General features: G+C 37.9%; 5 protein-coding genes across 13 annotated transcripts in view; 1 reads left to right on the top strand and 4 right to left on the bottom strand.

Annotated features, from left to right (window-relative positions):
- TFDP2 (transcription factor Dp-2) overlaps positions 1 to 11950 on the top strand; it is a 51411-nt gene extending 39461 nt beyond the window's left edge. For all 6 annotated transcript variants that reach the window (XM_057366944.1, XM_057366943.1, XM_057366945.1 and 3 more), the window contains 4 exons: positions 1414 to 1565; positions 5768 to 5934; positions 9625 to 9730; positions 10608 to 11950. In XM_057366944.1, the coding sequence (XP_057222927.1) occupies positions 1414 to 1565; positions 5768 to 5934; positions 9625 to 9730; positions 10608 to 10776 (594 nt within the window). In that variant the 3' untranslated portion in view covers positions 10777 to 11950. The remainder of the gene's footprint in view (positions 1 to 1413; positions 1566 to 5767; positions 5935 to 9624; positions 9731 to 10607) is intronic.
- Positions 11951 to 27209: 15259 nt separating this feature from the next.
- On the bottom strand, positions 27210 to 52066 carry ATP1B3 (ATPase Na+/K+ transporting subunit beta 3). The gene is made up of 7 exons (XM_057366936.1): positions 51799 to 52066; positions 44177 to 44305; positions 39716 to 39823; positions 37996 to 38183; positions 37245 to 37295; positions 32194 to 32280; positions 27210 to 29499 (listed from the first exon to the last, which is right to left on the bottom strand). Exons 1-7 carry the CDS (start codon positions 51905 to 51907, stop codon positions 29329 to 29331), a joined length of 843 nt encoding a protein of 280 aa, XP_057222919.1. The 5' UTR covers positions 51908 to 52066; the 3' UTR covers positions 27210 to 29328.
- A 16560-nt stretch (positions 52067 to 68626) lies between these two features.
- Positions 68627 to 93880, bottom strand: GRK7 (G protein-coupled receptor kinase 7). Its single transcript, XM_057366931.1, has 4 exons — positions 89461 to 93880; positions 88294 to 88731; positions 74552 to 74823; positions 68627 to 70378 (listed from the first exon to the last, which is right to left on the bottom strand). Exons 1-4 carry the CDS (start codon positions 90061 to 90063, stop codon positions 70036 to 70038), a joined length of 1656 nt encoding a protein of 551 aa, XP_057222914.1. The 5' UTR covers positions 90064 to 93880; the 3' UTR covers positions 68627 to 70035.
- Positions 93881 to 93891: 11 nt separating this feature from the next.
- On the bottom strand, positions 93892 to 99501 carry RNF7 (ring finger protein 7). Of its 2 annotated transcripts, none has more exons than XM_057366934.1 (3): positions 99288 to 99501; positions 96118 to 96165; positions 93892 to 94684 (listed from the first exon to the last, which is right to left on the bottom strand). In XM_057366934.1, exons 1-3 carry the CDS (start codon positions 99463 to 99465, stop codon positions 94566 to 94568), a joined length of 345 nt encoding a protein of 114 aa, XP_057222917.1. In that variant the 5' UTR covers positions 99466 to 99501; the 3' UTR covers positions 93892 to 94565. The 2 variants fall into 2 exon arrangements, with proteins under 2 accessions (XP_057222917.1, XP_057222918.1); XM_057366935.1 differs by having other exon boundaries at positions 94628 to 94684; positions 99295 to 99501.
- A 5478-nt stretch (positions 99502 to 104979) lies between these two features.
- Positions 104980 to 141340, bottom strand: RASA2 (RAS p21 protein activator 2). Of its 3 annotated transcripts, XM_057366928.1 has the most exons (23): positions 141241 to 141340; positions 137149 to 137252; positions 136032 to 136126; positions 133572 to 133648; positions 126839 to 126922; positions 124970 to 125042; positions 123628 to 123704; positions 122150 to 122248; positions 119928 to 120084; positions 118610 to 118758; positions 117207 to 117321; positions 116675 to 116749; positions 115848 to 115971; positions 114380 to 114486; positions 113101 to 113187; positions 112919 to 112996; positions 112377 to 112450; positions 111096 to 111202; positions 110742 to 110824; positions 109670 to 109878; positions 108827 to 108930; positions 108039 to 108228; positions 104980 to 107368 (listed from the first exon to the last, which is right to left on the bottom strand). In XM_057366928.1, the coding sequence occupies exons 1-23, from the start codon at positions 141315 to 141317 to the stop codon at positions 107338 to 107340; spliced, it is 2376 nt and encodes a 791-aa protein (XP_057222911.1). In that variant the 5' UTR covers positions 141318 to 141340; the 3' UTR covers positions 104980 to 107337. The 3 variants fall into 3 exon arrangements, with proteins under 3 accessions (XP_057222911.1, XP_057222912.1, XP_057222913.1); XM_057366929.1 differs by lacking the exons at positions 133572 to 133648; positions 137149 to 137252; positions 141241 to 141340 and having other exon boundaries at positions 104981 to 107368; positions 124970 to 126473; positions 136032 to 136096; XM_057366930.1 differs by lacking the exons at positions 133572 to 133648; positions 137149 to 137252; positions 141241 to 141340 and having other exon boundaries at positions 104983 to 107368; positions 136032 to 136090.
- Between the last annotated feature and the right edge of the window lie 2839 nt (positions 141341 to 144179).

Here is a 144179-nt window from a genome sequence, read left to right as displayed (position 1 = left end):
TGCCATGAGCTTTCCTAAGTGTTCTGCTGAAGCTTTGCCAATGTTAGTCAGAATGGGAACAACTCACGAGTCTCCTTTGTGGACTCCAAGTCCTCCCAGAGCTACCGAATCCTTCTAAATTTCTCTTGGATCTAAGCTATGAAGTTCACAACAGAACATGAAAAGTGTACAGAATTATTTCAGCGGATATGGACATTTCGGGATCTTAAGAGCAGAAGACTGGCAAATCCAACACCTTTACATTCTGTCATTTGCCTTTGAGATGAGTTTTGGCTTTTAATTTCTGAAATAGATTTCAAATGCATCTTGTTTATAAAGGTACATTTTACAAATACAGTTAGGAGCATTCTTTAGTGTTCTGGTCTATGCAGACTTTTAGAAATTTAAATGCAATCAAACTATTCTATGAGATTACAGGCAATGAGGCTGTATTTTTTTCCTGCCAACTGATACAATTTTCATGTAATTGATACTCACTGGAACTTTCAACATCTGATGCTTCTCCTTTTTACATCACAAAAAGCTGTTTCTCTGCTTAGGGTACAATTGTGATTCTGTCTGACCCAATAAATCCGCAGTTCCTCTAAGACTAGCATGAAATTACACTATTGAAAATAAAGCAGCTCAGGCCCTCTTAACTTCTAGTCCAAATATGACAAAGTTGACTTCCTTATGCTTCACAACTGTCATTATTGGCCTGATTGTGTTGATTGACAAAGGGTTTACCAATCCTTTGGGATTCTGGCTATCCATCTTCTTCCCTTTCAGTGGAGTAAGTAGTGCCTCAAGTGTGTAACACACTCACTTCCAGTCCCTCAAATAACATTTCCTAAACACATTTTCATAAATGTGCAGTCAGATGTAAGAAACGAGCAGGCAGTGAGTGGTGTCACAAACAGCATCTATTTAATAACTTCCAGAGGAGAATTCCCAAACTAATTATTTTGAGAGGAAGGTGATGGATGAGAAGGGAAAGAGAATACAAACACAGATCTTAGGAAGTAGGGGAATTTCTGTTAACTTTTGTTTCAGTGTTAACTCTCTTCTAACCTGAGGTAATTACACATAGAAAGTACGAGAGAAGACCTCTGACTCCAGAGCTTTTTCAAAGGGATTTGTGAAGCATTCCCTWGCAAGCCTTGTTGTTCCTTTCTTGTTTCTTCTTCGGGGACTGTGAGGTGGGGCAGAGTCAATAGTATATGTGTGCAAAATAAAAATTTGAGTTAACTTCTGCTTCTGGTAAACTTCACCAGTGCAAAGACAAAGTCAGGCCACAACTCACTTTTTGACTAAAAATTACTGAAGGTATTGAGAGTTGGTAAATAAGACCTACAGCATTTAATTTTCTGGAAATACTGATGCCTGTTCTTTTATTGTCAGTGATCATTTTTTTTTCTTTCTTCCTTTTTACAGCAAATAGCATTTAAAAACTTGGTACAAAGAAATCAGCAAAATGAACAGCAAAATCAAGGCCCTCCATCTTTGAACTCCACGATACAACTGCCTTTCTTAATAGTCAACACTAGCAAAAGAACAATTATAGATTGCAGCATATCAAGTGATAAGTGAGTGTTTATGGAATTAATTTTTATAATTTTATTTTCTTAGTGGACTGGAATTTTTCCTCAAACAAGTGAGGGAAACTTCTCTAGTTTACTAAAAGTAATTACTGTATTTATATTTGCAAGTGTCACTTGAGGGGGTTGCTTATTGTTTTGAAATTGGGGTTTTTAAAAAATAYTTAATGAAACTGCAGTAGTAATATGAATGAGTTTATTAATACTGCCTTACAATCTCTAGTTAAAACAGTCTGACTTTCACTGTTGTAAAAGGCACTTCAAGCTGACATTTCAAAGTGCATTCACTGCACAGGAGAAATAACTGAATGAAACTATATACTAGGACCAGCACTACTTTTTAGAGCAGCCATGTGGTTGTGCCTCTGAATTGTTACTCTTAGTCTGCCATAAAAATGTACACAGTCGGAAACAGAAGATTATCCATGTGACACAAAAGTAACATAYTACGAGTGATAACAACTTTGAAAAGTGTATTTTAATAGCAAAAAGTTATTTGAAGGAAAAAATACAGAAATTTGTAATACCATCTTTGAGAGCAAACTGCTACAGTTGMATTCAAATTAATCTGAAAATCTTACATAATTGTGGGTGCTAGTGCTCTTCACCCTGTGAAAATATGGCTGAAGTATGAGGTGCTGTTACGTTAATTGCTAATTGGCTCACAACCAGTTTATTAGCTGAAAATAGCGGGCTTTGCTCTAATACTGTAGATTACAGATTTCACTCTCTGCTATGCAAATCCTGTACTGAACTTCAAGTCAATCAGACAGCAAAAAYAGWCAGGCTCTAGTAACCKAAGCACCAGCATGGAAAACAGCAATACTATTAAAAGTTGAATTTTGTAGAAAATTAGACTGAAGTCCAATATTTTCTGAGTCGAAATTTTGGAATACTGTCATGAGCACTGCAGTTCAGCAAGCTGGAAATTTTAGGATTTTTWATTTAGTGTAATTATACCCTTATTCTATAGTCACACTATAGAAGTCTTCCTGCACTTTTAAACAGGGCTCTACATTTAGTTTCGAAGTTGTTAAAAAGTTGAAAACTTTCATACTGAAACTTGAGAACTGCTGCTTTGAGTTGTCAGATTAATCTGGCATTTGGGATCCAGACCAGTGGTCTTCTATGGTCTCCAACTGTGTGAAAACACTCCTACTAAAAGTGAGCACACCAAAATTATTTCAGTTGTTGATACTTCTTCAATTTATATAACCCAGCTTTGGTATTATGTCATCTGGAGGTCATTAAGTGTATGACCCAAATTAAGCCAGCTTTYCACTGTGGTTATTATTTGTGCAACTGATTCGTGGCAGCAGCAGCAGATACACAGTGCCAGAAACTGCTGTGTTTTAACCACTGTTACACTGATCTGCTAAATAAGGCAGTTAGCAAAGGTATTGACTTGGTTTGGAGAATTCACAGTCTGTAGTTTATTGAACAATATTTGCATTCCATCACTTGTCATCTTGAGTGCTTTCCCTGYACGTGGTTCCAGTCTGAAAGTCACTTTTTAAAGGGCTGCCATTTTCTTTTCTTCTCCCAAGTAATATTTATATAAAGCTCTGATGTTAGTAGGTCCAATGAAGAGCTAAACTCACATTAGCTACTCAAARTTGTTCTTACAGAGGAACTTCTAAAGGAAAGTAATTGCTTGGAAATGTCATACATATAAAGGTGGTCTGATATCATGAGAAACATAGGTTTGTGTCCTCTAAGCTTTTTCCTATGCAAGAAAAGGAAAACCAGAATGAAGTGTCTCACAAATTAARAAAAAAGAGAAGTTATTGGGCGAGYTTTGTTTAGAGTTTGAGAAGGTAGATGGGTGCCAAGCARCATACTGGGAGTGGCATTTCTGAAGCTGTAGGAAAACCAAAGTCTTCAGGTAAAAAGGAAGTAGTTAAAAAATTTATTGTAAAGATGAGGCACCTGAATCATGTTAGTCCCATTTAAACAGAAAAAAATATTTTAGTATATATATATATATGTATATATGTATATGGTGTCTGTCCTAGGAAAAAGAAAGAAAAAACAATCGGAATACCTTGTTTTAAACAAGCATTCAAACACCACAGATGTGTCAGAAACTTGAAAAATTGGAACATCTCTAATGGGAAGAACATGTAGGAGGTGGCCTCTTGTACTGTTACAGAAAGAACTGCCTGTAGCAGCAGAAAATCCAGATCACTGGTGATCAGATTGGCACTTCCTATGGGTAAGGGATAGGAACTGTACCCAAATTTTGTATACACAGTATTATTAGCCTCTGAATCTACCTTTTAGTACTTAATTAATAATAAGGCAGTTTAGTAGATCATTCTGTGACAACAGAAGTTAATTTCTCAATAACAGCTGAAATCATGCTGGGAGTTACTAGGAAAAACAGTACGGACTACAGTGTAAAACCAGACACATGCAGTGCTTTATATCTGGAATACTGTATGCTCTCATGTTCTTGGAAAAGGTATGGTATAACCAGGGGAGGCACAGGAGGGCAGCAGGAAGGAATGAAGCTTTGGAAAGGCTTTGGCAGAAGGAACAGGAGGCTCTTTGGCCTAGAAAAGAGAGGAGTGGATTCCCAGGTGTCTCTAAAATCACCAGTGATATGGTGAACAGGCATAGAGAACAGCTGCACAGTTGCTTATTAAATTAGGAGACATTAAGAGAAGGTATCAGGTGACAACAGCAAGTGTGTTTTGTAACAGTCTTTGCAAATCATATTACTTGATTTTGTTCATACCTAAAGTTTATATAACTTCAAAAAATGGTCATGTCGAGTGCTTGAAAGAAAATCCTAAAACAGCTTTTAACAGCAAAGCAGAAGAAGTGTAGAAAATTCCCCTATCAGGGACTGCAGGCTGCTAGAAATTCACTGGAGAAATACTRAAGACTGTCAATTTCTCAGTTTGGAAACTTGCTGGGAGGGGGAAAGAAGTTACCCTTTTTTCTAACATTCAGTAGTTGGCCACAGCAYATGGGAGAAGAAATGCAGAGCTATCAATAAATGAAGCTTTTAATCTTGTGCCATAAAAGTGAATTCAGTTATGAGTCAGTAATTACACAGTTTGCTGGTAGTAGSTTGTTATGACACTGAGCTGTGCCACTTTAGGTAGCAGGAATGTAATTGTACCAGTTGGAATTAYAGTGGCACATCTTATTTTACCTCTTAATATGATTATGCTGAATAAAGGTGCATAAACAATAGGTTTTATAAGTAATGCAGTTTGAGCCACAAAAGTAATGCTGTCTGTGACTGACAAGTACACCCAGCATTGCATCACCAAATGAAAATTCCRTGTACAAACTCAAAGCTGTGAAGCTCCCAAGCTTCCTGGCTCCAGGTATAAGAAAACAAGTATTAGAAAAGAACCTATTAAGAAAATCAACATGCAATCTTAGCTAATGGAAGATCCCACGAGTGAGTTATCTTTTAAAGACTGTACCTCACAGATGGGTTGCTTTTCTAGGGATAAAGGTTTTGTCAGCAGAGAATGAGGTACTGGGATTTAAGTTTTATTTTATGGACCAGCACTGTCCAGGCTTTTAATACTTTTAAGGACAGTGTCAGGTCAGCCTAAATYCCCCTGCTTTTCTTAAAGCTGTCTGAAGTTGGTATCTCAATTTCCACTTTTATATGCAGTTAAAAACATTTTGAGAGTCCTGCAGCAGATATGGTGGGTTGTGAAGACACCGGACTCTGAACAGACTGCTTTTCTAGCTGCATCCAAAAAAGCAAAATTATACCAAAGTAAATAGGTCAGTTCACAGGAGGAGTGTTGCACATTAGAACAGAAAGTGAAATGTAAAAGCAGAAAAACAAAATAGTTATTTTGGTGACAGGGCTTCAGGTGACCTTATTGGCTTTACTGCAAGTGAAGGTTCATGTTTAATAAGGCCTCCCTCTTCCCCTTTGAATCTACTTAATGAGGTAGAAGATTTTAGACTTTCTTCCTGCTTTGGCGAAGTTACTTTAATTGAGAAAGTGCCATTTTAAGCCTCTAGGCATTCCAGTCACAGAAAAGAGAAAGCATTTCTTGCACTTTTCTTTCCTTAAGGATCCTGCACAGAAAAAAAACAAGGCTCTAGACACTTACCTGAGTGCATACCAAAAACATCAGAGAAAGAATATGCAAGAAAAGCACAGCTGTGCTCTTTTCAGAATTATCTCACTTTTAATTTTTTACATGCAGATTTGAATACCTCTTTAATTTCGATAATACTTTTGAGATTCATGATGATAGTGAGGTGCTGAAGAGAATGGGAATGTCCTTTGGACTTGAAGCAGGCAAATGCTCAGCTGAGGACCTAAGAACTGCAAAATCACTGGTGCCAAAAGCTTTAGAAGGCTACATCACAGGTAAGTTAAATATTTTTCCTGATCAAATTCATAACCTTACTTAACTGAAGCAAATTTAATTATATTAACTTAGGTATGTAACATTTGAGGGTCTGTGGGACTTAGTAGGGTTGGTACATGAACCAGTGATTTTACTGTTAATTTTGGAAGTTTTATCTTAGTTGTCCTGTTGATTTAATTCATACTGATTTATAAAAACAAACTTCTGTKTGAGCTGCATTATGAAGAATTTATTTCTTAAATAACTAAATTGATACCAAGAGCAGATTTTCATGTRTTAGTATTAATTTTGAGAAACTGGATGTATGGAGGAGCAAACTGGAAGAGGGCCTCTCTTCCCAAGCTGAGGAAATGGAAAGAAAAAGAGTATCTTGAACTRTTTGGGTGTAATCCCTCAGGCGCCAGCAGGTGCCACCTAAGAACTGAGCTTCTCTAAATAAAGCAAGAGGCTTGAAAGACTTCAGGACAAGCAGCAGAGGCTTTTTCCTGCCATGTTTGAACAGGTCATGCTTAAAGACACAAAACTAAAACTTCTTCAGTGTTGCATCATTGGACTAGAGCTGCTAAAATATGCTCTCCCTTCCTATAGTTACTGTCAGAGTGTGTTTTCTTGCTCTACCCACAGCTTGAAATTAGCCCAGCATTTTCTTACATTTCTGGGAGGGACTTTATCTGTAACAGAAGTGTTACCCAATTAGTCACTGGGTACAGACCTTTTTGAGGAAAGGGAGCAAAGCTCTTGCCCAAACTTCTCTACTGCTATATGTAAACTAAAATTCCATTACATTCATTAAAATTAGWATATTTTTAATGGCTTAAAAACTACATGAAATGTGTTTATGTTTATTAACACTTGTGTCTTCCTACTCCTCTTGTCCTGTGGGTTTTAAAACTAAGATTTCTTATGTTATTTTGGGTCAATTTTGAAATTACACCCAAGGTCTTTATAAGACAGCAYTGACATCAAAAAGATAAGTTGAAAGAAATCTTGATTTGTTCCTTGCAGGTTCATTCAACTCASTATTATTTCCCATGTGATTTATCAGCAATGTAAAAAGGGGGAAARGAGCAAAACCCACATTTTTTTAATAGTGTTACAATGTTGAAGTTCCTTAATTGCTCCCATGTGTCAATGATCAAACTAAAATTTCTTTTTCATTTTAAGCCTGCATTAATTTACCTCCAGAGAACTGGGTTTCTTTACATTTGCATAAAAYCCTGTGTCATTACACTATTTATTGAGTACTTCTCTAGTAGCAAACCAGCAGCCTGGAACCTATATGGAGTTTTAATCATAGGAAATGCATTGATTTTATTTTTTATTCCAATATCATTCAGGCAAGTCATGTATTCTTCAGACATGGGTTATGTTCAGCTGTTTCAGCCTCTGTAAAAATGAGCTCAGAGGTGTTCTTAGTAGAACATAGTTCTTAGTATGTATTTTAATATATATACATATATAAATATATAAATATATATTTGATTTATATACACACTTGTTCAGCTATCAACAATACTCTTGTGCAGCACTTATACATTAATTACTAAATCTATTGAGGGTATTGCTGTAGAGCCTTGTCATGTAAAGTRTAAATTTCTACCAAGTGTATCTGATGCAACAAGATATGCCTACTTTGTAACAATGCCACTCTCAGATTGGACTGCACCACCTTGGGAAGGTKGATTCAAACTGCTTTCCCTGGTTTTAAGTGTAGCTATTAGTAACTCATCTACACTGCCAGAAGAAATAAGTCTTTTCATTGTAGGCACACTTCTACTTTGATAGACTGTTCCATACTGAACWGCTCCCCATCTTTCACAAACCTCTTCCTTTCCCTTGCTCCTTAGAGCCCACTGGAAAAATTAAATTTTGAAATATAAGGCAATGAAAATACAAGGCAGGGATATGCATTTGGGAATCRCCTTTCTGCCATGCTTCTACCCTGCTCTTCAAAAAGAAAAGTTAACTAGCTATTATTCAGAAGTGTTAAWAAACCACAAGATTTAGTGGTTTTACTAGCAGTATGTTGTTACTCTTCTGGAATATTAAACATGTACACACAGGTACACTCCTTCAAAATACCAGGAAACAACACTGTGGTACACCTCTATTAAATACTATGCAGTCATTCCAAATGGTTTAGCCTCCTCCTGCAAAGACAAGAGGAAGCTGTCAGAACATGTTTTCTGTAACATCAAACTTGCATTTAGGGCAGTCTTAATGAAAGACATCCAGCTCCATTCACATTTAACTGTTTTCATCTATTCTGKCCTCACAGATCACCCTAAAACTGCCACTTAACATTTGCTGTCCTGTTCCAAACACTGARCACCACTCTTGTTAGCCTTGTTTTGTACCATGACATGTCAATACCTTGCTCCTAACAGGTTTCCACAGCACAAACTAAGGTAGTTTGTGGATCCATACCAACGCATGGTGAGCCTTTTTACATGGCTGTGTCAACCTGTTTAAAACAGTCCCTTGTGCTAKGCAGCACTGCCAAACCCTGAGGAACCAAAGCTTGACAAAGGACAAATGAGAGTATGTATGTAAGCACACATGTAGTTATTCCTCTTACCTGCTGTTAGAGAACAATTTAGATAAATATGAGTAGTGCAGTCCCAGTTTATTGCCACTGTGCTGTCCAAAACAGAGGCTTGGTTAGGCATAGAACTTACCAGTAAGGAGCCTAACTCCTGGTTTAATGTGTCCAGCTGGAACCACATTGCAAGCACCATGGAAAAAGAACGAGACAATCTTGGTAAGTTTGTTTTGATGTTATCTTTGTGTTGAGATGGAATTTAGGTAGGTCAACCGAAATACCTTACCTGAGAAACAAAAGCGCACCCACACCCCCCGCCCCCAATCCTGTAAGTGTAACTGGGTCAGTGGACTTGTTTTGCTGATTCTCTTGGCAGAAAATGTGCGTAACTGGAAACGACAACAGGCATTACTTGTTATGGAATTTGAAAACAAGTGCTACGGGGCTTGAATGTAACCTGTTCATGTCCCTCAGGGTTTTTTTAACAAACTACCTCCAGAAACTCAGTGTTATTGCCAGACCATTTTAATGATCTTGACCCTACCATTTCCTATCCCTAGGGAGAGTGCCTTGCATGTCTTATGTGTAGTGTACGACAGGCTTTCTCTTCCATTCTTGGCACCAGCCCTTTGCTGTGGTCTGTCTGGTGGCAGAGTGGATTAGGAGGCTGCCCCACAGCCAGCCATGAGAGCAGCAGRCTGAAACCGCCTTTGGCCACCAGAAAATGCACAATGACACAAAGACTGCCTGGGTGGCTTCACTGCAGTATCTCAAACCCAAATAAATTCCTTTTGTACCTTCACCAAGTATAGCAGCCAAGGCACCTGGAGCTGTTGGGACATTTCATAGGGTCAGGCTGTTGCAGTAAGTGTCCATAAAGGACTCCAGCTCTTATTTTAGAAACCTGTGATTGCATACAGMCATCAGCCAGGTTAATCTGCTTCAGACAAAGGGAAAAGCTGCGTGCAAAGCGTAAGTTCATTCACAAACACACAACACATCTACAGTATAAAATTAAATTAATGCTACTGGTACCTTCGAAAGTTAACTAAGGGATCCTGACTACAAAGAGAATACAAAACTTAAGATTGTAAAAGGTATTAAAAATGTAAGTAACTATCATAAATACTGTTATGGGTTCTTCCAGATATGTCTGCGGGATTTTCATGGATAAACCAAGGGTTACTTTCAAGTTCAGCACAACCAGTTTCCCATTTCGAGGCAGCTGGAGGCACTTATGATGCTAAACCAAGGTAAATAAAATAATTTTCTATTCAAGGATAGTTATATATGCTTGTGGTACTTTAGTAACCTGGCTATTTCATACTGTTTGCATTCAGGAATTGAGATGTTTTCTTATAATGGTTGATTTTGATTGTGAAAAAGTCTCTGTCTTGATAATTATATTTGAAAGGTCAAATCAAAGTGCTTTGAATAATGAACATACCAGCTATTTTGTACCTATGTTTCATAAGACTAGAATCACTTTCAAGCCCCTTTTCCAGACTAATCTTAAATTCTGCCTGGGCATGGACTATAAATTGGTAATTACATGTGGATAAAAGCCTGGTAATATTCCTGAAAAAGGCAAAAGAATGTCTTGTGTCTAAATGCACTACTGTTTAACCTCTCATGAAAGTAGTCCACACAGTATAACAATAATTTAAAATTAAAGCCCAACAATCAAATGAAAAAACACCACCAGCAAAAACCCAATCTAAAATACACCTCAACAGTGAGACTTTGCTTGGAGGTTACCTGTACCATAAAATAATGGAAATAAGGATTATTCTGAAACAGGCTCTTTCTCGTAGCATTTAATAGCTTCATTTCATATTGCAAACATTTCTGTGTATTAATGAAACTGCAATGGATTTCTTCTTTCTTTTCTTCAGCTTAAGTAATTCTACTAGTTGTTTATGCAAAAAAAAAAGTCACCCAATAATATTTTTTATGCAACATTAGAAAGCTTTATCAGTTTTCCTAACTAATAGCTGTGTTTACTGTAAGACTTCAGGATTTTTCCTTGTTGGTAGCATTTCTTCTAAAGGAAAAGCTGAGGCCAAAAAGAAAATGCTTAAAACCTCATGAGAAACCCTCTAAACTTCACCCTTTCTGTTGTTTTGCTAGTGAGAATCCAGGGTTATGTTTGGATGCTGAAGTGGCCTTAGCAACTGGGCAGCTTCTTGCCCCTAGCAGTCAGCAGTCCAGCAGTGCAGCATCCCGGGGGGAGACGCCCTGCTCCTTCAATGAGGAAGATGAAGAGGATGAAGATGAAGATTCTTCTTCCCCAGAATGAGGACAGTAGAAAATGGAATATACAAAATGCTGCTCAGATATTCTTAATGGGAGTTCCTGTTTGGATTTTACTGGTTTCTTGCCTTTGTTTGCCCTGTGTTCAATGATGCAAGATGGAAGTTTCAAAACAAGTTTACCAGTAGCTGAAATAGAAAACTTTTTGTAACTGAACACAGAATGACATTCAGAGACAGAGTAAAGTGGTTTTTATCAACTATAAACGAGGAAGAGAAGCAAGTCCCTGGAGATCTGACAAAGTATAAGTTCATCTTTTCCATGTTGGGACTCAAGTCTCTGTCTTCCCCTTGTCTTTTTCAGATGGAGAAGAGTCAGTCAGTAAAAGCCAATTCTTGCATTGTCTTTTGGCTGTGYTGCCTTTAGAAAAACGGGGAGAGAGAGCACATACAAATGCGCTAAAATAGTTATTTAAAACTATCTTGTATGAAAGTGGTTATAGGGAAAAGGGGCTGTTAAAATGTTTGCTTTCTTTCTGTTCAACTTGCTGTATAGAAGATTCTTAAAGTAATATAAATTGCGAGTGATTAAATGAAATTTGAAATAGTTTAAATCCATTTTAGATACTCTAAAAGTAACATTAGTATAAAAGGTTCATATGTCCATTTATATTGCAGGCCTAATTTATTATMAGTGATTATTCTTAACCATTACTAAAACAGTCAGGAAAAAAAAACAGAATTCTCTGCACCAGCTCTTTTCAAGGAAAAAAAGTTTAAAAATTGTATTTCTAGATTACAGTGTACTCAGTGTAGCTTCTCCTTTAGTGTTCTAACTTTACATAATCCCGTTGATGTTAGAGCATGTGGGGTTTTTTTTTTAAAAAAGGCCTCCCTCCATGTTAAGGATCTCAGGCAGCATGTTTTCAAGGCAGTCTTCAAATCTGGGGTGGGCAGGTCACATAACTATTCAAGTCATTGGCTGAGGTTCTTAGGAAAAAAATAAAATTTCAACAATATGTCATTTCATGTTTTGCATTCTGGTCAGCTTGGATTCTGACAGACTTTCTAAATCAGTAATTTTTGTTGCACTCACCTTGATGCGCCTTTGAAAACTGTACCACTTAAAATAATCTGTKGTTCAAGTTGAATTGTTAAATTAGACTTGCAGCAGGAGGCTGTGTTTTAGCTAACATCACATCCAATCATAAAGACCTTCTTTTTAAAAAAGCCTTTAATATCAGTGCAAAATGCATTGTAGATGTGCTCTTCCCCATGGTGTTCCAGCATCCAGGACTTTAACTAGTCTCGAAATTAACTATTTTAGTTAGGTAAATCTTTTCAGAGTTTATACTGTCTGTAAGTTATTGCCCTCTGCCAGCTGTCTGAGGCAGCTGTCCTGGCTCCCGTACTGTACTGGGAGACAGATGAGGCAGCTTGTCCTGCTGTTGCCATGTGAGCAATGGCAGCAGACGATCCCTGGGCTGCTGGGAGCATTACTCTCACAGCCTGGGCTGTGCTCACATCACCTTTTACAACCAAACCTGCACTCACTCAGGCCACCAAGATCCAAAAGAACCAAGMCTAAGGTACAGAGAGAAAATGAGGCTCCAGCTCAAGAGCTGCCTGGCTGTGTGCAGGAGTTAGCACAGGACTGGTAAGACTGTGACRAGCAGCCAAGCAGCACCTGCATGTTCACATTACAAACTAAAGCATCCAGACAGAAACTTGCCACAGATAGTTCAAACTCCTGCACTTGAGTACAGTGAGGGCAGCAGCAGTATGTAAGTATGGCTCTCCACTTCGTTTTACACAAATGAGTTGCAAATGCACAAACTAAAATGCCTACCACGTATTACCCCCTGGGGCAATACTGTTAAGACCATCCTGTGCTCATGGCTCACAGGCGGCAGCAGACTGAGGGCTTTACACCACCTCACTTTGAATCTGTAACACTACCTCTATACCAWGAAAAGCTTTACAAATGCAAAAGAATATTCTTGCTGAGACAGTCAGTGAGCAAARTGGCTCACTTTTGAAATGGAGGGTGAAGGGAACAGGTACTCCAGACATATGACAATGGAATTGTCAGCCTCATTAATGRCCTCTTATTTAAACAGATAATCACTTTCATTCTTAAAAACCCACTGCTCTTTCAAAAACTGTCCTTTCAGTCAGCTTTCATTGGAGAGGGTAGATCAAAGATAACTTATATATGCATGAGCCTAAGGAATTCTTTAAGAGGGAAATACCTTCCAAAGTAGTTATACTTCCCTCCTCCAAACAAYACAGTAGGGACACATTTAACTTTACATTTTCTTCACACTTCCCGCTCAAGATCTGTGTAAAAAGAAAAACCAGCAAAACWCTAAACAGTTCCTTAGAGCAGCACTTTGAACTATAAGAACCTGGCAAAAAAAGGTTTCCAGCCCAGAAATGGAATGTATTTTGTTAGCAGGCATTGGGCTTTTTGCTTTACAGGGGGAAGATCATCAATGATACCTTTCTCGTCCATTGATGTCTGTGCCCTTCAAAGCTACAGCCTGCACAGCTACTTGCTTTCTGGCAAACATCATCAAATCTGAAGATAAAACATAAAAACCATGGCAGCATATAACATTTATTTGACAGCTGAACTAAGCCTTTAAAAGCTATTTTTCCTGGACTAGTTAAATACAAAGGATAAAACAAGTTATAACATTTAGAAGAGACTTCAAAAGTAAATTCTTTCCTTGGCCCTCTTTGTGCCTAGTTCCAGTTGAGGATGAAGTTCAACTAAAGCGCTGTGGTCTTGTGGCTACATTGAAGTCTGGGAACTAGGAGAATYTGGGGCCTTGTCCAGCCACAGTCACTTGTGTATGATCTCAGACAAGCCTTTCTATCATTTCTGTTGATCGTAGCTACCATATTTTAGAAAGAAACAAAAAACACACACAAAAACCACAAACCAAAACAGGCAAATGCAAGACCTTACTAGAGGYAGTTACTGCAATTGTGAATAACAAGAGGGTTGAGAATATTAACCAACCACAGAGCTCCCACTAAGCTCATGGCAGTGCTTGTGCTCAACTACTTCAACACACAGCCTTCCCTCCTGCTGAGAGCCAGCAGACATTTTCCAGGATAAAATGGTCATGACTGGTTTTCCCATTTTCTATTCAGTTCCCATCATCTTCTCCTGTCTCATGCAATACCCATGGCATTCATTGGCAGGAATCAAGCAGCAACTGGTATTAGATGATATTTCTAAGAAAAAGTTAATGTTTAAATTTTCATGAAACTTATATTTAAGATAAATTTATATGACATTTCTGTATCTTGGAATACTCTCTCTTAGTTATACTTTCAGAAGGCACTTGGCTGCAAGCAATATAATGCTGTATGTAAATGCTTTTATAGCTAATAGTGCAGTAAACAGCTTTATTTCTGGACTTTGTGGTGCTTGAAAAATCTGCATTTGACTTAAAAAACTTGTCAGCTCCACTAATTACATAAAAAAAATACGAGTGGGAGACAGCAGTTTTCTATTAYGTGGAAACCTGGCATAATATTTATGGATTTTGATATTTAAAATTGTATTAAAGTGCACCAGTCTTCTCATTTCAWCCCTGGAATTCGTGTCAGCAATTCACCTTTTATCTCAGAAAGTCTGTGTATCTAAACAAGTGAGACCAGTTTAACTGAAGTTGACTTTAACGCTATTAAACCCAGTACAAGCCACACTATAKGTGCTGATAGTTTGGGTAAGGGGTTTTAATTTTTAAACTACAGCTTGCAAGTACCCCTGATCCCTTTGATTACACCTCAGCTGGAAATTGCTGAGGATGCGGAATTCTCACAGAAGGACTTCTGCTGAAGCATGCTATGTCAGGACTTGAAGTAACATTATGTAAAAAGGCCTAATAACCAAATTTTAATCCTTTGGGGTTTTTTAAAGAAAAACAAGACCTTCAAGTTCATACATTGAAATGRTGCTTGAATTTAGAATTCCACAGTTAAAGTTTAAAAGCTCAAGTGCTCTTTAATTTTGACCAAATCCACCATTTTAATTCAACAGCATGACTGAAACTTAACCACATTTGAACTCTGGGCAATACTCCTTTTTCTAGTTAACTAACCCTTTTCAGCTGAAAATAATCCAGGCAGTTGATTGTAAAGATTTCCCTTTTAGTGAGTTAAAGATGATTGGGGTTTGGATTCAATTAAAAAGAAAGGCAGTAACCACAGGGTATGGTATAGAGAAAACAAAAGTAAAACAAGCTATCTTCTGCCTGGCACACCTCATTTGTATCTTCTGAATACAAGAATCMCTCAGGAATACCATGATATTAAATAACCAGATGTAATGAGCTGTAGAAAAACTATGTATGATCTTTTAATTTGTAACTTAAAAAATTCTAGTAATGGCCATACTTTGAGGGGACATCCTTCTGCTGCAATTGGGTCACTCTGAGGCCTGGTCTGTTTTCTGGCTGAAGGTGTCTCAGGTGTGGGAGGTGGCACCTGCTGCAGTATTAGTGAACAGGGAGAGCCCAAGGACCTGTTCATGGAGGTTTTGTTCTCTAAAATGTGCCACTTGTTGAATTCTGGCCTCTGTCTGCACACCCATGAATCATTTGTAATTTGRGGCCACACCCACCTACCTGGGCATGTGAACAGCTCTAAGTACTTAATTTTCTGCTGGCAGGTGTTCACATAAACCCAATTCTGATACCATAAAACTTTCTCAAATTCATTCCTTAGACTTAGCAAAGCTCCCAAATCAGATTATCTCTTTCCTGTTTAGCTGTTAGAATTTTGTCTGGTGAATGTTTTTTTAAAGAGGCTGTGAGTAACTCTTCTCCCCCTGATCCAGGTATATTGCCAAAAAATACCTATAACCAGTGTTACTGCCAGTTGCTCATTCCATCTGCTAATGATTACCATCCTTTCAAGTCACCGTAGAGCTGGGGTGTGCAAGAACCTCCCAGCTCCTTCAAATCTGGCTGCCTGAGGCAGCATCCATGGATCCCTCCCCAGCTGGCAATGACAGTGAGGGAGGGAATGCTCATTGAAACAGTCTGACAGTAACAACTAAAGGGGCTGTTTATCACAGCTGTTCAGATTGCGAAGTCACTCTACACCTTTAATACTACCTTGTTTGGTCACTCCATAGATCAGGCAAAACCAAAACGTTTTCTTTCTGCTTCCATATTTTGACAGTATCCAAGAATCAAACATTTAGCATATCCACCTAAATTGCAGRACACCCAAAATCCTTGCTCAAAATTGGACAGAAGTAACATTTGAGATCTCAGCATCCAAATTCAAGGGGAAARCTTCCTGTTTAGGGACAATATAGAGCAAATAAATACTTCTGTGTTTATCTAAGAAAAAAAAGTATCTGTGGCGGGGCCATGATAATTCCAAGCACATACAGGAACTTCCAGATAGCCCAAACTTGCATCTCTTCAATCTTCTGTATTGGCTAGAACAAGTGCAAGCACTGAAATCTTCTGACTTCTCTAAGTGCCATTCTTAAGTACTCAGCATTCTCYAGGCATAGGTACTTTGGATATATGGACACCATGGGATAGCAGGATASAGCAATATCAATTTTAAATCCAGTTGTAGATGCAAATAAAACTCAYTTATGCACAAACTTTTTCCAAGACCAAATGAGCCTTTACTGGTGAGCTGGTTTGAGCCTCTCCTCCTCTAGGCTGAGTGAAACACTCATCCCTCTCACTGCCTGATTCCTGTGCTGATCACCCACATAAGCCAGGCAGCCAGAGAGGAAAAAACACCACATATCCACAGCCCTTCCTGCTTATCTCCTTAGGTCACTTACAATTGCTTTTAATGGGCACAAAAGTTAAAACAAGCAGAAAAGGTGCAAAATCATTCTCAAGGCTTTTTGATGGGTTTGTTAAATTGCTACTGTAACTTTAACAATTAGTAGGTTGTATAGTAGATTGGTAGATGCAGAGACAAGGTGGATCTCTTAGAATTTCCCCAGGAAAACACAARCTGAATCACAATCCATCTACAAGTTTCAGGCACACTTTCTTCTCTTAAAGGCCATACTGTATACATGGAAAATACTTCAGAGAAGCATATGCAAATGTAATGACACTGTATCTCACAAGCACTTACTGTAAAAAAAAAAAGAATCCTACTTTGAACAAACCTGTAAGAAGTAGGATCTGAGTCCTTGTTCCTCAGGCCCTGACTGCAAACGATGCCCTGGGACGGAGGCGCAGCCTTTGTGTTTGCACATCCTACACAACATCAAGAGTAACCAGCCAGCAAGCACGGGCAGAGTTTTACACCAGGACATGTTTTTGGCACCTGAGAGATAATCTGGCAGTACATGAGTCCTTGGCAATGTGTGAAAGCTAATGTGCCATCAGGCCATGTTCTGAAGGTGCTGCAACATGCAGCAAGGGSTAGAAAAGGCAGGTCCAGCCCTTCATCCCACATACAATAGCACTTTTTAATATCCACTATATTCTACATGGAAGTAGAGATACTTCCTTTTTATATTTAAAATGCAGAAACCACTTGAAAGTCCATTAACTTTTGAATTAAATAACTTTTTTTTAAGAACAAGGCCAGTCATGGACAAAGCTATTTTATGACCTCCAATGCTGAACTCAAAACAGCGTTTGTAAACATGGTGGGTGGGAAGGGACAAGTCCAATTATTAGGATGCTAACTACATTGAATTTGAAGTTTTATTAATTTTTTTTTAATCTACTCATCTTGCTCTCCCAATATGTGTATTGGCATGAAGTGTTACACAAATACTTTGGTGGAAATTTTTCCCTTTTCTTGTGCTAAACTCCTGTATCTTCAGGAAAGTCTAAGTTTCCCATTCAACTTCATTTGTTGCATATTTTTGAATTCTCCAGATTTCTCTCTTTCCAAATACCTATAAATTATAAACTAAAGTTTTATTTTTGCAAAAAGTCTGCTATTAAGCTATGCTGATTTTTTTTTCGTCCTGCTCAAATAATGTTAATTTCTACTACCACATTGTATGTGGTTAGGAGTAGTGTAAAAAAGAATTTAGTAGTAGTATTTTATGTGCTTTAAACACTGACAAAGATATAAAGAAAAGTGCATATACAAAGTTTTACTTTCCTAATAGGAACACTGGCATTAGCAAATAGTATATTTGAACCAATAGGAAATATTACTTTGTAGTAGCAAACACTTTGTAAATAAAAACTCGTTATTTTTTTAATGGAAATTTTATAGAAGCTTTTTCTGTATACTCAATCCCAAGTTTACTGAAAATGCTGCAAGTGGGAATTGTACATTGCAAATGGGGGTGGGGAGCAGACAGTCTGACTGAGCTGAAAGCTGTGTATGCTTTGGAGAAGAACATCCAGTCTTCTGTGAACTGGAATGTAAACCTTAACTGTAGAAGAACTGAATAAAAGAATTTCAAGGCAACAGGACTGAGCTTGTCTTTGAGAAAAACACTGCAGAAAAAAGGTCACTCAAGGTTAACACTGACAGTCTGTGCACCTCATTAAGAAAAAAAAAGGAGCTGCCCTACTTCACATAGGAAATACTGCATCCTTTGGTTATTGAAAATATCACAAGCACTGGGTCCTAATCAGCTGATCATTCATAGAAACTTGTCATGTCATTATCCACAGAGAGATGAAATTGTTACATTTTGATAACTCACAAAATATTTAGGGACATTATTGTCCCTATCCATTCAAGACACACACCTAATCTATACCTCAGAGAAGGCCCCAGAAACCGGGTGTGTTCCCCATGTTTCATGCTAAATCCTCTATCCTGTTGAACACCCTTCAAACACCTATGGACTCTGAACTTACATTCTTGCCAACCCCTTCCTCACATTTTGGTAGCAAGAACCCAAAAAAGAAGAATTTAGGCAGCATTACATACAGCCCTTCATGCCCTGTGTTGGTTCTCTAACTCTGCCAAATAAACACCAAGTGCTTGTTTTGCCCCATGTTCACAGAAGACCCATGACTCACTATTTTTAATCTCAAACCAGCTGAAAGTAAAGGTTAAAGACAATAGCAGAAGACTTGCAAAACCGAGTTCATTCTTGTGTAATAAATAGGAACTTTACCACAGACTCCTTTCATTTAAAATACAATGGCATATTTGGGAAGGCATTTTCATTAATAGATTTGGCAAATATCTAGCTAAAACTTCTTGCAATGTGTTTTTTATGGGCAAGAGACACAACTGCAAAAATGAGAGGATACAGTCTTCATATCAGTAATAAATATATTTAGAGCTTTTTATGCTTCTTAAAAAAGAAAAAAAGTCTGAAAAGCTGTACCTTCTTTTGTGTCAGTGCTCCATAAGTTGCTATCAGAATGATTCTGAAATATTAAGGTGATGGTGAAGCTGGTTGGAATAAATATTTTCTAAAGAATCTAAAAGGAYAGGTTTTTGTGGTAAGGTTAGTTCTTTGTGCTGTGTTTTCACCTGGGGATCTCCTCCCCAAGAACCCAACAAAGCCCACTAGAAAATGTAAAAGCATAAAAGCCTATTTCATCTTTTTTCTTCTGAGAAAGAACTACTCAGCATGGATCTCTAAGAAGTTTGAAAATAATGCTCTCTGAAATTACAAATGCTTTTGGTTAGAGTTTCTGTCCAACCAGATACCATCATAACATCATCATCAACTGGTTTGTTTTTCTTCACAGAAATAAATCTATATGTTTCCTAAAAAAAAAAAAAGGAATCAAGCAATGGTAACTGCTGCAGGGTCGAGGTGCCCTGTGCCAATAATGGAGGCATTAAGACAACAACRAATATTTTCCTTGGTTAAAAAGAAGTCTTTAAAATTGTATCTTGTTGAATTCCACACATTCTGTTTGAACGCAAAAATATCTGAAAACATTCAGGGAAACCAGAAAACCCCCAAATTTGTGTAGGTTTATTATTCATTAAACTCTGTCTCAACTCAAGTGTAGGATAGGAGATAAATGTGAACAATACTTCGTTGTCCAAGTGCTGTGTCACGAGTGCTGTCCCTGAGTGCGTGTGATCCGTGTAGGTTGCTCCTGAACGGACTCAGCTGTGCTGCAGCGCCCGTCCTGCGCCTGCCGGGGGAGGAACCGTCTGCTCTGGGGGTCCTACGTAATTCTGAATTCCTCTTCAGATCCTAACTGGAAATCATTCAAAAGACTGGAAAACCTAATGTCACTGGGGCTGTCTCCTTGCTGACACCACAATTCAGGGGTAATAAAACAGAACTGTTCCTACATATTTCACAGAACTTCCTATTTGTCACAGTGCTTAAATCAAGTCTGTCAGACTGAAAATCCCAAGTTTTTGAAGGCACTGCTGCCTGCTGGTTCTTACAGCTGCACCATGGACAACTCACTGCAGGCTTGAGTTCCCTCACCAGCCATTCAGAGGACTCACAGGCCCATTAAMAAACTGAAAACCATTGTCCCAGGCAAAGCTGTGCAGGAAGTGATATAGAAGCCTGCAACAATGCGATGTACATCAAAAGGAAGAATTAAGCAAACAGAAGGCTTTGTTTCAGCATAAGTTAGGAAACAGCTACAAAATGGCAAAATTATCCAAGCACCATCCTTGTACAATATACAAAACCACACAGCCAATACTCTCCTTTGGTTCAAATGACTCGTGCTAACCCAAGTTTTTATCCTCTTGACATTAAAGTCCAGGTTATACAGCAATGACAATATACACATATTATATTCAATAATCTGCCACCATTAACTGAACATTATTTAAAAAATAGTAAATAACCAAAGTCCCATTTAGYGCCATATTATGTAAAAAGCAGCAGACTGCATTTTTACAGCAGCTGCTGGCATAAGCAAGATAGTTATTTTTAATAAATTAGCACCACAAGGACACAAGTGCCTTGGCACATTTGGAAACTAAAAAACATTTCAAATGAGTAAACCCCACAAAAATATCCTAGCACTGACCCGTATACAATTTAACCCTCCGGCCTTGCAGAGTGAAATTAAAGCAGCAAGCAGAGCTCCCAGTAACRGGACTGGGCTGAGTGCATGGAGAACAAGTTCCTGCAAGGAAAGGCAGGGTGTGAACRCACCACAGACAGCCCAGCTTACCCGCGGTGACTGCCCGCACCGGGCCCACGCTGCTCTGTGGCAAAGGTAAGAGTTGTTTTTTAAGGGGGATAAAAAAAAACAACAAAAAAACAGTGGAGCTTCCACAACTGCCAGCATGTTTTAAGGCCACACCTCAGTTAAGCATCAGAAAAAGGTGTTTGCGTGTTCACGTATTTTGTTAAGAGGCAGTAGTTGCGCATTAAATCTGCTGGTTTGAAATGACAGTTTCTCACCAGAACACCCTTACTGCTCTTTCCAAGACCCTGCGTCCCTGTCTTGAGGAACTTCGCCAAGCTCCCATCTCTGCCCCTGTGTGTTCCAGTATAGGGGCACCCGCGCCCCCGGCGCGCTCAGCTCTGGGCAATGGCACAGCCCCGTCCCGGCGCGCTCTCCGCACTCACTGCCCACAAAAGGCTCTCGCTCAGCCACGGGCCCGCGCGGTTCCGCACACCTTCCCCGCTGCACAGAGGGCTCCAGCCCTCAGCGCCCTCTCCCCCCCGGCTCCAGGGACACGCACAGGCCGGAACCCGCCCCAGCGYCCGCGGGTCAGAGCCCAGGCGGGCCGGGGGCGTCTGGCTCCGGAGCCGCCGGGCACGGTACCCTTCCCCTGCCCCGTCCCTGCCGCTCCCCCGTCCCTGTCCCGTCCCCCGCGGTACCTGCGCTCCGCCGCCGCTCTGTGCCCTGAGGGGCCCGGGCTCGCCCCCTCCCCTCACCGGTAACGGCCGCCGCGCGCGCAGCACTGCCACAGCGCGCGGGAGCGGCTCGGAGCGCATCGAGCCCCGCTCCTCCGCGGGGCAAACAGCAGCGAAACCCACCTTTTCATAAACATTCCTCATTTCTGAAGAGTTTGGAGTTAGCAGAGCATCTTAACACYAAGCTAACATTTCCACATTACCATAACAAAGTCATTAAGCGTTACTAAATTAGCCAAATCGTAGAAAAAGCTGCTGTAACTGTTGCTAATAAGATAAGCTTGTGCGAGATGTAAATTAACACAGCTGCTGGCTGTTTGCAGTCAGGTTGGCCAGGCTGATGTAAGACCGGGGAAAGCCCAGGTTTTCATTATTACTTTCAAACCTTCTCACCTTTGATATTTKCTCTCATTAGCATGACTAAAGCCAAGTTCTAAGCATTCTATCTAGGCTTACAAACTTTTATTTCATGTTCTGCCAAGCTTCTACCTATCATTTTCTGTCATCAGACAGAATATTAAGTYTATTAAATTAAAATTGAATGTGATAGGGCTGCTGTGTCTAGGGGCTATCGCCAAATGACTGAGTCAACCATAACGGAGTATTAATCAGAGCACTGTTTGCTGGCCCTTGAGCAGCAAAATGAGGAGCAAAAGCTTTTGTACCGGCAGAGACCTGCTGAGGTTTGTACAGCAACTGCAGAGCCTTCCAGCCCAACTGTGCATCTGTGTGTATGGTCCTGAGATGGTTGGTATTGACCCATCTACTTATCCATAGGAAATGGGTGACTGGATGATGACAAATGGGTACATAAACCACCAGAGATGTGACAAGTCCAGGAAATAAAGGAGTCCTGGATGCTGAAGATTTTTCAGAAAAAAACTGCRAACTCATTCATTTCATGGAGTACCCATATTTCAAACCTTTGGAAAAATGCATCACCAAGCAGTGTATTTTCTGACTAATGAACCATTCAGAGTTTAAAAAATACACTGAACGAAAAGATCATTTTAAAAGATAGTAATTTTAAAATATAATTGCAGCCAAATATACCCCACTGATTACTACTGGATCTAACCCCCCAACTGKGAGTTTTCTTGTTTCTATTCAGGTGGTTAAACTTGTGTTAGAAAAGATTATATTAAAGTATCAGTAGCAAAAAAAACCCAAGTAAAAGAGGAAACTGCCTTTACCAGTGTTCAGATTCTTAAAAAATACAAAACCTGAAGGCAGAATGTAGTGAAGTACAAGGGCATGCAGGAGAGTGGGCCAACAGACATTCCTAACCAAGTGAGTCTGGTTTCATGGGCACGGGATGCACACACAGCAGAATAAACAGGCACCCTGAGGAGYGATGAAGGTAGTCCCAGAACTATTTTTTCCTTCTCCATTGACACGTTTTTGCAACTCTATGAAGAGCGTAAAATACTGCATGAATGGGATACCCAGGAATGTGCTGAAGTTATAGAAGAGGGAAATGCACATGCCGTACCCTGCTCAGTGCTCCCTGGGCGTGTTGGTGTTAAACCGAACAGCAGAAACTGCAGACTGGTGCACTCACCGCCCCACAAACTCCCACTGCCCTTACTAATCACAAGCAACCACTCAGTCAGTGCAGAGCTACTCAAGATTGTCGCCTGTACGTGACTGGCAGCATACTGTGTAGGTTTGCTCTCCARGAGCTGGGGAAGCAGGGGAGCACAGAATGTGCCTTTTGCCATGCAGGAGTTAAGGAGCCGTGTGCCTGAGCTCCCTGCAGACAAGAACAATGTGAGCCCCCTGACAAGCCAGGCAGGCAGCTCTGGCTCAGCAGATAGCACGAACATGAGCTGAAGGGGCAAAGACATCTCACGATTCCAACAGCCATTCATGTCCTAGGGAGATTTCAGAGAGCTCTCTTGTCATGTTTTAAGCCATGGCTGCATTTCTCTTTGTCAGAGTGCATTTGCTAGTTGCACTGCTGAGTTTTCATATGCAAGTCAGCCTACAGCAGTTTCCAGTAATGGCATCTTATGCAATTTCTGACCTACTTTAACACATTGGGGCACTTGGAAACACGAGATCCACTGCAGCAGCTTTCTGCTTGACAGTGTGACACTGCAGCAGGAAGCAAGTCTTTAGACAAACACATGGATCTACTAAAATACAGGTGATAGACTTTAGTTTTCAAGGTATTTTTCAAGGCATTAGGAGCATCCAGATCAATATCATATATTATTATTTTCGGCTATAGACCATGCACATTATTTCAGAGATCAAATGGTCMAAAGTCAGTAAGCTGTTACATATGTACTGACCTGCGTGCTCTTTCTCAGCCCTTCTAGGCTGCAGTTTCCTGAAGAACACTTCAAATGAGAGCTTGTGCGTGGGACTGATGACAAAACATGACCTGGTCAGCAGTASAGAGATCTTTTCTTTTGTCTCACTAGCCAGCTGTTCAGAAGAAAGGTGTCTTCTTCTACACATTCTCACAAACACCAGCAATAAATGGAAGGTCTCTGAGAACAAAAGATCTTAACAAAGAGGATCTTTGATATTAATTCCACTACCAAATGTGAACCTGAATCTACTCACAGGCACTAACACCACTAATGGAAAGACAGCATATAGAATCATTCCTACCATTAACTAGAACTAAGCTCTGAACAGGAGAGAAGTAGTAAAACGAAATTGGGATTACTATCCCTTCCTTCTACCCATGAGAAAGAGGACACTAGACACATTCCAGTGTGAAAATTGCAAATTTCTAATCTGATTAAGGTGTCTGACCACAGCTGTTTGAGTGGGCCAGCAGACACTTGTAACTGCAAACTATGTTAGAGTTCAAGATCTACAGAGCACTGTAGGTCTTCAGAATAGTACTGGAAAGGTTGGTTAGATTTTGGTTTTTTCCCTCCCCAGGTTCTGTTATAAAGGAAAGTTTTAAGCATGGTTGAAGCAAACACCATATACACCATCATGACTTATCCCATGCAGACAAAACCATTAAGGCCCAATGACATCCAGTATTATCCACCAACAGCTGCTTTACCTTGTTTCTTCAATAGATATCACTGGTCCTACCCTTTCAGGCCACTTTGTACCTTACTGCTATAGTGCCCCAATGATGGTTCTTTTTTTCCTGCAATGCCTCAGCTTCAGGGGAGAATATTACTACTACTCAAAACTACAAGCATTTTACTCTGGCCTTGGGGTCAATTAGTTCTCTGTCAAAAGAAAGGGGTTTTAAGAAATGTTATTCACTGAGTTCTAGTTTACTGTCCTTTAAAATAACTAATAAAATTAAGAGGTATTTCAGGCTTCACCTGTAGGTTAATGCATCACTTYGAATCTCAGTGCAAACTCTTCTATGYCTACTGGCTTTWAAAAAAAAAAAARTATTCCTTATACCCAACAAGGAAGTTACTATGCAATTTAGAGCTTATTAAAATAGTAAGCAGCTCTCAGAAGAAGTCAGAGCCATTCCTGCAACTTTTCTCATGAGCACATTAAGATTTGTAATTTTATCTGTGGATTTGTTTTAAATATTGAAATCAGCTGCTCTGAAATTTACTATTGCTTGTAAGTAATATTTAAATTAAGCAATTTCTCAACATAAATTTAGAGAGGAACTTGCAAAATTACAGATGCTGTGCTAATTATATGCTAACCTCTCCTGAAAGCAGAAAGGCAAAAGAAGCATAAAAAAAAGTTAGGTGTTAAACAAAAACCCAATTCCTTACACAAACACGCACCCAAGTTCTGATGCATTATGCTTTTCCAAATTCACAAGAACACTTAAAATGTTACAAGTAAGTAATAGCCATTAAAATATTTACAGTGTTAAGTGCATCTGTCCCATTTGTAATTAGGGAATGGAGRGGCAGTTTCTGAAGTTAGAATCTGCAGCCACAGCAGGTTTAAGAGAGACTTTGTTAGGGACAATAAACCCCGGAGTTCTCTCTGTAGGGCCTCTCTTGTGTCAGAAAAATAGAAGTAGCATTAATATGCTCACAAGTCCTAACATTTGGGTACTGGAAGGACACATTTTTATTCCATACAACTGTAAAGCAAATTGGAAAGAAGATAATCCTCTCTCATACACAATATACATAGCTAAGTAAATGTTCTAAAATTAAGTATAAATTTTTTGTTTCAATAACATTCCTAATGATCAGGTTTTAAAGGAATTGTATAGTCAAATTCAGATGAAACTTTAAGCAATTTCCTTCAGGTAATGCAGTCAAAATGAGGGACTGCTTCGACAGCTCCATGAAATACTTACTGTTCAGAGTTGTACCACATAAARAGATTTAAGTACATGCTAGTGAGCAAAACTCTGAAATTTCCTTTACTGGCTTCTTTAGGTGCTTGCCTGAGATTTAAAGAGACAAAAAAAATCTTACCATTTGTCATGAATTATTAGAGCTATTTGATCCAAACTAAACAGTAAATTCAAACTTCTAATAACCCTCACATTAATGGTTTTCTGACAGCCCTGTTAATGATTTTTCTCTAAGAATCAGTCACCAAATGATACAATTTTCTCCATCACAGGAGACCCATCTCATTTTTTAAGAAGACTAAAGTGTTTGCTCTGATGCAAAGTTCTTGTTCAGCTTCAAGCTCTATTTAACTCAATCTATCCAAAARTTATGATGAATAAGCTTCACAGAGAGGTAGAAAAAAATCCTGAAATAGAACAAACGCAGTTTCAGTGCCAGGTTCCCAAGAACACTGCATTTAAAAAATTGCAGGAAATCAGTCAGCAGGGCTTGGTGCAGAGAAATGTATTTTTCCTTTCCAAATCTCCTACTGAGAAAGTGGCAGGGTGTAGGGAATTAGAAACACAAAAACCAATACCCCCCCTCCCCACTCATGTTTTTGTTTCCATACTGATTCACAACTCCTTTAGTCTACAACTCTTGCTTCTACTCTTCATTTGAATCCAGTTTTTTCCCTCTAACTGCTGGGGMACTGCTACAGCAGACATTTCAGTACAAAAGGGAAGTTTTCTTAACTAGAGTTCTAGAAGCAGCATCATCCTCAGCTGGAAGTAATTGCAAGCCAATGCTAAATGTCATCTGTCCTCAAGGGATCATCTTATTTACTGCATGCTGGATGTTAATAAAGCCTTACAGCTCCTTTTGTCTATTGACAAGCTTCTGCTGAGCTTCCCCTGTAACCCTGTGTGTGTTATGGGGGAGGTGGCAGGGGGAGTGGGGCATGGCAAGGAGAAGGTACCTCAGCAGACTTGGGCACACACTGGCAATTTCAAAGGGTTTGAAATTAAAAGTCCTTGTTCAGATTTGAAGGCAATAAAAGTTACCTAATAAAAACTTACCAGTATAAAAGTTAAAACGTTTCAGGTTTCTGGTAACATGGTAGTGAATTTAAATCTTTATTCATAATTTAAAATGAAGGCCAATAAACCTTTACTGTGAAGTTCACATGAATGAAAACAGTAATTTTATCCTAAGCAAACAGGTAACTGCTGTATCATTTACCTACTCAAGACACAGAAATAAAAATGAGGAATAGTTTCAGTTTAATGAAATAGTTTAACATTAGCCTTACTACCTACATACAWTTTACATGCTAATTTTGACAGCTGAACCCTTTCAAAAGGTTTCCTCTCCTCCCCTGTCCCCAACTGACAATCCTTATATGTTTAAATATTTGAAAAAACAAAAACAACACTTATGCAGAATCTAGGGAGAACAGGAGTTTATTAAGTTTTACCTGTCTGAAAAGTGCTGGTGAAAAGTTGCCATTTCATGCTTTGTCTATAGACAAGTTAAGTCAAAAGAGAAATTGTTGCAAAAAACAAGCTCATTTGAAAACTGAGTGTTTCTCCAGAACTTTTTACCATTCCTAAGTGAACATGAATGTGAGAAGTTTTTACATGAAACTAGTCCTTTTCATTGTCAGATGCAACATCTACACTTAAGGTCCCTCACAACTATTAAAATACTTTCAGGCAGTATTAATACACAGAGAAGCAATTAGTCATATCTTCAAGAMGCCAGGTATCCCAGCTCTAAAAGTGCATCATTTAAAACATTAGTAATGGAATATTTTGAAAGAACATCTCATTCAGTATTAATGCATGCCATTATTACAAAAATACTCATTGCATATTGTAGGAACAACAACTTTCTTTTGTAGACAACAAAAAAGCATGCTGAATGGTATCAGATCAGTATAAATCTATTTTTAATGAGGTTTAAGACACTGTTCAAGTCCCATTAAGAGCAGCTTCCTCCAGCTGTGCATCAGTGTAGGCTTGCACAGCTGTTAAAGTTTTTCACTAATGTGGCTTAGACTGGCCTCAAAGCAGGGCATTRAGACTGAATTGTGAATTTTAGAAATCCTTCATTTAATTTGTTTAAATATAATATTAAAAACCACTGTAATAATTAGGTATAAAAGATGTTAAGTAACAAATTTGGGCCTAACTAGTACAACATACAGGTATTTACACAAATGCAGATTTGCTGTGGTCTTTAATATTAAGACATCAGAATGTGGACCATGTGCTCAAAACTCCTCTCAAGACAAAAACAAACAAAAATCATGGGGAAAAGTAACATAAATTGCATGTCAGCTMAACTGCCCAAATTATAACGCAAAAGAATGGCTCAGCCTGGTTCAATCACACATAAACCAGTCTGGTTATAGTCATTTTACCAACTGCACTTTCAATTACACTGCACGTAATCAACCCCAAGTCAACAGGGTATTTCTGAAAAGCAGTTGATGACACCGATTTTCTAAATGGATGATGATGAAAGACACAATGTCCAGGATGAAAGAGCAGACGAAGACGTGAGATGTTAAAATGATGCGACAAAACAGATATATAAATTAAACAGGAATGTTTAATCAAGACAATCCTTTCTTTTTTCCTTTTTCTTTTCTTAAACAGAGGTTCATCAGGAAGGTTTTTAATTGGAAAATCAAAGCCTATTCCCACAATAGTGAGGCCACTTCTTTCAAGCAGCTCTGTTGTACAACTGTTACCAGGAYCCTAAACAATTTAAATTTTCTATTGATATTTCTGAACTAAAAAGTTTTAAAATATTGTATAGATTTTATTTGTGCTCCACATATTACAAGCAATCAACAACACAAAGAAAGGTTCAATTCCTCAGCTAGAACACCAAACTCTATACCAAGTATTACATGTACACAATACTTGCACAGTGACAAGCACAAGAAAGTACTAGTTGAGCACTTACTTTCAGAAATCCATACCAACGCTTAAATTCCATTTCAGTTCTCCCACGCCACCCAGTCTACAATTTAAGGCATCTCCACGCAGCCATCCATCCACTGGCCCACCCACTCCCATACACACAATTTATGCTGGAGGTGTTTACTCTTACAAAGACATCACTATGTCAATCAGGTACCATTTATTATTTATCCCTCTAACTGTGTCAGCATTGAGATATGACAGTTAAACCAGTGTTAAATCAATACAATATTTACAGAGCACAGCACATTAAGCTTGAGACACTCACTTGGAGGATAAAACCACATTTTAGAACAGGACAAAGGTCACCATTATTATGTGTTTGAAAACAGCTATTTACAGGTCCCTATGACATAACTATAGTCTGTACACTGTTCCAACAGGGCAGGCAAAAGCAGGATAGGCATTTATTTTAAGGGAATTTAAACATACAATTTGGAAGCATATTATTATGCTATCCTGAACGCCATAAACCACCTTAACATTCTTCAAGGTGGTCTCATATTCTAGAATGGCATGTCCAGCTGATACAAAACAGACAACACAACATTTACTTTGCGGAGAATACTCCAGCTATTCAGACATCTGAACTTTGAAGGCAATTCGTCCCAGAAACTTGTCACGGTCATCTTCATTTTTTAAATTGGGTGAGCCCAGGATCTTACACTCAATTGCTATTTCTTCTTTGGTACTGTTGGAGTAAATTGCTAGTTGAACAGCCACTAGAGGCTGTAAATAGTGAGCCTAGTAAACAGAAAGATGGGGAAAATATTTCAGAGACCAAAGTAAGTTAGCATTAAATTAACATTCAATCCATCAGAACAGTGAAGGAAAAAAGCTAATCAAGAACTCAACTTTTCAAAGCCCTATCTGACTCAGGTAAGACACCTTTTTTTTCCAGGCTAGAAATACCTTCTTCACACTACCAAATAACAGCCAGTATCTTCAAGAGGCATATGACTTTACCGCTTTCTATTAATTAGGTCCAATTTTTCTAGAAACCTCCAATGAAATAACCTCAGAAATTAGTGTATTCTACTCCATYCTTTTGTCTCTTCTACTTGTTTTGGGATTCATTTAGCAGGTTGGGCGTAACCTGCTATCAAAGGTAACTTTTCCAGCAGTGCTTTAGGTGTTGGGTTTTTTTTTCCAAAAGCATTACTCAACAAATACTAAYAAACCAGCTTCCCTTCTTCCCTCTCCCATTTACATGCTCAGCAACAACTATTCTGAAAGGTATTAACTGTTCAATAGCTTTACACAGAAACCTTTTCTTGAACATCCTGACAGTATCCTTCCTGGTCAGTTGTACTTGGTGGAACAGTTACAACCGGTGACTACAATAAAAACTAAAATTTAAGAACCAGAGCAAAATCAACTCTTATTTTGTCAACCCAACATTGTACCTCACACGCAATTCAATAAGGACAACTTGTATTCTCTTGTGAAGTGCCTATGAATTAAACAGGAGCTTATTATACACTGTTAAGGCAGCATTTTATGCAATGTTCATGAAGTATTTCCATAATTTATTAATATTTTTAGGTCAGTACTGCTGACTGCTGATAAAGCAAAATTATTTCTTGGTAACAATTCACACAAGTCAGTGGACTAAATACAACTCTACAGTATTATGTAAGTATCAACCTTGAGTTTTAATTGAACAACATTTTGTGTTAAGAATCTCCCCTCCTCATTGACTTAAGGGACTCTTAATACCCTGTTTCTGTAAATTTTAGGCTATCTTCTCAACCAAATACTTAAAAGTCTCTTTCACAAAGGATGATATCACARATGTCATTAGATGTGCTAAACTCCTTAAATGAAGTACTAGTAAGAGCAGATTGAAGYAACTGCTTTCATTGGATAGTGGTTTTACTAGATCAGAAGTTTTCCTGTGCTCCCATAAACTTCAGACTAGAAGGGGGGAAATGCAGCTAGGAAAGGCTCCCTCAAAACTTCCCACCTGTAAGGGTGATACCACACTTGGAGTTTTCTAAAAATCTGAACTAAAATTCCCACATTTCCTCAAGGAGAGATGTCTTCTCACCATCAAGGTTTTCCCAAAGGGGTACACAAATTTCTATAATGTTTTGAAAACAGATGATACCAGAACGGACTTCTACTCAATACAAAATTTGAGAGACAAGGAGAGACAGTATCCTCATTAACTCTGTCAGATCATCCTAAAAAAGGGAACATTCTCCAAACTTAGGGAGCTGGGCTCATTGTAAGCAGCAGAAGACAAATAACCATCCTGGACCACAAAATTGTAGATACTAATACTCCTAAGGCTCCAACCTGAAGAAGAGCAGCAACTTTACTTGAATCTTAACTCCTTTACAGGACAAAGTAATTTAACAGTTCTGCACTGATATAAAAATTCTATTGCATAGCTAAGAAATCAATCCAGACCCCTGAGTCCTACTCAAATACTCAAACTTTTCACGACTGTTCTTATTGCCTCTTCTTTTTCTCACGATGCTAATGTTATGAGAATTGGGCCTCACATTAGCAAGAATCACTAACACCCTGTTCCACATGACAAACTGAACATGAAAGGACCATGCAGCTAATTCAAGCAAGGAATAATACTGAATTTTGTCTATCTTCATTTCTATCTTTTCATAATCTTTCACTTTCTCKAAGTATAGCAACAAGATGGGAATTTCTTTAGTAAAGTTCTTCATCCCTGTACAAATCGGTACAAATTGCCTCCTGACGTGTCAAGGCCCACAGATGCAGTGTTCTGCATTTCTTAAGGAAACATTGCTCTCCTTCCCTGCTCTTTCACTCCAAGAATGGGACAGAGTATGTACTGACTCCAGCTGCTGGAAGCATAGGCAGACAGTCTCTCTCTGATTTGCATGTCTAAGTGAATAGATGGGGTACCAATTCAGAACATGGCAACAAAATGGAAACACAAAACTACTTAAAAGTAACACAAAAGTAACTGTTGAAGGAAAACAAACTCCTTCCTCATCAGTAAAATCCATGAGAGCACAAAAAAAGGTTATGGAACTACTGAAAATAAGGATCAAATACACTGGAAAAATAACTGACAAAGAAGTAATACAAAAATCACTTTGGTGAAATTACAACCAATTTTGTAATATGAAATACCAGTTTAATAATTGAATATGARTATGAAAACCCAGTTTACTTTTCCTGCCTTTCCTTGCATTCAAAGACTCCAAAAGATTTCAGAGAGCAGAAAAGAGCAGATGCTCTCAAGACTGATGGAACACAGCTCCTCTTTCCACTAGGACAGTGCCCAGTTTGTTCATGTCTGCCAGTCTCCTATCTCACTGAGTGCTGTGCAACTTCTGCATATCCAATAATCCTTAGGAGTAGCTCATTACAAAGTTCCAAGTTCAGTTGTAAATGCACACTGAAACTAAACTGACAAAATGGGGACCATCATGAAGGGATACTTACATGCAAGCTTTTTCCATAGTATGGGAAGTACATCAAATCAATCAGGCCATTAGGAGGAAAATAATTTATCTGAACCATGCCCTCCTCCTGTAATTGGACACAGCAATGAAAGTAGAAGTTAACATTTGCTTGCATAAAAATGAACACAAAATCAAATTATAAGCCCACGATAAAGTGCAGGATACCTAAAAAACAGCAACTGACCTACAAACTGATAGAGTAACTCAAAACAGGKTTTTTTTTGGCAAATAGTAACATGCTGCACACAACTGCTGCAGTAAGGATTAAATTAGCAATCAAGTCAAGGACAGCTTGCCTTAATACTTATGTGTCAAACAAACGGGGAAGGGAGAAGAGTGTGTTCATTGTAACGAGCAACTTAACAACCCTTATCCCCSATATGTAACAAAAATCCTAAATATCCACAAGCCAGCCTGTGTATTTTAGTGAACCATGTGCTGTTTCAAGCCATGTTTTTAAGCCTCTCAAACATGTAACACTACAACCCTTCACAGAGATGCACAGACACCTCTCTRCAAYAGTGTTATTCCTAGCATTAGGTGGYCCCTATCCCTCAAGACAGGCCACGTAAGAAGAAACCCAGGTTTAAAGTGGTGATTGTTGGAGTTGTATGTGTAAACACCACCTCAGAGGAACAATATGTACAGATGTAGGCCTTATCACTCAACTAGCCCCTGCAACCCCAAATCCTGGAATAAGAAGCAGCTACCCACAAAGCTGCTGCCTAATTTCTGATTTAGGAGTCATTCAATCTCTAGCACATACAATATATATATATATGATTGAGCTGTCCAGACATGGGCTATCAGCATATCAATACATGAACACCTCTCCCTATACACAACATTCTTCAGGACTGTGGAYCCTGTCAGGATATCAAACTAGTGCAAGTTCAAACTAGGAAATGCCAACATCTAACCTCACTTTCTGTAATAAATTAAATATATGGTCATAACCAAGGGAAATGTCATTAAAACAACCCCCCAAAATCCTAAATGTATCTTCAGAACATCACTGCTCACTCTAATTCACAAGTTCAAAATGTATAACGAGTTTCATTGTTCTTCCTCTATTACCATATACTACAGCTGTWCTCTTAAACAGATGCCCTACAAAGTTCAGAAGACAACTGCAGTAAGATCAAAACAAATTTAAGAGCAAGACACAGCTCAAGGTTACTTTTTTTTCATCTCTTCAAAAGAATACAGATTTTTTTTTTAGGACATGGCCACATTCTCATTCCTTTGCAGTCTAAATTATTGCAATTCTTCAATTTATGCTTATTAAATATTTTGGACCTTGAGCTGGCAAATATAACTGTTAAGCAGGAATGTGCTGATTTTCACCATTATTCTTTATTTTATTTAAAGCTCATGCAGCTGAAAATACTCWCTTTTCAAATATGTTGCTGAAATAATGGTTAAATAATCAGCTTATAGAATAACATAGGCAAAGTAAATAGGAGTAGTGCTTTTGGGGAGCAGCTAAATACAAGGCATGCATGCAGTCATGACTATACACTAAATATATGCATTATGCTATCAGTGCAATAGCAGGGAGGTTGTGGGACATGCAGCTGCCTGTCTAATGCAACTGCTGGGGGTGGTTTCCAGATTTTCTTGAATGAACACTCCTAATTAATATCCCTACACAATTAAATAAAAAAAACCAAAGAACGCGCCTAAACAAGCTGCATCTGCTGGAAAACTTCAAGAATCAGTCCATTAGTGAGTGTCACATCTTCTGCTTATCATTTGGTTTCCACAAAAAGCTGCTGACAGTCAGCTAATCTAAAAACCAGACAACGTAGCTGGACAGACAGACTTCCACGTCACTAACTGCGTCTTCATTAATACTGTAATTTATAAAGAAGAATTTACCAGATGTTGAAATAATATGCAAAGACCCAAGGAAAGAATTTGGGCAGGAATGGTCTATAATCACTTGAGAAGAAGAAACTGAGAAGATAAAGGGCAGTATTCATTAGTAGAAACTGTAAAACAACAGAGATTTCTGTCACAAAAAGCAAGTTAACTCAGATTCTGAGTACGCTGACAAAAGCAAGGCACATAGTGTCATTCATACAGACTTCTTCACTCTTGTAAACTAGCAAGTGATACCCAAGTCAAGACGGTCACTAAACAGAAAAAGATGTCTTTTGGAATTAAAGTGGCTTTTTTTTCCTGTAGCTGAAAATAAAAAATACATCAAATCTACCAGTTTCCAGCAAAGCTAATTTCAACTTGAAAGAAATACTACAGCAAGATGTTCCAGCACATGTGAAACGGCACACCTTTGGCTCCAAACTAAAGACCTAAAATGCTGATCTTCAAACTTCCTGGAGAGAGAATCTACAGTTGGTTTGTTTCTCTTTGTGGAGATTCTCAAGACTGCAGCAGATCARTTCCTCCAGGGTGCAGGAGGAAGAACCAGCTGTATTGAGTGTCTGACACTGCAAGCACTCAYTTCCCTGATCTACAGAAATTACAGYGATGATAGCTTCAACTATGTGAGGGTAGAGGGGGAAGCATCCCCAGCTATAAGCGTGCTGACTCTGGAATAACCCATCTATCTAAAATCTTTCCATWAARRRAAAAAAAAMMAAMAAMAWAGACAAAGTGCAGGGAGAAGAAAGAAGAATCACCTCACAGGAGAATGCCTCAAGAACATCAATTCCACACTGAAAAACCTAAATGATGTTTCAGTTGGCTAAGACTGGCAGGATGTGTGGACCGAAGCTATCAACCTCATTTTGTATTRCAGAGACTTGTACAAACAAAAATACCATTTCAAAGTCAGATGGTGTTAGGTCCAGGCAGACACTTCTCCAAATTGCTCTCAATACATGCAGGAYTGATGCACAGAWGTTCCATCTGAACATGAGGAAGAATCTTTCTCCTGTGCAGTGACTAGAACAGGTTGTCCAGAGCGGATCTGGAGTCTCCCTCACTGGAGGACTGGACACAATCCTGTGCAATGAGCCCTAGGGTGACCTGCTTGAGCAGGAATGTGTGACCAAATGATTACTGTGGTCMYTTCCAAYCTTATCCACTCTGTGACTCTTTTAAGAAATATTTAAAAACACAGATGAAAGGAAAATAAAAATTAGTTAACAGCAAATCTACAGGATGAATTCTGAGTAGTACCTAAGCTTTCCTAAGCAAGGAAATCATGATGAGCTAGGGTGAGACCAGGCTAATGAAGATAAAATAGATGCGTTCAAAGTAGCAAAACCTGACAAATACTTTATCTGGAAGTCACTAAAGAACTAATAAGATTGACAATTTTAAAATTCAAAACCATCAGACTTGTGTAGATCAGAAAAATTCTAACTGGATATGGTAGCAGTACTTTGTATTTCCAGAGAGAAGATGCAAGAAAACACATAAATGTATTTCTATGTATCTCAAAGGGTAAAAATACAGCAAAAACCCCCAATATGATCAACCGAGTTCTTATCAAACTTTCTCTTTTGCTAGTGAAACTAGTTAAGAAGGTAAGAAAAAGCATCATCTGCTTAACACAGCTTTTACTACTGTCTCATAGAGCATCCATAGAGGAAAGCCAAAGAAACACAGTCATAAAATAGGTTTACCTGTTTATCTGTTTTTTATAAATCACTTGAACTTTAGTTCTCAACACATCACAAGCTATTTGTAGTGGAAATGAAGATGACTGCCCTGCACCCTATTCAGTGCTTTCAATAAGGACTTGAGACACAAACCTGAGTCATTCATTCATTGATGGCACCAAGCTGTAAGTAATGCAAAACATGTCAGAGAACTTGATCCCTTTAAAACGATCATTAAAAATGATTGGGGGGTGACAATGATAGCCATATGAAATTCAAAGTTGTGAMCTTCAAGAAATCTTACCTACAAATWCAGACTGGGAAATGACCAGAAGAACAATATAAACAGTAAAACAATTAAAGACCCAGTGTATTACAAAAGGCAAATTCACCTTGCTTCCAATGTGATCACAAAGGGAGAAATGCTGTCATTAACAATACCTCAGTTAGAGGCAAACTTCTCTCCAGTTTGGGAAATTACATTACAAAAAAAATTATAAATCAGACAAGTCAGAGAAAAAAGAGTACTGGTAGAAGGAGATTAATTGCTTTTTTCTAAAAAGAAGTAATTCCTTCAAGAGAACAATATGGGGTTTTGTGAATGGAAGCAAAGCAATCAGTCTCAAATGAGGAGGAATCACCTTTGCTTGCAATGGACTGTCAGGGAGAGATCAAAACTTTCAAAGACTCCACAAAAATCAAGTATTAAAATCTAYGCCAACCACAGGTACCTAGGATGAAGGCAGAAACCCTTAGAAGTGTTTGTCTCATTAACTGCTGATGTTTGCAGCCTACATTTTTATCAGTCTTCTGAAGCTAAAAGCCAGGACTCTGCCCCTTGCTCAAGCTACAAACTTACCAACTCTTTCACTGCTCCCCAAGCAGTCTAGGAAAAATATCCATAAGTCAAAGTAATTATTATAATTRCCATAAAACATTCTGTGTAAATCCACTGGTACATAACAAATATGCAAAGATTAGCTGTTAYTATCAGTAGTTCATACTTGATTTGAAGGCAACTTTTACTTGAGCAATAACATTAGTTTCCACACACAATTGTCTTACCCATCATTTATAAAATTGTCTAAGGTGCACTTGCAGCATGGAGAAAAAATAAAAATATAGGTTATGAAATGGGAAAACAAAATATAACTCACAATAAATCAAGAAATAAATGAGACCACAAAAAACATGTATGCATTTTGCCAACTCTAAACCAAGCCAGGTAGCTAAAACACATCTAAAGATGAAAAAAACAACAACCAAAAATGTTTTTTATAAATATACTGAAGAAATTAAAGACACTAAAACTAAAGTAGACATATAGTAAGATGAAAAACACAAACAAAAATACAAACTCTATAAGAAAAAGGGAAGACAGTGAAATGAACTACTTCATTATTAATCCTAATCACAAGGAAGATAAACTACACACTTATTTCTTACATTCTGAACTGACCTTAGGTGTACACTGTATTTGTGGTTCTCCTTCAGGCTTTAATCCAATTATCTAYAGGAGAGAAAGTTAAAATATTTACAGACTTTTTTCCAGCTTTTGAGYTTTACAGACTGAATTTGAACCTTTCCCTCACTAAATATGAGTTCATACAGGGAGTAAATCTATTCTGYGTCATTTTTAAATTACAACTAAGATTTAAAGTAGTATTGAGTTATATAGTTAACTCAGATAGTTACAGCAGTCACCGAAARTACATTTTTCTTATTTTACATTTAGCATGCAACATTAACAGCTCAAACCAATTAATTCAAGTAACACATAACCATCATTAAAAAGTCAAACACAGTAAAGTTTTTATCACCTTTCATAGTTCAGGAGTTACAAAATGCATTATATTCTAGTTAGAGTTCTGGAACACAGACAAAGTTAAACACTGTASTTTGCAGAGTGGTCTAGAATCTGCTTTACGGAACAGTAAGTAAAAGCAAAGAACACTACTTAAAACATGGGATTCAGATTATTTTGATACAAATAGTCAAAGCCAATACTTTTAAGTATTAGAATCAAAATAGGTCACTTCATATTACTCTCTGGAACTGTTCAGTGTTTCAGTAAATTACACTATTCTGGAAATGCAAATATTTTGAGTAGCAAAGTGAACACATATTTCAATCCTTTCCACAGTCATTTTTTCATACAGCAGTAGTTGGGAGCACTTAAACTAAGAACTGAAAAATAAGCAGGCACTTACTCTGTTCATTTTCACAAGCACACAGGGAGTTCCTTTAGAATAGCCAAAATTTGGATCGTCCTTCCCAGAGCATTGTCCAAGATCAGACAGACTAAATCGACAAGCCTTTTTAACAGGAGCATCACTCTGATCAAAGATCTTTCCCCGTGTACAGTCTATGTTTTGGGACTGCTTTGAATCATTATACGCTATGAAAYAGAAAGAGCTTGTAAATCAATGGTATAAAGCATGTAAGTAGCCAAAACCTTCAGATGCCTATATAACTGGTTGATTTATAGCCTTACTTCCCTAAGAGTTTTCTGAAAGAAATATTTTCAGAGCACTGTCTCTTACATCCATCTTAACAAAAACAYTTCCAAAGCCTACGGGAAGGAGCAGCAGTGTACTTGAATGAAAAAAGAAGTATTACAGAAAAACTAGTACTTTCCTGCTTTTCAAACCGTTAACAATAATCACTTCATTAATCTTTGTAAATAAAGTAATTACATATTCTAATAGCAAATCTAAGCTAATAATATATTAAAACATAAACAATCAAGTTTTTACCTGGAAACTCAACCAGTTCTTTTACAAATGCACAGGAAAGCTTAAAAGTATTTCAACAACTAATATTGAACTGCCTCTACATTTACAACAGGTAGTATAATTTTTGCTATATTAACACCTCAAGTTGTTTCTTCCTTTTTTGTGTTTCTCAAGTGCACAGATCATACTGTCACAAATGCTAATTATTCCCATTCAAGATACTTTGTGGTTTCTTCCCCTCCCTTACACTCCAGCTCCCAGCTAACAAGGTAAAATGAAGAAAAGGAAGAGTTCATCATTGGTGCAAGACCCACAGAAGTGCAGGCAAGGCAGGTAGTCATGAAATGCAGCATTCCTCCCAGGAACCCTTGGTAGAGCCCTGAAACAAAAGCCTACTCGTAGAAGCTTCTAGTAGGTAATGAAACTATGAATATGGAGAGATTCAAGCATAGCTATAGCTAACAAAGCAACTCATGCACAGAGGTGAGACTTGGCAGCATCTCCTTAATTATGACTCACAACTTTAAAGGGGTTAAATTTAATAATATTTTCAACTGTTTTCCATATTATTAGAGTAAGTGTACATACAGGCACATACATAAAATAAGGTATGACAAACTAGTGATTTTGCCATCCTTCAGACTTGTCCCATGTTGCCTTTTCTCCATGTTCTAAATTCAGTGTTTTAATATTTCTGTCTGTAGACACTGTGTACCAGGGTGAAAGTCAATCAATTGCAATTAACTTAATCTTTGTGTGCCTCATTATTTTCAAACAGACGCTAATGTTTTTCAGACTAAAGTATTCTCACCACATTACCAAATCATTTAGATTAGGACTAAACAAGTCTTGATAAAGTTTGTCTCCAAACACAAGACCTATGCTATTTTACATTGAATTACTCTGGCACATTTAATTTCTACATCTTACAGGATTTAAATAACTATATCACACAAAACTCTCCATTATGTTCTGCATTATTCCTCATGCTCAGGCTCCTTGTTTAATATAGGACAAGCACAATACTTACCTTTTTCTGTAATGTGTATAGTTTTGTGACACACGTATCTATAATAACCCTGAACTTGCATTAGTCTCCATTAGCAATCAGTAACTACAAGCAAAAAAYGACACTAATGTACTCAAGATTAAGATTACTGAATTACTTGGGGGCAGTTTTAAGTAACTTACTTACATTCAAGAAAGTTTCTAAGTGTAGTAACATATTCTGAATATGACTGGCTGTCACTCTTGTTAAAGTAAAATTCCAATGCAGTGTCTGGCTTTGGTGAAATCATAAGTCCTTAAAAAGAAAAAGTGCAAGTTAGGAACTAAGCAACTTATCTTTCCTACACCACTCTAACCCCTACTCAAACATCCGTAAATTGGAAAATGTTTATCTGTAAAGAAACATTAATGTAACYCCCATATTCCACAGTACTGGAAGGTACTTTATGTTTGAAGCCACTTATCAAAATCAGCATTACATTAATTAACACTTATATCTAACCCAATGTATAACTGCAATTCACACACCAAACCCATTAGAATTCGATTAGAGAAAGCAAAATCAGCAGTTTAATCACCGTCAATCAAAGATTTTTGCTGATCCACTTTCCCCGCTCAGCAAATTAAGCTTAAAAAATAATTGAAAAAATACCCAAAAGCACACCCAGAAAACATTCAGATCAAGCAGTGGGTCAAAGCTTTAGGCAATACAGAATGAAGCTATGATTATAGTATTCTCACAGAAACCCAGAAAAACAAAAGTATTTTTAAAAATTTGATTATGCATAAAGGTGGCTTGAAAGTTACCCCACTCAAACCAGACAAGCCAAGTTAGTTCTCAGTCTTCTCCTCCATCTCCTCAAACAGAAAGTTTAGGTGCCACCTGTGCCACGGAGAATACAAGACACTTTATGCAGCCACAGGGGTGCAGCTCAGCCAGGCCTGGGAACCTGGAATGCTCTGGAGCTGAGCTGCCCCCCAGACCCCCCAGCAGCAGTGTCCCCAGTGGCACTCCGGCTCCATTTGGCTGCTGGCTGGCAGCACTGCAGCAAGAACCGCCCACAGCCAGGGAGCCAGAGCTGCAGAAGGAACAAGGACATGGATCACCAAAGGCTGAATCCAGCTTCGGCTGAAGGATGGAAAAGGCACATACACAGGATGGCCCTCTCGAGAGCTGAACTGTCCCTGCTTCTCAGCACACAGACCAAGAAAGCCGCAGAGTTAAATGCTAGGGATTTCCCCGGAGCAGGTGAAAGCACCAGGCACGCTAATACAGCCTGTGCCATAGGAACGGTCACTAACACAGGTACCTGAGGCTTCTGTTACTCATCACAGCTTCAGCGGCAGATCAAATAGCACTACATCACCAGATATCGCAGCACAGATTAAATCTGTTCAGGGAAGGATGTGTGACTGATTGCTTTATTCACAACRTTACCTTAATGTAACTCTTATTTTATAGAAATAATCAGCACACACAAAAACTCTGCAGCTGAGAATAGACACTGCAGTTCCACAAAGGAGAAAAATCCAAAACCAAACAAACAAAACCACCAAAATCCAACCTGTATTTTAACATTAATTTTCTTTTAAGTTAGCATACTAAAATGGTCTGATAGAAGTCAATGAAGGAGGCATGAAGGAAGAAGTTGCAAYGACACAGCAACTGATTGTATCATCTTAGGATGCCAAGTAGTTTTCCCATCCTCAGGGAAAACCAATTAAAACTAAATTCCTAAATGAATCAAATTTAAGGCAGGAAACAAAAAAAAAAWAAAAATCAGGCTTTCTTAAATAAATATTTAAGAAGGTTAGACTGAAGTGGGAAGATAAGTTACGTTATTGTAGTTAACCATCACAGTAAGGTTTTGGAAAACATATCAGAAGTGCAGTTAAGCAGTCCAGGTCTATTAAGAACTGACCTACAGAAATAGCCAAGCTTCTCATCCAAAGATAGAAATTGATAACAGATATTTGCAACTAGGAAATAATAAAGTTATATACTAGAAATTCATCACAGACAAATATCTTTTAGCTTTTAAAAAAATACATATATAATGTTTTTTATTCTAGGTCTTTTGTAGGATTCCCAGTAAAATCATAAATCCTCTTTTCTGAAATAACAGCAATTAAACTATTTCTATGGAAGCCATGAGTAAATGCCTTAATGACTGATAGTCCATATAAAATGACAACTATCTTGACTGCAGATCACTTCGCACCATTAAAGTAATTTTCTGGCCTTCACACTAAACTGGGATTCAACAAAATAAAAGGCAATTAGTAGCAGGGCTAAAAAATCACTCAAGGGGTTTTTACACATTAAGGGCTTTTAGGGAGTAAGATTATTATCTACAGAATTACAATGTAAATGAAGGACTTAGATGGTATTTTTCAAAGGGAATATGACAACTAAACTAGTCATCAATGAATGAAAAAAAAATTTGAAGAGATTTCTTGCTTCAGGGGAACTTCAGAATTATCCTACAAGGAAGGTACTGCTCCACTTCCAGGGGATTACAGTCTGCCTAAAAGCTATGTTGTAAATTCTGCAGTAAAAGCTAGTTGAAGGACTGATGTATAGACTGAGAGATGYAGGATTTGAGCTCTTCCAGAGGAACAGAATTACTACCCTCAGCATAGGATCACATCTAGGACTGTAAAAGAGATTACATTATATTACAATTCCAAGAGGGATTTAAAGTAAAGGTTTTTAAATCGTCTGGATTTGATTTACACTATTACACCAAAGTGTACAAAGCAAGTCAAGTATCAATTACAGGATAAATCAATTGTGAGATTTTCAAGTATGTTTAACAAAAGAGTAGAACCTTTGACCTACGGCATCCAGGTTTTGTGTGCAGTTTTGGGGTTTTTTTAGAATTTAAGTTTACAGTCAGGAACATTACGTGTTTCGCTGCAAGTGAAAAACGACGGAGTTAAGGAGAAACATTAAAACAGAAACAAGCAATTTTATTAACTTTAGTGTATGAGTTACTAAAGACATGGTTAATAAAGAGATTTAATTCAGAAATGTTACGAGAACTCTTCAGCTGAAAACTAATTGTGGCATATATACTTTTTCAAACAAAACATCCCTTATGACTTATTTCAAAGCCACAGAAAATTAATACCCTGAACCACAAGAGAAGCAATGTCAGTTGAGCCCASTATTAAGCCATGGCTACCCACAGCTCCATCCACTACCATGGTTCTGACTTTACAACAGACACAATGGAAATGGGGAGAAACGGTCACCCAAGCCACTGTTTTTTCCTCATTTTTTTTTCTTGATAATTCTTTCCAGCATCTAGCCCATTCTTAGCTKGAAACAACAGCATAAAGCCTCAAAACCTCTTACAATATGACACTTAAGGCCAGAACATCACACAAAAACAAATTCTGTCCAGAATCCAGAGACATTCATCACACTGGTCCAATTGCAACTTGCACACACAAAGATCACTGCACCATCCCAAGTGTGGATAGAATTGCAAGATATTGGTCAACTTTAAGAGCTTAGCATTCAAAAAAAGAAACAGTATTTTAAAAAATAATATTGTCTCACTTCCACCAAAATACTATTATTGCATAAAGACTGAGTTTTGTGTTTTAAACATAAATTTGGTCTCTACKATGAGTTATTATAAACAGTGAGATATCTTATTAAATTTTAAGTTGGCTCAGTAAATTGCACATACAAATCAAATACATATTTTCCACAATTAGTAACTAGAAAACACTAATCTCTTTGATTCAGTTAAAGTATGCAGAAGCATCTTTTAAACATTTCAGAATAAACATCTTCAATATTTTTCAAATACAGAAATATACCAAAACCAAACTTATAATGGCAAAATCTCGTGATATATTTACACCAATCTTCAAAAAAAAGGTTAAAAAATGATGGAAGGGAAAAAAAAAGACATCCACCTTATTCTTATTTGTACAGGTTTTTTGGGGTTTTTTTTAACATACAGCTCCCTGAAGCAGCCAACAATGACACAGGTGGGCAGCACACAAAGCAAGACACCACTTTTAGCAGTAACTACAAATGACATAGACTTAGCTTCATCATAAAACAGGACCCTCTCTCTARTGGATCCCTACATAACAGCCCCTGAAATCCACAGCCATTCCCCATCAGTTGCAAACTACCTAATACTGTAATAAAACGCTGCAAAAGCCTCTGTCCCACAGTCCTTGTATGTTCTGGAGCAGATCACACTCTCAGTACAGCCTTCCTGTACCTTCTGCCAAGCATCAAATACGAACCAGGGTGGCCTTCCATCTGATTCAAGAGACCAGGTTAAGTACCTTTAAAGCAATTTGATTAAATTATAAACCCACTTCTACAACAGCATGTTATGCGGATCTGCAGGTAAAATTGTGGTCTACATGACAAATTTAACTGAAAGGAACTTAAGAGTTAAAATCAGCAAAAGTTAGTACATATACACAAAAAGCTACTGCCTGAATTTATGCTATAAATGTATGTAAATTGCCTCACACCAGGTTTTACCTTTGCAACCTGCAAGTAACTGAATAATGATCAGTTTCTCATACTTTTGCTCATACTTCAAACCAGCTCTCAAATGAAACTCAGTTATTAAGCCAGACAGAGGTTTATGAAAAAATACAGTGTTACCTGGACTGGAAATTCGGTCACGGTATTTTGGTATATCACTGCTCAGTGTCTGAAGCATAACCCACATGGTGAATGTGAAGAGTGCTGCCAGGAAGCCATAGAACACCAGATAGAATAGCAAGATCAACCCTGTAAAGAAAAAAATAAAATTACTATTTTTGTTTCATTTAATTCCATAACCTATTTTGAAAATCAAAATGAGAAATAAGCAATACAATGTTTGTAGTCATAATTATGCCTCTAGCATACATATGTAATGCACAGTGCACAATAATGCATACAAAGAGGTTTTCTTAATACTTTCTGATTCTTAAAGCTCATAGGGCATTTTGACATCCCTATTTTTGTGAGAAAAGCATTAGTAACTACTCTTTAGGCCATAGAGGAAAGCTGGCAAAGACGACTAAGCAGTGCATTAGAAAAAAAATAAAGTTTCACTTGTTTAAGGGAATTTTAGTTTCGTATCTGGTTTTTGGGAAGACAAAAAAAGAGTGAAAAGACAAAATTATTACATGGAATCCTGACCAGTGAGGAAGCTTTTGGTGCTTTAATAACATAGTTGATACCTGAACAGAACTCCACACAGAGCAGTACTTCACACACATCCTGTTACAAGAGACTTCTCAAGGTGAAAATGCTTTTGCCACAAGTTTTTGTACACTTCTGAAGCCTTCTCTTCAGAGTTATCAAGCCTAACACACACACCTGCTTCACCAGTTTACCTCGGGAACCCAGCAACCCCACCAAATCCACCAATTACACAGATGTTACCAGCTTCAACTTGATTCATTAACTGAGCATTCAAAACCAACCTAAAAAAGTGTGTGTGATTCTGTTTTAAGACTGAGAACCTGAGACTTAAACACACATGCACAGACATGGTCAAAAACAATGGGAGATATAAAAGTACTGAGGGAATCGGATGCTTGGAATGAGAGACATCTTTAAAACCTTTCTAATTCAAAAACATAACCAAACGTTGACACAAATTCAATTTTTATTTAATAACTTAGCTATAAGGGTACTATCACAAGCCAGAGATGTAACTCAGGTATGAAGAAAAGCACATCTAACCAGCATGCAACATCCTACCACTGGCATTTGATTTCTGAGAGAATCAAGTGCAGAATCTTTTAACCTTTCCTAGAAAAGAACAAAAGCAAACACAACTGAGCTCTAGTGCTGTCCACTGGAAGATGACAGAGGGAAGCCTAAGCCCTGGCTCTTGTCCCAGAAATTATGCTTGCATTTTGCACTGAAATAGTCTCTAGTATACTATGGTCCCCAGAAACACGATTGTTAAAAATCCAAAACCTTTTTTACTTCTCCCAAAAGAATTCTGTGTACATCTCTTAAAATAATGATACAGCTCCCAAATTCTTTAAATAAAGTTCTTGACAGCAACCAGCTGAATGTTAGTGCATTTTTTGGTTTGGTTTTAATTTTCAATTTCACCTATTGAGAAAGTTACCTACCAATCTGCAATAATCTAAAAGCAATCGGCTATTTAAAATACATTTGAAACCACCAAGATGTAAGATTCTATGCAGCGATTAAAAGTAGCAAAGTATGCAAACACAAAAACAACCTTACTCTATAATGAACAAGACTGCTGGACATCTATTGTAAATGATTGCTAAGGCTATTTAGAAGCAATTTAGCTGTTAAAAAGAGAACAGAAAAACAAATAGTAGAAGTTGTAGTCAACAAAAGCCATTAGAAAAGTTGCATCTTCATTTGGCACAGCAGCAATTTTTTTTTTATCTACAAGCTTATAATTGCTTTCACTCGATCCAAAACAGAACAAGAATCTTCTGATTAATACCCAATGTGTTCTGGGTATCACAAAAAATAAACAAAAAAGCTCCCTTGCAAAACCTCTGGTCAACTCTCTTTTGATCCACACAAACTAATCAACTTTCATCAAACTGTCTAAAAAGTACACTTTCCATCATGTGACCAAGACATTCATCAGACAGTCCCAATGGAATGGAAGAATTTTACACGTAAGACAAGTAGCTTCTGTGGCAAGTAGCATAAAAGCAAGAAAATCAGGGAAATTATTTCAGAATACACCTGTACTTTAATTTCTAAAAGAATATGCCACACTTCACTGGAAAAAGAAGAAACTGATGAGCATGAAATAGGCAATAAGAGTATCAGTGTGCAGTTTGAAGCAGACATGGCCTTAACAACAGTCCTGCTTTGGGCCAACTCTATCTACCGTGTCATCTGCATTACTGGCCTCGGAGCTGACACTTTAGAGCAGATCCCAGTAGGAGCAGCTCTCCCCTTCACTCCCTCATCAGGGCATTGGTGCCCTACTCACCTACACAGCCCCTCACTCCAGCCAGGCGGGGACCCCTTCCCCAAGGATGCAGCAGAGCAGAACGGGGGAGCCCTCATGCCCCAGAGGGATAATACAGTGACCCCACTCCATGGTGGAGACTGCAGTACCAACAGCATCTCACCCAGCCCCTCTCCCTCCCAGCAGTATTCCAACCACCGGGGATACGCAGCACGAACACCAGCTGGAAATGCTGTTTCTATTCACAGCCCTGAAGCTCTGCTAGCCTCCCCCAGCAAAGCGCATGCGTGTTCACAGATACAGATTATTTTTAATCTTTATTTTAATATAGCTTGTAAATGCACTGCAGAACGCTGACCACTAAACTGACCCATTTACGCTACTTTGCCACATAAAAAAGAGGGGAAAAACAAACAACAAAAATCCCCTCTGTAATTTCCAACAGCCCCAAACTGAGAAAGCTGCTCTTTGTGAGCCTATTAGTACTAATTATCCTTAGCTAATCACAGTGAGCAAGCCATAACCTGTCAAGAAACTCTGCCAAAATAACTTCACATAACACTGGGTTTCTTGTCAGGAAACAAGGTGTACCCAAGTAACAGTGAAAAGCTATCCTCCATATTTCCTCCAAGCAAAGTATAGCTTCCATATCTAACACGCAACCCAATTCAATTGTTGTAGAATATCTTGTACAGCAAAGCTATAAACCAAGAAAAATTCAAAGCCAAAATTCTGCATTACAATTTACCTAGCTATTTTGGTTTTTCTTTTTGCAGGGCATTACAGCACCAAAACCCTTTCTTCATATCCTAACCACATGGACAAGCAAGTCAAATCTGGAAAACTGCTATTTCTGAATCAATACATTGGTACCATCATTAGCTGGAATTCATCTGCAGAATCAAAACACTTCTTCCACTGTGAAAATTAGAATTTCTGACTCTGCTGAATGCAAGATATCACATACCTGGCCATAATTTCCATGATGATTACAAGCTTTCCAAACTTTACATGACAAAAGCAATAAAAACCATTTCAGTCTGGCATAAACCAGACTGGCAAAATCTACCTGTATGTATATACAGGTATTAATATAAACATTCCCACAAACCGGGGAGCATCTATTCAACATTACCTGGACCACCAAAAATTAAATGTTTTTATGGTTTGCTGGACTCCATGCTGCCTTGATCCTATCACCTGTATGACTGTCCTTCAGCATCTTTAACTAAGCATCTTGGGATTTAAATATCCAAGTAATGTTCCTGCTGACTACTACCAGTGCCAGGAACATCAGGGAGTTTTACTCCACCTGTAGACAGATTTTCTTACTTTAAGCTAACATAATTATACATATAAAGTAATCACTAATCATGTTTCAACTTCTTTTCTTGGACACTAAAGAATTACTGTTTTACAGATTTGCGACACAGCAGAGGGTGGAAAAGAAAGACTTGGAAGATACATAACCTCAGTCCCATGTTCTATATCACAATAATCTAGGGCTCCACACAGAACATGGCTACATCTCAGGAGACAATAAAAAACTGTCAAGTGCAACATTGGCAAAGAATCACAAAAGCCAATGTCTGATGTTATGATTAAGCATTTAGAATACAAACACCCCCCCCCCCCAAATAAGCTTACTGTACTACTAGAGCTTACTGACATCTGCAGCAAGAGAAGGCAAGACGCCTTTTATCAGGGTGATCTGTGCCAAGGGAAAGAAAATATTCTACTACAATGGCAGACAGTGATGCTGGAATGTTTAGTATTACACTACCCTTGAAGAAAGCTCAGTCACAATAAATACCTGCTCAAAACACTAATAAAGAAGACAGAACAACCATGTCAGAAAAGCAGTTAAAACTCTGACAGCATTATACATCCAACCAGGAATTCAGTGAAGACAAAAAAAGAAGCAGAGCTGATCTTTTGTTATGGCAGCCAACAAGAGTGTATTTCCAGTGACAGCATGGAAAGCTTTCCTAAAAATACGTTGTTGGATTTTGCTGGTGGTGTTGTTTGTTTGTAATTACAAACACGTATCTGTGCACCAAAGGATACAACTAAGCATTCAAAAGAAAATTCAGCAGGTCCAAATTTCCATGTACTTCAAGACAATGCCACTTCTACCTCAAACACCTTGACATAACCAGCTTTACAGAAAAGACCTAAATACATTTGACATGACATCTACTGTGAACGGAGATGAAGTACTGTTACTGCCCCTTTTCGTTGGCACAAATCATTTTCCTTTAACATTGTGTGAAAAGAAGTAACTATCTTGTAAGGCAATACACAAGTCTGAGTGTGCACTGAGCACCCCATTACAGGACTTTCATGACCATGTCACTCCATTCTTGCTCTAACTCTAGGCAGACAGGGTACCTTGCAATTAGAGGCAGAGCCAGATACTGATCTTCCTTCTACTTCCAGGAACGCCCCACCCAGCAGTCTGCCAAGTCCTCCTTTCTCTGGCCTACCAGATTACCCACTGGGTGGACCCAGGACAAATCCTCCTTCCCATCACCTCTGTGAGGACAGTCAGCACCCCGCATGCCTTACTGCTGACAACACCACAGCCTTAAGTCAGCCATTTTTCCCAGTATTTTCTGTCTCTTTAATACAACAGATGATTATGTCAAATAATTAAAAATAGAAGAGTTTGGGGGAGAGTGTGTGTAGGTTTGGATATCAATTTGTGAAAGATTCAAAAGGAAGTGTCCCTCAAGTCTGCAAAAAAAATAAAGCGAAGGTCTCCAATTTTTTTCTGCAGGAGACACAGGGTTTTCACCAAGCTGCAAAAGGTTAACTCTTTACCAAACTCTAAAACGTAACCTCTGTTACATGACAAATAAGTATAGAAGCTGCTTGCATTTGATCTTTTCCTGAATCCTGATGTGGAAATGGAAGATAGAGTACTCCAATTCTACAGCACTGGGATTCACAGAGAATCACCACCTTGCAGTTACGATTTACAGAAGCCCCCGGGACTGTGTCGGACTTGGGTAAAACATGTACATACTGTGAATAATTATTTAATAGCTTCTCTATTGCTCGTGTCTTATTTCTGTGAGGAAGCTGTCTTGAAACAAGAGAAATATGCACAGAAAAACCAGAGCCAGCTGAATGCTCATTGTGCTGCCCCTGGAGACATGACAACCCAGTAGATTGGCAATCAGAACTCTCCTCTTGTACCTCCTTGCATTTCAGCCAAAAGACCCGCAACAGGAAAGGAATAGCAGGCAGGGAGACAGCTGTAAGCTCACACCTCTAATGTAAGAGCAGAAGTGAGACCAAACCCTGCATATTCCCCAGTGCCAACAGGGCCAATTAGTGTCCTGCCATGAAAAAAGTAAAACCAAACAAAAAGCCACATACCGTGCCCCAAAACAGTCGGACTATAATTACATAAAATAAGTACRACATGTTTATCACAGATTGCCAAAACAAACAAATATAGGTGAAAAAATACACTGAAAATTTGGTGTTACTGAGCATTCATTTCCTAATGTGCAGGGTGAGTAAATGGTATATAGCAGCAACCACATGCCAATTATCTAAACTACTAAATAAAACTTATTAATGAAGTAAAATTATTTGAATTGCCTACACAAAGCAAAATTATTCTCTATAGATAATTTTCTCAAAAGCATCTTTTATCAAGGAGCTGTAACTCAATYACCAATTAAGTCATCTCAGTTTCAAACATTATCTGTTGGCCTAGACTAGTATCATTCTAAGTGACTTAACTTACTAGATAGGTTTAAACAGAAAAGATGGTTTCATCTTCACCTTTTAAAAAAAAAACAACCAAAACCTTACAAGCTATTTCTAACTTATCTACAGTCTGTTCTGCTCAGACTCATGACAYAGCCAGACTTCTGCAATCCACACACCCATCCCACGCACTTGAGGAAACCTGCCTGTAGAGAAAGATCACTAGACAACAGCATAGTGGAAATTTCCTATCCTTTGCTATTCAACTGGCAGAGTAGCTGCAAGCTCTTATTTCCATCTGAATGGAGGGGAACTCCTGTCAGAGCTCGGGCCCTCTCCTGACAGACAGGAGACACTGGCACGGCAGAGAAAGCACACCCCATGCACAGTCCGCTTAAAGCCCCTCCTCGCTGTTTCAACATCAGTATTCATTGAGATCGTGTCAAGGCCAAGGATGTATTGGCCTGTTCCTTTACACCACGCTGAGATTCTTGTTGGTTTTGTAAGCACAACTATTAAGTATCGCGACTACATCCAAGTTTTGGGAGGAGACGCAGCATTTTCTCAAGTCAGGAAATATGTCCCATGAGGGCTGAAGAAACATCCTAATATTAAGCATTTGTACAACTGTTTAATATGAGAAAACACACTCGRAAAATCCAAATATTTTTATTGGAAGTAACCAGATTACGATAACATGCTTTCCAGCTCAGAGGAAAGCAATGGGATGACTACCTGAAAATAGGAAAACAAACACTGCCTTCACAGGTTTTACTGGAGAGCCTTCATTTAAAGCTCCAATAAAAGGTCCAGAAGCCCTACGTTAGAACAAATTTAGCACGATGACGCACAACGACACAACGATCACTTGCTGGATGTGGGGCTCATGAACTTTTCGGGGGGGGGGGGTTGGGGATTTTCCTTTACTCTCCCTYCCCGACCTGCAGCTACAAGTACAAAGGCAATTCGCGCTCATTCATTCTGGATTCCCTGCGCCGTGGGAGCGCGGGGGGGCGTCGAGAGCGGCTGGAGCGGGGGAGCTGCCCCGGCACGCGCAGGCTGCGATGCCGCGGGCGGGGCCGCCCCGCACCTCGCGGCGGAAGCCCGTCACGGCCGCACCGCGGCGGCCCCCGGAGCGCCCCCGGCAGAGCGGGCGGGGGAGGAGCCCGCGGGCCCGCACCGGTTGCGGGGCGGGCGCTGAGTCAGCTCGGGACGCGCCCCGGGAACTCCCCTTCCCCCCGACCCCCGCCCCCGCTGTCACGGACACAGCTATTTTTAGACCAGCGTTTGTAACGGACACCGRGGCGCGTGCGCCGCCGCGGCCGCGCGGGCCGCCTCACCTGGCGCGCGCCGCCCCCGCATACCGTCCCCTCATCCCCGCGGGGCCCTCCAGTCCCTCCCCTCATGCCCGCGGGGCCCTCCCGCCTCCCATTCCTTCATCCCAGCGGGGGCCCTCCCGCCTCCCGTCCCCTCATCCCCGCAGGGCGCCCTCCCGCATCCCGCCCCCACCTCCCGCGCTCGGCCCCGTTCCCCACCGCCCCTCGGCTTCGTCGGCGCCTCGCCCCGCCCTTGCCCCCGCGGCAACCCTTACCCCAGCTCTTCGCCGTGCGCCCCAGGAACTCGCCGCTGTTGGGGTTGTAGATGAACTGCCGCCACTCGGCCATGGTCTGGCGGAAGGGCTTCTTCGTTTCCTTCGACATGGTGAGGCGAGGAGCGGCTGCGTCGAGCACCCAAGCAGCAGAGCCTCCCCGGCAAAGAAAGCCGCAGCCAGCGCCCGCTCCCAACCGCTAAGTAACTGCGGCCGCGGCGCCCGGCGGGAGAGCGAGCGGAGGGCGGGCACGCCGGGATCTTCCCCAATCTCGCCCTCCTTCCCTCTCCCCGCCCTCGCGCCGGGGGGGCCCGGCCGCGCTCCGCCCCCGCCCGCTCCGCGCCCTGCGCGCGCCCCCTGCCGGCCAGCGCCGCTCTGCTGCGGGGGCGCGCGGGGCCAGGCGGGCCGGGTGGCGGAGCGGGGGCGCGGGGCCCGCACCCCACAACGCTCCGAACGGCCCCGCCGGCCCCAGCCCGGCTCCGCGCACCCCTGAGCCCGCCCTGGGCCCCGCCGCTGCAGCGCCCGCGATGCTGCCGGGCGGGGCGGGTCCTGATGCACGACCATCTTAGAGAAGTGCCAGGGGACGGGAGTGTAACCCCCATGGGGACTCCCCGTGATCCTGCACCACCCTGAAACACGCGGTGACAGAACACCAATGTGTCAAGATGCTGTAGAGGCGCTCTTGGCAATGGAACTCGTGGAGCATAATGGCTCAGAAGGGGCCTTGCTGTCAGGCTGCTGAAGGTCCAAGTAACACAGCACACAAACCCCTTCCCCRTTCCCCGGCTGGTAACGAGGAGCAGACTCCATTTACTGTCCGGCATGGATCAAGAGCTTACGCCTTGGAATTCCCTTTCCCCAATACCAATCGGAGCCATAGCAGCCCCTGCGCACCCCCAGCCCTGGGGGTCAACTCTGATGTGTTCTCCCTCACAGTTCTCAGTCAATGTCAATAATGGCATTAAGTGGGACTTTGCAAAACTCAAATGTAATAGGAGAGCTCCTACATCAAAGCAGTTCTTAAAATAGTAAGAGATCAAACCCAGTGAAAAAGCTATGCCAGGCAAATCTTAAAAATGTAAGAGAAATGGTTTCAGAGATGCCTTAAACATGAGGAAATACATATTTATCAGCAACAATGGTTGCAGTGTTGACAAAAAGCAGTAAATATAAAGTATAAAATACAATAAACCTATTTGCCTCTTGAATATCTCATTCCAGTAGTCTCTGCTGTTACAACATCTAAATCATTATATTTGATGTAAAACAACAGCAGAAAATAATGTGTCACTCACTGATTACTCTGCATCACACTGCTCAACTAATAGATTCCATTTCAAGTCAGAAATAAACCATCTCCATTTTTATTTTTCTTCTAAATGTCACCAAGCAAAAGACTGTCATTCCATTTTAACATCTGCTTTGCTGAATTGTTTTTCCCAGTTTGTTCAAATAGGTATCCTATACTATTAGGCAGTAACATATCAGCAAAATGTACCTATATTCATCTTTTTGGACTGGCACCATATTGATTCAATAACATTAGGGTTTACTAGATGCAAAGGCTGGGGGAGTTTAAAAAATTCAGATTATCTCTAAGGAACAACCAAGTCCTACATTATGCAATGAAATGTCAACATCTAAATATATTCATATTAAAAAAAATTAAAGAAAATTTAAACTGAAGTATTAGAGGAACTAGTATTATCCAGCAACCGCTGACACTCTTCTGGCAGCACATCACAGAAGACAGGAATCTTTTTGTACTCTGCTGCAACGAGTTTCAGAGGCTCAGTTTTACTCTAATAACTATTATCCTCATTTTTAAAATCTGCCATCTCATGCAGCCCAGCCTGACTTGGATGGAGCAGTGAATTGTCACCCCCAGCACACAGTGATCCCAGGTAAATAAATGGAGATGTCCCTCCATRGCCCAGTATAGATACAGAGTGCTGAATGAGGACAGCCTGATCTATCGTGGGGTTACTTGTGAGAGCCAGGGCTGCCCATCAGCTGCAGAGCTGGGGGCTGGGTGGGCAGAACCCTGGCCTGACACAGGAACCAGGTCAGCCCTGGCAGTGCCACATCACAGGAAATGGRAAAGATCTGGTGCAATCTAATGGGCATGAAAACCTGTCTTCTAGAAAGCAGACATCTGCACACACTGGTGAAAAAATGGTACAAAAACACCTGCAGCCACTTCTGGTATTTACAATAGCTGGAAAATATTAGTGATAGTTCAAAGAGTACTGAAAAATTATCCAGGGAGCAGAAAACAAGCTAACATGCAATGTGAAGCTTCTAGATTTCAGCTTATTTTTTCTTCTGAAAGAAAAAAACCTGACAAGAGATTGGATAACTTAAAAAAGGTACTTAAATATAGGAACGAGATTTTGATAGTATGACCTTTTCAACCTGGCTGACAAAGGCAATGGTGTCCATTTGCTGGAAACTGRAGCTAGACAAACGTAATGTTGACATTTCCTGACTGTGAGGGCAATTAAATATTTAAATAGTTTATATCAGCAGAGAAAGTGGGTATGCCTTTGCTTGGGTTTTAAACATGAGATTAGATATACTTTTTAAAGAAAGATTTTAACTCAGATTTGGAAGAAATCCAGTTGTGTGTGTCAGGTGGTTACTGAAATACTTGAGTTGGTTCCACAAAGAGGAATGAGCGAGTGGCACTAGCGGTTCTGTTTATGGGTGTCTGACAATTGTCAAGTTTGGGCTCATCTCACAGACCATTCAGCACGAGGAGTGCTCCTCAGTTTACAGTTTCTTGTTTCTCTGGAAAGGCAGCTTTATCTGCGTGGCTGATCTTTGTAATGGTGTAATGAGAAAWACCTATTTCCCAGAGCACAACAGAAGAAAATCACCTAGAAAATAAGGTATGATGATGATAAAACTAAACTAAACATGTAAAACAAAAAATTCCAAACTTTAAAAATATTCCCTAAATATACCTGCTAAGTTCTTTACAAAAATTGCCATGCAGAACTCTGGGGRAAAATTAAAATACAATAGAAAGCAAGATTGTAATCGTTAACAGTACAGAAAATCTGTAGAGGGCTGTTCTTCTGCACAGGTTACGTTTTTTTTGTTGCTAAAGGGAATTTCACTTTGGTCCATTGGAGAATTCCTGAAAAGTAGAAAGCTATCCCCTTCTTTTCTAGTTTAGGTCTAGGGTGGACCACAGCCTGACACAACTTTGGCACCACTTGGATAGCTCCCTGGGGCTGCTGCAACTTCCAGAGGGGCCTGCCCAGTCTCGTTTCAAAGCAGCTTTTGAATTGCAGGAGACGTATGCATCAGGCTCAAATCTGCTTCTTTATCTTCAGCTAAGTTCTAAACTGGAATTAGAAGATACATAATAAACTCAGGAAGGAACAACTTCAAAAATATTGTGATTGAAAAATACTTTCTACTTCACCGTGCAAAATATCAAGATACAGGTTTTCATGAGAAAAAATACGTACAAAAGACTTCCCACTAAAAATAAAAAAGAAAATGTCTGTCATTGTGAGAGTAGAAAGACTACAGAAACAGTTCTTGTGTTTGGGAGTTTGCCAGTGAATCAGAAAGGGCTGGTAAAAATGCATTCATTGTGCARAGCCCCCTCACTCTTGAAAAAACTCTTTTATTCACAGAGACAAGATTCTGCTCTCATATATAGCACGATAACTCCTGTGAAGTCAATGCGAGTTGACTTGCGTTACACAGAGGAGATTTTTGCCCAGATATTTAGCATTTGTTTACAGTAGAAACAAGAGACTCTAACTATTTTTGAAAACTATTTCACTGCTTATTTTTAATGCAAAGGGTTCACAGGAGGAAAAGCTCAAATTGTAGGAATTTCATAACTATTAGGGGTTTTATCCATTTTATAACATGTTGTCAGAGTTCAGATTCAGATTTTTTCATGGACAAGTAAAAGAGCTTCTTAATGAAAACCTGTTTGTGAAGAGTTTATAAAAAWGTTATATCTGTCTTAATTGCTGAAGCATTTTCTATCCTCTTGAGCTAATACTTTGTAAACAGCAGTTGAGAAAGGGACCACAGGTGTTTACTGGCAAAGTCTGGCTACCAGACATGAGTAAAGTACAGGTCTGATGCAGGAAAAAAGAGCTGTGCAGGATGGTAGGCATTAATTCATGGATATCTCTGGGATGGGAGCAGCAAGGGTAGGGGCAAATGGGAAACCATTAGGAAAAGGGATTAAAGAGGGAAAATTAAACACAGGAGAGGCAGGGTGAGGCRTTTGGGGMTGRATATGAYAAAGCTCACATTAATTACCAAGTGCTGCTGAAAGAGATGGTCCCTCCTCTTCCTATTGCACTGTCCCTTCCAGCCCTGGCTGTGATTTTTAGCATTGGGGTTCATTTTACCCCACGATGACCTGATTCAGAGAGCTGAACTGAAAGAAAAGGAACTATACAAGTTTAGTTCCCTGACTCAGCTCACAAGGGAGACCAGGACAGACAGTAGGAGGAACAGGACGGACTACCCCTTTCAGTAGCAGCCCACAATTAGATTGGCAGAACCACATCCTGAGTTCAGCAGGGGACTCAGGCAGCAAGCCAAGGAGAAAGCCAGCTCTGGCTAAGTCAGGAGACTGAGGCTGAAATGAAGAGTCTATGAAGACAAAACACTGTTGAAAAATTGATGTTGGAGGGAACGAAAGGCTTGGAAAAGTGAGGTCAAGTTTGGAAGGAGGAAGAGGGTAGAGAGAAATTGCAGGACTCGCTGTCCTTGCTGCAGCATTGAAAGGCAGTTCTGCCCTTGAAAATACAATAGAAAATACTAAATTTCACTATTCTCTTAGCACCAATTTTTTTTTAATGCAAATTATGAGCCAGCGTGCCAGTATGTCATTGCCTTTTGTTGTCCTAAAAGATGACAACTCTTTACTCTTATCAGTAATCAATGCATGCAGCAGGGAAGACTATTGCAGTAATCTGATCTTACTGATAAAGTGGTACCATGTGAACATGATAGCACTGACATGTTTCTAGGTCATTAAAAATGGGAAAAATATGATTAAACAACAACAAAAGAAAGCGAAGGAACTTTGAACATCTGTAAGCTACAAAACACAGTTTGTAGAGGTTGACTAATGCACAGCTAAAGACAAGCAAGGAACATTCACTATAAACTTTTCCTCTAAAAGTGATACCTACAAAACCTAAAACTTTTGGAAGACTGATTTAATTTTTTTGTTCTTTATCTGGTATGTCTGTTGAGATATCTGTCACATGAAAATGTTCATCTTTTTAATTCAGTTTTCCTTCAGTATCTGCATTTCCCTACTGATGTAAATTTAGTCYATACAATGCAGCAGTTTGTGCAGATGACTCTGAAATACAATAGGTTGCCCCTCTAATTTACTTAAATGCTACTGAGAGATTGTCCCACGATGGGAACTAGTATTTTCAGTTTTCTCAGTCCAATTTTCTTCCCCCCATCGAGTCACTGATTCCCTTAGTGATCTTGAACAAATAGTTTGATTTAATTGCACCCAAATCAAGCCAGCGGGGTAAATAAAGTAAAAGGCAGCAAACCAAACCCTGTGCCTGAACTGTGCCTTCCCCAGTAACCAGACACGAGTGAGAGTAACACATTTCCCCTTGGAACYATCGTGAACGAGTCAAGCATTCCAAATGTGTTTCAAAACCTAGAGATGGGTTCAAGTTTGGTCTTGAATGATATTCTTGCTAACCCAGTAATTAACATGATGGTTTTGTGTAGAATAAAGAATCTTAAATATTTAGAAGCATATGATTATAGTGTTTTCAAAAGAGTCACTATTACTTAAAACATATTAATTTACTTGTTCACTTCAAACAGACTAGATCTCAACTGTTATGTTTTTTAAACTCTGGTGGCTTACTTAATGAATGCTTGTGACTCATAAGGCCTATTATTAGTCCTTTGGAGCATACATTAGCAAAAAAAAAAGCTATAGCAAGCCAGCTTTTGTGTTCTGTTTAGCAGACAGTTCACAGTATTATATAAACCATTGCAATGTAGTTCCCCTTTAACTATTAAAAATGTATTGTAACCTACTTGTTTTGGGTATGTTCCATTTTACTTCCTAATCCAAATAGCGTGTGTTACAAACATACACCTTAGTGATGGTGGCATCAAACTGAARTTATCAAAATATTGAACCAGCTGCTATGCAGGAACAGCTCTGGACAGATATTTTTATCTGAGGTTATTTACTAAGTCTTTGTGAGTATTTCTGCCCCTCGGTGAGAACTAGATTTCTTAAAAAGCCAACCACCTTCCTCTCTCATTAACCACAAGTGATACTGCAGATGCTTAGCATTTTTTCCATGAAGTCCTACATCCATCTGTTCTTGATAAATTCATTCATAGGGAGTATCCCTATAGTAAGTACAATTGTGGAACGCCCACACAAAGTCACAAGGCTTACAAATTGAGATAATATCCACTTTTTATGCTAGGCAGTTAATCTGTTTATTTATATGATTTTTGAAGAGGAAGTTGAAAAAAGAGAACTTTTGAAAATGGAAAATGAAAGTCAGCATTTTCTTTCTAGTGTGCATGTGTGGGAATTCCACCATTAGTCTATTTTTGGTCTGACATTTTTACAGTATTTTTGGTAAGAATGTACTACCCTTACAGCAAATTTTTAAATAATTTTAAACAAAATTATAAACTCTTAGCAAATTATTTTTGCTGTTTTTTAACTGTGATCTTGAAAAGGCAGTAGATACACTGTAGTCTATAACATAATTTTATAAATAAGTATTACCAGAATAATATAAAAGAATCAGAGCTACATAGGATCCATGTGCCCATTTCTTTTTGATTCTGCAAGCTCCTGCATATTTCATTCYCAGTAAATACTAGTGGAACTTCATGAAAGGACCACCAATAAAGGTTTTAAATTATTTTTTAAATATATTTTCCAATTTCTCTCACATTTGAAGAAGCACATACAGGCCTCCCTTTCCATTCCTTCTTAATCATAATACAACCCAAAAATGTTTATTCAACCTCCTATTGAAAGGAAGGAATCTATACTTAAACAGAACATTTAACTTATCTCYATCTACTTCCAGAGCAACAGTGGATGCTACAAGATGATGGGAAAATATAAATTTTTTAAAACATGGTGGCTTGGAAATGTTTTTTTCAGATTCATACTGCAGACAAAAAAAAAMCCAACAAAAATCCACACTTGAGTGCTCACACAATAAGCAAAGCTGCTGTCTCTTCTCCCAGTGCTGGGAGAGATACTACCCATACACAAATGGAAGTATTTCAGTAGGAGGGGTAGGATCTAGTTCCCTGAAAAATCAAAAGAAAACCCTGTCAAAAATGTGGTCTGTTATAATCACAGAGCCTACAAGAAAATAAGATCTTAAACTATAAGCAAACCCTGAGTATTAAAAGATAGACTGAAATGTTCTACATCCTTGTTATTGCAGTTCTCTGCTGCTGTAATTGTAATGGGCACTTTGTTCTAATACCATCAGTCTTCATTTTTTATTTATTTGCTAAATTGTTTGCTAACATGAGAAAGAGAAGATAATTTACAATAAGAATCCATCTGCATAAATTTGTGCTAACATTATTGCACATTCTGTTCAGACAAGGACATATTGATTATACCTGAGATCTATTAGTTAACAARTCTGGGGCCCCAGAAAGATTTTTCAAAAGTAATTCCATAATACAAATAAAATAAAGTACTTACAGTCATCCTAAGGAGCAAACCTGGTTGTGATTTCTGGCAGGAATTGTAGTGCTTCTATGTGTGGCAGATGATTTATGAAACGGATGAAGAAACTATTTCATATGTGAAATTTCATATGAAGAGTAGTGTTGTGTTCTCAGCATTCAAACACAGTTTGTAGAGACAATTACCTGACTAAGATTCCTATTAAATAAAAAATCCCTTCTTTCATGTTACTTGTCTGTGTTCAGCTCGAGTCAAGTAGTGCTGGGTTCAGTACATTTCTTGATTTTCTTTTGAACAACTTATTTCAGAATAAATCCTTTTACCACCTTGAAATCTGAAGTATTCTTTCACTAGAGCTCATGTCTGTTACTCAAGTCAGAAAAGAAGGGCAATGTTTTATTCATAAGGTTGTGTCCTATCATACAGTTAAAAATAATTGTTTTCTTTCTCTAAGACATTTTCCCTGCTCTAAAAAGGGTTAATATTAAGCACAAAGTAAATAAAAATGCTGCTGGCTGAACTTGAAGCAGCAGAGTAGCCTGAAAAATCCTTAGGGTATCATTTAGTATTACACAGATAAGCACCTGTGACCATGGAATAAAAAAAAAAACAAAAGAAGTATTTTTTACTTGAGTTCATCTGAGGACATATACCGTGCTCCCAAGCTGTTCAATTGTATCCTTGTGTCTCCCTCTCCATTGCTTTGCTCTAGTGAAATAAAAGCCCTTCAAGTTGACCAAACCATTTTTCACTAGAAAGAGAAAACTCTACAAATGACTGTGCAGTAATCTTTAAATTGAATGTTGAGCAACGGAAAAATTGGTAAGCAAACCATCCCTCTAGAGATGGATACACAAAAGTTCATTGCAGCTGGTTTAGTAAGTGCAGTTACTTTAGCTGCCTTGATCTTTGCCTTATGATTGGTAGGCTTCAGGAAAGTTTTCACTTACTGTTCTAAAATAAATAAATTTCTTCTAAACATGTATTTTCATATCATCTAGGTGACCTAGAGATGTGTGTCAGTCTAAAACATTTATTCATTCTCTAATTTATCAGTTTTGCTGRTAGAAGAATTAATTGCAGTCTGCTAGCTACATAAAGGAAAAAATGAATTAACAGAGGATTGTTCAGATTTACTATAAATTAGAAAGTATTTCCAAGGGTAAAAGAAAGATTCAGGCAGCACTTGCTCTCTTGCTATTGTAAAAAAAAAAAAAAAAGGGCATTGTTCATTTAAAATAATAGCTTTTACAGAACAAGTCTATTTTTTTTTCTTACCGGAAGATTGCAGGAACAGAACACAATTAATGCATTTACTGCCACTCCTGATTAAAGTGAAAATTTAAGGTCCTGCATATCCTGTCTTAAACTGATTTCAAAATGTCTGTTTTTCAGATAATGTCAATATGATGGTCATTTCAGAACAATAGTTTACAGTCTGAAACACTGACGATTCCATGGATCTTAAAATAACAAATTATCCCTGTGTCTATCCAGAAAAAACTGGAATATGTTTGCTAATACAGCTCACTAATTTCAACTTTCTCCCCTCAAAATTAGTGATTTCCATTACTATTTTAATTTATAGTTCTCCAGTAAAAAACTTTCCCTCTGTTTTAGCTCTAAACCAAGGAATAAACAGATACCGGTAGCTTATTAACTCCTCAATTAATTAGCCCCGCATAAATATGATGGGACAACACACTGAATGAGTGTGTAAKATTTATGCTCTATTACTAAACAGAAGATAATTTCATCATATGTGTCTGGTCTTGGGTCTATTGGTATAACAAAAATAAAACTGTCATATGGTACCCACGGCCAGCCTTTGACTTCAGACTTTACCAAACATCTTCATTATCATCTTCTTCTAACTGAAAAAAGAACAGCAAAATATCGAAGAACTTGTACTCCATATCTGCTTAGACAATGCACCGAACTCACGAGTTTAAGCACCGAGGATATGGTGGAACTGCAATAACTAACTTACCAGGTTTAAAGGAGACTAAGTTTCAGAACTGGCGCATTCACTTCAAAGTTTCTTAAATTCAGTAAATATCAACATTTGTTTTAAAAAGCAGAAGATATGGAATCCTGAAAATCAGGGTCATATTTTATTCAATAGCAAAAGCAGTTAAATAATTCCTGTGCAGTAAGAGATCAACATTCACAAAGCCAGTAACTTTCATGCACTTAGAGAAAAAAAGCAAAATTTGGTTAGGAATCACTTGAGGTCACCTCCTGCCTAGAACAGTGTTTTCAGGTACATATCAAAATTAGAATGTGAATCTGTCTGTACATTAGGTAGAGCAGATTCTTACAGTGTTGCTATTCTGCAGAGCCTGTTTCCTTCACTGCCCTTAGTTTTACAGATGAAAAGGAGCTGTTTAAGGTGAGGAAGCTGTTGGCAGCAAAACAAACTAGCTTGGCAAAAGATCAGGAGGTTTCAATCTCTTGGCAAGAAATCAAAGTTTCCTTCCTTTCTTTGTTTAAAACACTTGATCCGCTATTCTCTGAACAAGGCATATGGAAAATTCTGAAGAGATTATCCATTTCTTTATTCCTTTCCCTGCCTGGAACGGGAGTAACCTAAGAGCCTTTAGAAGGAGCAAATACAAGAATATATACTCGGTTTTGGTTCTCACAGGTAATAGATCCTGGATAAGGGTTATGAATTCATGAATTGTAGGACTTTGCATCCAAGATTTGTCACCCCATTTTCATTCACACCAAAAAGAATATAACGCCTTGATTTAGTATTCACATAGGAAGATGGGGAGAGGAGCAAAAATGTGAGCTGCAGAAATGAGAAAAATCACCTGGGGATAGAATTTAGGAAAACCGGTATTGGAACATTTATCCATTTCTTGATTTAACAGAGTAGAGTTCTCATTATGGGATATCTTATACTAAAATGAAAGTATGAAAATTCTTAGGTCGTATCAGACAATACGTCATTATCAGATTGTTTTAAGCAGCATACAAAGTATCTTACAATTTAGTAAGAGCACATTTTGTGATTTCTTTCTCTGTATCTGATGAAAAGATGCAGCTGAGCAATACAACTACTGAACACAGCTTCTCAYATTTCTGCAAAAAGTACTGAGAACATACTGCTTCTTCTACTATTTATTAAATAAAACCAGATTTGAGTATCAATAGATGCATAACTGTAGAATAATTACACCTTTTTGCAGCCCCTCAGAGTTTATCCTTTTTAATGCAATATCTTAAATTTGATTTTTTTTTGGAAGTGTGTTCTGACAGTTCATTAGTTTGATGGAAGGTTCCACATTTTGGCACTAAGTTAGTGTGGGAAACCAAAAGTTTACATACTTGAACATACTGTTGGCAGCACAGCTTAGCTGTCTTAATCAAATATCCAGGATTAAGTCTTTCCCTCACTCTGTGCACCAAGGTATTTAAATTAGCCTCTTCAAACCTTACTTAATATTAGGATGAATATTTCTAAGTGGATGCTGATTAAAATATCYTGCAACAGAGAAACAGTTCATTTACAGACATGTACAGTAGTTGTAGTAAGGAACTGATGTGAGTTTAAATGTCTCCTTTTTGCTTAAGTAAGTATTCCTTAAACTACAGCCTAATTTTCAATATATGTTGATTTCATATCTTTCATCTTTTTGGACACCATTATAAGGTAGCTCTGTTTTATCAACTTCATCACAATTTTGGGGTAAAAAACAGCTTCTTATCTATCAAAAYTGCATTAATGTATCAAGTCCTAATGGGGAATAGGATAGAAGTCAGCCTAGRGGAAGGGGCAAAACTTTGTAAAGAACAGGAAGGAAGAACCCCTCTATCGTTCAGAAAAAACTTTGCCTAATGATTGTTGTCAAACAAGATTCCTAGTTCTTGCATAGTTAGGATGGAAGAAAGCAGATTTACAAGTCAGATGTTGTATTTGAGATTATTATTCTGTCAACTCATCCTGTACAAGTTCACCAAAGAGTTTCCTCCTCTTGTTCATGGCATCCTGCTGTCATGAACAAGACATTGTTCAGGATATTCATTGTTTAAGGTATTACATTTTGGAAATAGAAGCAGGATCATTTTGCCTCATTTGTAAATCAGGCCTCTCTCCAGTTATTGCAGAGTAACAGGCTAAATTGGTAATTGGTACTAGCAGTTCTTCCTTATGATCCAGGTGTTATTATTACAGATAATAATTAATAATAATAGATAAAAATTATCCGTACTTCTTACTGTGAATTTAATTTCTTCCTACAAGGACATGCACAAACAGCAATGCTTTAGAGCCTTTCTGTTTGGTACTGTTACAGACATTATCTCACTGGTTCTATTCTGATCACACATTTCTAGAAAGAAATAGCTCTACTGTCACCTGATCTAGAGAAGCCATTCTTAACAGTGAGACTGAATTCCATGTGTTATGAAACCTGAGTTCCTTCTGTCCACTTTCATTTCCTTCTGTCCACTTTCATACTCCCAAAGCCCCTTCTGCCTTCCATGCTGGTGATGCCAGCAGCAGGCTCAACCCCTTGTCTGACCACAGCACTATGGTCTATGTCCTCTGAGAAGTCCAAGATATGGGAACAATTTCTTTCTTTGTAGTTCCATCGATGTATTTACACTGACTGAGCACTAAGCACTGCAGACCAGCAGTGCAGTTCAAAGAAAGCTTCCACTCSGTCCCAAAGGTGTGCAGTGGGAACAGAATGTATCGCTGTAGGAATGTTTGCACACAGGAGTGATTAACAAATCTGCTCTTACTTGCAGTAGCCCTTTTACCCCAGCAATTCAAAAGTCACGAGAAATGTTTAGCACATCCCATGTCATGYTTGCCTGAAGTCCTGCAAAGCAAACATAACTGAACATTCCTGTACAATAGCTGTTTTTTTAAACAGTTACTTCACTATTGTTAACTGAGCTACAAGTTATGACAAGTGATATATCCATAGTCATCCCTTTGGCATTCTTTATAAAAACATGAATCACGGAAACATTCATCCTGAGGAACTCCCATCGTAAGGACATGTACACAGTGTGTCGTTCAGCCTCCCTGTATCTTTCCACTCTGTAAAATGTAACTGTCAGAACAACTTCAATGRATTGTATAGGCCAACATGTAAGTTTGGTAAAGCACAACTAAAAAAACACATGTCAGAATTCATTAGTTATGTTTAACTYCAAGTAATGCTTGTGTACAGAAGAAAAATGAAAATTTTCTTTCTTTGTAAGTCATTCTACCAAACACTGCAATAGCACCATATTGATGTACATTAATGAGAAAACAAAATACTTGGGAAAATTGGCCAAGTAACAAAGCTCAGACATTGAAAAGCATAAACAGGATAAAATAACTACTAAACCAGATCGTGCTTGCACATGATCAACAGGAAAGGGAGGAATTAACCACTGCAGCTGCTCCAAAGTCGTCAAAGAGAAAGGAATAGACTTAACATATCCAAAACTCCTTCACAGGGCTTTCTTCCCATGTTTTTCTCCACAAAAGCYTTTCACCACTTGGGAGCAATGCTTGATGGAAATGGTGTTGACAGCTATTGTTTATGGCACCTTTTGCCTGTCCAAGATACAGAAGTAACAGTAAGTTTCCATGAAAACTGAAATGGCTTCATTCAGAATTGTGCCAGCTTTCTGGAGGTGACAGGAGAGGGTACAAAAGTRGGGTAAGTATAAGGACCATGTCCTATGCTGTATAAAAGGAGAGAAACTCGGGAAAATGATGATGCCTACAGACATCACCGGCATGTTTTCCCATTGGTAAAGGTACTTGTATTGCAAGAGACACAGTGACACCCCCTGTGTTCTTACTCTCCCTCTTTTTCGGGCAACAGATGCTGAAAAGATTTCACTCCCTAAAAAGAGGGCTAAGCAGTAAGAATTTTATCYTAGCTCTGCTCAGGTTCAGACAGTTATATAAATGAAACTCAAGAGAAATACTAAACAATGATTTCCTGAGAAACATTAATCGTTTGGTCTTTGTTTTTTAAATGAAATACTAGATTGAGTTACTTGCTGTAATGATACAGAGCCTATTCATTAAAAGTCATGTGCTTAATGGAATTGGTTTTCAGTACCTGTCCATGAACTCCTCACTATGGCTGTGCAGCTCCCAAGGCTGTTGTGACRCAAAGTTCCAAATGCACTCCCTGAGCTCCACTGATCGCAGGTGACCTTTACCCACAACATTACAGGTGTTAGGTCTCATACTGTAAAGCACCAGTAACTCCTTCCACCTGTAGATTTCAAAATTGATGTGTTTGTCACGCAGGAAAAATGTATGCTTTGCTTTTAGCAAAAGTCCCAGAACTGGTAGGATTTTCAGTATTTCTATGATGCTATGAGCCATAGCTGCTAAGCTCTTGATTCTTAATTTAAATCCTATTATGGAGAAAAAACACTGCAGGTAAAAAAAAATACTCTTTTACAATTAATTACAGCATAAAGAGATAAATATTTTGGTATTGAAAAACTAATGATAAAAAGATAAAAATTATTRTTATAACATCAAAGAAGCAATTTATACTTTTTAAGATAAATAATATGAGCATACTTACTTATCCTCATCATAGATGTGGATATTCAGATCAGAAAAATGTTACATGCATATCGTTAAAAGCTGCAAAAGCAACAATATTTTAAATACAGTATCATGAGCATTTCATTTCTAAAAAAAAATATATTAAAAGTATATAAAATCATGCATCACTTTATAACTACAACTGTACAATTTCAGGCATCTGTTCTAAGTAGAGATCTCACCTTCCTTCTGTTTTGCTTTCTGTATTGGCATTTGTTTATGGTTGAAGAAATAACTATCTCAAATGTATTTGTAGTGATGCTCTTAGCTTAATGTAAAGTYGCCTTCCCTAATAAAGATGCAACCAACAGCCAGGAATTTGCATGCAGATTCCTATTACTAAATCTATTTCATATTGGAATATARAAGTGAACTACTTGCTGCAAGACAAGGTATTTATTGACTTTATKAGCCTTTGCCATGAAACAACTGAAGGTACTCAGTGGTCTGAGAAATAATCTCTGTGAACAACGATTTAATTAGGTTAATATAAATACCAAACAGCATTTTGCCTCTGTGCTCAGTGAAACTAGGGAGTAATGGTAGGGGTAACAGAGACCGTACCAAAGAAAATTTCGATTTGAGATATAAGGGAAAGTTCTTTCCTTTATACMCTCTCAGAGCCTGCAGTCTTTCTTCAGTGCTGTCAAACTTCAAATGATGTTCCTATAAGAACGCATTTCAAGCTGCTATGAATCTCACATATCAGCCTTTCACAGTTAGAATTACCAAACAATTCCWACAGCTGGACTGAGTAAAACAGGGCAGGAAAGACAGCAGTAAATCTAACGCCTGCAGAGTGGCCAGGGCACTCTGTAACTTTGCACAGATGGCATTTAATGCAATAGAGTTCACAATTTAGTTTTTTAGTTTATATTAGCACTTGAATGTGTCTTGTCTGTTGAAAAAAGAGGCAGGCGAGACACCACAACATTGGTAAAGCAGGGAAAAAAGAGACCTAGAAGAAAAAACTGCCGTTTCAAATTACATAATTTCCTTTTGCCACAACAACTCAAGTAATCCACAACCACAAGGTGATTTTCCTCCCTCAAAATCATCCCTCATTTTCTACCATAAACATCCAATGACCTGGACAATACTTGGACATGGGCCCTGATTTTGCAACCCTTGCATATACATTTAAGTTTACTCACATGAGTAGCAACTTTGATTGTAGTAAGACAATTCATGGAACATGTAAATCTTTTGGGATTGCTGGCTTTTTGTTAAGGTGAGGCAGGTTATTAAAATCACTTTGCTTCTGAAACTTTTAACAGGGAACTTTACAGTGGCAGGAAAAAGACGAAAAGATGCACACCCTTCATGGATTTCTTAAGTTGAAATTAATTTTTAAAAGACTCACTGAAGAAGCTAATAGGAATACAGAAATAATCTTTGCCCTGCTCCCTCTCCAAAGTGCAAACAGAAGTTGTCCATGTTGTGAAAAAAGAATTTTAGAAAATTAAAATGATTATTTCAAACTAACACATTCTTCTCTGTCAAACACTGTGCCAAACTGTGCATTATCAGACTTCTGATGTACTCCTCTGAATGATTAATGAAACACTTAACATTATGGATCTCACTGATGCACATCGTGCTGAAATTAGTGACACAACATTTCTAAAACTAAATAACTTAATGTTATGCACACATGGCGTCCTGAATTCACAGATCTCAGTACAGCAATACATTTGGAAAAACGCAGACTTGCAACATGTGATATTACATGGGATGTGTGATTCTAACAAGACATTAAATTCTGGTTCCTTCTATCCATAGCTTCTCTTCAAATGTGAACTGAAAACTCAAGTTGTGCACTGGAAATCCTACAGCCATTGCAGAGTACTGCTTTATGATTCTGGAGGATATCTGAAACAGCAGWTTCTGTGGATCTGAGGTGTATCAACTCTGGACAAAAGGTTGATGCCACTAGCACTAAGAGGTAGCTGTAATAAGGTGGTGGTTGTGTTTTTTGTGTGATTTTGTGGTTTGTGTTTTTTTGAAAACACATATAATAATGTTTTCTGTCTTGGTTTCTTAACAATACTAGCCTGGTACMACTGTGAGAGCTTTCTGCAGATGGGAGCAATGAGAAATCAGATCAATGGATATCAGTAGTGGAAGCACTCTTGTAAATCCATGCCACRACCACATCACTCTGCTCTCAACTTCCTCTGCTTTTCACAATCTTTCAGGATCATCCTTCTCTATTAAAAGACCAAGTCAGAATTCAGCTTATATTGTTTTAACTATTCGACAGAAAGTCTCCACTCAAAAGGCAGATAATTTTATGCTCATAATTCATGAACAGAATTATCCACTAATCCTAAGTAACACTGTTCTTCTTAACTTTTCACTTGAAAATTAAGTACATAAAGCACTGGAAAAGCAAATTTAAAAGGAAAAAAAGAGCAATTTTTTTCTACTCAGAACAACACAAGATATTACCAATGTTTTACTTAGCTGTGACTACAGCATTTAAAAGTTTTTAAAACAAAAGAGCTTTTGTTTACTACAATGTTTGGGCTATTAGGTTATAAATAAATACTAAAGCTATGTGCTGCACATGACAGACCCGACCATCAAAGACATTGTRTCTACAGGTTTTCTCTTCTAAAAGAGATGTGTGAATTAATCCCAGTGTCTAGTTAAAAGAAGTCCTTGAGTTAAGTCAGGGGTTTGCTGTATCAAAAACAGAAAATGGGGCATTTGCAGCCTCTGGGACTCCCAGAAATGAAGTAGTCTCAACTTCCACTTCAGTCAATGGAAATTATRGCTGGATAGATGACGGTGACCAGCAAGATCAGTTTTAAAAGTTGTGCAAAGAACAACTGCCTATTTTCTTACCACAGAAAATCAGCAGGAGGCATCTCATGAGTAATATGCTTCGCCAGTAACAAGTATTCACAGCAATGTTCCCAAGTCATTCAATTTAGGTTGTTAGAAAATTGAAAAATAAGAATATATCAGAATTTGAATCAATAAACAGTTGAAGATAGTTTCAACTTGCATACACAACCTTTTCACCRTTACAGCACTTACTAATATAATGCAGTTTGCAACTTGAATTAAAATCTACACTACACTGAAATAAATGTCTTGTAAAAAGTCAGTTACAAATTGCTTTGGTCTATCTGCAGCTTACTTTACCACCAAAATACAGAAAAACTATCAGGAAATCTGATGTAAGTTTAAAATTGCCAAAAACAATGTATATTTACTTAYAAATAAATTTTCTTTGTATATGGTATTATCACTTAAAAGAATACACTTAATAATAATAAATAAATGCTTTATTCCATTAAATTGGTGCAATCTTATCTTGACTCCATTAAAATCACCTTTGAAAAGAGTTTGATCCAGTTGCTCTTATTCTCTAGTGATATATAGAGCTTCTTTATATTTTATAACAATTTGAACATRTTACAATAAACCACCCAAAAACTAACAGAACTCAACAGACAGACTGGCTAACCAAGAAGATTCCAAGTTTGACATGGTATATGAGCTCCACTGTCTGGGATTACTTGAAAATTAAAAAATCCTTCCTGAAAACTGTAGAACAAAAAGCAAATGTTAGCAGAAATAACAAGAAAAAAGAAAGAAAACCAACAAATTGTATTCAAAACAGTAATCAGTCATTTTCAGAAGCTGTTGCCTCTTCACTCTGTCATTGCTTTTTGTATTCAGAATTTCTATTCTAAGCTTCTTGGAGAAATACGGTTCTTCATTTGATACATCTCCAATAACACATAAATATTATGTCCTTTGTTAGAGCAAAGGAAAATAACAGTCTATTCAGCTGATGGTCCTACATAGCCTGTCAACGTCACATTACACTGGCTGGTTCTTCTCAAACAAGGTGTACTGAATTTCTGAAACAGTCAGAATACGGAAACTTTTGAGGTGGTTACTACTTTTTTTGGTAATGATATAATTACAACAACAAACAAACTCCTGACTTAGCTTCCCCTCCGTTTGCATAACCTCCAGAAGCTACTCTGTTGGGATCATTCAGTTCTTCAAACAGTCCCGTTTCAATGATTTCTTCCTGCCAGGGTATAGGGACAGCACCYGTTGCAAACCTTTTGAAGAACTTCTTATCTTTGTCATCAAACTCAACTCCTCGTACTTCAGAGAAGTCAGCAATGTCTGCAACATCTTTGGCATAGACAACTGATGGGTCTGGCACAAATGGAGGGTCGACAAGGTTTGCCTCTAGCCTGTGGAAATTTATCGTTTTGAAGAACTTATGTTTTCTTGGGTCATCATCTGCATTCCTGCAAGAAAGCAAAAGTTTGTTCACCAGAGTGATATTTTGCTCTCAGAGAGATACAGGGGTCTCTGTTTTTAACATGACAGTATTTTCAAATAAGGAGAGATATATATCATGCAACACAATTCTTTTCTCCTAACCAAAGAACGCTGCATTGCACAACATAAGTGAAGCTGAGAAGCTGGAAACATTCTGATCCCATTACTCATTACTCCACCTCTCAGGGTAAGTCAGCCCGGGCAAGGTGCCACGCAGGAGCTGCAGTGCTGCATCTGGGATACCCCATCCAAAGGTGCACTTCCAGCAGAACTGAACCTACAGCAGGACGGGGAGGGGGAATATGGGATTCACTGTCCAACAAAGSAAGTTCAGTGACTGCCTCTGTATCAACTAGGATAAGAATATCTATTCTATAGAGTAAGAATATGGATTAAACTCTGGAATGGGGTATATTGGGTTACTACATCTATAGAGTGACTCTGAGCAGCAATAATCTGAATACAAGGTTGGTGACAAATCTGGTTTTATCTTCATTCAAAGCATCTACACATTTACAACCTAAAACTCAGTTATGTCACTTAAATAAACACTCCCACTTTTGGTGATTGTTCATTCAAAATAACTTCTTTTACAAATTAAGATTTTTTTTTAGGCAAGAGATTCACAGATTATGACGTTAACAAATGCATGTGTGACACTGTCACAAACAGAACCCTGTATTAACAATGTTAAAACCCAATACTAAAACCCAGAAAGGATTAAATAATTGGAAATGCATAAGTTAAATATATTTGAAGAAAAACAACTGCAGACCTCAAGGAGAGCTTCAACTGTAAAAGAACTAATGAATTGTTTCAYTCTAGACCCATAGAGAGACTTGTAGAATATTTTCTGATGATAAAAATCATCTCAGCCTCAAATGTGTGCTTGTTGAAGCATGACTAAAGACCACAGCTTTTGAACTGTGCCTCTAGAACCATGGCATGCAAAGTCTGAATTTGGAATTCTAGAGAAAGGAAGAGCATAGAGGAGCACTGTCTTTTCCACGCCTATGCATTCTTTTTTAAATGTATTTATGAATGTATTGCTCTTGAAAATGGTAACATAAGAAAACCAAATTTTTCTGGACTTTGGCCTCAGAAAACAGTAGGTCTTAACACATTGCATTTTTATTTTCCCACTTCCTTACAAAATGAAACTTAGCAAAGTGTAAGCCCTCATGTCTTTCTAGAAAATGTTCTATGAATAAAATATAATGCAAACCTCTGGCAAGTGCAAGTGTGTAGAAGCACCAGATAGAAGTAGTAGGTTTGTGCGATTATGGAAAAATCTCTGTTTTTGAAGGCCTCAATCGCATGCATGCAGAACAGCTGCTCCAGCTTGGCCCTACTGCCTGTTCCTCATGCTGCCCTGCTCTGCTTCTAGGCTGCCTCGGTGCTCCCTGGGCACAGSAGAGATTAAACCACCAGCTGCCTTTTCCAGCCCCTTAGACTGGGGCAATTAGAAAATTGTCACTTTGTACCTCTGCTGCCCAGTTCTTCTGAGCAAGCCACCACCCGCTGCTATCCACTGTCCACCACCATGACCAGGCTGCCACATCACAGCCTGAAGAACAATGGATGCTGCCATCAAGGCACGATGGGCAACAAAAAAAACCCCTATGTTTTCAACCCCAAAGCAYCATATGAACAAAATGATGAATGTATACCAATGTATGCCAGGGATCCTGACTTCTCTGCATATACATAGGCTWGCAAAATCATCTCCTAACTTACCTAGCCAGTAATAGTCAAGTACTTGAGCAGACTGATGTGATTTATTTACACTCACGGTTAGCCTGAAGTACAYTAGAGCTGCTGTTCAAATTAACTGGCGCCCTGGGACACTGGTGAGCAAGCAGGGCTTAAAATTCTGTTGGGCAGATGSACTCACAAAAAAAACTCCCTTTATTTTGCTTTTCCTTTCTGTAACATAAACTAAAAAGCGCAAGAAGCTGGTGGAGGCTCCAAAATGGATTGCTGCTGAGTTTCTCCTCCTGAAACCATAAAAAGTTAAAAAATGTAAAGCTACATGAATGCCATCTACTGGAACTGAGGCATCTTCCAGCTGGTTAGAGAGGAACTTGAGCTTATCCTTTGTGAACTGCATTTTTATGTAACTTAAATAGGAAGAGCAAATGAACTCACATGAAGTAGGTCAATTTTGTATTTTTCCACTAAAAAAATTTTGAAATCTCTTTACAGGTTTTAAATTAGAGGTACCAAAMGGAAAAAGCTTGAGTGGAGAAAAGGGGTTACATCTTTCCTGAGTTAGCTAATGAAATCACATCTTCAATAAAAGAGTGGAGTGTTTTAAAAGGTCAGGTGTACAAAATAAAGCTGTCTTTGAGCAGCTTTAACTTATGCAACAGGCACTTCTGTGGATAACCCAAGCTCTTGTTGTCCTTAGTAGAATTACAGGGCTAATCTTTACATAAGGATGAGCTGTCCTGAATAGTATCGCCCTGTTTAGGACGTGCATGCAGACTTTTATTCTGGATCACGCTTAGGGTATACMTCCCATTGTTTTCTTTCTCTGAGCATGGCACATCAAGTAAGGATATCTCAAACAGTAGAAAATGAAAAATAATATGTGCAGTAACCTTTCTGTGTACATTTCTCCTATTGCTGAGAAGTAACAGAACAATAAGCAGACAAAGATTGTAAATTATTCCCTTGGCAAAGGGAACGTGGTTACAGTAAGTGAATAGTCTGCTGCTGGTTTTGTTTCAGATTTGCTGAATGAACTCGACCAAGTCACTCATAATTTCTAAATTTCACTTTTCCCCATCTTTGAAATTTGTTTACTTCACAAAGTGCTCTAAGTTCAAATGTCTACAAAGTATGCTGACTTTAAGTTAGAATGCTCTGAATGTTTTTGTGTTAAATTTACTTTTAAAATAAGCTTTTAAAACATATTAAAATAATATAGATTTTGTATTAAACATACTCTTTGTGCTGCTGAAAATAACTTTTTTCTGCTGCCTTGCATAGTTGCTGAGAAAATTCATCAGGCACAAAGACTAATCATCTTCATTTAGCAAAAGAATATTAAGAATATGTGTATTAATGATCTGTTATATTTCATTAGAGTTAATTCTTTTAGACAAATGTTTGCCTAACATTTTGAAAAACTGTTCACATTGTTATGAAATATAAATTTAGAATCTATGCATTTTCAATGAGATCTTTTGTGTACTCCACCTTTAGACTGGAAAAGCACACATCTGTATCCACAGATGATTCAAATRGTGGTGATAGTACCTAAAGATAGGTACTATCAGTTTCCTATTAATTTTTTTACATTTTTCTATTTCTTTTATTTGTCTATATTGCAAATGTAGATCTGCAACCTGTCTCATTAGAAATGCACTGAATTATTTATACACACACACATATAGGAGGGATCAGTGCTTTYACCAGTTAAACATTACAAGGTTTARCTTTGCAATTCTCTTCTTATTGAAGAGCTCCTTGCTAAATCAGGGACACATCCACCAGTACTCATCAACCCAAAGCYACCTCTGAAGTGCCCAGAAATGTTTTACTTTATAGGACTTTGTGCYAAATACTTTCTTCTCCTTTTTCTCCCTGGAATGAGTCAGGATGACCAGAACTTCGACATTTTTTGAAAGCACTTGAGCAAAGCAAAGGGGTTAAGGTCTCTTTAGCAAGAAGCCAATGACGCAGCCTTGCAAATTAGATATCTGCAGGGAAGAGAATTCACATTGCAGATCTGGATTTCTGCCCACATCATTCCAGTAAGCGATACAGCCTAACATTCTGTATTCAGTCTGCACTAGCAGGGATGCAGGCGTCTACTTGCATATACTTTATCTTTAGGAAAGAATGTGCAAGAAAAAGGAGTTGTCCCTTTCTCCCAAAACTATATAGAGTCTAAGACAGAAAATAACAAGAAGGCAACTCCTATGAGTCATCTGGAACCMGGATAGATGATCACAATTTCTCAATAACATTCCTTTATTTCCATATTATCTTGAACGGGAACGAGAAAATTCAATACTCTGTAAAAAGTGAAGATCTAAGTCATTGTGTGCAATAAATAACTATATTTATTAAGCTTTTAATAAGCTTTTTAATAAGCTTTAATCTGTTGTACCGAGATGGAGAAGGCATACCTGCTTCCTAAACGGTCCTCTTTCTTCTTAGCCAAAAACAGCTTGCAAATGTCTTTCGCTTCTTCTGTAAAGCTCGCATTTTCAAACTTCACCTCATCTTCCAGAGTTCTTCTTCGAACCTCATCCTTATTGACCTTTTCTTTGTAATCCTTGAATGGTGTTCGCCCAGCCACCATCTCATAAATAGTACACCCCATGGCAAACCAGTCCACRGGATAGCTGTAGTCCTCTTCCTTCAGGATTTCTGGAGCCATGTAACCATTTGTCCCAGCCTATTGCAAACACACAGACAGATTTACTATACAAGGTCAGTAATGAAATGCATACAATTAACAGACTAGTCTATAATTCTTCCAAAATATTAATAATCCTACTGATATATTTGTATTTAGAAACTTTTACCTTTTTTTAAATCTAGAAACTGTGAGGTACAACTTTTTTTGCACATGGACTGTATCTCTTGTTAAACGTCTTGGCACATAGGAAAACTGTGTTAAATATGCTTTTCAAAGGTGAAATATCTGTGCAATTTCTGCTGAAAAGTGGTTTATTTTTAGATTCACTGCTAKCTTGCTTTCTTCTTCCATTTTATTTTTTTTCTGTTGAAGATATTTTAAGTTTTGTTGTGTAAACACAAGTAGCAATCAATTTGAAAAGATTTTTAAAAATACAAAAATCAGGAAAAACAATCACTGATTCCTCCCCATCCCGTTCAATRATTGTAACTGTTCCAATATGGGGTCTGCTGCCAGTGAGAAAATTCTCACCAAACCAGTAGCTGAGCTGCATGAACATAGTTCTCAGCCACCTCCCTCTTAGTTTCTGGATAAATGTTCTACCACCAAGGGCCAAGAAAAATTCTTAAAACCAATGTAAGAAAGTAAATCTATGAAAATTAYAATTAATAAATTACACACATTTGGGTGAAAGAACAAGTTCGTATTTCCTGCTGAAAAAAAGATGCCTGAATAAAGACTATTTACAGCACTAATGGGCCCTTCTCTGAGAGGGGAATCTGCCTGCTTCCTTGCCAGCCCAGGCCTGCCACTTTCCCCTTGGGGGACAGGCTGCAGCATTTGAAACAGCTCCTGCTGCCTCTGTCCCCAGGGAGCTGATTCACCTGGCAGGGAAGCCAGATCAGCCTCTCTCTGTGCTTTCTGCTGCACTGTTCCATGACTGAGGACGTGAGATTTCAATTGGAACAGCATTCCCTCAGCTGAACTCATGTTTACTGCTGCATCTCATGCTCTGTCTTATGTATTTACCAGATTCAGCTAACAGTGATAATCATGGCAGAACTGCTTTTACCACTCATACCTTTTTTAAATACTGGGACTGATGTATTACCAATAAAACAATTTAAAATTAAAAACTATGTTTGCAACATCCCACTAAAGGTTATTCAGGATGGYCATTATTACTGCTACCAGAATACAATTAGTGACAGAGATTCACTCCAAAGCAAAAGTTCGAAAACGGTAACTAAAGCTAAGCTCATTTGGACAAATTGTATTTATAAAAAGCACAGCTCAACAGATGAATTTTATTTTATGGGGTTGGATAATTTCTCTATTTACAAATTTGGGCACCATACTTCCAAGTGAGGCCTCCTCATAAACTTTAGCTTCGTCACTGCACATTATGACATATACTCTACTGTAAACAATGTGTTCAAGGGGGAACATCGTAGCATCAATTAAAACATAAGCCTAATAGACAGAAAATTAAATCCACTTTATTTTCTCTCTTTGTAGTTTGTTTTACTGATAAGGATATAGAACAAAATCCTCCATATCTCCAAAAATCTCCAAAATCTCCAAAAAGAGAAATGAGATGAGAACAAAAGTATCAGTCAGGCTGAAAGCCAAAGGAAAGGTTAAAGCCAACAGTCCCCTCCCTCACTAAAGGCACAGAAATACAGAGGAGTAGTTTGGGCACTGCAGCTTCTGACATCATCCCACGAGCAATGTGTACTGCTTACATGGATTCCTCTAAATAAAAGTTAATATTGAGAGATACCCTGACAATATTACATTTTTAGGTATTATTACTGCTCTGGTCAGGGAAGAGGACAAATGGACCACAAGGTCAAACATGGACAAGAGGCCCTCAGATCCATCTGGCTCCAAAAAAACCTGGAAGGGAGATGAGAAGTTGAAAGTAGTAGAGAAATTTTGGTACAAAAGCACGCACACAGAGATCACTGTGGATTAGTAAACACAGMGCTAAATAGGTTTCTGAAATACTTTTTTTCTCCTTCTGGGAAGCAATAAACATTCTTATTTTGAAGCTGGGGCACTAATGCCTTGAAGAACTATTGAGTCACATTACCATCAAAATGTGCCTTGACAGCACAATATGGTCTTTCTGATAAGACATTACTTTGCTGCAGCTTAGCATCATCATACAGAACCTGGATASATCTGACATGGAAAATGAAATCTACTGTCACAAATGCATCTCAAGGCAGCTCCTTTCAATAGTGCCTATTTCCTTCCATTTGTGTTTTCCATAGTTGTTTTTTTGAAAGAAATAGCTGCCAAGTAACCTCATTCTCTTCCATGTGYGTTTTCCACGTACCCCATCCAGAAGAGCACTGTGCTTTACCATGGTGCTTGTGTTTCTCAAGAAYAGAGAAAGCAAGGCCATCACCACAGACCAAAAACATGGCACGACCACAACTTAATATGAAACAGAATGGACCAAAACCAGCCTCCCTTCAGACTGAAGTGACAGGCTGTGGATGAGCTTAAATGTGGACAAGAACTAAACTTCAACACTCTAAATTAGTAGCACTGAAATTTTGAGCTGTCACTGAGTTGATCCAATTCCATCTGAGGAAGTCTAGAAAAATATCGTTCTTCTGACATGCCARACCATTTCAATTCAGAATTTCATGAGAGCTGGTTTTCTCATAGAATTTCACCCCAACTTGAATCTAAAAATAAATCTCTCCCAATCCTGACACTTTCTTTCTATTTACAATGAAGGAACAGGCTAAGAAGCAGGGATCTAAATCTAATCTSATAACCCCTGAAACTGAAAACCCACTAAAACATTACTATTTTATAGAACAAGCAAACACATTTCACAAATAGTCAACAGTGATTTTTAAGGAGAAAGAAAAATAATAAGGGGGAAAAATACTTAAATCTCTATCAAAACAGCTATCTGAAGAAAGGGAGAAAAGAGCTTCAATTTTAGTCTTTTCCACCTATTTCTGTATATGTGTAGTTTTGGCAAAATCATTTGGGAAAAAGATGCTAAAGCCTTTAGCATTTGCTGTTTCAGAGAACATAGAAAAAGAAAAGGAATTATTCAGCACCTGGAACTGGAAGAATACAGATCCTTCAAATGAAGATTTAATTCTATCTTTGGAGAGTAGGCAGCATTAGAGGGAAGGTAATACCTAATATCCCTRCACTAATCGTTATGAAGAACAAGGTGTAAAAATCAGATCATCTTTCCAGGAAAAGAGATCCTATGGCAACAGGAAAGGCAGCCTCAAAGATCTCAGGAGAGGTTTATCTAAAGAGGTAAAACAGAAGCTTTGTGAAGGTAGCTTTTCAACTGCACAACTCTCACAAACAGATATGAGCAGCAAAAAATAGTATATTAGGTAGAAAACTTATCCATGTATCCCCAAAACAAAAGTGAATTGAAGTAAATTACTCTTGGCAGATCATGGGGTAAATTAGTATACTATAAATTATATATATATAATATATATATATACTATACTATATATATTGTAAATATATATACTATAGTATATATATATATATATACTGTAAAAATATATATATAGTATACAGTGTATATATATTATAAATATATATAGTATAGTGTATATATATAGTATATATATATAATATATATAGTGTATATATATTACACTATACTATATATAGTGTAAAAATGAAAAAAAAGGACAGAAAGCAAAGAAATTAAAAGCTACCACAAAAGAGAAATGCTTAATTTTTGAGAAGGGGTCTATTTCCCATGAGCTTGTATTGAATATTTAATTCAGTTAGAATTATCTGACCATGCCTCAGAATGGATATCTCTGAGTATGGGATACTAGTACGTTTATCACACAAAAAAATCACTAGGTTTGTATGATCTGGAAGATGTTTTCATTCATTGCATTTATAAGCAAATTCAGAAGCTGAATATTAACTGAAACCCACTTTTGCTTGCTAGATCTTCACATGGATAAATTTCACTCTTTTAATAAAAACAGGGAAAACAAAAAACCCACACTCAAAGATAATTCCTTTGTTGTCCACTCAACACTAATAGGATGTCCCCTGGATTTTGACTAAAACCAAGCACATTATTTTCTTCTTCCCTGTAGAATTCCTGGTAAGACCAGGAACCATTTGAACATAGATGTTAACGGATCAAGTGGTCTTACAGAGACACAAACACATGGTATTAYACCTTCACTGACCTGGAAGCATCTAACAGGACACAATAAATAAAAATATCACAAAGAAGACAAAGAATATCATCCCAACTTTTTATAGAAGACAGAAATCTTAGGCCACTGCAGAGGCACAGAACTTTYTGAAGCATTGTCAGTACAACACTGGCTATTTTTTGCGTGCTCTCCATCTAATACTGTTTTCTGTGATGATAAGCAGGATGCCTTACTTATACATGCTGCTTGAAATATAAAAATAGTCATTAAATTTCAGTCAATTAAATTTTAATTTACTTGCTTTTGAAAAAGGTTCACAGATCTACTTGTCCCTTTATTTCACTATCTTGAGAACAACCCAAAAGACTATTTTTCAATAATCCTCTAAAATGTAATGACCAAATGCTGCCCTTGGCATTAGTGAAGAAGTTCTGTTTARTGGAATTATTGCCTTGAGTGTGGTTTGACAGGGTATAGTAGAAATGACTCATCTGAAAGTATACAAATGTTTCTTTTGTGAAATGTGATCCGGCATAAATTTTTCAAAGGTCACATAATTATAATCTTTCAGCAATTCAAGATGTGATCCTGAGAAACACTAAGTGCACTCAGATCCCAGTGCAGTCAAGGGGTATTTGGCAGAGCAGAGCTGGAGCAGAACGAGGCCTGCGGTGCAAGCAGCTCRCAGATCTCTCTGACTGCTGTCCCAGCAAGGGAAAGCCCCTTCAACACCGCCCTTGTCCCGGCTTCTGGCAGGTGCAGGCAAGAATAAGAGAACTCTCTGGAGCTTTCAGCAGCACAGGAACAGGCAAAAGGGGAGAAACGGGATTTAGATCTCRCTACCTTTTCCCACAGATCTCTGCAAAACAAACTCAATTGATATCACAAACCAAACAGTAAAGCAAATCAGAATGTCTATCTTTTGTTTGCCATGGCACAAGAACTGTTGAACAGAGGAAAAAAAACAAGCTGAGTTTAGCTCTATCAGCTGTTTCCTGGGGCTCRGTCCTTCCTTCCTCCAAGGGGTGCCACTGCCTGCTTTGTTCTCTTGTCCAGCTGTTCCTCCACTCCTTCAGCAATGGCCTTAATAGACCCTGCAGGAATGCGGGAACAGACCACAGAAATCTCTTCTCTGCACATGAGCTAACAGGCCTTGGATGTGGAGAACAACAACTGATCTGCCTCTGTCACTCACTTCACCATCTTAATTCTTCTCCCAGGAGTCCCTGTGAGGACGAACAGAGTGTATTTTGAATGAGTCACGCTGAATTGGAGTTCCACCACAGTTTCTGACCACACGTTCATACAGTAACAAGAAACCAGCTGACCCAATTAATAGGCAACTATTTTTCAAAATAAGATACAATCAAATCTAAATAGGGCAAAACACACTCTGGAAWGTCTCACAGAACAAAGATTCTGGCATATTGTTAATACTTAGCAGACGGAGGGACCTTCCGATGGGATGGCTCATCAGGAATTGATGGACTACTKATTCAGAAGAACAGAAGGACTGTTCAGAGTAGCAGGAGAAGATAATGAGAAAGACCATATAGGAGCTTAGGAGCTACTGAATCCCACATGCTTATGTAAGAGTCAAAACCAAACCTCTTTTGATTTTCACATAAGAACATAATTTTCATAGGAAAAGTTGTGTGCTTTAAAAAAAGCCCACACAGGCAAAAGCACAAAAGGTACAAACCAGATTTTTGCTATATTAGAAAAAGAAGAAAAAAATGSTTCTTTGTTCAAAGTCACAAACTGGAATAGTAAAAAAACCACCACTGGTTTTTATCCTTTTAAGCTTGGCCATCAGTAATCATTGAAATGAAGGAAATTGCACAGCTGAAAGAGAAAACCATTCTGTGCGGTTGGGACTGCTGCCTGTGTGCACCTCATTGGGAAGAGAAAAACAGTTGAAGCATGGTTTCAGTTTAGATTCACACTGAATGGAAGTCAAAGGATAAAGGGCTTGAGGAAAGACAGTCGGGTAGCTGGGCACCAATTTTAACTCTGGAYTCTACAGCAGCTCCCTGCTTTCTTCCTGCGTGATCACACATCAATCTTCAGATGYCTGCTGGAGACAGAACCTGCTAACACTCCCACCTTGGTAAAGTGTCATTGGGAAAAATACACATTCACAGACAGGGAAGCAATCAGACATTGGATGGAGCATTTAGGACAAGCAGAACACTTGGTAGAAACTCATAAACACACATTTAGAATTCAAGAATTATAAAGGTTCTCTAGTCTTCCCGTAACATGATTTTCCCTTTCATTTACTTTTAAATGTCTCCTGACCGTTTCCCATCTCTAATGCAGAAACAGTAATRCTTCAGAGATGTTTATGRTTTCATTATTCARTGACCACAAAATATTCCATAAAGAGTGTTAATGAGGGAGAAAACTCTCTATCTACTTAGTTCTGTCCATACTTTATGAAGCTCTTCATAATGAATGCAAACACCACCATATCATGGYGCCACACACAGGTGGCTTTCTCAGAAAGAGAACATCAAAGAGAAATCCTGTGYTCTGTGCCATTGTGACTGAGGGGACAGGACTGGGAAGGGAACAGGCCCTCCAGTTTAGGTACAGTCTCTGTAGGTTAAGCAGTGCAAATGTGCATGAGGCCTGAAGAATCACTGCTGATCAGTGAAACCCACAGRATTTCATACACCTTATCTTTCAGGAGTATGACTAATGTGGAGGTAGCATTCTTTAAAATGTAAATCCAGGGAGATGGGTACTGGCTGCATTAGACCAATGGCCCATAYGGCCATTTTACTGTCTGTAAATTATACAAATCTATAGGGAAGTCTGTAAGAGCCTGTTGTGTACACTGAAACTTCTCCAACACTTTCCTAGTCTCCAACCATTTGCAGTTCAAGGGATTCCAGAGACATAAATGGTTTCTCTCAACAAATTTTTTTTCCATTGTCCACTCTCACCCTGAACCTAGATAAATTTGTAGACCTTACAAAACCTCTTGCAAGAGCATCCTGCAGCTTCACAATACTCAGGTTTAAGATCTCTTTCAAGAACCACACACCTGCTACCTTTCACTAGCAGATTTTAAACTTGAATAATGGACAAACCAAGCAACCAGTTTTCACCTGCATGTGTCTGTAATTCCAGGACTTTATTTTGTCTTCCTGAAAAAGTATGGTATGTCTGTTAACAGAAACTACTAATGACAGTAAGTAGAAAGTCACATGTGTCCAGTAAGTACTACGTTCCTCACCACCTTATAGCTTAATGTTCCTGCAATACTGCTTCTGGTCAAAGCTGTCAAATCAAAACTTCAGAGAATTACAGTGTCAGCCAAATGTTGCATTTCTTACCCAATGAAATAAAACTTTGACTATGATGAGTTAGCACATGGCCCACTAGATGGTTTAGCCAAGGGATCATTCCAGAATGTACACTATTTTTATAGAAAATGCTATAGCATTTATTAACTGTCAGATTAAGCTGAATGAGGAACAATGGTAAAAGTCATGCAGAGACTTGATGCTACATCATAAAGGGCTCCAATGTCATTCCCTGACAAAATAAATGAATGGCATGCCACGTGTAGGAAAATTATTTCATGGGACATATTGCATTCTCTTAATTTGAAATGAGTATAAGTATCCTTTCTGCCATATTCAAAACTGCAGGAGGCAGAACGGTGCCACAAAATCACTTTTGTTCCTTCACTCTCATGACCATGGCCTTCATAAAATTATTTAGTTTGGAAAAGATTCTAAGGTCATTGAGCCCAACCATTAATCCAGCACCACCAAGTCCACCACTAAACCATGTCCTTAAGCCCCACATCTATAAGTCTTTTAAACACYTCCATAGGGATGGTGACTCCACCTGGAGCCTGTTCCAGTGCTTGACAACCCTTCCRGGGAAGCTTTCCCCCAAATAATCTAAACAATTTCCCCCTAAACAATCTAAACCTCCCCTAGGAGACCTTGAGGCCGTTTCCTCTTGTCCTATCACTTGTTACCTGGGAGGAGAGTCCAATACCCACCTCACAACAACCTCYTGTCAGGGAGTTGCAGAAAATGGTAAGGCTCCCCTGAGCTTCCTTATCTCCAGCTCCCTCAGCTGCTCCTCACCAGACTCATGCTCCAGATACTTCCCCAGCTCCATTGCCCTTCTCTGGACACACTCCAGTGCCTCAATGTCCTTGCAGTGAGAGGCCCAAAACTGAACACAGGATTCAATGTGCAGCCTCACCAGTGCCTGTACAGAGGAACGCTCACTGCCCTGGTGCTGCTGGACACACTAGTGCTGGTACAGGCCAGGATGCCATTGGCCTTCTWGCCCACCTGGGCACACAATGGCTCATGTTCAGCTGGCTGTTGACCAACAACCCCCTTTTCCCACTGGGCATCTTTCCAGCCACCCTTCCCCAAGCCTGTAGTCTGCAGGGGGTTGTTGTGACCCAGGTGCAGTTGACAGGCTGGCAGTCTCSTGGATGCTCCTTCCAGCCCTTCCTGTGGATGGGCATCACATTTGCTAACGTGCAGCTAACTGGGATCTCCTTGGTTCTCCAGGACTCCTGAGAAAGTGATGACGGCAAGTGACTTGGAGAGCACTTCTGCCAGCTCCCTTGGTACCCTTGTGTGGATCCCAAGTGGCCCCACAGGGTTTTGTGGGTAAGACTGAATTCTGTAAAGCACATGTTTCAGAGATTTAAAAATCTGAAATACCTGTCATGATGGTGCGATTATCAATTTTTTTAAGAACAAAGTTCTGCTGGTGAAAACATCAATTTTACATGTCACACTTTAAAATGCATAAGCAAAACTGCAGCAAGTTCCTCTAATTCTGAGCAAATGAAGAGCTGTCATTTTTCAAAGTGCAAAGGAAGAAGACATTTTTACAGAATCTTATCCAATAAGAATGCCATGTGATAATGAACAAAGGTCAACTGTTGAATAGCTTGCTGAGTTATTTTTTATTTCACAAGTCTAAACCCTCCTCCCACTTTTCAACTGCCTTGAAATTAAACTGCAAGTTTCAGGAACATCTAAATAGATTTCCTTATGTTTTCCTAAGAAATAGAATCTTATAATAAACAAACATACAGGAGGGCAAAAGGACATTTTGAGTAAGATTTTAACCAAAACATGTTTTCCCTATAAAAATATTATGATGTCCTTCAAATATATAAAACATAGTACAGGAAAACTGTGAAGAAGCCTGAAACCTCTGAAGATATGAATGCACTTTTATAAATACTACAAAAATATGTTTATGTTATTTTTCACAGTTATTATGTCAATATTTAAGCTCTCTGGCTCACATGCATCTGCACAAAAGTTCTTCACAATTTACACGCAACGGTGGCTTTTCACAAAAGCCAGACCCAGTAAGGGCAGAAAATTCTTCCCTAAATAAACAGCAAATACACACTAACTTCTGAAAAAATGGAATTCAGTCCTCTATATTTCAGTATTGCAGAGGCTATGAAGATAATAAACAGAAGAACATGCTGACTTTTCTCACAACCGTTCTCAAGAAAGTAGCACAGAAAGTACCTGACTCACATACGAGTGGATTCTGAGTTGTGAGAAAAGGTTGCAGAGAYTTCAAGACAAAGATGACAGGTCAAAACGTTCAAGTGGGGAAACTTGGGATGGAGGCTCCTCATTTCTGTTGTATTAAAAAAAAAACTTGGTTCTGCAACCAACCTAGAATGTACATAACAAGACAAAACACTCTGCCTGTGTAAAAGCCAGGCTCTCAGTTTCTCCTTGTTGTCTATTTAAATTATTTAAGACAGAGAAAATAACATTTAAAAGGTCAATTTTAAGATACAAATTAGTTCCTGGCATGACCAACACATCAGATCAGATGCTACAGGCACATTTGAAGGAAGTCATAATGAYATTTAAAGTCCTGAATAGTTTTATTACCACTGGGTAAGAGTTTGTTTCTGCTTCCAGTGATGTCAGTAAGAGCTCTCTGCCTGAGTAAGTGTGCATAGACACATTTTTTCATAGATCACTCAGGTACATGCATGTATCATGAGAAGATCCCATATAATCCATCTATGTCCAATGAAGAAAAATGACATTGTAAGTGTAAGTAGCTTTCAACTGTCTTCTACTTTCTTTTATTTCCAAGACTATTATTCAAGCTTGTATATTTAAATTTTTTTTTGTGATCTCTCCATTCTASGGCCAGATAGCACTTCACAAAGACAAATCAGCATACTCAATGAAATCTAAGTTTTCTAACTTCTGTAATTATTACCATACCAATTACTTGCAACTGCCYATAGAAGTTCAAAGTAACATTAACACGGAAAGCTGGATGTTTCTACTTGCTGCTTTAGCAATTGAAAAGAAAGGAAGAAAACTAAAGCTAGTTATACAACTCTTTCAAGATCTTTGTAAGGAGTACTGCTTCTGAAAGCAGGGTATTTTTATTTATAATAGTTATGGACAATTGGTATGGAGCATCCAAGTGCTTTTCAAAAGGARTATATATTATGGCAGTACTTAAAGGATACCAAGGCTACTTCTTCAATTACATGTGTATTAAATTATCAATTGCACAATGCTCTTTCTGCAACATAAACAAACACTACTTTTATTAAGACCAYGTTAAATCATCCATCTAAAATTCAAAACACCTTTCTGCCTGCGAAGAACATTTATTTGGCTGATGGACAGCACAAAAATATTATAATTTTGTAGAAACCTTCAATGAAAACTAGGAAAATGTCTAAAACAGGAACTCATTAACAAGCTTATTACTTGTGCCATGTGATAAACTAATCACCTAATAAGATTTACAAAAAGGATTAATGGATCCTCCAGTTGATGTATGGGTGATGTGCATTTATTCATACATGAAAGGAYAGGAATTTTTTAATGCTTTGAAAGCAGAACAAATTTAATCTTTAATGGCTTGTACAGCTATGAGAGTATACAAAACTTAGAGAATTCATCAAAATAGTGTATTTTTTGCAACCTCTTACAAAAGAAATACACAGATAAATCTACGTATTATATACTATAGATTAGTAGCAATATTCTTTAATTAGTARCTGAAAATTTTAAGCTTTAAAGTATCAGTTCAGACCATCATCCAAAATGTAGAAACAGCTTTATGATACTAGGCACTTAAATATCAATACAACACAGATACGGCCTGGAAGGAATATATTTGCTGCTTTAGCTTATAAAAATGCCCTTATAAAACTGTGTCCACAAAATGGTGCAACTGATTAAATTTCATTTGACAAACCCTTTTTGGAGCCATACATTCCTTTGTGTGAAAAAAGAAAAAGTCATTTGTATAGGTTTAATTAAGTAACAACAACTTGGCAGTCATACTCAAAAAGCATGCTGTGATGTAAATTTTCYGATAATTTTAAGTCATAACGTAAGTGTGATCAGTAAACAAAAGTTAATTTAACAGCACCATTTTTCTTTTATTACATGAGTACATGGTGAAGCTTAATGTAAATTTTGTAAATGTGTTCTTTGGTTTTCCTGTGTATGACATTAGTATAAAAAATAATAAAATCATCTCATATAACATTTTCTAGAGGCTTTCATATAGCTATTTGACTATATGACTACTTTTTCAGGAATACAAAATAATACTGGGAATTATGGCTATTTTACCGGAATGCAAAATAATACTAGGAATTATTATTAATTTAACTAATTCATAGTTATGATACAGACAATAAAAGATCTTTTTCTTCCTTCTCATATTTCAATGCAATGTATGAATAACACTACCTTTAACAGAAATTCCTTACAACGCATAATAATCATGTGCCACATTATTCATTGCACTTTTTGCTTTATAAAAGCACCCATATGATGGTGAATAGAGCTTCTAAAAACAACAAAGAAAAGTCACTAACAACTTGATGACTGTCATAGAAGGTGAGGAAGAACAACCAACTTGTCCACTATTGCTTTGAGATTCTACCCTAATACCAACAGAAGTGGTTACATATTGCTAAATGCACTCATTTTTTCTTTTTTCCTTCTGCCAAACTCCACATATTTACAAGTAAGAAAATTGCCCTTTAACAAAACTATTTGTTCTGATCATAATAACTGTGTGCCTCTATAATTTGCAGAGCGCAATAAGGTTTATAGTTTTGGATTCACTGATGAAAATGCCATCTTCACAAACAGAACAACATTCTTGTTTCAAATAAGTTCTATTGAAAAAATCTGCCTTATCTTTAACAGAAGCTGTATTTTTCTATCCAAAACACCATGTGGTCTCATTTTAAAATTATTTATTATCTATACRTACAGCACTTTCCACATTTTCTTTCAGTGAGAACTAAAACCACTTGTAATACAAACTTCATATATAGCCAGGAAAAGAAAATATCCTTCAAAATTAGTATTTAACAAATCAAAAGATGTGCACTTCAAGCATGATGTAAAAGGCTATTAACAGGTCCTCTCTTCTATTGAATTTCTAAGGTGAACTTGGGGATTYAGCTTAGGGAARTTTAAAATGTTGCTTCCAYTTCTTCATATTCTTTGTGTATTTCAGACACATTCTCTCATTATACATATCTTATATTATACATATACATATCTTAAAACTCCAGGTACCTTGAGAGAGATATGTCTTGTTCATAGTTGAGCTACCTGAATACGTATTTCTTGTGTAAATCTCCTGGCATGATTACACTGTTRGTTTGGGATGACCACAGGCACAGCTAAAGTGCTACACAATCTAATTCACACAAAATCTAGTTGGTCATCCATCTTTTTCTTCCTAAACATGTAGACAGGCTTACAAACTGTCAAGTCTACTAACTTTTTTAGGAATTAATCTGTGGTGGGGAGGAAGGCTGGAAATGATTTATTATGCAGCACCATGCACACCTGCAATACAATTAGTAGCATCACTTAAGATGCTCTATATAAGAAACTGTATTCTCCTAGGAGCAAAAGTGGAATACAGGAGTCCTATCKTTGCCTCTTGCTCATTAACAATTGGTTAAATCCCTGACTATGCAGTATTCCATAAGGCACAAGGCATCTGCTGCTCTAAAATCATTGGTTCAACAGCTTGTCTTAAGAGAAATAGGTCAAGTGAAACAATTGATGTTACTGTTTCTGTGCAAAAGAAGTTATTTTACTACATGCAGCAGCTAAAGAGTTAATAAAACAAATCTTCTTACAACCTGTCTCTTAGAATAAAACTACTACCTTAGGCCTTTAACAAAGCATCAATTCTGGGGAATTAAGTCTTGGACTCATAAGGCATTAGAAATAGAATAACTTCATTTTCTACTGCACATGTTCAGTGAATTTGTACTCACCCTCTGAGTGATGGGTTTTCCCTCTTTGACTTTTACTGCCAATCCAAGATCAGACAGTCTGCAATTCCCATTATCATCCAGGAGGACATTCTCTGGTTTCATATCCCGGTACAGAATTTGGATGGAATGGAGATGCAGAATCCCACAGGTGATCTGAGCTGAGTAAAAGATGATCCGTTTCATTTCCAAACCCCTTTCTCCCACATTGTAGATGTGATACTTCAGATCCCCTCCATTCATGAGGCTCATAACAAGACACAGATGGGTTTTGGTCTCATAGGCATAAGCTAGTGTGACAATGAAAGGGCTGTTGACCTTCTCCAGGATCTCTTTCTCCAGCAGTGCCATCTTCTCTCCACTTTTCTTTTTCAATCTTTTCTTATCCAGTTTCTTGCAGGCATACATCTTGCCAGTATTTTTCACCTGGATGGCACAAACCTGGAGAAGATAGGCATAGAAAGGTAATGAAGGAATTTGACAGAGACTGGAATGTCAATGGTAATAATATGCAGGAGCTGGGGAATCACTGATTGCAATAGATGCTTAGTAGCTAATTTCTATGAAGACTGTATTAGTAGAGAAAACAAGGCAAAACCAAGTTCTGTTCTGGATCAGTAGTATACTATGGCCTTGTTGCAAAKTTCTTGAGGATACCATTAATAGACATAGTATTAGCAAATAAAAGGAACAAGAACAAAATTCTGTAATCATGAGAATAAGCAGGATATACAGATTGGATTTGTACAGTTAAAYTCCCCTGACTACCAAAAAAACCTCCTTACTATAGTTTGGGAACAGATCCTGATGTGTGCTTTTCCCTAAATGGCAGCTAGGAATTATCTGGAGTGTGTGAGCTAGCACAGGCTAAAATGATGTCAAGGAGCAGACTAACAGTTAACTATGTGAACACTCATGCACGATTTTGTAAAGAAGTCTGCTTTTTTACTAGCATAGATACAGAACATAAATAGGTTAAAGTAGCTCTTTAGTAACAAGAGCCTCCATCACAGTATAAATAAGTGAGCCTAATTTCTGGAAAATGGGCAATCTGAAGRGTTATGTTTTATGCATCTTTATACAATTTCTTAATCCATTGCTCTTTGCAAACCCACCTGCTTATCTYGAAAGGGGAGGGATGACTCACACCCTTCAAAGTACAACTCTTACCTCTCCAAAGCCACCTTTGCCCAGCACTCGGAACTCAGAGAAGTATTTCTCAGTTACTGGTTGCTTCTCAAACACTTTCCATTGGACGAATTTGTCATAGAAGGGGCTGGTCTGGAAGTCCTGGAAGGGCTTCTCTTTAAGGAAGAGTTTGGTTTCATTCTTGGCCAGCTGCACGATGTTCTCATAGTCTTTTGCAGTAGCTGCCTGGCATTTGCTGACCAAGTCAGAGCTCATGAAAGACAGATAGCTTTTCCCACCTTGCTTAAGAAAATTGGTGAAAATACTCTCCATGGTACTGTTCTTGAGATTGTCTTCTGCCAAATCCCAGTTAGACACCTCATCAAGGAAGTCCCTAGCTACCAAATATTCTGGCACTGTCTCTAAGAAGTCTCTGAAGAATCTTTTGCCAATGGGCTGCTGTTCACAAATGTCATCATAATCAGCAACAATGGACTCTCTCTGCTCTTTGCACTGCTCAAGCTTGGGCAGTGAGAGGCTCCTACGTCTCTTTTGCATTTCCTTGGCGTCTGCATCTCCACTCTTCCTTGCCTGGAGGTAGGCAGTGTTGGCAATCAGGTTGTCGAGCCCCCCCATGTCACACATCTTGATAAAACCCTGGGGTGGCAGAGCCCAGTTCAGACAAAATGAGTAACTGGCCCAAGTAATGTGCGGTAGCTGCCCTGCACTTCTCCCTGCTAGCAGTGTGAAGGTTTCTGAAAAACACCAGAGAGACCAACTGCTTTTGCATTAAATACCTCTAAAGGATTTTCACTAAGTACCTTTAGGTATAGGCACCATTTGTGGAAAGTGACTGGTAAGAGGTTTCTCTGTAAGGAGCTTTGAGTTTGCTATGTATAGCTGCAGGATGACATCCTAGGCAAACCTTCCCACAGGCAGCACCAAACGCACGTGGGGCAGCTGGTGTTTTCAGAAGGGGCGCTGATAACCTCTAAATGTATCAAGATTCCCTCTACACACACCATCCCTGGCTGCTGGGAACATGCAGGGATTCTTTTCTGCAATACATACACTCTCCAATTCAGGGGCACTTTGGCCACAGTCAGTAGGGCATTCCTGCGTCTCCTCCAATGGACACAGAACACCAGCAGATTAATAACTGTGTACCTTGGGATCTGGTTTTATGAAAAGCTAATATCACAAATCTGCCATGCCTAAAACAACGTGACAATAGATGAACATGAATTGCTGAGCTTTAAACTACCACACAATTCAGTGCTTTGAACATTGACACTTTCAAAACTCAATTATACTCAGCATCAGTGACTGAGCCCCACAGACTGTTCATGCAAACCCCGCTGCCTTGCGTGGCTGTCTGAGCAGATTACACGCAGCGGCTAAGAACTGCCGCTGGTCTAAAAATAATGATCCCTATATATGAAACAACACAGCTCTGACTTCATCTCCTACCCAGAGAAAAAAGAGAAACACTTCAAATGACAAGCCAAATTTTGCCAAGACACTTCCATATGTTGTGTTGGCCTCAGTTTATTTTCCCTGCTGAGCTTTAYGGCAGAAAGTGGTGGGATGAGAAGGTGGCAACAGCATATAGCTGAGGTCACAACAACAAAGGGACAAAGCTGATTATAACCAAGTGAAGGCAAATTCCACCTGACTTCACTTGCTGGCTGCCTACCAGGAGGTGKTTTTTTTCCTTTCAAAGAACAAAAATTATGTGTGGCACTCACCAGGCTAAACCCCCTTCTGCTGTAGGGTCAGGTGATTTGGCTGTTACAACTTTACTTAAATATAAGGAAGGTATTATGAGAACAAGAAAAGAAGTAACACTGGGGTCAAGGTGTACTCTTGAGGTCAAGGTCAACTTCTTACTTATTTTTTCACAATCTAATAGCAAGCTGAAGAGCTGAATTGCAAAACCTAAACATCAAGAGTAGTAACAGGCACCTTTCAGACTCCCTACAGTAAGTATTAAGCCCTTCTTGGCTGCTTTTTGCCACTCGCAACCATGCAGTATTTTGTTCTTACATGCTTAATCCCATCCAGTTGAATCCCTTTGACATAAAACTCATGCTTGTACTGTACAAAATTCCCTTGGAGGTGTGTTTTTCTAGGTGTGATGCAGAGGGCCATCCAATGCCAACTGCTGCATGTGCACGAGAATGGGGAGAACTCCAAGGCAGAGACTTGAAAGCCTGGCCAGTTCTGCCAGGTGAGAGCAAGCACAGGGCGGGAGAAGGTTACGTAAAAGGCTCAACAGAGCAGCCAGCAGCATGGACAACACGGAAAACTGCTAAAGGAAGAAATGGGGAACTCTGCAGGTAGCTGTCCTGAAAACAGTGCCTACTGCAACAYAGTCTTCTAATACCCTAGTAGAGAAAGGCTTTAAAGGAGGTAATAAAGCTTTAATTTCAGCCTTTATTTTTATAAAGCTTTTCATTTCCTAAGGTTCAGTAGGGTCTTTTTTATATTTATCCAGAATGCCACCACAGCTCAAAGAGCAGAAGGAAAAATGGCTGGTAGTTGGGGTCCTAAAGCTGAACTCAAACCTATACCAGTTTTGGCAGTCATTTGCATGCCTAAGCAAATCAAGAAAATACCTAACGTTTACAGCACTGCATAAGACAGACACATTTACAGCTCCAAAGACCATTCTACTCTATTAATTAGAATCTTTCCAACTTTCTATGGAATATAAACTTTCTCTAAAGCATGTAACTTCATGAAAAGCAAAAGAAACAATATGATCATTCAACATCTACTCATCACTCCAGTCACTTTTGAGATCTGCTTGCTGACTTATCCAAATCTGCCCAGCACTGGAGAAAAGTAGATCAGCATTAACCTATCAGTTGATAATGRCTATTTAAGATAGTGTTACCTGCTCATAACACAGTATGTTTGGGTGAGAAACAAAACTGATTTATTTTGCTTGTACAAGAGGTGAACAATAACAGAACTGAAAACAGGGATGTACTAACAACCATGCTAATGACGTATCAGGATATGATTTGGAAAAGAAAAGTTCTCTGGTGCAAAGCTCACAGAAAGACTGGGAGATTTAGGCTAATCTCTAAATCACAGAGAAAATATGCAGCACTTAAAATTCATTAGCTTTTGTTCTAGCTGAACTTCAATTACTGGTCAAAAAGATACTTGTTGATAATATGCAACAAAGTAATATGCAAATAGATACACACAAATATCAGCTGCTTTGATTTCAACATTAACTTTCACAATACCTCATTTGTATCAACACCACTTCGAGTTGACACTTTGGAAAAATTCCTCCCAAACTTAATTCTCAGCTACTTCTGCCATGCATGCGACACAAGCTAAAAAGCAGGGTTTGGTACTTGCTATATTCACCTATAAACCAAAGAAAAATTAAGAAAGTCCTCTGATGGGACTGATGGCATTAACAGAGGTCACAGGATGAAGCMTGGGACCAAATCTGGGCAGAGAAAATAGGTGGTAGGTAAGATACGGTTTGACTGTGACAGCTAAAATTTATTTCCACATCCACTCAGATTTTTTTTTGCAAAAATTTTGGGAATACTTTTACACAAACAGAAATACTCCACAACAATGTAAATGCTATAGGCACTTCATTACTACTGTTAACATATTTTACATTTGTTTTCAGTTTTAAGACAGACATCATCTGGCATAGTAACAACTATTGTGATACAGTGTAACAGTGACTGACGATTTTTTTTAATCTCAGTATGAAATGATGCAAAAGCTACATTAAAAAAAATCAACACATCTTAAAAACAAGATTACAATATTAAACAAAACCCTAGAAAACTGCAATATGCTTGATGACACAAAGATTGGAACTATTTTATACAGTGAAGATAAACCCCTTTAAATGTACTTAGATAGAAATACATCTGCTGAGAAACACATTAAACATTAAAGATGGCAAATTTGAAGTAAACAATGCATATTATATTGCTTCAATTTCATCCACGTTGATTAAACACATTTTATTAAGCCATAATTTGTTAGAGATTTTAAGCAGTAATTCTATCTCTCCATTATATWTATTTTAAAAACCCCACAGAATACGTTCAGATTCAAAGTAATTACTCTGGGTATTTAGGGAAAAGACAAAGTTAGAGGCAAGCACTTAAATATCTCTAAGAAAAAAAATCAAAGATGATGATATATTGAGGATTTCCACAAAAATGAAACAATACTTCCAAAACATTATGACCAATAAAAAGAGAATGAAGAAATTTCTATTAACTGAATTTTCATGAAATCACAACTTACCATCTTCCCCTAGACTTAACCAGTGCTGCTTTCCTTGGGTTATTTAAATTAGCATTTTTGTTTGCTTCTTACATTAATCAGCTAACCAGCAAGATTGTCTACAGCTCTAGTTAAACACTAACAAATACATGTCTTTGTACCAGAAACCTTTGGATTAAAAATAGTGATCATGGCTCCCTGATCACTAACAGAAATACAAATTAAAAAGTTATTAATGTGATTACATTTAAATTTTATGGTTGTAAAAATCATGTACAGAATATAACAGAGCAACAGACTTAGAGAGACAACAAAACCAAGTCAAAGAAAACCAACATTAGAAATGTTTAATACAGGGTGATGGAAAAGCACATAGCAAATGTTTTACACACTGTTCATTTTAAACTAAAAACCCGAAATAGTTTCTAAAAAAACACACCGTGTTTTTGCATACAATATTACTTAGAAAACATTTTMTTTATCCTGACAGTAAACTATCCAGTGTATCAGACCAGATAAGGTCACCCTTCCAATTTAATTCATTTATCAATACAAAAAGATTAAATGCTCTGTGTTTAGAGTATAATTTGCACCACCAGGTTTCTATGCTCTGATACAGGTAACACGTTAATCATAGCAGATACATTTGTTGATGTAGCATCTCTTGTTTCAATGGTGGAAGCCCTGCAGTGAGCCTAGCCATGGACTGCATCTAGTACAGCAAGGAGCCTGCACCAAACCCACCCTGGTCTTGTGGCAGATAAACCAAGCRAATCATGTCCTGATTGACACGTTCCGTTCTGCATGAGCATATGGCATAACACACACACCATTCCAACAAGTTCAACAGAAAGAAACCCTTCCAGATTTTATTTGCCTATTCTCTGGACTACCCAGTCCTGCTGGCAGAGGGGACAGCGATTATTCTGYTTCACCCACAAGGACATGCAGCAATTGTGGAAGGAATGATTGCATTCTCCCCAAACCACTGAAAGAGAAGAAAGAACATATTCCAGTCACACTCAGCTGTTTAATCAATACCTACAGCAAGGCTCAAACTATCACYATCAAACATTTATAACCACTGGAAACTTTTGAGACAAAACAGGTCATCATTCATTCATCCACTGAGATTGGATTATTATTATCATCCTGATGATAGTTACATCATCAAGCCTTTTATTTATTTCCAATTATTAAAAGAAGAAATGCATATATTCTCACCTTCTTGTATGAAGCGACAGTGTTTTGTGACTGCATAAACACAATTGGTAGTTCTGCCCAGGAAATAAGTGCAACTATTTAAATTCTTCCCTTTGTCTCCTCCAGTACCAAAATAAAGYCAATGCACTACTGACTCACTATCACACGAGAGCATATGCCCATATTCTCATATGAAACGCAGCGTGTGAACTGAAAGGTGTGGCATCAAGGAGACACATGTAACACAGTCTTAAAATGGGACTTTAGACCTGAAGTTATTCACAGGCTACAGTTTTTCAACACTACAAGAAGTATTAATCTGTTATCCATTTGCTCCTAAATGTTTTAAAATGTAGTTACTTTGCTTTTTTTCCTTATTAGCTCATATTTTCACAGGAATACAAGCATACCAATCAAAGGAGTGCTGTAAATTATACTTTTTCCTCTCTCGCTTAAACAGGACACTTAGCACGCCAATTAAGATACTGAGAACAGGAAAACCCTATTCCCATTAAAACAATAATCAAAAATTCCTAGTGAATTAAGTTTGAGATAATATACTACAAAATACAAAGCACAAGAGCATGGAAAGGTTTACCACTAGCTTAAAAGGTTTTAAGCAAACTCTTTGAGATTGTTTTCCCTATTTCCAGTTTAAACAGTCAGACTTTCTTTTTGCATACATTGATACTGAAAGTATGATTACGTCTAAACTGGAGTGATTCCACTTTTCAAAATGGAAAGTGAACAAAAAAGCCAATGCCTCCATTATCTCTGAATTATGAGTGGGGGAATACCACTTTCTAACTCAGATACATTTATTTGAGAACAGATGAGTTTTATTTGTACTATCGTTGTGTTTTCTGGCATGCACCTCAGAAGAAAAAAGTAGCTTTTTCCTACCCACTTCAAAAACATACATTATGATCTCCTCAAATATGCTCACAGTGAAAGAAACTTAAACCTCTTAGCTGTGTTTGTGTTGACAGAAAACTGGAAGCTATTTTGTTTTACAGTACAACTGATGTGAAAACTAATTTTATCAGTACTCAAAAATAAAGCATAAAGTATTACTAATGTAAAAAGATGATACAGTGTAGAACGAAATACCAGTTTACTTCTGAACATTAATAAAATCAGTATTCCCTTCAAACTTTWAAATGCACCATACTGAGAGAAGCTTCAATTGAAAAACAAGCGAATGAAGTCACTACATACCAACACAATCTTCTTGTTTGTTTTCAGCTTGACATCTAAGACAGGCATCTAAAAGTAAACAAGAACAAGACTCAATTTGATTCTCAGGATTCCATCTTAAGAATAGGTTTGTCAGAGGAAAATATAAACTCTAAAACAAATTTACAGAGGTGAAAATCTCAAGTTTTGATGTCTAGTTCAGCCCTTTTAACATTAAATAGCCCACTTAAATTCTAAAATTACGCAAATTWCAATGAGATATAAATCTGAAAGAGATCAGAAGGACCATGAACTCTCCRGCATGTTTTGTTTATTTTCCATTGCTTTGGTATTTTCATAACTTTTGCTGAAAAAAAAGCCTTCTCCATTTTGTAGATACAAAAGCCCGCAGATTTGTGCCAAGGCACTCAGGCATATTAAGACCAGAGCAAGCACAAAGCCAAACCCTAATTACAGGACTTTGTTTTTCACATGTCAGCATCTCCTTTTAAGGAAGTCATTCACAATTTTGATTTTTTTAGGCTATGCATCTCTCACCACAACTCCCACCACCTATTACTTTTTACAGTAGCTTCCCTTAGCAAGTACCTGCATCTAATTTTCACAGGAGTCACATACACATACAAATATAGTGGTGCATTTGACAATATACATTAGTAAATACGGAACAATAACTAATTAAAATTATTTATCATCTTTATGCTTTCCAGTCCGTGGCTTTAGGATTGGATGGCAGGTCCAGGACTCAATAAGATACCAGAGTAGCAACTTCCAAGCTTCCCACTGTGCCACACAATACAGTGGAAAAATGCCTTTGCTTCTCCTTTGCCTCAACATGGGCTGCTACAGACACATGTGCACAAATCATGCACAAYAGACAGTGTTCAACGATTGTGTGAGCAAGCACATCTTCCTCTCCTCCAAAGAAGAGGATATAGTTTAAACAACTGTCCCGCAGGTTGCATCTGGCCTGCATGTCACTATTTGGAACATATTCCCCCACAAGACAAAAACATAATGTGCTGCAGGAATTTAGATTTGAGTACTTTACTGTCTCTGCCGGATAGGGCCACTAGTTGGATAGGGCCACTAGTTGCATTTTAGACTGATCTGCCCAGCCATTCCTCCTTTTCTCAGGTTATAGAGAACAAAGAGGAGAGAATTCTAAAACAGCTGCCCTTTCCTCATTGAGATAAAAGCAAGTTTCCTGTTGTCTGCTCCCATAATTCACATTTCAACAGCAGTTATGGGCCAAGGCGATGAGAAGATTCAGCCAAAGTGCTTCAGCTTGTATCATGGTCTGTGGAAGCCCACTGGTCTGGGGTCAGGGCAGGAGTCACAATAAATCAACTGTGCTACCAAGCCCTAGAGTCACCGTTTCAGACAGAGAAGCAGGACAGACAGCTAAGGACAGAAATCACTGCCACCATACCAAAGCAAGCTATGCCCACTCCTACATCACAACCCCAAGGGGTCGGTCTAAAAGGCCAAGGACAGCTAAGTCAGTAGAGCTGAAATCCTAACCTTCCCAGTTAACATCTGCATTTTTGCACCTTTCCGGTGTGCATCTGAGACCACACTGGTTCAAGGAGTTAAACCAGTAGAAARCAGAACCAGCTAACACCTCCTTCCCTTGCAATAGTCAAACAAACTGACTTTCAACAAATGCCAGTCTAAGTCTGGCACTGCCTCCCACCTAAGGTTACTGCAGACGCAGTGGCTCTACAGGAGCCAGACCCGCTCTGGCAGGGTCAACGTGAAATTGCTAAACTGAAGTCAGTAATGATCAAGTTTCACATTCTAACAATGTGGTTTGTTCTCAAAAAATGGTTACCAGATTTTTCTGATAGTTTCAGATTAAAAGTACTSCCTTGGTGTAGTTATGAAAACATATGACTTTTTTTGTTTAACTTTCATAATAGCTCTGGGTAAGATTTTGTTAATTTAAGATTTTTATAGCGTCCTGTAACAGGCTAGCTACAGTGGGGATAAATACACGAAAAATATTATGCCTTGCATGGTAAATGAAGCCAATTSAATATTTTCAGAGTGGTCACTCTACTACAAAAAAGCAAATAATCTTCAAAACATGATTATGTATAAGATCAATCTCCTGCCACTTCAGTCTGTGTTGCATCTTTTTTCCTCTAGTACACTTCTAGTTCCACAAAAGGTTCTCAGTAAAAACATGTATGAGAAATGACAGCAGTGCATATTTTGTCTCATTTCTGTYAAACCAAATACTGACTTCATTTTCAGTATCATGGTTCCTGGATTTACAAAAGCAAGGTGCTCTGGAGGCAACCTTGGCTCATTTGTCCTGCCAAATTGTTCCAAGCCCAACTGAGAGAACAGTTATATCTAGGATGACTCAGCCTAATTAAAAACTGGATATGCAGACACGGCAGGAAAACAATTTAAACAGTTTTTGAGAATCAAGATAAATACAGTATTTTCAAAATATGTCAGAAAACAATAATATCTGTCAACGATTAAGGTGCTTTCAAACAGTCTCTACATTTCAAAATCAGGTAAATCAACTCCTCACTCAATGGATTTCTCAGTATATTCACGTGTATTAAACTGCACGAGTAATCAGAAGGTTTATGGTGTCTGGATTACCAGATTTGAAAAATGAATTTATATGTACATCCGTAATTGCTTCTTAAAACAAAACCCCGAACAAAAATCCCTCAACAAAACCACCCCACAATCAGCAGTCCCACACACGCAGCACTCAGTTCAGCTCGGCTCTAAGTCAGCGCTTGTGGGGTTTGTCCGCAGACAAGCACCAGTCCCCAGGACGAGGACGGCACTGCACGGGACGGGGACGGTCCCCGAGCAGCCCAGCGGGGCCCGGGCCCTGCGTGCGGTGGGGGCGGCACAGGGAGCGCGGCCCGGCCGGGCAGGGGGCACTCGCTGTCCCCACAGCGCCGCGCGGCCTCCGGGGCTGCGTGTGGCCCCTCAAGAGAGCCGGCCCGGCCCCCGCGGGGCCCTCCTCCTTCGCCTCCTCCTCCTCCGGGAAAGGCGCGGAGGAGGAAGCGGAGGCGGGAGGGATCAGCCCCCACTTCTGCCGGAAACCGCGTCTCTGCCCGGCGCCCGCCGTGCCCAGGGCTGCGGGCACGGGCACGGCCCCAGGCCCGGCCCAAGGCCCCCCTCCCCGCGGCCATGGCGGCCCGGCCGGCGCTTACCCATGACCTGCACCCGGCAAATGGCGCAAGTGTCGCACTCCACGTCCCAGCTCCACATGGCCACCGCGTTCCACTTCTTCARCGAGAACATCTTGTCGGGGGCGCCAGCCCTGGAGCCCGCGGAGCCCGGCAGCGAGTGGGGGGCGCCGGGCTCGTCCCCGTCCTCCACATCGGCCATGGCGGAGGGGCGGGGACGCGGCGGGCGCGCAGGGCGGCAGCGCCACCCTCTGGTGACAGCGGGGGGCTCCGCCCGCGGCGCGGGGAGCGGGCCGGGCGCAGCCCCCGGCAAAGGAGGCCTTGCTGCGACACTGAACACATTCACAGAGGTTTAAAGCACTTTTTATGTTTTAGCAGGACAGCAAGCAGGTGCCAAGCTGACACTGCTCACGAAGGATGTTCTCATACATACATACATACATACATAATATGAGCAGTTGTAGTGCAAGCGAATCACAACTTCACCAATGGGCTGGAATGCCTTAAATACGCAGAGACAACCAAATCTTCCAACTCTCAACACGATTCCTAAGACTGCTGACAGAGTAAGCCACACACTTCAGCAGGGGTGTGCACCTTGGCCAGAAAAACCAGGCCTTCGGTAATATATTAAAAAATAAAAATTACACCGATCTCAAACATTTTATGTTTCTTTATGACTCAACTATCAATTCAGAAGCATCTATAATTTCCTTGAATACTATTAAACAACATGTGAATAAGGTCTTACCTTGGCTGGTTCACGGATCGTTTCCATTTGTCAACTCTGCTCTTATAACTCATCACTCTTTTCTGTTCATTTTTTTAAACCATCATGGCTCTGCAGAAATTTGARTAACTGGCACCAGGTGTAATTGAGAATTTTTTAAAACTGCTTTTTGTAAAAATTTGAGAAGAAAATGCGGACACTTCTCCTTTGATAATGCATTTAATTTTTATGCCTTATGCATGGATATTTAAAATTTGAATGTGTCTGTTCCTAAAGTAAAAAAAAAACCTGAGATATAAGTACATTTAATTTCTGCTTTGTAAAATGTCAACTGCCTCCAAGTAGATTTTTTCTTTAAAATCTTGTTTTTTAAAATCTGAAATTTTAGTGTGGGTTTTTCTTTTTTTTTAATTTAGACCCTTTGCCTTGTATCTCTAACCAATGCAATTCTTGTCTTCAGTTCTAAGAGTTAACTATGACAGAGATTATGTTTGGGTGCTGTCAAACTGTCACACACGTGCTGTACACAATGCAAATTCAAATATAAACCCCATTATAGTGAAAGYAGAGCAAATATGATACAGGCACCTTTGACTCTGTCCATGCTGCTATACAGAAATAAAATTATAGCTCCCAACGAATCATTATTTTCTTGCTATTTTATCACCTACAGAGTGTATAAGAAAAATTTCAAGCCATTTTTGAGAAACAGTTCTGGTAGTCTAGAATTCATCTGTCCCCTGCAGCCACACATGACATTAAGSAGGTCACACGTGGGAGAGACACAAAACAAGACAGCTCTTTCAGGGAGTTTTCCCCATGTACTTTGTCACTATTTTTAACTATAAATTTAAAAAAAAACAATCAGATTGGGCATCTGTTCATCTCTTTCACTGAAAATGTTCCAAACTGAATATCTAAATATGAGAACTCGAAGCAAGTTCCTTTCAGCCCTCAAGTGATTGTTCAGCTAGAATTAAAGCCAATTGTGTACTACAGAATGGGGAAAAACCAACTTGTCAGCTGTGAATGGAGATATTCATAATAGTAAGTATCCAAATTTGAAATACTACTTTATATTACACAATCTATAATCAATTTTCTGTAATAATTTTATAGTAAGGACRCAGTGTAATTCATCAGTTCTGATTGTCTCCATGTAAAAAATATTCCTTCAAAGCTCCAAGCATTTGCCACCCAGCTTAGATTACTRCCCTAGGGGATCACGCTTACTCCCATTACAAATTAATATACAGATGCATCCTTGCCTTGTAAGAACATTTTCATTTTTGATACACCTTTCTATATCTGAATATTGCAGAAACAGTAGTCTGAAAGGATATATAACACCTTTCATAGATTTTCATTAATCCTTTGACAATGGAGAAGTCTGGAAATAGGGAAAAAACCCAACGAAGTTAGGCTTTCTTCTTTCCTCTTACAACTTTTTGAGATTTTTGTTGTTTTTCTTTTTCCAGTTTGTTTACTCCAAAACATAGAATTGAAAATTATTTTTATTAAAAACAAAGCTCTTACTAAAATGTCAGTTTTATGATAATGCAAAGAACAGTTATGTAAGTATGTATTTATCTTGGCCAACTGATGTATGTGCTGGACTGTATTATTCCACTTACTGTTTGTTCTGTCAATAGATTAACATATATCAAAACACTCCAGGACTGTGTCCATTTATCTGCCAAAGAAAATAATTTAAGCATAGTTCTCTGCCAAAACTATTTCTTAAACTCTAGGTGATCTATGTCTCTCTGTGCCTCTTTCCCAAYAGGACAATTAAGGGCCAGATTAGAGCAGAGGCTCGGTGAGGGCAGTGGGGATACAAGAGAGGAAGAGAGCACAGGAACAATTCTGTATCAGCACACCATCACCTGTGACAAACACACCTCTAGKAAATCTTTAAAGGTTTACTGAAGCTGCCAGATGCAGCTGCCAAAATGGGAAACGGGCTCCAATGTTGATATGAACAGTTTCTGTGAAATAKAAGCATGTAGTGGGCAGGCAGAAATTTAAAGGAAATCACAACAGGAATTAGGGAAACAATGTATTTGTGGAATAAACTGTATGCTTTTACACTGGGAAGATGTCACTGGAAGGGAGTCTGGAGGGAAGAAATCCCAGAAATACACTACTGCACAGAGTAGCAAAAGGAGTTAAAGTACATCCCCACCTCTCCAGAATCCATTCCTATATGTGATCTGGCATGAACTTCACAAAAATCCAGAAATGAGCACACAGAGAAGTACCAGTAATTCAGATTTTTAAATGCTTTGTGCTTTACTCTGAAAGTGAAACAAATGAACATTCATGACACGTAACATATAGAAAGGAAATCCTTACAGAAATTGTTTAAAAAAAATTCTTAAGGATTCTGCACAGGAACCTCTCTGCTTTAATGGAAAAACCCTGTGGCACAAGAGACTAAAGAGATCCTGACTTTGCTGAGCTGCTTTAATCAAGTCTAAACCCTGGGATCTTCTCCATTCTTCATACAACAGCCTGGCTCATCCATCCCTCCTTCTGCAGCAGAGATTAAAAGCCAAAGACACAAAGACCCCTGACTGTTGTATGAAATTGTATACTGTGTTTTCATTTGCTAATTGATTTACTCTGAGTAAAACTCAGCTATTACTCTTGCCTCTGAACAGTGCTGATTTTCAGGTTTGATATCTTTCATATTCCATTTTTTAATTTAGAAAACCTGAGAAGATAAAATTTTGCCTATTTTAACYGCAGCCTGAGACTACGCGAAGCCTCAATGCACAAATACTTGTACAGCCTACACTCTGCTTTATACTCTGGGGTGCATCAGTTCATGGCTTGAGATACCGAAAATTACTAAATAACAAAGCATTTTGTCTGCCTCTGGCACCTTTTAAATAAATTTTAATTACAGAGGCTACAGGGAAATACTCCTTCCTCTTGGACTTTTCAAGTCTGCATTGCTATACAAAGCATAGTGGCTTCCCATCCCCCAGCACAGAAAGAAGAGACGGAACTGTAGACGCTTCCCCTTCTTTCATTAAATACTTGAAAGATCTATGGATGAAAGATGCAACGAATTGCCAGGTCTGAGCATTACTGTAAATCACTTGATTCTTAAAGGGGAGMTTCCTTCTTACTAATTTTGTCTCTGATCCCTGCTTTTGCCATGGGATGAAGGCTTGTTTCAGTCTCCCATAGCAACAGTGTCACAGGGAGCAGAGGAGCTCAGGCTGAGCTCAACCCCAGCAGCTCCAGCCTGAGCTCTCGGGCAGTGCTGGAGTGGTGCCTGTGCTGCTCCAGGAGGGAAGGGGGATCTGCCTGCCTTTGGAGCCTTCTGCTGTTCAACATACACACATCAGCTTCTCTCCCTGCTCCCTGGCACACTGGAGTTTGCCACTGAAACTGGAGTACAGCAAAGGATATCCTGGATCTTTTGAGAAATCAGAGGGAACAGGTAAGAGATTTTTACCTGTAAGTCTTGGCACACATTAGATTTACTTTGGCTGTTTTATGATCCTCTCAGCRTTTTTTTCCCTGTGTATGAAGAATGACCAAAAAGAAATTATTAAAGTGGGGAACGAAACCACAACCCCTTATAGCAAACTAAATTGTTTGATTGGACTCAAAAAGCCATATAATTAAAGTTTCTAAAATCAGTACAATGATTTACATCTTTTTTTTTTGGTGAAATTGTTAACTAGACTTCATACAACTGCAAGAGCATTTGAAATCATAATTATGCTAAAAATAGTGATGAACATCTAGAAATCTGGATCATACAATTCTGTGGAAAACTGTGTTAAGCAATGTTTATACATGGATGAATTTTGTTATTTTCCATAAACATTTATAACCATAAGGAATATTTTAAAAACACTTCAGCAACGTAATCTATTTGCTTTTATATTAAAAAAATACCCAAAATATTCTTATTAAAAATACTTAACTAAAATTCTTGATTTCTGTACCTAACTAAACTCTTACAAAGCATATGCATTTCCAGGACACTGTAGCCACTGGGTCTTTTTAAATGTTATTCTGATTGTAAAGCAAACAATTATTAACTTAGAGAAGGCAGCATATCAGCAGAGAAAAGACCACTCTGCTATAATCATTACCAAACACGTAAAATTTTTTTTTTTAAACTTTCACAGGAAAAATTATTCCTCCTGTACTTTGTTTCRTATTTGTATTCCTCTGCTTTCTAATCTCTGCACAAATGAATGTAGTGACCATTCACACTGGGCCTTAATACATCTTACCTCARACTAATCAAAATTAATTCCAAATTGGCTGGAAGGTTTGCACTCTAACTCCTGACAGAAGCTTCCCTGCCAGCAACAAAGAACAACAGGTCGGTTCTCTGCACAAGGAAACAAAACACCTCTGGACATTAAAATGTGCTTGTACAAGCCTTATAAAAGTGCTCATAAGAGCCTTATAAAGAGCCTTATAAGAGCCTTATAAAAAGTGCTCATAAGCACAGGAGGAGAGAGTAGGTGGAAAAAAGTACCAGATTACATGAAAAAAAGAAGTGTTTACTTTATTCAGTATGCTTTCTTTTTATTTCCCATATGCTATATATTTTAAATAGTTCTGACAAATTCTACAGCCTGTACTGGTACACAGCACAGGTAACAGAACACCAATCAGTGACAAGAAAAAAMATGAGTCACTTAACCCCAGAAACATAGTACCAGCTATTTTCATCACATCAGACAAATCACTGCAAACTTTTTAAAAACTGTCAAAAATTCCTAAGGCTTGCATGATGTTACACTGAAGGMTGAACCAGCACTTCTCTCCCCAGCCACCCATTTAGAATGCAGCAATGCTGCAGACGACCAAGCCACATCCCCCACGTTAATTTTGGTGGTTCTGCCCCTGCCCTCAATCAGATTTCTCTTTATACCCAAGTCCTGTATGTAACCCCTCATTCACTCAGGTAAATGCTAACATWTTTAACAGCCAGGGCTCACAGTAAACACACAGCTTATCTCAGTTTTGTTGTAATTTATTCTGAGTTATTCTCAAGCAATGTTACAAAACATTTAATGTCTTGATAAGAAAATAAAATTTAAATAAAAATACATTCAACAATACATCATCGTAATAACATTAAAACTTTTACAATCCTAACAGAACTAATTACTGAATAACATCACTTTTCTAGACTAACCAAAATGAAGGCAACTTTTATTATTAATCATCCTACTTGTACCTAATGAAATTCTAGAACATCTACTGCACTTCAAAACATTTTAAAATGAGAAATCAAATCTTAATGGTCACAAATATTCAGTGACCTTCCGGGGTTTTTTTCAATATTCCAGTACCAAAGCAAAAAAAAAAAAAAAAAAGTGCATATTAAAAAAAAACTCCAACATTGCAAGAGTATACAACTCAATTTTTCATAAATTTGACTTTGAAAAGAACAGAAAATGGCTCCAAGGAACAGGGTTTGCCACAGGACTAATTCATATACAACAAAACCTAACTTTGACACTTACCCACGTTCAACTTTTTTTAATGGCAGCTTTTGATTAATGGCAATTAATCTTTACTTTTACCTTGGCAAAACACATTTATTGGCATTGTTGTATTCTCCCTCAGTTTTAACTGTTGGCAAATGAAAGTCCTGTTGAACACATCAAAYGTGTAAAAAAGGAAAAGGCCAAAACAGCTGAGGTGATTAAATGATTGTGATGTTGCAGATCCTAGTACTGAATCCCACATATTCTACAATAGCTTGGTATTAAACCAAATAGTCATTCTAACAAGTTACATTCGTTCTGAAGAAATTTCAGTCCTGCTTTGCCACCTTGTTTCCATTACTACGGTATAATAAATGTATGGTAATTTCAACAGCTTACTGTTTCAAGCATTGTGGATTTCTATTCTAAGTTACATTCCCAATTAATTTGGCCAAATTATGATTGGAARAAACAAAACAAAACCAAAAACTAAAAAAACACCCAGCAAAACAACAAAAGACCCCACAGAAAATGCTTTAAAAATAAAAGTACCACATATAACTTTTATTAAAAATAATATTCCAAGGAGTACCATTCTATTTAATACTGATGAAGCAAAGTTGCCACAGTAATACCTTTGCTTCTGYCTGGTTATATACATATACTTTTTCTCAGCATAAACCTAACTTCTCAAGTGAAGTGAGCAAAAACTAAACTTACTGAAGTCAGGAATGCCAGTTTAAAACTGTGTTAAGTGGCAAACATGAATCCAGGTAAATAAAGATACAAAAATATTCACCGAAGCATTGCTTAAAGACAAAACAATGTTGATCATTCAACTGATCATAACAAGCAGATACTACAAAGTATCTAGAAATAATCTGGGATAGTCCAGATATCTAAAGTGCTTTGAGTGATTATAATAGAGATTATTTATTAGATTTGTAGTCAAAAATTGAGCTGGACRTAGTTATTACTTTTTATAAAAACAAGAAATTAAATCATACATGGGATGATGTTAATTGATCAGCACTTAACCACAATCTGTTCACATTTAAATTTTTCTGTCTGTAGGCAAACCTATTTAAAAAGAATGTTACTACCCTGCATTTCTCTTTAGATTAGGAAAAAATATGTACCTTTCAAAAATGCTAAAGAAAGTAAGATAGTGGTCTAATGYTACTCCATATATTACTCACCCGAAATGTAAACAAGAGGTACCATGTAAAATCCCTGATTTGTTCTTTAGTACTTAGTAACACAACACTGGTAACTGATGTCCAGATTAYTTGCAGCATACTGCATGATTCTATAGAACTTCAACTGTAGATAAATCAAGTCCTGACAAACCTAATACAAGGAAAAAATAACTCAAATGTACCGAGTGTGAAGCTTCAGATCTTTTCCACATCATAACATCTTGGGATTTCTATTTCGAGATCCGTATCAGCAGGGCAGGCACTCATGGTAAACTCATGCAAGTTTGCAGTGTATGTACTGAGATGTAATCCACCCAACAAATGCAGTGTGGATTTTCTTCCATTAAAAAGCTTATTTGTTTAGAAATTCTTTCCAATAAGACAACAATGGCAAAACAACATTTAGATTTATTCACATCTGTTACTTCAAGAACTTGGAACTTCAAGTTCTTCAGTAAAATGAGAATAAACCTTCAAGACCAGATTTCCAAGAAGGTATTTTTCTATTAAATATTAAATAGATTGTCAACACAAGTAGCATTTATGTTCATTCTTAAATACTTTGCAAAAATGCATATAATGAATTTAAAAAAAGAAAACAAACAAAAACCCAAAACACTCTAGAATATTTCCAGTTTCTTTTTTCATCCAAGTGGGCCAGTTTGTTTTGATTAGGAAACTTTTCCAACAATAGGATTTTCTCTGCAAAAAATAGAAATACTATATGTAAATATTTTTAAGGTTAACATCGTCATCATACAATTTTAATTTATCAAGCAAAACACACCCCCCCCTCCCAATTCTTATTGATGCAAAGAAGAAATCTGAAAACTTGCTAGTGGTGTTCCATAGGCATAAGCCAGGAWTGAAGAGAATTAAAGACTGTGCTCTGGAACAACACTGTACTCCAAAGAACAGGGATTTTTTTTTTACCTTCACAAGAAATAGTATTTGTCATTGAGTATGCAAAACAGAATGCAATCAGAAAATACTGMCTGAAAGATATGATTCTGCAGTAAAATTTTGACAGTTTTATGTAACTTGATATTTCAATTATTTAACCAAAATTTTGGAAAAAAATAATTTAAAAGGTAAGCATACAGTTAGGAGTAACATTTGAAGTGCAACAAAAATTAAGCTGCAAGGAAACTGCACGCACTTAGAGGAATCTCAACAGGAACACAGATGAACCCCACACCAGAAGAACTTGTATCTTTAACTGGTAAATGATGTACTTATCTTCTCCATGTGTGTGTGTCTAACTCTGCCTTTACCTTCATTGTCTCTACTCCCAACAAACCTGGGCTTGTCCTGTGATTAATTTCTTTTAAAATACACATTTRTCTATGTCAAAATTACACAAGATACTTACTCACTGCCATATTTAGCACTAGATGATCTCTTCTTCTGGTATTTTTCATGTGATTCATCCAGCTTTTCTACTATATCTATTATCTGCTGAAGTGTATGAAAGGTTGCTACAGAATCTTCAATTGTGAAGTTGGAATAATCATCTGGTTCTTTYCGAGGACCCTGATAGACTGCTATACTTCCACAAGCCTCTACAAGAACAACCACAATCATCCCATTTAGCATTTCAGCAATTAAAATACAAATTTAACTGTTATGCAGATGGTAATTCCAAAATTTTGAAACGTTAAAGTTATTCTGGCTTATACATAAAATGGATTCAGTTAAAAGCAGAAGATGGTATCAACGAAATCTATTTACAATTCTGTGGCTTATTCTCTGCTAGTTTTGTTCAGTATCTTGAGCATACAGCTCTCTGCAATTCAAATTAAGAGAACTTCAGTGCTTTCTCACAGCAAAATCATGTCAAATAGAATTCATTGCATAGTCAGGAAAGGGACAGCAAAGGCAGAAAAGCAATCAGCTATAGTTGCAGTCTGTCTGTTTAAACTATTAAAGATATTACATATATGAAAATTAAGTTACAATACCTGGTATCTACTATTAAGAAATGAGTGAAGTATATCTGACATCAGAGCATTGAGAAAATAAAAATTCAATCTTTCTCTACTTTYGATTATTTTCACGTGAATTTTTAAAGTCAATTAATTGTTCAAATTTATGTTATAGGCTCAAAGAATCAAAAGTGAATATTATCAGTGTAATTCTTCTCAATTATCATTTGAGTACCTTCCAACTTCTGTAGTTTAGACCTGTTGATAGTGAAAAGTGAGTAAATTCTTTCTGTCTCTCTGTCTCCATCAATCTCAATTTGAGTATCAGCAGGAACATCTCTAAAAGGTGAACAAAGAGACAGGTAGTCAATACCAGTAGTTCTTGAAAGCAAGTAAAAGCTTACTCTTTTTCAATATACACAGCCTAATAACAAGTTCATCATTCATAGACAGCTTCACAAAACTTGGTCTGTAATTTATATATGCTACTCAATTAAGGATAAATTTATTTTTAAAAAAGATCACATTTGCTGGCTTTCAGAAATCAGCAGCTTCTAGAAAGACTAATTAAAGCATTGTAAAATGTTTTTAATTTTTCTGACAAACCAAATGATTTGTCAGAACCTACATTCACATTATTTAGCTGACTTTCTTAGCGCCCTGTTTTAAAATATGTGAAGTTCAATAAACAAGTGATTGTATAAAACAAGAAAAAGTCATTAAAGAAAAAAGCCTTCCAGGCTGCAGCAAAGTATTTTAATTATTTCATACAGATGGTCTAGGTGTGTCATATTCCTGCAATCAGCCTAGCATGTGAATGACATCTATTATTTTGCTTGAAAAGAACTCAGCCACTGGATATTTGTGATTTCCATGCTGAACATGGAAGTTCCCTCCACTTCACAGGGTGGCAGACAAAGGAACAGACTGAATGACATCCAGTACTTTATGCATTATCACTGTGGCACGTTTCTCGTTTCTAAATTAGATACAGCAAGCCTTGCTTTCATGTTTTCAAGCTGCAGTGAGTCCCAGATTTCCTGGAAACTTGCCCATTTCCATCTGAGCCGGGACTTACGCGGTGCAGCGAGCACAGCCCACGGAGTTCTCGATGGTGGCCTTGCAGCAGAGCCAGTTGCCATTCAGGAAGGCAGAGGGGTGGTAGAAGCTCAGYCTCTTCTGGTTGCACCTCGTTACCCGGCAAAGAGCCTCTATCCACTCACTGGCTTCTACACAGTTATTGGCTTGGATATAGAGTGGCTTTTCTCCATGAAGTACTTGAAACATCTGCAGAAGAAACACATTATTCTGCTGAGTTAAAAAACCCAATTACTGTGCAAATTCGAATATCTCAAAACAGATTTCAGTGAGCAGGTAATTCAACAAAGTCAAATTAAGACAGAAAGTGARACAAAGGAGAACAGCAGATTTTTCACCTCTTTCAATCACACAGRGGAGAAAAGCCCTACCAGAACACCTCTCTATGCTGTCTACACCACTGCCTCATCTAAGAAAGAATCCTCATAAATCAGAACAAAAGCATCTTCTGTCCTCTTCATTCATATATCTTAAAGTGTGGACCCAGATTTCACAAAGCATGACCTTCATGCTCCATATCCTGAGAGCAACAGAAGGTTGCCAGAAGTCTCTYCTTTAGTCCTTAGTGACAGCTGTACTTTTATCACTGCCTCACATTTGGATTGATGGAACAACAGAAATAACCAATGTGCTCCAGGGCCAGAATGGGGCCATGAGCACACACAACTATCTCAGCTGATGAAGGGATTGTGGGAAATTCTCATCAAAAGGAGTAAGTACAAGTTTGGTAATGACACATTTCTAGTAGAACATAATATAATTACAAGTGCTTTGCAATAAGGTCATGCAGTTTTCATCTTTATTCCAGAAATTTGGCAAGGGGGGCAGAAGTCAAAATCAGTCAGAAAAGTTGGTGCAGATACCCAAATTTCCATGCTAAGTTCCATATTGAGAGTACTTGGAGATACTGCAAAAAGCTTTTTATTCCTGATTCATAAAAGCCTTTTTRCTGAAGTGTTTAGTAATGGGGCTTCATTAACTCTGTAAGCTAATTACMATCTCTTATTTAAAGAACATATCAAGAATTACATATAAACTATCTTTTGACCCACATTTTTCTTGTTGAAGGAGCTCTCATCAAGTTTCTCCACTGCAAGGATGTTTTTGATTGGAATAGTGAAAATTGGTTCTTTATCTGTAAAAAATTGTAAACAGAGGAGTGAAGCAATCTTTAAGAACTGTTTTATAATCTCAGGGCGCTGACACTGTAGYTCATGCTCTCAAAATATGCATTTTTATTATTGAAAAAATAGGCACAAATCAGACTGCATCTATTAATCAAGGAAAAAGCTAATAAAATATATCATAGGTATTTTAGGAAAAAATTATGCACTTTCAAAAGCACCAAAAAGATATAAATACTCAGAAAATATTGAAAAAAAAATTTTAATATAAACATTACTTACCTTGCTGTTTGTGGTATGTGAATTCTCTACTTGTTAGACAGAACCACCGCTTCTTGAAATTCTTCTTACCAATCCGAGTCCTTCCCTGAGCTCTTTTGTACATTTCCCTGTAAAGGCAGAATCAAATGAAATGTGATCAYTAGTCTTCTGAAGACCTTTCAAAACCATTTATTGAGATAAGGCATTAGTGTTCATCATGCAGCAATGTAGAGATCTACCTCACTGTGCATTAAAAAAATCTACTATTTTYCTAAAACAGATCCTCAGGATTATCTCCCAATATGATGATCACCTACAGGGTTCCATAAACAGGAACAGAGTTGGAAAAACACACAATCCAGACTGGTGCTTGTAGCAGTAAATTTGGAGGGGATACTTGCTTATTCAGATCCAGAATTCAAATTTTCACAAGGGAGAAAGGTGTACCCAGCTGCAAGACCCTTTCCAGCAACTTTCTACAAATGATTGTACTTGACTTTATCTGTTTCACAAACTGAGTATTAATGAAATGACCCTGAACATGACCCAATAGCAAGGGCRGACAAACTGCATTCAGGACTATTGCTATTGCTTTTGTTTTGAACAGCCAGCAATTTATTACTATAACCAAGTGTTGATCCACTACAATTTCCTCCTTCATTTCAATTCAGTATCTTAATCAGAAACACATTTCTTTCTTGTTTGTAATTTGCATGCCTGTTTCACAGAAAGATCTTTTCCTCTTATAAACCTGCTTCTCAAATGAATTTAAGTATTTTTTCCCATGAATGTTGCTCAAATCATCAGCTATTTTTTGATCAAAATCAAGAAAAAGTTAATTTCTTAGGAAGAGTGACTGACCTCCATTTATTTAACAGCATTCTATCACTAAATGTTAAATATTTAAATTACAGGATAGTTTTTCATCTAACAAAAAGCAGAATATTTAGCTGGCTGAGTTTATACAGCATGTAGAATAATTTTAAATTAATAACATTCTTTTAAAATACACTTTCACCATTCTCAAAAACCATCAGAGAGCACATGCTGAACTGTTACAGTACTGCAGTCAGTCTTCAATACCTGTTAAGCCGCTTTTAATTATTTTTTTCCAAAATTATTTAAAAKATGAGATATGAAAGYCTGCAGCTATTCCTTTCAAGTAATTCTGCAAACTAAGAAATAATTATCTAAATAACAAATACAATAATTTCTACAGCATATCAGACATTTGAATAAGCATTAATGAAAAACCCCGAAGTCAATTGTGTAATGTACAATATAAATTCAAGATGTATTCACCCTTCTTTTAGATGTACTGGCTCGCTCACACCACTGGGCTCTTTACTCTCTGTAGAGGAAACATCATCTAGGAACTTAAGGAAAAAAAAACCACAGGGAATATAAACATACACTATTTAGAAACACAAAAACCTCAAAAGCTATTTGGAAAATATACATGCACAGTTTCTACTTGAACAGAACAATTTTATGCCAACAGATGAAAACATATTGCAGAAACTTGGAACAAGTAAGAAGGTATGCTCAGAAGTCACACAAGCTTTCTTTAATTAGTTCCTAAACAGCAGATCAAATGAAGTCTCTTTCAAAAAATGTATACTTTACTTTTTAAACGAAATTAGCTTAGTTCACTACATCTAAATCTTGTGTATTTGACTGTATTGATTTTGCTGAGTTGTTTTTTAGTGGGTTATTTAATGTCTGAAACAGACCACAACTTTTCTTTTTCTCCCTAGTAGAAAATTGAACAATAACATAACCTTCTAATAATGAAGACTGACCAAATACACCAACTATTAAAAATATATATAATTGAAAGGTACCTTTTTAACAGATTCAGTAAATTTTTCTTCTTGAAATGTTTTGAAAAACTCACACATGAATGTCTCCTTGAAACTTGACTGAAAGGAAAAGTATATTGACATAAATTAACTTTCACATGAACTTTCAATAAACAGAATGTTCATCGTGTCTGTRAAATAAGGAAGAATTTTAACAGCCTTACAAGTTTGTTTTTGGTCAAACTTCCCCAACTCCCCAAAGTCTGGATGGCTTTTGATATAAGAGTTAATGTTCTAGAAGTCTGTGCATCCTGAAACAAAGAAACAAAATTCAAAAGTCACATTTTTTTCACAGTTCCAGGAAAAGCTGATTTAAAAATGAAAATGACAAAAAAGTTATTATATTACACAATGTAGTAAATCTGGTACAGCTTCACTCCTTTTCATTGCTCCAAGTGGAAAAGAATGCATATAAAGTATTATCTAGTTTATCAGCTACTGCACAGTGCTTAATATTTTAGTCACTATCACTAGAATTCAGTAGTAGTACTGGAAAAATATTTTTACCTATAAAACAYCTGAAAGTCTCGAATCCTATAATCATTACTATGTATCTAACAAACTTCTGATTAACAAACATCATGAACTAYTGCTGGACATATTTTCATAATACAAAGTGAACTTTAAAGTTTTAAGGGCTTTTCCTTGATTTGTTTGTTACCTCATGGCTTCCATTTTAGCACAGGATCATAAACACAGCCTCCAAAAGTGGCCTTGCTGCTCCCTTTAAAATGTTTAACCCTCAAGTGTAAACATCCTGTATTTTTTTTACTCCAAAACCTAGATAATGTCAAATGAATTAATCTGAGTAAGCGTATTTTTTTCTTTTGAAGGCACAACACACCTAAGTAAATAAAATATGCTAATACTGATAACCTCTGGAGCAGCAGATTTCATACATATTTTTCACATTAAATACAGAACAATCCAAGTTTTTTATTCTCCATATTCCTTTCTTTGAAATTTTCTTGTAATGTCTGCTTGACAACTGAAAATGGAAAATTTGTCCACCCATTCCAGCTAGTGGAGTCCAGAATAAATACACCAAACAATTACTGGATAACTCTACAACCTCTGCTTAAGACACAAATGGCAATCAATGTCTGGATGTTCAATCTGCTTGGTGGAAAGAACCCAGGMAGTTTAGGCCTATACCTTAAAGGACCTTCAGTCATGTTGCTATTTTACTCAAGCACATTCCCAAAAAGGCACAACATCTTTAATATTGAAAGCTCTTCCACATCATTTCAGAACACCCCATAAAGACTGAAGTATCTGATGCTTAAAGAATTAAAAATATCTTATTTCCTTTGGAAACTGAACCTAGAGACATTTAAGTCATCTTATTTCCCAGCTACATACCCACTGAAAGTAACTTATGCCTTCCCACACCAACAGATCTGACGGTATGAAAAAAACAGAACAAAGCTTCACAAGACTTACTGGATGGTGAGGTCGTAAATGAAAAGTATGAGGTGAGACTACGGCTACAGCAAAGAAACGAAGAAACACAAAGCTGCTCACTGCAGAATACTGTACATGAGGGTCATCTGCAGAGAAAAACCATGAAATGTAACATGCACTGAACTTAACAGGAACTCATGAAGACAGTTAACATAAAAATCCTTAAGAAGATAACATCAGAGGAGACATTCATATTTCAAAATAGAATAGAAAAATCAATGAAGTGCATGAAATGGGAAATGTGGTCATGGTAGGAAATGTTCTACTTATAGTGCTTATTGCTTATTCCTCTGAAAAGAAGTTCTATTCCCWTACAACTGGCTCATCAGCTCCACTGGTAGGAATGGTGACTGCAATCATTTGCATACACRGCTGATTAGGTTCGGCTGTATGCTGCACCCAGAGATAAAACACTGCAGCAGCTGCCTCTAAACACTGGGRCTATTGGATTTATTCACCTGAAAAGCTACTCACTGGTAACTCAAATACATTAATGCTGTATGACAAACACAGTCAATACATATGAACAAATTTAATTTCAATTCTGAGTTGCATCATAAACCCATGGCGTTAGATAATTCTGATGATGTAAATGAGGATTTTCTCATTTAATATTTTGGGTACATTGGTATTTTTATGCTGGGAAATGCAGTGACATCACATTCTTACTCTAATGACCACTTCAATGTGTTGTGTAAGTCAGCTTTTCAGAAAGGACTGTCTGAACTAGAGCAATTTATGGCTCAGTTTCAGTCACAAACATGAATCAGAGAAATGTTCCACATTGTGAGGGCATATTCTTCACCTGTAGCTTATTATAGGACATATCACATTTTAATTGACTGAAGTATGAGTATTTCAGACCCACTACATTATTCCTATATTAAAACCATTCTGAAAGAGTAAAGCTGTTCTAATACCTGTCATATTTACAAACCTATTAAGTATTTTTTATTATCCACCCTCCTCAAAACCAACCATAACCAGTACAGCTGCACTGTACTAAAGCTAACTTCACAGAAGTTATGAATATGATGATCATAGTCAGCAGAGTGGCAGTTCATGTAAAGATGCAAGTGCCAAATTTATTTCCAGCTCCATATCTTGCAATAAGCAGAACAAACCTTAACATTTTATGTATCTTTCAAATAMATAACTTCCTGTATAACTTATGCTTTTCTTCTATGATCTCATACTTTTTTGGGTGACTTATCATTTGCTGCTGTCTTGCAGTTTCTGACCTGCTCTATTTATTTATCAGAAAATTCCTTTTGATAGACCACCAAGTTTCACTATACCTTACAGACTGACAGAAGAATAAATGCCTGACTGTAAAAYTTCAGGGCACAGCTTTGGACAAGACAAAGAGTTTTGACAATCCCCATGAGGTAACTGAAGAAGTTTTCAGTGTGAACACCACTTTCAGAAATTTTTAGAGAACACTTACTTGGAAATCTTTTGGCAGCCAGATGCCTCAAAGAATAAAAAACATCACACATTAGGGTGGGACAACTTATACTTGACCGTACTATTTCACGGAACACTTTATCCACGTAATAGCGGAGATTTTCCTGCAATTATGAAAAAAGGTACTTTTTTCAGACCATGAACATTCACATTTCTCCCTTTTTTTTTACCTGAGCACAAACATAACACTGTCTGATCATTCAATTCTGAATTTTAGTACAATCCATATTAAAAAAGCCTCATAATATTTATATGGAGTTACTGCTATTATAAGATAGTTCAATGATATTTACTTACAGTATATAAGCACTGTCTTGCAATAGAAGCTACCTATAAATACCTGTTTTTATAATTTGACAAAAAGGGTGCATTTCCCATTTATATCAAGTGAATGTTAACTCCACTGCAGCAACCACTGTCTTAAACATCATCATACTCTGGCAAGAGGGAAGCAGCCAGCAAAACTTCAGTGAAAAATGCTAGAGCAGTTCTAATTAGGTACATCATAATCTAGATGCTGATTACAGAACATCAGGAATCAAAACACCCAAGAAACTGCTAAGAAAGACTTGACATCTTTAGCCTCTCCTCTCCATCCCATGTTCCACTGGACTTTTCCACTGCTGTGTTCATAAACAGGGATAAGAAAATACAGCTTTTTCTTTGTTTACTGTGAAATCAGAGTTATATTGCTACTATGAGTCACTGATTTTCCACCAAAAAGAGCCCCATTTAAAAAATGCCTTTATTTCAGATTTTGAAAGAGTTTAAAGTTTTGAAAAAGTAAAAACCAATTGAGAAACTCACCATATTAATTTCCACATTATCCCCTTCTCTTAATTTGATGGGATCTATTTCACAGGGTTTAGGAGACTCACATATCTGAAACAAACAAACAAAACTATAGGAGTTCAATTTTTCAGACACAGAGTATGGAAATGCACCCATTTAAAACCAGATTCTGTCCTMGATTTAGGAATAAAACACTAAACAGGTTCCAACCATCCACAACAACATGCAGTGATCATCCTCACTTTTGTCTGTGCCTTTTAAAATGGATTGATTACATAAAGCATCACACGGGCACATTCAGCAATGGGCTGGAGGCTGGAACAACTGTCATTGACTGTTTACTTTGAAGCATCTGGAACATGAATAATAAAAAGCAGCTCCTCCCACTGAACATAACCAATTATTGCTCAATTTAATTTGCCTCTAGAATTCCCCCGAATGATTCCCTACAATACACAGAGCTGTAACAAGAATGCCTATCCAAGARACAAGGATACCCAGGATACCCCAGGAGTGTCCCCAAAGAAGTTTCAGCAGGATAACATACCTCATCAATAACAGGTTTCAGTGTAACCTTTAGGTAGTGCTTCCCCACTATTTTCATCATTTCATCTACACACCGAGTTGCTAATGAGTTGCCTCTGAAGATTGTGTTTGCTTCTCTGTAAGAAAATAATCGATCTTATTTGAACAGGGAAAAATGAACAAGTCCACTTACAATATTCAATTTATACTCTATCTTGCCAATAAATAATTGTCTTAAAAGTATTTTTCATATATTTCAGTTAGGAATTCCAGAATCTAGATAATGAGCTTGCAATGGCCCTCAGGAACAGAAAGAAAATAAACAATATTATTACAGCTATTATGAAACCCAGGAACATAAATAAAGTCATAAGAAAGAGCCTAAGAAATTTTAGACAATGGAAGTTATAGTGCAGTATGCAATGTGAGAAAGAACAACTGGAGAAAATTTCACAATAATGAAAACGGTACCTTAGCAATATACAATTCCTCCTCCAGTAGTCATGCTGAAAAAAAAAAATCTTGGAACCTACAGCATACTGCTACACCACACCAATAAACCCAGACACTTAAACCAAAACATATTTAATCCAAGGTTACACTTCTTATTCATTATAGCTGTTGAAGAAAACTGAGAGCCAGCTGTGCAAAGTGTATCTTTCTAATCTGAGAGATTTAGTTTAAGCTCTCTTTGTCACAGTTCAGCTACAATGGAATGYGTGCACTAAAATGCAGTTTAGAAAATTATTTTCTATGAGTCACCTCTTTGTACACAGTTACACAGTCTCACATTATTTAAATCAAGACTAAATGCTTTGAAATGAACTGTCCTGTGGTGACAAAATCCCTCCCACACCTCCACTGGACATGACCTGGCACCTCAGTGGCCATTACTCACATCTGCTTTATTTCTCTCCTAACCGCAGAGCTGCAAATTCACAGACCATATGCTGCTACTTGGAAAGACTCCTGTGCTTCCTACTCTCAAGGCATGCAGGACACATTCTTAATTACAAGGCACCTTTGTAGAAAAAGAGCAGCCCTCATTTAAGCCACATGTTAAAGCAAACAGGGTAAGATTCTCRGCAATTTTACAGATATTCCACCTAWTAAGTTCCATGTAAGTTTGTAAATTCCAAACCAATGCCCAGTAATATTTGAAGAGTGGCCACATTATGACATTTAAAATAAAAAACTATGTACTCTTTGACAAATTTTTACCAAAATGCCCAGAACCATTAACTGACTTCTAGCTTTAAAGTGATTTTAATGAATRTTTCTATGAACTAGCATTAAAACATTAACTATATTAGTCAGTTTTACATAATGAGAGAAAGAAACCAAAGGGTTTACGTATCAATGATGTATCTGAAACTGTAACATGAATTTTAGAAAGCATGACATCAATAAACATGAAATACATACTGGGTGTCCTTCAGATCTAGTTCTGCTACTGCAACAACAAAGGGAACCAGCTTATGGTGGTGCAGCAGCAGTCGTACCAGAGGCAGGACAGCATCATACTTGTCTCGACACACTTCACTCAGAATGTAGGCAGCTGATGCAGAAATAGGCTGTGAGAAAGCAGAATATGGAACCTGAGCAAAGTAGTTAAATGTTCTTTGTGTATTTGAAAGAGTACAGATCAAATCTAATAAGACAGCTGGTGTTGTTTGTGAACAAAAAGTTTCAATATTTGCTGTGTAACATGGCAATTAAAAGCTTCCAGTCCAGAGACATTTAACTGAAAATTATTATTATCTACTCTATAACTACATTTAAGAATGAAATTCAGTAGCTACTCATCCTTCTCATTCTCCCTAAAGGGTTAAACTACGTCTTTATCACAAACACAAGTTAGAGCAGCTAGAGGCACTGTTTTACAAACATGTCATGTATCTTTGTAAGATTTTTAAAACTATTATCAGAAGACATTAAAATACAGTTCTCGCCCTCCTAAAGTGTTTGTCACCACTGTAAAATCAGGAATTTCAAGACAAAACCTAAATAATTAATTTAAGTACAAAAGACAGCTGCTGACTTCTGCTACCTATATACTCAGCTATTCCTGAATTCCAGCAAAGCAGTCTTCRAACATGGGCCAGCAAAATTTTAGTCACATCTGCCTCCTTTATYGTTCTTCTCCTCTGTCAGTACTTCACTAACACTGAAATGATGAAAAGCTGTAAAATACCTATTCATATAAAGCCTGGTTACTGTAATTTGATTCCTATCCCAGTGCAAACCATCTACTGCACTTCCCTTTGTCACAATGTCCACATGAGAAATCCAGTCATGCTGATTAACATCCTGGGGAAGGCAGCAGCAATTCAGAAGTTGAATTAAAATCAAATCTGAAGCAGATCCTTTTTGTTAATTATCTGCCCTTCAGTGCCAATAATGGATCAGTGTCCCTGGAAAACCTCCAGATCCCGGAAGCCAATATCAGCCAAYGGAAAAATACAATGTTGAAAAGACAGCCAGTGAGAAGAAAGCGTTTTATCTCCTCCAGGCTCATAGAACAGGTTAATTCATTGTCTGTACTGGTTCTCCTGAAATAAGAAGAAAACCCTAGTATTTTGGAGCAGAAGTAAAAGCTCTAGAAGCTGTTCATCTGGCTGTGACAGAATTACCACAAAAAACCAAAACCAATTATCTGGATATGAGTAATTCATATTGTCTCATACAGGACTGCATAATTAATTTTTAGTTTTCACTTTAACAAAATTCTCAACCAAAGTACCTGAACATCTGAAGACTTTAGCAGCAAGTTCCTTAGAGAAGTGTAGTATTCAGATGGAAGTACACAGTCTTCAGTGTAACAGATATTTAATCGAAGTGATCCCAAATCATCTGTTTTAGAAGACTTGTTTCCATTTTCTTTTGGTTGAAGTAAGTACCTGTAAGCAACAGGACAGTTATAAAATATTAGAATCTTACTTCATTTGTTTCACTAATTCCATAACAAATAAAACCAAGAATAACATTTAACTATTTCAGCATACATTAAATCTGAGAGCTGGAAAAAGAATTCACAAAAAAAACCCTTGAAACACAAAAGAAAAGAAATGAGCAGCATTTTAATGCAYCTTTAAAACATAATGGAACCTAAATTTATTTTCTGATATCTTTCTTAACTGTAACTTCCTATACTATTTACAGGTTAACAGGGAATTGTTTGAAATTACACAGGACCATTTCATTTAACATCTAGGTTATATTTAGGGTGTTGGACACTGCAGGTGAAACAGCTAGTGTAAAGAATTTAAATGGTCTTGACTGAGACCAGAAAAAACATGTAATATTAACTGGCTCCACTTTTGAGAAACAAGACATAGGAAAAAAGTGGGGKTTTTTCTACTCTTAACACAAGATACAGTGRACAATTCATTTGCTACAATTCCACTGCATTCCAACAGGAGATGCAGCCCCACAAAAATGTTAACAGTTTTTAAATGGTGTCGCAGTAGTTTCAACACTCACCCCAGCAAACTGAAACCCCATCTCAAAATACTTTATTACAGTCATGTATTTGGACTTCTACAACTGGGAGATCAGACTTCTTTTTTCATCATCAGATGCAGTGCCCATGAAGGCATGCTAACACAAAATAAAAGTGATTTACCAGGAAAACCTCTCCTTAACAGCATGACCCTTAGGCTTATTTTCCAAATRTTTAGTAGTGATAGTTTATCTGCTGCACTTCAACTGCATCCAAAAACACATTATGCAACTTAGCAATTCTATGAACAATTTTTAATCACAGAACTCTTTTTGATAAGCAGATCATAACTTGATATGAGGATGTTCAGTGCAAGGTATGYTTACAAAGCATATGAGCAGACTCACTCAAGAGAACTAGACATGAGTTAGGTCAATTCAAAAAGCTACACAAACACAGCACACTGGCARTGAGCCCATGCTGATATAATCTTTCCCTCAGCAGGCTGTTAACAGAGCTGTTTTTATGTTAATATGGTCATACAGCTGTTGATCAGAGCTCTGGCTGAACAAGCCTGTGTCTGCAATACACCATGTAAAAACAGAAACTACAACACCAACACCTACRGGATCACRTTCRAACACTAAGAGGCTGAGTTCAACTTTGACAAAGACATTTGGAGCCAGAGATGGGTACATGGAGCAGAGCCATAATGGTTCCTGGCCAAGAACTGTGTCACATTTAGTCCCTATTTACCCACTTCCTTCCTATGTGTTTTCTGTGTGGATATGAAAGGGCTTCCTCCGTGCTTTTTTCTRTACTGAGAAGTCCACTAAAGGCAGAATATTTTACACACTTCGAGGCACTCAAATCCCTTGCACTCATCCCTTCCTGCTGCAAAGCATTTGGGACAGTARAAGTGCTAGAGGTGGGCTCCTGCTGCCAAGAACGTCAGGAAGGAGGGTACTGAGATGTCCCACGCACAAGTGTTTCATTCCTGAACTCCCTTCATACCTCACCCTTCCAGCTCCTGTGCCTGCTCCCCTGAAATGATGTTGGGTTGGATCCAGAAGATACTTCCGGAGCCTCCCCAAGGAAGAAAAAAAAGCCATACTTAATGAGCAAATAAACAATTCATCAGTCATTCTGGAAGTCTGACTTAGGAATTTAATTACAATGCAATTCTGAGAATTCCAGRTTTTCTGGATAGGCTGAAGAGCACACACAGATCACTGAAATCCAGCAACCTGACAATAAACAGTGAGAATCCATCTTCCTTCACTCTCCACACTTCCCCCTCTAACACTCCAACTATTCAGTGACTGTGGGCAAAGGGAAGAGAAAAACTAAATGTACCCACTGACAAGGTTCATTTATTCAGCAGGGAAAACTCTAGAAACATGTTTTACCTAGATTAGAACAGGAAGACATTATTTAATGGAATAGGTAGAATAAAACATATTCTTTGCAAGGGAAAATGTGCAAGACACAAACAAATGCACTTCTGAACCACCATTTCTCACCATGCTTGAAAGGAATCATTTTTTAACACCTTCACAGGAACTTTAATTTCTCCTAGAAAGACGTCTTGTACCAGATTGCCATTGTTCCACAAGTCAACCCTGAAAATAAGAACATTGCTTAATTTTCCTTTCTCCCAGAGAGAAATAAGCAAGTTTACAGTAACTGCCTTACAGCACTAATTCACATGCATGCAGGCAGCAAATGTTAGAAGTCTCACTCCATTCTACATAAATCAGGAAGAATCAAACAAGTGGCTTATTAACCCATAAAGAACAGATAAAGAAACAAACAGTGAAAGTTAAGACTTGCAGACCTTGCATCAGTAAATAAGTGATACTGGCACAATGTATGGGTTCTGCGCAGTCTCCACCCCCAAAACTGTGCACATCTCTTCTCAGGTAATTGAAGTGAACTTTTTAACAATATATTGAACTATCTGTCTAACTGCTAGAATCTGGCACACTGCAATGCCACACCAACACATGCGCTTGTTTTTCCAAGCAGCAGCTCGTACACTTACAACCTCAAACAGAATCAGATTCCAGACATGCACCCTGGATTTGTTCTATTACTTCTTACCTCTCTGACATTTCTGACAGACAGCAGTTGTTAAGAACAAAAAAACAAAAACAAAAACAAAASACAACTAGATTTGTTGGGGCATGACTGTTTTACTAAATATATTTGCATCTATAATGAAATATACAATTCTAATTAATGAAGCTAATAGTTAAAAATGCACATACCAAATTAGTTCTGTAATGGCTATTAAAATTAACTGCTAAATTCTACTTCTGATGCCTSTCAGGAAACATATGCTAGCCTTGAAGACTTTCTGCCATTTAGCAGATTTGGTGCATGTATGTGCAGGAGCACAGTAAAGAAAAGAAACTGAGTGCAGGAYTCTCTGCTTTTCTAACTACATTGCATAAATACAGACAGACCTGCTCTGAGAATAAAGCAGCAGAAAAGGGGAACATACTTTGAGTATTTGCATTTGCAAGGAAAAGGTGACACACAAAYGTTCCTCTAAAAACCAAAGTGAAACTGTAAGAATCTCATAAAAGAGGCTATTCCCCCTTTTTTATTAAGCAAGGCAACTACATTTGAAACCACAGACTAGGATCAGGTATGCTGGTATTTTTCAGTACAAGTTCTATTACCAGTATTCTGCCCAAATTAATCTAATTTTATTGAAGGTRCTCATACCTCTTTACTTACAGGCACAGGAAACAAGTTTAGGCTGCTAGATATATTCAACCACTATTTACTTCAATACAAAAAAATTCCTCATCTTCAGTAAGAAATAGAAGTTTTAAAAAAAAGACATTTTCTGTGTCAGAATCATCTTTTCTACAACTCTGATCAGTATTCTCTTGAGCTACACTAAGACAAAACAGGTATCAGTTGACTGGTGAAAAAATACTATGATTTATTAATGATTCTATGAAATCGCTTTCTAATCCACATAACTTACCTGACTTCTAGCTTCTCAATATCTTCTTCTTCCACCTGAAACTGGGACTTTTTGGTGTAACTGCTGGACCTGGTTACCTGCAAGTAAATTCTTCCTATTAACACATTTTTTGTATTATGGAKATCAAAAATCAAAGAAAACCCACCCTGCCTCTAACACAGGTAAATAGCTACTGYTCCTTCTAGAAAGGAAAAAGGTCAGTTGACCAAACAACTGCCTGYTGCCAGAAAGCAGGTAAAAAGTGGGTCAAGAAGGGTTCATGATGGAACCTACTGAAGGCTAGCTGCTATYTGAGGGAATTCAAGTATAGATCTATCAGGAAAAACAATAAATAGTGAGACATGACACTAGCAAAAATTTCTTTTGTTTTAGCATAAGCCCCATGAAAGTATTAAAATTAGTTCTGAAACATTTAAAGAAACAATTAGTAAGAAGCCCACTYTTCTTGCCCTAGTTACAACACAACTGTAACCTCTTATATACACTCTCCTCATTTCTTGACTGATGGCATTGTCAATCGAACTCCAATAAATCATAAGTCATACAGTWACCAGAGTGGTTTGGATCACAATTTATCCTAACATCTGACTTCCCAAGAAAYCATACTCAGTATCTTGAGCAGGTCAGCTGAGACACAYACCATCCATTCAAACTGTGCATAAGTATGAAACAATTTTTCACTGAAGTCCCACAGCAGGACCAGGATTTATAAAAATAAATTGCAATACATTTGAGACACATGCCATAGTGGTATCCCTTCCAGCAGCCAGTATAGCATGCTTAGATGCAAATATGTTTTTTATTACTGACATAAATCATATGAAAATTTAAACTSGTAATTTATTGTCAGGTAACTGATTTGAATTGAAATAGACTCCTGAATTGAATTGAAATAAACTCCTAAATAACAACCCAGTCAACTTCTTTTTAAAATAGAACAAACTTTTGGGTATGATCACTACATTACTTTATTTAAATAAGTAAGTTGTTTGGGTTTTTTAAGTCAATCTTCCTGGAAATATTTGAATAGAATTCCACAGAATAAGTTCAAGTTATCTCCGAACTCCTGATGGCAATAGATGACATAGAAAGTGATTCAAGATAGGGAATTACCTTATATATGTGCTTGTGAGGAAGTAATTTCCACACAGCAGTTGGAGGGGAATGCTTTTGTCTGGCAGACAATAGCAAGTATGTCACTCACATTTGAGAAGCCACTAAAAGCTCTTCAATTTGCATGAAGAGAGCTTTTTGCATTAGGTATTGCTATGCAGCTTGCTTAAAAATATCTGAAGGGTTGCATAAAATAGATAAACAGACAGAATAGCACACAAAAAGTTACCTCAAAATAAAATGTTTCATTAAACTGCGGATTGCTTGTTTTCTTCTTTACTTTGGTCTTCTTTTGGTCATTCCTGTTCCAATGTGGTAAAATTTTTACCATAGACAACTTAAACACACAATTATAAAGACATTCTATTGTCAAGAAGGACCCATGCATTTAAATTAGAACATTTTCTTTACTTTAGAAATCACTCTGATCAATGAGGAAAATCTTGAAACAAAATTAATTCATCTTCACAATATAGTTTGAAGAGCTTTGTTTTTAAATGCTGTATCTAGTTMACACTGCATCTGTCCAGCTGAAAGTTTGTATTTAATTTCACAAACAGGTAAAACTTACAAATATCAATTAAAATATTATCAACAATTTCTAATGCATTTAAAATTTAAATTTCTTTATCACTGCCTGCAGGTAATGAACACACTTTTCCTCATCTTGTTCAACTGCAATTTCTGTTTTTCCCACCCTCTTTTGTTGAARGAATAACCACCACTTCTGTACAGAGGCTTACACCCAAGACAATGAAGTTTTCTTTGAAAGCAAGTGCTGCTAGTGTTAGATATGAAGCAGCAAAGGGTCAAACAAAACAACCACTCCTACTTCCTTGTGGGTTGGTTTTGGGTTTACTTGTYAAAATTTTACAAGTTTTATAAAGGAATAGAATTTTATTTATTTATTTATCAGAAGGGCTGTGATACTATAAAAAGGCTTTCTGAAAGAAAGAAATACAAAATGTGCGGGAAAACCAGACAAGAGACAAGATAAATTACCCTAAGTATCAACTACYTATTTTCAGGCCATATAAATATTCCAGTCATGGTACATGAGTCACACCTGCATAAGACTGGAAAATCTTAACCAATAATTTTTGTCAGATTTGCACATATATTCCCACACTAACAGGATAAAAATTTTGTGGGACCAACATTCTCCCACTTCCATACATATCACAGGACTCAAAACCAGAAAATATGTCAATTTACCTTCTTAGGCATTTCCCCCTTGCTTCCTAGGTATAATGGTTGAGACTCCCTAGTCCTCTTAGTAAAAACCCAAACAAAGAAAATAAAAAAACCCTACCAAAACAAAACAAAAAAAAAAAAAAACCAAACCAAGCCAAACAAAATTTGATCATTTATTACCAAGGAGGAAAAAAAATGCCTCACACAGAGCTCCCTCAGGGACAATCCCTCTGAAGTGCATAAGCCAAGCAAGTTGGTACAAGATATTCTGGTACTATGCTCACACAGGCAATTCCTCAGCACCTCAGGAAGAGGAGGGTTTGATGTTGCAAAAAAGAATTGAAACGTATCCTCCTCACTGGGACRTGCAGATAGCAAATGTGTGGGATGTAAGATTTTTCTTAAAAGAAAAACCCCAACAGTTATTGAGGATTCCTGATCCAAAACAGGRAGACATTTGAACTGTGGGGACTTTGAATGGCATCCTGAAGGTGTTCCAGAACCTCTACTCTCATCTCCTCCCAATTACTACACAYGGGCTGCAAAGAAACTCACACATTATGAAAAACAGTGAAGAGAGGAAGGTGAGTGAGCAACTGACTGTATCATCACACACAGGAGTCTCACATAAATTAATAGGAAGTGTAGGGCAAAAATGTAAGAARGAACTGAGTCACAAATGGTTCTTGACTAGTGCAGACAATTCAGACAGTCCAACACYATCCCAGTGTTAAGAGTATGGCAGSGAATGGGAGAGAACAGTAGCCATGGAGATGTGATGTACAAATGAAAGCACTGGAAGGTTTATCTGTGTTTTAAAGATTTTGCTCAAAACCTGTGACTTTCTTTTCCAATTCAACATCACAGCATTTTAAGGTTTATTCATTTTATACTAAAATGTTACCTGGAGGGCCCCACAAGAGAGACTGTTGCATAAGGATCACAGTTCTGTCCRTTTATAAGAGGCAGCCCATGGCACTCCTTTATGCTACAAGGAAAAGACAAACAATACATCAGTGAATTATCTGGCTTAAAAAAAACCCAAACCAAACAATGCCTCCTTGTTGAAAACTTTTTTTTTTTTTAAGTCCTGCTGTATTATACACAGATATAGCTCTACACTGACYCAATATAATGTATATACCTGAAGTAGATCTCTAGATGGCAATACAAAATAATACTCAAGTATATAGTCAGACTCAGGGAGCTCTGTGAGAACAAAATTCTTGGAACTGCTTTAATAAAAGACATTCCAGTATCTCATACAAATGAAAAATCCTAAGTAAAATGAACTTCTATATGTTAGGAGAAATTGCAGGTTTCATTAACTTCTAAATTTGATTTCTCGAGGCTTACAAAAAGCTATCTGGCCTCATCCAATGGCAGCAACTACATCTGGAAGACATTGAAATGGATTGAAGTATTTCATTGTGGATAAATTACCTTCTGAGTTATACTAAAACATGCACAGTCAAATCATGAAATGATATTTAAAATTAAGCATCCAAAACTATTAGTATATAGTTCTAGCTCTACCTTTGAAATAGTGCTTAAGGTTTATTTTCAAACTGTTTCACAAAAGCCCATGTTCTGGGTTAAAAGGCCTTTTAAAAATGATGTTTTTTTCCAAAATTCACACAGTAAGTGGTAAGCTGGTGTTTAGCATGTACACAGGCACACTGTTGACCAGCCCTGATGCAAAAAAGGACAGGATGGTTAGCAATTAAMGCTCATGGAGACAGAGAAACCTTTTCTGAAGTCCTGCAATCTTTGAATCAGCACAGCAGCAACACAGAGCTGGGTCAGCAAGCTGCCCAACCTTCAGATGCTGCCCACATATGAGCATTAACTAAAAACAGCTGGAACAACAAAAGTAAAGCAGAAGAGTTTGTAAATTCATAGCAGAAACCAGACTTCACAGAAAAATGATGCTCTAATGTAACCATGTACACTAGTTAGGTCTACAAACATTCAGATTACAAAAAAAATACAAATTATATCTCAATGTTATATTTCTGTTCTCTTTAAAATAATTTATTTTAAAATAATGTATGGCAGGAATTAAACTAAATTAATGCAYGACAGTTTCAGTTGCCATAACTTGCTAGTTTGAATAAAATCCAAAACCTGGAGAACTTCAGAAAATAGACTTCTCTAAGTTCATATAAACAAATAAGTAAATGTTCTAATATAATAATGTGAAATAAGTTGTGCAGGTCAAATTGAAATTATATAGCTGTGCACTATCTTAAATAAATGCTTTATGTACAGCAGAAAAATGGTGTTAAAAGAATAACAGGAGCTGCAAATTCAAGCACAAGTGYGGAAACAACAGATACACACACTCCTGTCCTGCCTCAAAACTCCACCCTCTTTGGAGTATGCACAATTAGAAACCAGATGGTATTTTCCCCCCAAAAGTCCCTTTGTCTTAGCCAGTTCAGGGAACATTTAGTGCTGAACCACTGCACAATCATTTGTTATTTTTCTTCCAGTTATCAAGCACGTGGCCTTCAGCATTTCAATAATTTTTGAATCACAATGAACCCTACAGTGATTTCAAACCCACCATTTAAATGGGTTCTTGAAACATCCAGTTGTTTCATAAGCATTAATTGATTCCTCCTCCAACACACACGTGKCACTGAAGAGTGGCAACAAAATTAAACTGTCTAGACTTTTCAGTCATTTGGGGTATCTGATCTGAGGTAGCTAGGGCTTGATTCTTTCAGATTGATGGGCATTCTGCAGCACAAAACACTCTCTGCAGCTCCTCAGGCTTTGCAATTTCAGGTGTGACTGCTGAATGTACCTATAAATCAGCCCAAACTTGAATCTCATACGAAATTCACTGCAGATGGATCAGCCAACCTCATCTGAAGCGAATTCAGTTGTTTTAACAAGACCACCAATTCTCTTCTTACAGTCTTTGACATGYTCACCATGCTCCTGGGTTTCTCTAGCAAAGGTACAAGTCTGTGGGACTTTTGGTTACACAAACAGATTGTTCTGTTCTCTTGACCACAACATGCACAAAACTAAGGAAAGGTTTGTTTGTGATTTCCTGTGAGTTGAATAACATTTTACTGACAACTTCACAGCCTTGCAGCAGAACTAGAATCTCTGGATTCATCAWGTGGATCTGTCACTTCAAGCTGTTTCATGCTCCAGTCGGTCTCCCTGTGGAGGTGGTTCTGGCATTCCCTTTTCACCTCCTGCCCAAGTCCCAGTTCTGTTGCCAGCAAATATGGTCTGCCTGGTTYAGACAGCCTGCCTGGTCCAACCCCTCCCCTGACCATCAACTCCTAATACCCCCAAATCTTTCTCTTCCACACGGATCAGGCACAAAAATTTGTTCCAAATGTACCTCACMTCCTCCCCTTCCATCTCTCACTCCAAGCTCACTCCAGTCATGTCCCTCCCTTCAGTCTGCAGGAACTGCCTGGAGTCTGCTTCAGACACAATGTGTGACWGCACAGACAAGTCAGCTGAACTGCTGCTTCTGTTTACCACCCTCACAGGAAGCTTTTAGGTTTTAAGCCAGTTGTCAGTTTGGTGAAATTAATTACCCTGGCCACGCAGGAGCCCTCCCAGGCTCCAAAGGCAAGCAGCCATTAGGGATAGGAAGCCATTAAGTCAACTCGACCCTACTGAGCCAGATTGTTCCTCTCCAGGGACTGCRCACACGACACTGAATCATTACTGACACTTTTAAGCTACTAAATAAACAGCCTCCAGTAAACATGCTTAAAAATTCTGAAGATGTTTGAAATGGCTAAACTAGAGCACACTTAACTGAAATGAAAAAGCTGGAATGGAAATGACTAGAATGGAAAAAGCCTAAGTTTGTCAGTCTGAAAATTTCATAGGAATACTGCCTTTCCTMAAGGAATGAAGCAAAGTGCTGGAACTGCAGTCTACTCAAACAGGAAAWCAAGCATCAAGAAATCCCACCAAAACCACCACCAATAAAATTCCAAACATTTTTACCAAATAAAAATAAAATAACACTAAATATACACTCCTATTCTGACAACCATAATAAACAAATTTCTAACATACAGTAAATATTTCAGCTTTGACTGATCATTTCATCTACCTAGCCAGGCAATTGTGATTCAAAGGGCATAAATGCAAATAGAGTTTGAATAAGTAGGAATTTAGAAGCCTTTTATTTTATATTTTAGTCTATTATATCTTTATGTTGAATCTAAGCAACCAGTAACAGAAGAACTTCTGTTCTTTTCTCCAACTGCTGCTCAGTAGCATAAGATAYGTTTTAGTTTACATTAATTCTTGCTCTACATCTCAGTAGGTTGTTGTGCAAGATRAGTTTCATACAGGAAATGAGAGCCTTTCAGATAAAACAAGCACATATTCAGCTTGTAAGATGAAAATAAGTCCTTAAAAAGACCAAGCCCACGATAAACCCCCTYAATGACTGAGTGACTCTACCTCCACCATTAAAATCAACTCAAGTTCTCCAAGGACAGACACTCCCTAACTGCAGCCATTAAGATCTGTATGTACACTTCAGAAAAATTGCTATGTTCCCTAGAACAACTTCATGAAAGCAGATGAAGTATACAAAGGACAGGAACAAACTGACAGATCCATGTAAGAGAGCACAGTGCATAATTTATTTAGAAAAGTGTGTGCAATGAAGCCAAAATCTGGCAGTAACAAACCATTTCTGGGCTTTGAAGTATTCACACTGTAAATACACAAAACCTTCTTTCAGAGGTGAAGGGCTGTTAATCACAGAGAAAGCTGGTGCTACCACCCAACTGTTTAATGTGGCATGAAACTGTTCAAGTATCACCTATTTCAGCAGCAGCAAATATGCAAACAATGGTCATGCAAACTTGCTCTTAGGGACTCCCAGCAAGAGCTGCAAGCATGTCTTTGTGAAATGTGCTACTACACACGCCACTGCGGTTTTAAAAAGAGCCCACACTGAGTCAGCAGGAAATCTCTTGCACTATCTTCTTCCCCTCCTCATTCACAYGTTACAAAAGGAAACAATTGGTATCACAGACAAAACAAAGTTTTAATTCACAAACAGGCTGTGAGTGTATCTGCATGAAATTTAACAGCAAGGTTATAATTAATACAAAAATTATGTGTAAAATCAGCGCTTTCCCTGCTCTACATGAACTCTAAGACAGTCCTTCAGCAAAGGAAGACTAACTATGCTTTATTTCAAAAAAAGTGAATGAAATTGAATTTTTGAATCAATCCTCACCATAAAATCCATCWAGAAGAGCAGCAGAAACAGCTTCTAGAAACGTGTTTACAGACCCAAAACAAAAGGAATCCATTCCCTAGCCAGTCATGGTTTTGGTTCAGCCACAAGGTACTCCAGGTATTGCTCAGAATCRCAGCCCTTTAATTACTTGTGATTGAGTGTACACTTAGCACCATGTTTAATCTTGTGTCATGAAAGTTAGAGATACTACTTTTCATCACTGCAGAACTTCTGGACTCTCAGAGAACACACAGTGGAAATCCATTAGCAATTTACCCATGCACAGGAGCCAACATAACTATTTAGAATTCCCTTATTCTAAAAAAAAAAATAACTGGCAAAGGTTCAAAAGCATGTCATTCTTATTACACTGAGTTACCACTAATTTGAACATGAACTAAAACATCACTCCTGAAAGACAAGTATAATAGCCTGTATTTCAAGAGTTGTTTTTTCAGTGATTTTTTTTTCCTTTGGCCAATGCATTCCAGTTTAGAACAGATGAAGAGGAGTCAGGCACAAAAGCACACACACATTTGTGCCCGCTCCTAGTCTCTCTTTTACTCTATCATAGTTCTGCTCCTTTCTATCTTTCAGCTCTGCTAAAGGAGTTACTAATTCAGAGTCTTCTCAGGGCCTGGTGACTAGTGAAACACAGCAGCAAGTGCGTCACTTACTAATTGTCATGGGAAATTTACAAAACAGGCAGAGTTTTAAAGAGTTTAAATTTTCTCTCCAATACTCCCACAYGTATTTTCTGCAAGTTCCTCATGCCTTAAGATCAAAAGCATCTCAAAAATGCCCTCACATCCATTTCTATAATACCACACTCGGTGAGAGATTTATTCCTCATACTCTCACATGTACATCCAAAATATATTTATGTACATATACAATGTATTACTAATGCAGTAAATTATTTCAAGGGTATCAGCACGTGTGGTAAAACTCTACTAAACATTTTTAGTTTAAGGAACTCTAGTGCATTTCATAACCTCAGACAAAAGCACTGATGTAATGCTGCAGTGTTTAACGCACAATCCTCTCCCACATGTSAGTGAGTGGGTGAGTGCAGCAGGCAAAAGAGAACCCTGGCTTCCTTTTGATCAATTATCTCCGTCATAAAGAGATCCTAAGAGAGGGCATGGTGAGTAAACCACTTCCTACTCAAAACTGCAATTTGCAACAGTAACTTTCCAAAGTAACTTTTCTTCATCATATGAAAAATCCAGGCAGGGTTTTTAAAAAAAAAAAAAACAAACCTCACAACACTAACTTAAAGTGTATGAATATATAAAAAGTAATTTCACATTTTCTGAAAATTAGGGAAGTTGGGAATAAAACTCAACATCATAAAGCTCCAGCCAGCTTTTCATGGTGAAAAAGCTGTTCTAATTCTGCTTTGTGCTGCAAGTGGGATACAAAAATAACAGCAGCAGACTCCCAGTGAACCATGGTGCTACCCACTATAAAAGCAGACACATTCTGAATTATCTTGAAGTAATAAAGATACTTTGATGTCTAACAAGTTTCTGTCTTAGCTGAATTATCAGCCTACAACAGTTACTAAAGCATTACCAGGTTTACTGGCTTAACTTTATCACAGAATAGCTTCCCTCTTCATACCAAATTCGAGAAGAGCAAGCAGAGCATTTTGCTGGGTCCTGCTCCAACTCACCTCCCCATCTGCTTTTGGACAGTTGACTAAGACAGGAAGAACATTATCTTAAATTTGTAATGAAAATTACATTAGCAAATATACCAAAAATGTACTCTTTCTAAGATGCTCTTTGACATTTGACTTCAGAGCCAAAATAAAGTTTGGTAGCAAAAGTTCCTTAAGTTGTTGCTAAGAAGTTGTACTGAAGTGTGGCAAACATGCTGCTCCAGAACCACAACTCCTGTACTTCATTTTTCTGTAAGCATTTCTTATCATGGTTAACCACAAGAAAATAATTCTGAATCAAAACTAGCAGTGACTTTTCACATACCAACCCTAAATATTCCTACTGAGAAAGTTTTACACTGTTCCCTGTACCACCAGCAGCAGTAATTCTGTCAGTAACAGCAGTACTGCAAGTTCTGGCTGTCAGCTGCACTGCATATTCCTACTTTTCTCACCAGACCCAACTGAACTGGAATTACAAGACACTAATCCTAATAGACCTAATAAAAGTGAGTGCTTTGGCTGGAGAGATGAGCAGCTGTGACAAACTTCTGCAGGAGTTCCCTAGGCATCTACTCATTGCCTCATAAGGCAGATTCCAAGTCATACAAAAAGAAAAATGCTATTGGTACTAAGACATGAAAACACCCAGTATCAGGAGAGAGAAATCACATAATGTTCTAACAAACAACCAAATATTAAAGGAAAAATGTATTTCCTTACTGTACTACTAGTTGCTGGCACACAGATCCATTGTCTGTTATCAGTTCGTTCAGTTTTAATTCAAGGTGAACTTTTCCCTGAAAAAATCAGGAGAGAAACACAAATAGTTTTAAAAGCATTTCTTTTAAAAGTAGGAATCAGAACAGTAAATCGTTTCCAATTAGAAGTTATTTAAGGTAATTTCAATATAACCATTTGAAGAAAATACCTCATCCAAAGCACATATCCTGCAAGTAGAGAATGATAGATGTATTTGAACTTTAAGACAATGCTACAAAGAAGCATTATCTCCATCTGCAGCCCGCTCAAGAACTGGTCAAGCCTCTACAGATTTACCACACACAACTATTTCTTCCAGCATGAGCAAGTACCAAGCAGCCCAGCTATTTTGTCCTAAGCATGGGATGAACCCTTGCACAGACATGAATTTCTGAACACTTCAGGAGAAAGCTCTAAAATGACCTCAGACACTGAAGGCAGGCAAGTATACCCAGAAAAGTAGAACAGTATGCAGTAGCCATAACCAGTAGCATCTAATATCCACTGTGACATCCTGTCCATCACACCACACTGAAGATCATTTAGAAATGTACTGTGCAACCCAGGGYAGCTTTCAACTATCTCATCAAGACTGCTGATGTACTCAAGGAACAGTACACACAACCAAAAGAGAGGAAAAGGTGGCAATAATTGCCAAACTCAGCTTCCTCCTTTTCTTTTTCTGATATGGCAGGATATATTTAAGAAAAAGAATCCATAAATTACGGCACAGCACAGAATAACTTCAGAACTCAGCAAGGACCAAGCTCTCAATAAAAAGCTCCAAAAACTTCAAATCATTATTTGCAACCTTCTTGGGATGACCAAAATTTAGTATCTTAACCTTGCTCCAACCAGCTACCACCTGAACAATACCTGCTACTCCTTTGAGTGCCTGGCTGTTTGTGCTGGCTTTCACATCTGAGATAATCAGACACTGACAGAGTCTTCCTCCAACAGTGTTCTCTTTGGTATTCTCAGAATGTGTCTATTAGCTAAATGGAACATCAGACAATARTGGTCTGTCCACAATCAAAACTGTCAGGGAATGGTCCAGGAAGGTGATTTTCAAGAGTGGCAAAGGAAGCGAGTCACAATCTGAACTACAGCTTTGCCTTTCCACTAAAATGGAAGCAAAACACTTAGCTGACCTTGCACACATTTCTATAGCAGTTATGTTTTGACATTAAACTGCAATGCTTTCAYTGTAGATCCCCTGGGGCAAAGGCTGTGTTTCCCTCTCTCTACATCACATGGGAGGAGAAATGAAGCTTCTTTTACAAGGCAGTTCTAAACGTAACTGTTTCGGGATGCCTGCCAAGTGTTTCGCAAAGTGTTACTACAGGGACTGGAACACAGGTACATTAAAGTATTTGTCAAGCAGAGAAACTCCATTACAAAAACAGATTTACAGGATAAAAACAGGATACTGAGAAGCATGCCAACAGCCTTACAAGGCAAAGTTTTTGAATGACAAATGAAAAGTCAAACGTTATTAGTATTTATTGTAATAGCTGACTTTGTTTTAGAAAACAGATGCTGTGAATGGCCTAAGCATCTTCCTTTTGCTTTTAAAACCAAAACCCACAAATTGGGTTTTACACTGAACTTATGGCTCATAGATGATTAATCTGTGAAAATGAGATTTCTGTGCACACTCACTTCTTGTAAAAGTAGAYGGGATTCTCCCAACCCAAAGGGACTTTCAGGTTACTAAAAAAATACACTGTCAAGTCTAAGACTTTTGTCCTCAGGCAAATCTGGAAAAATCCCTATTAAAATCCCATGGTTAAYCACAGCAACAAGGCTAAGAGATTCTCAAGAATTCTATTTTGTTCTTGAAACCAAAAGGAGAATTGCTACAACTTCTAGAACCATCTCATTTTTACCCATCACTAGAACAATCCTGTTTGAAGAACTGGAACCATAGGCTGAAATACAACTGTGAAGTGCAAATTGTTAGATACTGAATGCAAAAAGTATTTCAAGATAAGATGAATGAACACAGCACAWGTACCTCCAAGTTTCAGAGACTAACCATTTCAATGTCACAGAATCAGCCATTATTTCAGTTAGCACCAAAAATTACTGAAAAATMATTATTCAAGAGTTYTAGGGTTCATTCATGTGCTTCAAGWACATGGCTCTTCTGACAAACATTTCAGACATCAAAATACTGTTAGGATATTTCCCCAACAGTTGCTTTATATTTTCTGCCAGTTTTAAGTACCATGAGGAATAATACAGCCAGCTTAGAAGTGTACAGTTTGCACTCTTTTCTAACCAAACCGAAGACACATCTGCGTCACAAGAAATAAAGATGCTAAGTGCTATCTMCTATAGCTCAATGTCACCTTCTACCATCACATGCCCTTATCTGTATCAAACTTTCAAAAGGTAAATGTGCAATTTAATAGTTACCTGAACCTCTGAATTAGAATCAACAGGTTGAAGCATAAACCAGTTCTCTTTTCCTGTGTAGTTGCATAAATCTTCTTTTTTGATTGACACCTTTCCTGAGGGAGGGTGGCAGGGGGAGAGAAGCATAAATATCATCTTCATCTGAATAGAATAAGTATTTTAAAATGTTTGGTATTTGACTTTTTCTAGGCTCTCTTTTAGGTTTTCCTTTATCTTTATGATGCTATATGAAGAACATAAAACAAGACTGTTTTGGGTAAGTGAAACAGAAAATAGTTTATATAAAACCTGATGACGTTAATTACAATTTGTTATCCTGGATATCACTAATAAGAAGATAAAATAAAGAACACGCTTGAGGCTGGAAATAACATAATAGATTTTAGAGAACATAAACGGTGTTGAAAAATGTTTAAATAGGAAACTGAAGTAGATGCTTTTTACTCTTCTGATTGCTATTTGGAAAGCTGTTATTATATCAAATTATCTGACATCCTGGTGCAAATTATTTCCTTCCTCAATTCAAGTAAAGAGAAGGCTTCTTCCCAAGCAGACTATTAGAGCTTTGTAGCAACTGTATCCAAAAAGCAGCTGCAATAAAGTCATTAAAGCCAACTGGGGGAGAAATAGAAATCCACCTCCCCTGATCTTTCATTTAAGCTACACAAGTTGCTGCCAAATGCTTTGTAAGTCACTAAGCTACAGGTTGCACTGACAGGGAAAAATTATCTACAGTTCTAAGAATTATTCCACAATTGTAATTATTGTGGAATTATTTCACAATTCTTTCTTTAAATATCTACAAGCAGTGACCGTTTTTCAAATATTTCAATGAAGCTAAAGTGGAGAAAAAAGAAACAGAATTTTAAAAAATTTATTCAGACCACAATAAGACTATAAAATGTCCTACTAGCCTAAAAACCAAACATATTTTAGTATAAGAGAATAAAGCAAGGAAATAAAATCTTTCTGAAACTTTAAAGAAGCATTCAAATGCACTATACTCAGTGTTTTGAGAAATGCATCATCAATTATTGAATCCCTAATCCTGCAGTAAATGTTACTGAAAACAACCAAGTGTTACACAAGATGCAGACAGCACCTCATAGACACTTACCTATCCGCAGGTCTTTCTGTAAAACACTTTTATCATAAATGTAGAAGGACAACCACTGGAATGTTCTTGGAATCTCAAAGTAAAACTCCTCTCCAAAATAAGGGCTGAAAAGGAAGACTGCAAGTTAATACAGAGAAACACATTATGCAATTTATATAGAAGATGAACATTAAAAAGCCTTCACTCTACAATGAGAAATAATTTAAGAATTCTCAGTTGAAAAATTTAATGGTGGTTTTTCAGYTCCCCACCTTTTTTTCCCCCTGTCTTCTTTTATAATTGCAAAGCCCACAAATTCTGCTTTGATTTCAAGGGCTAGGTTCTTCTTGTCAGCACCTTGACTGAAAGTATAAGCTCATGAGCATTACCTTTAGCCRCAGTGCAGCCCTGAACAGCCTCAATTTCCTTATTACCATCACTGCTCATTTTAATTGTATTGACACAATAACTCASACCAAAAACAAGGATGAAACAAAGGTTGATTTTAAACTTAGGGTCAACTGCGTGATCTGGTTTCCCTAACAGCTACACGAATAAAGTTGCAGCAGTACAAATGAAGAGATACCACAGCAGAAAGAGTGAACAGAGGGAGAATGATCTGGCACTGGTGTCAAAGGAAGCTCTGCTCTAGTTCAGCTTCAGACAGGCACCCTAACAGAACACCAGACTGCAACACACACCAGCAAGTGCCCAGCAACTGCCAAGGGTTAAGTTTGTATTCTTGATGGACCTGTGGGACTCTATGCCCCCAATTATAATTATACKGGGATGAAGACTATTAGCAGAGATTTTCAAAAATCCATTTAGCACCTATATCTTACGCTAGAGAGCAAACTTTGCAGTTACACATATCCCCCASCCCCAGCCCAAAAAGGATCAATGATCATTAACAATCTTTATTATTATTTTGACTTCAATACCACATCAAGTCACAGATTTGGCAAGAAAGAACACGTCAATAATATGAGCACAATAGAAGGCAATGCACTGTTTCACTCATGTTGATACATTTCTCTTTACCTAAATTAATACTGGTTATCAGCTGTTGCCTAATCTTCAGTAAAATATAAGGCAGAGAGAGAAAATTTAAGGCAAGGAATAAATGTATTAGTAAAGAAATTCTTTGGTAGACATAGAACTGGCTTACGGGTTACAACAGTTTATACCTCATATATTTCTTATACCAATGAGGAATAATTAAAATGGAGAACTCACTCATCCTGTTCCTCAAGGATTCAGTCAATTTAGTACTTTCATTTGTGACTTTGATGCAAGAACTTTAAAGACTGTGACGGATACAAAATTAGAAGATAGCACTAATTCAAAGGGCGACCAGACTGCCATGCAGGAAGAACTGGATTACAGTAATACAGGAGATTAAATTTCACTGYGTAACACACTCCTCTGCTCTTCCTTTCCTTGGTACAGGAATCTGGCAGGTCTGTGCAGACACTGACCAAAGACCCTATCAGGTAATAAAAGCAATGATTACATCAACAAGGGAATTAATTTCTGCTATAACCTTGCACTACCAAAGTTCAGTTTGAAAAAAAAAGAAACTGAATTTAGTTTAAATTTTCAAACAGACACACACATACCACAATCCCCCCCCTGCCCATTCCTCCTATTTTACCACAGACATTTGAGGAGGCTCACGGATATTCTTTGAACTTTCCAAGGGAAAAAAAAATTCTTTCTTCAAACCCACAGAAATCCCACACCATGTCAGGAAATATTTCTTGAGTCATTAGCCAAAATATCCTTCTTTCACTTCCAGTATTAATTCATGGTTTTTTAACTTTGGAAAGTCATTTGTTTTACATCCGCACTCCAACAACTCTCCCAGTGCTGGTGGAAGGCCAAACCTATTTGCACATTTAAAAAATACACTTCTTAATAGTTTTCAATCACTGTAGTCAAAACTAATTTTAATTCTAGTGATAATTACTTCCACAGACATTTAACTAGCGGATATTCACAGACTAAAATGTAGATTACAACTTGTATAAATTTGCAGCCCATAATACAGTGACAAAAWTAGATGTGAATAATGTGTATAAGAAAAAGCAAGCAATATAAAACAAAACAAGGAAATTCAAAGTTTTATATATGATGAAAATTATAATGTATTACACCTTACTGAAAGGCAATTTATAAAGTTTTCAAATGAATAAGACTGGAGCTTTCMTCTCCTGTCGCTGTACCTCTAGGTTAGTACGTTCCAGCTTAACACGGCAATAAGAAACAAGATGTTGTAATTAAGTTTCTGGAATGAGAGCCTTCATAACTGCATACACAGTAGCAATCAAGTGAAAGCACCCAATTCTGGTTGCTGCTAATAGAGGATGAGTTGTTTTATTACATTTCACCAATTTGTATGGAATCCTCTTCTAATTCAGAGGATGAGGAGACACTTATGAAGTCAGTGGAGACAGAAAGGTGCCTATGGGAAAAGAGGGATTCAAAACACTGGGTTCTAACTTCTAATACAATGTTGTCATCTTACAAATATTCATTTCATATCACCTGAAAAAATTCACTATTTGAGGCATGGTATTTGAGACTCCTCTCTTCCCAACTGCTGTTCTGTTATAGTGAGATTTTTAACTTCATTTCCTCTGTAAAGTATTAATGACATTATAATTAAATTTCAGCTAAAACTTCAGGCCTATTAAAATTTTTTGTGATGGATCTAAGGTGTTTTATTTTTAAAATGCTGTATGAGGAAACTAACATGTCTTTTATTATCACGTGATGAAAGTTAATAATTCTTAAATAAAATGTAATAAAAATGTCTGTGTAAACAACATATCTAACAGGTCTTGTTTCTAAGCATAGTAGTAACTTCTTTGGTTTCCATTATTAAAATCAGAATCGGACAGCAAAGTCTTTCTTTTTCAGAGATATACTGGGTTGGGGTTTTTTGCTCATCAAACTACTGTCTATGTGAAGACGAAATATTAGGTTTCTGCATTATCAATACAGTCTTTAACATTCTTCTCTGCAGGATTACTCAGTTGAGCTTGTTTTGGTAATCAATCAACCTCAACTGAAGCCAGTTAAATTCTAAAAATTTTATGGATCTGACTACAGCAGTTACAGATCAGGAATMCATGCAAAATATTTGTTCCTGATTGCACATATGTGGCATTTGCTTTTCATGCAGAAGCACAAGGAGGCTCTGAAATGATGTTTTGAAAAAATAAAATGCCCTGTTCAAGTCTGCCATATGAACTGTTCCTCACCTGTTAAAACCTGGAGAGRGAGCTCAAAGAAAAAACACTAACAACAAAACCACTGGAAAAAGGAATTTGGAAAGCTTTCAAGAGTTTGAACAGACAGGGTTTTAAGAAGATGGCTTAATGTCACCTCCACACAACTGAAACTGTYACTCAGATACTCTGAACAAGGAAGTGGCACTGATGCTTGTTTGGGTCCTCTGTGAACTTGAGAGTTTTGAGACATGAAGCCACCTACACTACTGCAGCTGCCTTATCCTGACTTTTTGTTTGATTCTTTTCAATGCTGTAAGACAGAGGCAGAATCTACAGCAAATGCTGCCCAGGGAGGCAAAGCAAGGCATTCGGTGTGGGTACTGTTACAGTTCCCAGAACAAGAACTGCAGGAGAGAACAAGGCCTATTCAGGGACAACCCACAGCACAGAAAACTCGCATACATGGAAAAGTTCCGGTTCCTTCATTCTAGAAACAGGTTTTACCAGATACACAGAGCAGAAATCCACCAACACAGTTCAACTGCTTGTCAGAAGTAGGAAATTATGAGGGAGCAAGTATCTAGTAGATTTGTTTCTCTTGAACAGAATGTAGCAAGAAAAAGCATGTTATTCYGCCCAATGGAAGAGAACAGAGTAATAGTGAAATATATTCTAGCATACTTCATTTTAAAAGCACTGTTCTACCCACAAGACTCAATTTTTTCTTCTTGCAACACTCTCATGATTTACACATTGCTGTAACATCTCTGAGTAGCTGCCACAAGTCAGTTCTCATTTTAGAGTGGTACAAGCAAAAGCCAYACATACTGGTATTGATCAGTCTTGCTTATCATATCCATTTAAAAACTAAGCTTACCTTAAAGATTTTTCAACTACCTGYGTACGAAAAACTTCTTCTTGGTCCAAGTTTATGGTACAGAAAAAGTCTCTCATTTTGTTGGGCACTAAGTGTTTGGCATCATCTGTAAATAAAAAAAAAAAAAAACTGTAAATATTGAAGGGGAAAAATTTATAAAATATTAGGTGCAATGATGTTACAGTTTTAGTATGTCCAAAAATTTTATTTTTCCATTCAGATAGCATKCATTTCCACATTAATTTTCAATTCATAAGCTTCAAGACCACAGAGACATTTCTACATCCAGCTTCACGTGGAATGAGAGCCGACAGGAAGAGACACAYATTGACTCATGAACACCACTTCCTGCAGCACCTGCACTTTCCCTTGAAAGGTCTCATCTCAGGTTTGACCCTGCACAACTTGCTAAATCTGAGAAGCTCACAGCCTGAGGTCATACGGCATTAGGTCATAACACCAAGATGTGATCTGGCTGAGCCATTGTTCACTTGGTATTTTTTTTCTTGGTTCTGCAAATACTTCGGCTAAAGGAAGCTGATTAATAAGAACTTGCCCATCAAATCTTTATTTCATTTTCCACAATGAACAGCAGATTTTAAGTTGGCTGAGYCTTTGAAAGTATAACCATCATGAGTACTTGTTTATTTTTTCCTGCCTAGAAGAAGGGGGAAATAATCACCTCCTGATTCAATGCAATGTGGAAAAGAACAAGCAGAAAAGGAAGTTTCTAGTAAGAAAGATTGTCAGCACAAGAATACAAAGATTTGATGGGTATTAAACCTAGGCTACTGCAATAACATGCTGGACATAAGGCAGATCTTTTAGGAAATGGTTCCCTCTAAAWAATCACAGCTAAAATCTGCTGAAACTGGAAAGCTCTYCCAAAATCYGAATGCTAGAGACATCTACATTAATTTATAGCAACACTGTCCTCTAGRCTAAACAGTGACTTTCTGCCTGGACGTTTCCTCCCCTCCAAATCTCTSAAGACAGCAAACAGACTCTTTTCACCTTTTATTTTGTTAAAAGAAACTACAAGCTTTTCTGGTACTCTCTACTGTGAGAGGTTCCTAATCAGAGCAGGTSTTCTGTCTCGGTTCCAGTTGGTTGTCCAAACCACAGGCAACCAGAATTGCACTACTCTGCACTAGATCTTAGCCAGGATCTTTCAGTAGTGTTCATCCTCATCTGCTGCTGGAAATACCTCTCCCTATGACATATGGAATCACCTTTATCTAAACATTATGTATCTATATAAGATATTAARAACAGGACAAGAAGTACATCAGAGTATTGGGTTTCAATAACATTTACGTCTGAAGAGCACAAGACCTTTCAGAAACCACAGTTTGAAACTAAGTTTGAAATGTCACATATGTTAWTTTTTTTTTTTAAATGCAGACATGAAGCATAGTGGAGTAAGCTCTATTCTCTGTGCTGGTAAGATGTAAAATCAAAGTTCTGTTTTCTCTCTCCTCCACACCCTTTGTGTGTTAGATGGTTAATTTAGGTTAACTTATTACAGTCTTGAAAATAAGTAAGTAACGCTCAGCATTGCAAAGGCTGCCCCAAMTGCCTCTGAGCAGAGAACGTGACACTTTAACAGGAACACAGACTGAACTTCAATCATGACATTTTCCAGGTCAGGGACRTGTATACTGATGGAAAGCATGAACAGACACTTAAGGAACTTCCACAGTTAAAACTTGTGCTCTCAGAAGCATCAACAAGCTTTTCACCAACTTGGGTGCAGGAGAGGAGGAAGTATACACATTATTTTTAGACACCACACTTCATGTTGACAGATTGAGAGAAATTAACAGGATCTGATTTTAATGGCTTTATTCTCCAAAAAGGGACTAAACTGAAAGTTACCTTTAAGTGAGATATTGCARGAGAACCAAGGAAAGTGTCAGATTAGCACTGCCTGAATTTTTTTTTAAAAAGTGCTACTTTAATAAAACATATCACATGTAGAAAGCAATTCATCAATCTGGACGTAAACCCTCAAGAGCTCCTAATACCGTAACTTTGTATTTAATTAAGAACAAACTGAATGTGTCAGCTGTTCCTGAGAAGAATCTTTATATTTAATACTTGGCACTGTCCTATTTTCCCATAAAATATTTAAAATGTAACATTATTTAATCATCACTGTAAAAGCACAGTACAGTGAACTTTGAAAGGAAATCACRATATCAGAGTTTTGTATTTTCTTAAAAGGGGTAAAAATTAAATATTTCTAAATAATTCCCTATTTTTATGTGCAGCTTCTCAGTTTTAAAAGAAACTTTCTACCCAGAGGAATACATAAAATACAAGTTTCAGTTGGTTAGAGCATGGTGCTAATAAGACCAAATCTATGGGTTCAATCCCCACATGGACCATTCAATTAAGAGCTGAAATTGATGATCCTTGTGGGTCTCTTTCAACTCAGAATATTCTGTGATCTGATTTTCTAATGAGATGAAAACATTTCTCATGTAGCCTAAGTGTCTGGCTTTAATGCACAAACTTTTGGTAGGAAGAAGATCATTCTCAATCCTGAGTTAAAAATAACCTCAGAGCAATTGTCAGGTGAAGCACAGAGCATGAGATTTCACATCCTTCTAACACCTCTTAATATCTGTGACTGTGGGAGACTTTTCACCCATATAGTGCTCCAACTCTTCCAAGAAGCTTATTTCCTTAAAAAAAAAAGGCTAAATTCTTTGATTACACTAAATCTTCMTTTTTCTGTGAAACCTAAGACTATAATGGTTGCATAAAAATCAAGCATTARCGACATCAGATATCTGTTTGAATGTCTACATTTTCAGTCCATAAATGTAATATATCCTCTGTTGAGTGAAAGTGTGCAATTAGTGTTCACCTCCTAAATTTATTTGTTCTGGGGCCCTGCCAAAAGACATTTATGCACACAAACTCCAAAGTAT

Source organism: Malurus melanocephalus, unplaced genomic scaffold, assembly GCF_030028575.1.
Source record: "Malurus melanocephalus ecotype Western Australia unplaced genomic scaffold, MMel_1.1 scaffold_73, whole genome shotgun sequence".
Taxonomy (NCBI): domain Eukaryota; kingdom Metazoa; phylum Chordata; class Aves; order Passeriformes; family Maluridae; genus Malurus; species Malurus melanocephalus.
Note: the sequence above shows the minus strand (reverse complement) of the source record. Positions and strands in the feature narration are given on the sequence as shown.

Coding starts and splice junctions, on each gene's coding strand:
- ATP1B3 (XM_057366936.1), bottom strand. CDS start 51,907: ATGTCGAAGGAAACGAAGAAGCCCTTCCGCCAGACCATGGCCGAGTGG. Junction 32,281..37,244: donor AAATACAGTGTACACCTAAG/GTCAGTTCAGAA, acceptor GTCCAATTACAG/GAGGAGGGCATGGTTCAGAT. Junction 29,500..32,193: donor ACTATGGAAAAAGCTTGCAT/GTAAGTATCCCT, acceptor TCTGTTTACTAG/GCTCACTATTTACAGCCTCT.